Source organism: Mya arenaria, chromosome 5, assembly GCF_026914265.1.
Source record: "Mya arenaria isolate MELC-2E11 chromosome 5, ASM2691426v1".
NCBI lineage: Eukaryota > Metazoa > Mollusca > Bivalvia > Myida > Myidae > Mya > Mya arenaria.
In genome coordinates, this window is record NC_069126.1 from 77,578,060 (window position 1) to 77,722,238 (window position 144,179).

The following is a 144,179-nucleotide window of genomic DNA, read 5'->3' on the forward strand; positions in this document are numbered from 1 at the left end:
AAAGGGCTTCATAATGGGTTTATATTTCAAATTTTATCCAAATTGATCCAAATATAAGAAAGTTGTAGACCTATTTTGAAAAAAGATTGGAAATCGAAGTGAAATCCACATTTTGACAAGTGAAATCCACTTTTTGAAACGTGAAATCCACCCATAACTCATTTATTTTAAACAAATTATTTTTTCTGTTGAACAAATAATTGAAAAGGCGTTATCATAGGTTTATATTTAAAATTTAAATGGAATTGGTCCAAAAATGAAGAAGTTTGATAAATATATTTAAAATTGATCTGAAAGCGTAGTGAAATCCACATTTTGACAAGTGAAATCCACTTTTCCAGACGTGAAATCCACTCATAACTCATTTATTTTTAACAAATTATTTTTTTTGCTGAACAAATAATTGAAAAGGCATTATCATCGATTTATATTTAAAATTTAAATGGAATTGGTCAAAAAATGAAGAAGTTAGATAAATATATTGAAAATAAATCTGAAAGCGAAGTGAAATCCACATTTTGACAAGTGAAATGCAATATTTGGGAAAGAAATCTACTAAGTGTAAAGAAATAAATTCAATCAAGTATCTTAATATTAATACAGTAGTAGCTTGTGTCCGATGATTATATTTTAATGTTTTTATGTTTTATTTACTTACATTAGTATCATTTAATCTGTTTTAGTCGTGATCTCTTATATAACATTAGATCTAATATCTGAATCAGTTGAGATGCAATATTTTGGTGTGGTTTTTACTGTAAGAAACCACTATCCAATATATTAGTTCTATAATATCGTTTAATAATTACTCTTGTCTTTGATCTATATCTATCAAAGACGAGGATCACGACTCTCACGTGCCGTTACTTTCGCGCCTTTCGCACTTAGCGGTTAAGGTGATACATCAAATATCCGAGAAAATTGACATAACATACTTGGCGGTAAAATTAAAGAAGTTTAGTACAATGGCAGTAATTATTTTATGTCGAAAAAGAATTTGAGAAGATATGGTAAGTATAACATGTATCAGAAATGGCAATTGTCATTGCTATGTTTTTATTTTTTATGCTATGAACATGTAGTGTTGGATATACGTATTATTTGATATTTAAACGGATAATTAATTGTTTCTGTGTATTTTGTTTTATTATATTTGGATATTTAAAAGGATAATTAATTGTTTCTGTATATTTCTGCCGTATTTGTTCATAAAATGGGAACCTTTCCGTGTAGTGGATGCCTTGAGGCATGTGCACTTGACTCAATTTATTGTGATAATTGTAAGAGGGTGCCACCGTACATGTTGTCAAATGGGCAAGCTTGATCTTAAGTCTTGGGACCAACGTCATCTCAAGTTTGCGTGTATAAAGTGTGCTTGTGTCGGGGATGAGTACAACTACACAGCAGCACTGAATCGGTAAGTGTAATATATACTTAGCATATTTTATAATATGCTTATTATTGAAAACGGAAACGTTTTATATGAGTTAATGCAATATTTATTCATTTCAAAAATATATTTCATAATAAGTTTAAAAGTACATTAACAATCATGAATAGATATTACTACATCTTTAAATGAATGAATGAAGCACATTTGAAAACATAAATAACATAAATAGCAACAACTATATAACAACAATAAATTAATAACTACGTGTTTTTATAAGCACATTTGCGAACTTCTACTACTATTACTACAACAATAAGCATATTTATAACTAACATCACAATAATTGCTTTTAGCTCGTATTAATCTGTGAAATTACGTAATATGTTTCCCGATGGCGTCAAAGTATTTAATGTGTCCTTTGTTGTTGTAGTGCACCATGTCACTGTGATAGTCCTTATGAAATCTTATGTCCTTCATTTCAAAGCATTGTACACTTTTTCGAACAAGATTATTGATGCGTTTTCTATGTGCGTTGAAACTTTTTTTGCTTAGAAATTTGTCTTTGAAGTTTCCCCTTTCTGGTGTGCACACGCCGAGAATCACTATTGAAGCCCAGCACTGGTGGCAGTGCACACCCTCACGAATTATTCCATTTTAAATTTTTCACATGGGGCTATGTTCAAAGTTTACCTGTGTATATTTTTTTCATATTTTGCTATTGTTTATTTTGTGTAATTATTTTTCTTCACTGTTGTGAACATACCTTTTCATTATCTCTCATTATTGTAAACCAAGTTAAACATATGATTTCACTTGGTGTAACTTTGCTCTGTTGTATTTGTTTGTTTCTTTTTTATGATTACGTATATCAACCAATGTACATGTATAAATAACCATAAATAAATGTCTGGCATAAACAAATAACAAAACAATTTTCGGATTATTTATTAAATTTTTAATATTTTCAAAATTCGAAAGTAAAAAAGGGCCATGATTGAGGGCGCCTCCACGTGGTATGGCCTGGATGTGTATGGATATTGTGTTTATCATGAAAAAATTTAAACAATTATGCATACACAACAAAACGCCCTCACAATATAACTTCAACTTTCTTATTTTTGGATCAATTTGAATAAAATTTGAAATATAAACCCATTATGTAGCCTTTTCAATTATTTGTTCAACAAAAAAATAATTTGTTAAAAATAAATGAGTTATGAGTGGATTTCACGTCTCAAAAAGTGGATTTCACTTGTCAAAATGTGGATTTCACTTCGATTTCCGATCTTTTTTCAAAATAGGTCTACAACTTTCTTATTTTTGGATCAATTTGGATAAAATTTGAAATATAAACCCATTATGAAGCCCTTTCAATTATTTGTTCTACAGAAAAAATAATTTGTTAAAAATAAATGAGTTATGAGTGGATTTCACGTCTGAAAAAGTGGATTTCACTTGTCAAAATGTGGATTTCACTTCGATTTCCGACCTTTTTTCAAAATAGGTCTACAACTTTCTTATTTTTGGATCAATTTGGATAAAATTTGAAATATAAACCCATTATGAAGCCCTTTCAATTATTTGTTTAACAAAAAAAATAATTTGTTAAGAATAAATGAGTTATGAGTGGATTTCACGTCTGAAAAAGTGGATTTCACTTGTCAAAATGTGGATTTCACTTCGATTTCCGAAAAATTGCTCTAACTTCTTCATTTCTTGATATATTTCAATAAAATTTGAAATGTAAACCCTTCATTAGGCACTTTCCAAAATGTATACAAAAAATAAAAATTACTAATTAATAAAACTGAGTTAAGAGTGGATTTCACTTCTCGAAAACTGGATTTCACCTCGATTTCCGATCTATTTTCGAAAAATTGCTCTTACTTCTTCATTTTTTGACCAATTTCAATAAAATTTGAAATATAAACCATTTATGAGGCACTTTCTAATAAATATACAAAAACAGAAAATTATTTATTAAAATTAATGAGTTATGAGTGGATTTCACTTATCGGAATCTGGATTTCACCTCGATTTCCGATCTATTTTTGGAAAAAAATGAAAAATTGCTCTAACTTCTTTATTTGTTTACCAATTTCAATAAAATTGGAAATATAAACCCTTCATGAGGCACTTTCTAATATGTATACGAAAAAAATAAATTATTAATTAAAATTACTGAGTTCTGAGTGGATTTCACGTTTTGAGTGGATTTCACGTGAAATCCACTGGATTCCTGTATCACCCCGCACCCGTTAAATCACATGTACAATGTAAACATGCTTGTAATCGGTATTTTTTTGGAGTTTTGATCAAGTAAGATAATTTCAACACCTTTTCCGCAATAAAATTCATAAAAAGGTACAAAATTAAACATCTGTTTCCGAGTTTTGTCTTGAAACAACTACTATAAACATGAAAAGTGATTTGCAATATGATTTCGCGACACTGTGACTGTCAAATTAAACTGTCATGTTTTAGTCAAAGGCAGCAGTTACGTTGGCAGGACCCACCCTATGGCTACCCCCCGCGGAAATATAACGTTCGATTTGGATAAATACGCGTCTTATTCAACGAGTTTTTAACGGTAGGAATGATATTTTAAGCTGTTTGTAATGCATACGGAAAGTTTGCATGTCAGTCTGTTTTTAACGTGTTTTAGGGGCGAAAAATCAGTTGTTTTTCAACCTCCCGGTTCTTTCGTAATGGCGAATTTCAGCTTCTGGTCGGTGCATTTTGTTTGAATGTGCGTAAAGGTCATTCTTACTAGCATACAAGTTATATTTTTCTTGTAGATGGGAATCTTACCTTATCAGAACAAAAATTATTAGATTATCTCCGTTATTTTAGGTACTATGCTCTATTGATAAGGTCCGTTTGGAATTGATGAATTTTTGCACATGTTTCCCTTATATTTATTTATATATTATACTAATTTTCTTTCATGAAAAATTATGGAATAATTTTTTAAATGACATGTATTCACTATCTTGATCGAAATAAATAGATAAAAAAAAAAAATATTTAAAAAAAGAATGTATTACTGTATCCAGGCTATGTGACAAACACCTGTGGTTTCAGCGGCAAGTTTCAGAAAATGTACAACTTCAATATGATTTTACCAACAAAATAGACATTTTAAGTCCAAACTTCTTGAAACCCCTAGGTAGGCAATTCATAATCACCATCGGAATCTGTGTTCTTATCATAAATTTGCTCGTTTTGTCAAATATAACAAATGACAGGGCATGAAAGCTGTCGGAGGCAATTAAACAAATGGTAACAACCTACTCACACCCAAAAATAATTCCAAAATCGCTACCAGGTCAGTATTATGTCAATTTGTTTTCAACCTTAATTCGACCTTGAATTCGGATACTCATATTGGGATACGGACATCAGGATACCTACCTGGTTGCGAATCAGGAATTATATATACCAGTCGATAAGATGTTACCATTTGTTTTATATTATGCTTCAGTTTTGCATGCACTTTCATTAGTTTTACTTGACGAAATGAGCAAATTTATGATGAAAACACATATTTAGATGGCGATTATGAATTGCCTACCTAAGTGCTTCTCTAAGTTTGGACTTAAAATGTACAGTGTTTTTATCGAAATACATTGATGTTGTACATTTTCTGAAACTTTATTATGTTCTGTGACAGAGACCAGTTATTTGGAGACAAATGGTTGAAAAATAAGTTAGTTACGTGCTTTTCAAAACCACCACCCTACGTACAAGGGCCTTCACATGTCAACCTTTACTATATAATAATAGTAAATATTGGGAAAAAAAATTTTAGTGGAATTTTTGGTTGATATTTATGTTTTTTGGATAAATGATCATGTTCCGATCATTTTTGGTCTTGAATTTTTTTTTTTACTTTTTTTTTTTTAGAGGGGGTGGCCATAGGGTGGGTCCTGTCAATGTTACTGCTGCCTGTGGTTTTAGTAATCATGGAAGAAAAAAAGCGCACGGTGTTGGGCTTGAGCTGGGCCGGAACTCTAGCTCGGCACTTTTACCAACTGAGATAACCCGGTGGCCGTTTCTTACCCATAAACTCCTCACCCATTAACCTTTTTATGCCGATCCAGTCACCTTAGCCATTTATTTCTGACACTTGTTATGTAATCCTGGAAGAAAAAGTGCACCTTGATCTAACTTTGGAAACTCTTGCAAGATGCCTGAACCAACAGAGCTAAATTGGTGTTTATTTCTTGGAAACGGCCAGACACATCACCATAATACTATCATGATTAGACTCCGTGTTTGGTCCAATGACATATTAAAAGACCTTTAGGGATAAAATGGTTTTGAAAAGTTTTTGATATTATTTTTTTTAAGTTTTATGTTTTATTATGTCCCTATCCACTAAGAATATTTTATGTTTATACATATTTAAGATAAGAAAAGATAAGTTTTATTTTGAGTCGGCAAGATACAAACAATACAACATAAGCTCATGCGAGCTTTTGAACAGACTATTTATAAACATATTGTATATGGTATAACAAGTGTATATAAGCTAAAAAGCAATGGTATATAGTGGCATATTTTTAAGGTGTTATACAGTTATTGATAATACAAAATAAGATAAAAAAAATAAAGGTGGTATACAAAGTTAATTAAAAGCTACTCTAACAAAAAATCAGGGACTAAAGTATTCAATTAGGTAACAGAGATATGAATGATAGTTGCCAAGTTATGGTACAAACTACATGCTATTAAAAAGGTCACTTAGTTAAAAAGACTTCTAATAAAATTAAGAAATTCACAGATAGCTTCATAATAGCAGTATTGCACCAGATTGGGATCTATCACAGAACTTTTCACAATAAACATTTCAGTTTGATTTAAACAATATGAAAAAAAAAACATACACAAAGAAAACAAAGAAAACTTGTTAGCACATACAATTCACAAAAGGATAAAAACTGTGTTGAAGTTGCTGATCTGGGCAGAATCTGCCTAAAAACTGCCATAAAAAGGATAATAAGAACCTAAAAAAACCCCCAAAAAACAATGGTTTTATGATAACTATATCCCCCAATCAGATTTGGGGAAAACTGATCAGCAAACTCCTCACAGGGACACATTGGCAAACTATGAAAGCATCACAAGGAGTGCAAAGGAGAGCAACTAATAAGACATACAAACAAAGGCAACTCAATACATATACTGGCAATGACAATAACAAGTTAGTAGCAGATGGTTGAATACTACAGCAAACAGATGGTTGAAAACTACAAACAAGCATAGCAACATTGAGCACAGAAAACTAAAGCAAGTGGGCAGTTGTACAGACACGATACACACATGTGCCAATATAAAGAACAGAACAAGAGCTGTCACAGAGACAGCGCGCTTGACTATTCCGCCGCTTTTCGGTGAATGGATTGAAAAGTTTTGGCGAAACATGCATGGATCACTGTTGGATTAGATTTCAATGCAATACATGATGTGCTAAGATATTTACATAAATTGAATTGGAAAATATTCCAGGTGGTATGCAAACCTTAACGTAAATTCTAAGTCGAAAAAGGGGCATAATTTTGTCAAATTGCTTGATAGAGTTACCTCCTCCTGTGTACAAGTTGGGGGCATGATGGTGAAGAAGCGGGCAAAGTTTCAAAGCCAGATGTCAATGGAATTTGAAAATATTAGAGGTGGTACGCAAACTTTAACGTAAATTAAAAGTAAAAAAAGAGGCATTATTTTGTCAAAATGCTTGAGTTACCTCCTCCTGTGTACGTGTTGGGGGCATGATGGTGAACAAGTGTGCAAAGTTTCAAAGCCAGAATTTTTTTTAAGAAAATGTTATAAAATCGTGATTTTTTATTGAATAATATAATAATTCAAGTCAACGTATTAATTACATTCTTCATCATTTTTCTTTTTGTTCAATAAATAAATCATAGGTAACTTTTGATGTAAATATGTGTAACTTTGTATAACTTTGTATAGCTCTTTGAATATGAGTGTATGAAAAAAAAACAAATAAGCCCCTAAATTAGGGCATGGTGCTCAGGTTTGATGAGAGTGTGAATAGTTAATGAGATATTGTCAAAGTTCTTTGTTACAACTAAGCATAAATAAGTCAATATGATATTTAAACAAGTATTATAATTGTGGACTTTGCCTTAAAAGTTATGTACAACCTGTGAAAACTATTTGAACTGCTTCAAACGAACATAAATTGTTTTAAGTTTGCCCGTCCGTTAATAAGCAATTTTGATTGGAAAAATCTCTTTTCCGTTTAATGATGAATAAAGATATATTGTGTCATGGATCTATGTGAATTTATTGATAATATTGCTTAGATTTCTGTTTAGTTGATTTATAGACAGTTCAGTATTTGTGTTTTTAATCTTTGACTTCAAGTTTTAAAAAAATCATTAGGGCTTTATGCCGCTTTAATAGTTGGACATTCTCAGACAAAATACTTAGGTGGTTTAAATCAGTGTCCAGTGCTGACATGTTATTTACTGTTTGGTTATTTTAAGGTTTGTTTTTAAAATTGTTAAATTTGAATACTGGTATTGTAATGGATAATGAAATGAGTTATATTTTGAATGATAACATTAATTAATAAATGAATGTAAATTAAAACGTAAATGAATCTGCCCGGTATTATAACTACAGTCGAAACTCGTTATGTCAACTTTTTCGGGACCTAGTGAAAAAAGTCGAGATAACGAAAAGTCGACTCATCCGAATTACAAAAAATATCACCAATCCCAACACGTTTGAGTTAGATTGTCCGATGTTAACATCCACAATTGAACGGTCTTGTTACATATTTTCGTCGTGGAAACAGCAAACTTATTATTGAAAAATACAGTGAAACAAAAGAAGAATTATTTGCGTCAAATTTATTTCTTTTACGTCTATGGATCACACAAAACACATATAAAACCACAATTGCATACATTTGTACATTGTAAGAAAACGGTATAGCACATATGACAACAACTTTTATAAAATAGCACATTCGTGTTTCGTTTATACATAGCAATATAGCACAATCCCAAAAAGCATTCAGAGCAGTGGAACTAACATTTGATATTTTGAAGTTACTCTTTCTGTTCCCATTCGGGATTGATATCTAATCAATAAAATGTTCATGTTTTATACAATACCAAAAAGAGCTTGAGCAATAAATGTCTCTTTAAATAAATACATAAACAAACAACTTTAATTATTCGCACTTACCAATTACATTTTTGTATCCCCCAATTATGACAGTTGTTATATCGACATGCACGGTATTTTGCAACATGCCGCAAACCGTCATGAATATTTTCACACCTACGTCTCGATCTACAGTTTGACATAAAGAACATATGAAATGTGTGAAATTCGACCACTGGGACTGAAAAACGAGGTCGACATAGCGAAAAAGTCGAGATAAAAAAATCGACACAAACAGATTTATTTTATATAGAATAAGAAGGAAAAAATTCGGGACCGGAAAAAAAAGTCGACAAAACCGGAAAGTCAACTTATCCTACGTCGACATAGCGAGGCTCGACTGTATTGCAATCCCTTCCATTATGATCATTCAAAACTGTCACTAATAAAACTGTCACGATTAGCATTAACACTCCGGGGTGTCGATATGGCTTATTGCATTTGGTCCATGAAATTGTGTTCATTTGGGTACAAATAAGGTTGAATTAGTGAACGAAGAATTGTCCATATATGAAGTTATATAGATATGTAAATCATGTTCAAAATAGCATTAACCTAAAGCAATAATTTTATTCCTGTACTGGTCAGCCTGTATCTTCTTGAATGTATGATTTGATTTGATTTCCTATAAACATTACAGAATGATTACACTATAAATAGAATACTATTGACTTGAAATCAACCAGAAACATGTATTATTATCCCTGAGCAAACTGTTTAATATGGAAATAAAATGATTTCAAAGTCCGTTGAATGCATATATCTTACCATAGATGGATACATTTGATAATTTGTGAAACTTAAGGACATACATGTAGTGTATTTAGAAACATGTATTTCTTATCGCTGACCAACCTGGTCAGCCTTATTCGAAACCCAACTGCTAGTCAGCCTTTTTCCGACTTTGCTGACCAGGAACTTAGATGTAGTTCAATTTCGGAAATAAAATGTTCTCAAAGTCCGTTTAATGCATATGTCTTACAATAGATGGATACATTTGATAATTTGTGAAACTTAAGGACATACATGTAGTGTATTTAGAAACAGGTATTTCTTATCGCTGACCAACCTGGTCAGCCTTATTCGAAACCCAACTGCTAGTCAGCATTTTTCGAACTTTGCTGACCAGGAACTTAGATGATGTTTAATTTCAGAAATAAAATGTTTTTAAAGTCTGTTTAATGCATATATATATATCTTACAATAGATGGATACATTTGATAATTTGTAAAACTTAAGGACATACATGTAGTGTATTTAGAAACATGTATTTCTTATCGCTGACCAACCTGGTCAGCCTTATTCGAAACCCAACTGCTAGTCAGCCTTTTTCCGACTTTGCTGACCAGGAACTTAGATGTAGTTCAATTTCGGAAATAAAATGTTCTCAAAGTCCGTTTAATGCATATGTCTTACAATAGATGGATACATTTCATCATTTGTGAAGACATAGTGTAATTAGATATATGTATTTCAAACGATTGAAAAAGTCATTCATCTTTAACTAAACGCTCCTATAAATTATAATTTTTGAATAATATATCAATTATAATACATAAAATAGTACACAGAAATTAAAATAACCCAATAAAACTAATGCAACATTAAAAGTTTTCGTTTTCATTTATCTGGTCAGCCTTTTCTGGCCTGGTCAGCCTTTTCCCTCTATATCTATATGGTCAGTGCTCTGGTCAGCCTTTTAGCACGACCCCTTAAATAAACAATATCTTCACAATCCACACTCACTATTAACCATAAAAAAATAAATAATAACCTGTGATGGCCCCTTACCAAGCTATGTTGGAGATGTTGAGGTCTACCTGCAGTAAAACTAGGACATAACAAAGTTTATTATTGTTTTACAGTGGTATTTCATCCAAGGTACTATTTTGTCAACACCCCTTCACTTGCACTTGTGATATAATGTTTGTCTGTACCCAGTGAGATATGGCTCTTCACTAAATGTTAAAAAAAGCTTATAGAATATGCAATCTTGTCACCCTGGTCTCCAAAAGTATGAGTCAGAGTCATTTTTTTTACAGGGATGTTAACCAGCATGTGCAATTGCACACCCTGCACTATAAAAGTTAAAACCATTCAAGTTTAAAAATGTTGATTTACCCAAAATGCAAGTGATGAATTATTTTGCGTTCTTAAACATTAGATAAAACTTATGCTACTTTGTCATGAAACAAATTACAAGGAGAATTGAAGAGTCAGAGCCCCTGGTCTTTATAAAAATGGTAAGCAGATTAGTTGCCCAATTTTTACAGGCACTTATCAAATGGAATTTCGCACAGTAAATATGACATTAATTTTAATTTTAAGTGAATAAATGGAGGTAAATGTAGCAGGCTTGGTGGTGCTGATATGTTTCTATTTGGTGATCTTCGTGGTCGGTGTTCTGGCTGCACGAAGGATAGGACACACTGGTCAACCAAGTCTAGAATCATCAATTGTGGCTGATAGGAACATTCCAACAGTGGTCGGCATCTTTACCATGACTGGTATGTACCAAAAAACATTTACATGTATTTTCAAAGTGTCAATCTCTATCTGATAGCAAATATGATTGATTTTGATCCTGGCTAAGACATTAAAAGCCACTGTTCTTTATACAACTGAAAAGAGTTGCACATGGCTATATTTAAAAAAAAAAGATGTATTTGTTATGACATAATTTCATGTAAATACATGTCCTGTCAAATTTAGTTCTTCAAGTTTTAACCTCCGGGTATTTCAGCCACTACAGTGGGAGGGGGCTACATCAATGGAACGGCAGAGTCTGTGGCCACCTATGGTCTGGTGTGGACACTGGCACCTCTGGGCATCTTCATTGGTCTTATCACAGGTGCGTCACATGCTAATATATTGGATATTTCTAGGTCTCTTATGCCTTGTATTATTTGTTTTACAGTCACATATTGTAGTAAGATTATTTTTGAGTGTGCATATGTAAATATGCATGCTTCTATGTTATTATAATACCCACACACAACACGGATTGGAGTTGTGCATAGTAGTGAGCTTGTGAGACTCCTGATCAGTCTGTTGGATTTTAAGGTGTTCAGATAATTAACCATGAAAGGGTCAACGGAGTGAATTAATTTTTGGTATAAATTTATATCATCATAAAATACTGGTCAAGTTTGACTGTGGTAATTCTCCACCAATGTTTGACAGAGTTATGGCCCCTTTTCAAATTTTGTAACAAGTTTGTGTAAATATTTCGGTGTTTAAGTAGTATGGGCGATTTAATTATGGTTGGCAGTCTATAGCAGACGATGAACGTTGTGGACTTTCCCTGAATACGAGGTCTACTTAACCAGAAGATGAATCCCTTTGATTTTGAAATGAGAAGTTTAAGGTCATATTCATGTGTTTTATGAAAACATTTTCCTCAAAATAACTGTAGACCTGTTTACCTATGACTTTGAAACATCAGTGGTAAGTTGACCAGCTGATAACCCTTATTATACCCCCACAAACGAAGTTTGAGGGGGTATATAGGAGTGAGCTTGTCAGTCGGTCTGTCTGTCTGTCGGTCGGTCTGTCGGTTTTCATGGTTTCCGGACGATAACTCATGAAAGGCTAGACAGATTTGAAAAATTTTTGGTACACAGGTGTAACATCAGAAGATACATGTCAGGTTTGATATTGGGGCTGGTGGGGCCAAGGTCAAGGTCACTGTTGCTAAAAAATAGAAAAACGGTTTCCGGACGATAACTCATGAAAGACTTGACAGATTTGAAAAAATTTTGGTAGACAGGTGTAACATCAGAAGATACAGGTCAAGTTCGATATTGGGGCTGGTGGGGCCAAGGTCAAGGTCACTGTTGCTAAAAAAAGAAAAACGGTTTCTGGACGATAACTCATGAAAGGCTAGACGGATTTGAACAATTTTTGGTACACAGGTGTAACATCAGAAGATACAGATCAAGTTAGTGAGCTTGTCGGTCGGTCGGTCTGTCGGTCGGTCGGTTGGTTTTCATGGTTTCCGGACGATAACTCATGAAAGGCTAGACAGATTTAAAAAAAAATTGGTACACAGGTGTAACATCAGAAGATACAGGTCAAGTTCCATATTGGGGCTGGTGGGGCCAAGGTCAAGGTCACTGTTACTAAAAATAGAAAAACGGTTTCCGGACGATAACTAATGAAAGGCTAAACGGATTTGAACAATTTTTGGTACACAGGTGTAACATCAAAAGATACAGATCAAGTTTGATATTGGGGCTGGTGGGGTCAAGGTCACTGTTACTAAAAATAGAAAAATGGTTTCCGGACGATAACTCATGAAAGGCTTGACAGATTTGAACATTTTTTGGTACACATGTGTAACATCAGAAGATACAGGTAAAGTTCGATATTGGGGCTGGTGGGGCCAAGGTCAAGGTCACTGTTACTAAAAATAGAAAAATGGTTTCTGCTTCATAACTTTAATTGGGCCTGAGATATTGTGATGAAACTTGCTGTATAGGCAGCCTCTGTGAAGACAATGCTTGTGATTGGAAATGGGGCCAGTGGAGTAAAGGTTTTAGTGCACTGTTACGAAAATAGAAAAACGGTTTCCGGACAAACAATACATGCATGATAAAAGAAGTCTTAGAAGATGCAGTGTGCAGTAACCTTGGAGTTATGGCCTCTTTTCAAAGGAATGGTTTGCCATTCCTGTGTCCAGGCGGCATTTGGGGGTATTCGTCACTCCTGTGACAGCTCTAGTTGTTTTTGACGTGAGTAGGTCACAGGGCAAGGTCATGGAAATCAGTCTTACTTTGTCCGCATTATTCCACTATAATGTCTTGACCATGAATCTTCCATGGTAGGTTGCTCTTTACTAGTGTGACCCTTATTTAGGGTGGGTGTCAGACAATTTAAGATACAGTCAACAATCTCATGAAAGCTTTGACCACAGTGTTTGTCCTCTGTTTCACAAAAACTATGTGCAAACCATTCAAAATCAATGCATTTTTCTTTCTAAAAAAACCTTTCAATAGTCCATATGTTTCTAACAATGTGGCCTTTAGAGGGCATAATGTTTGACAAACATATCCTGTTCATCTTGACTTTTTAGGTCACTAAGAGGGTGAATATAGGTTCATTTCTGTTTGACATAAACAATTTTGTATTATAAACTTAAGCTATTCTCTCCCTGACTTCAGTTAAATGGTAAGTTGGAATTTCTACAATAAAGATTTACTACTTTGTACTTTACTCATTATGATGTTCATAAAATGTTGGGACATCAGTTAATCTCTTGGGTTAAGTTTCAAGTAAAAATCATAGCAAGGCTAGGTCAAAATGTGGACTTTTACCTCTCTCTAGGCCAGAGAATAATTTCTGTAGATTCTCATCTGGGCTCAAGAAATGCGGCTGAGGGACTCTTACAAATGTTTTTTTTTTTAGTTTGTCTGTTGTTGTTTTTAGAAGAAAAAAATGAGGTTTTGTCATAGGCTTAGAGTCATTGTCTGCATTGTGCTAAAATTGTACCTTGGCGGTCACTAAAAAATTGGTCAAGATAGAACAATGAAGTTTGGTTAACATTTTGCGAGAGGCATTCCCCACATGTTTAGCAAACCACATAATTAAAAAACCACAAAACTTTAATTATTATTCAGTTATTCCCCCTTTTCAACTGTAAAATTACAGTCAAGCAGTGGCAGCCCCTCTGCCCCATCGTGTTTTTTTAGTGTTGCATTAAAACTTGGGTCCTCTATTGACCGTTTAATTTATTTATCAGCAAAGGAAAATACTTCTCTGATATAAAACCTGAGGGGATTTCAGACAACTTGAGGGGATTCCAGACAACAGGAGGAGATTTCAGACAACAGGAGGGGGTTCCAGACAGCAGGAGGGGATTTATGACAACCTGAGGGGATTTATGACAACTTGAGGGGATTCCAGATAACAGGAGGGGATTCCAGACAACAGGAGGGGATTTCAGACAACTTGAGGGGATTCCAGACAACTTGAGGGGATTCCAGACAACAGGAGGAGATTTCAGACAACAGGAGGGGGTTCCAGACAACAGGAGGGGATTTCAGACAACACGAGGGGATTTCAGACAACAGGAGGGGATTTCAGACAGCAGGAGGGGATTTATGACAACCTGAGGGGATTCGAGACAACAGGATGGGATTTCAGACAACTTGAGGGGATTGCAGACAACAGGAGGGGGTTCCAGACAACAGGAGGGGATTTCAGACAACTTGATGGGATTTCAGACAAAGGAGGGGATTTCAGACAACTTGAGGGGATTCCAGACAACAGGAGGGGATTCCAGACAACAGGAGGGGATTTCAGACAACTTGAGGGGATTCCAGATAACAGGAGGGGATTCCAGACAACAGGAGGGGATTTCAGACAACTTAAGGGGATTTCAGACAATAGGGGAGAATTCAGACAACCTGAGGGGAATTCAGACTGAGTTGGGATGGGTGGGGATGAGAAACTGGAAAATGTATTTTCTCGTGTCTGATCATCATTTTCAACTTTTTAAAGCCATTTTCTTTATCAAATTAAGGGCATAGATTGAAGGTGATAGTAAATTGTCAGTTAGCTCATAACAAATATCATTTTTAGATGATCTTGATAAGCCATTTAATAACCTGTCAACTTGCAATATTTTGTAACTTAATCTTCATAATAGATCATTTTAGTTGATGCAATTTTAATATATTTTTTCAAAAGAAGCTTCCAAACATAATGAAATATTTTTGCATATATTACATTTAAATTAGTATGTATCTTAAATCTGTGAATGATAATTGAAACTTGATTCACTTTCCAGTGATAATTTTGTGATTTTCAGTTTAATAACTCTGTAATACATTCTTTATTTGCTTTTGACATAACCCGTCCTTCAAAAAAAGAAAGTCAGGTTTATTTTAAGTTATTGAATTCATTCTTAAAAAAGGAGTTAAAACTTAATGCATTGATTGACGTACATAATACATAATAAGAAGGAATTTTTTTTACTTACCAATTTTTCAAACAAGATAATTCACCAGATACAATACATATGTTATGAGTCTTTTGTTTTCAAGGTTGATTTTTCGGGACACTAACTCAATTACACAGGACTGTTCTATGGCTATTTTTAGCTTCTCTGTTGTTGTTTTTAAAATGTCATGCTTTTGTCAGAGCCTTGGTGTCGTCATTGTTGGGAAAAGACTTTATCCCTGGCCATAAGTGAAAACACTGTTTCAAGATATTAACAAGAAAAACACCTTACACATATTTGCATAGACAGTTTGCAAATTTTTAGCAAGGCCCATAACTCTAGCTTTAATACACTTGTAGAATATATGCTCCTTTTCGACAAAAACGTGATAAACTTTTGCCTCAGCTTAAGGTGCTTTGGATAAGGGGTGTAAACTCAGACTGGTTTAATTTTTTTAACAGGGGGAGGGGGTGTTTTTGCAGTGCTCTGCATAAGGCCTGCATTTACACTGACTGGTTACTCTCTTTTTCAGGTGGTGTTATTGATGCAGTCCTCTGGATAAGACTAGTATTAACTAAGACTGGTTACTCTATTTTTTATTGGCTGTGTGATGTATACGGTGCTCTGGGTCAGGCCTGCGTTAACTCAGACTGGGTACTCTATATTTATCAGGTGGTGTTGTGTTTGTGGTGCTCTGGATTAGGCCTGTGTTAACACAGACTGGTTACTCTATTTTATAGATGGTCTTGTGTCTGAGTGCTTTGGATAAGGTGTGCCGTTTACACAGACTTTTTACTTTGTTTTTTACAGGTGGCGTTGTGTATGCGGGGCCAATGCGAGACAAGCGCTACATGACAATGCTTGATCCGTTTTATGAGAGGTTTGGTCATGTGGTCGTCTTTCTCATCTATCTTGCATCACTCTGGGGAGACCTTTTTTGGACTGCTTCCATTCTCAATGCATTAGGTTTGTTATACATAGATAACAGATTTCATGGTAAATGTACCTTCAGGGATAGAATTTCGATAGGCTTAAAGATGCATAAATGTCGAAAATCAAAAAAAGGATGAATAAATGTTGAAAACAATGGTTCTTATGAAGGGTACCAAGATTAATTTATAAGAAAGGTGCAGAAAACACAGTATTTCTAACTTATGAAACCATAGTAGATCACAGTTAATCTTTTAGCACTCACCAATATTTTTGTGTTTTAATCTATTTAATACACAGTTACAATATTGTTACCAGTAATAAATCTTTTCCATATTATTTAGTAAGTAGTTAAAGGTTTATCACTCAAAATTTATGTTTGTTATACATGTATATGTATTGATTTTGAATAAGAGTGTCACTTTAAGTTTACAAGAAATACTTAGTAATGATACGGTGTTCTAGTTTTTGAAAGAACCTTTTGTTTGAATTTAATTTAAGGCTTTTATTTTATTTTTTCAAGGAATTGTAAGAGCGGCAGTGTTATAGGGGGTGTCATTGTCAGAGCCCCATGGTGTAGTCTATGAAGTTATTGTCAGAGATGTGGTGTTGTAAGCAGTGTTATAGGGGGTGTCATTGTCAGAGCCCCATGGTGTAGTCTATGAAGTTATTGTCAGAGATGTGGTGTTGTAAGCAGTGTTATAGGGGGTGTCATTGTCAGAGCCCCATGGTGTAGTCTATGAAGTTATTGTCAGAGATGTGGTGTTGTAAGCAGTGTTATAGGGGGTGTCATTGTCAGAGCCCCATGGTGTAGTCTATGAAGTTATTGTCAGAGATGTGGTGTTGTAAGCAGTGTTATAGGGGGTGTCATTGTCAGAGCCCCATGGTGTAGTCTATGAAGTTATTGTCAGAGATGTGGTGTTGTAAGCAGTGTTATAGGGAGTGTCATTGTCAGAGCCCCATGGTGTAGTCTATGAAGTTATTGTCAGAGATGTGGTGTTGTAAGCAGTGTTATAGGGGGTGTCATTGTCAGAGCCCCATGGTGTAGTCTATGAAGTTATTGTCAGAGATGTGGTGTTGTAAGCAGTGTTATAGGGGGTGTCATTGTCAGAGCCCCATGGTGTAGTCTATGAAGTTATTGTCAGAGATTTGGTGTTGTAAGCAGTGTTATAGGGGGTGTCATTGTCAGAGCCCCATGGTGTAGTCTATGAAGTTATTGTCAGAGATTTGGTGTTGTAAGCAGTGTTATAGGGGGTGTCATTGTCAGAGCCCCATGGTGTAGTCTATGAAGTTATTGTCAGAGATTTGGTGTTGTAAGCAGTGTTATAGGGGGTGTCATTGTCAGAGCCCCATGGTGTAGTCTATGAAGTTATTGTCAGAGATTTGGTGTTGTAAGCAGTGTTATAGGGGGTGTCATTGTCATAGCCCCATGGTGTAGTCTATGAAGTTATTGTCAGAGATGTGGTGTTGTAAGCAGTGTTATAGGGGGTGTCATTGTCAGAGCCCCATGGTGTAGTCTATGAAGTTATTGTCAGAGATTTGGTGTTGTAAGCAGTGTTATAGGGGGTGTCATTGTCAGAGCCCCATGGTGTAGTCTATGAAGTTATTGTCAGAGATTTGGTGTTGTAAGCAGTGTTATAGGGGGTGTCATTGTCAGAGCCCCATGGTGTAGTCTATGAAGTTATTGTCAGAGATTTGGTGTTGTAAGCAGTGTTATAGGGGGTGTCATTGTCAGAGCCCCATGGTGTAGTCTATGAAGTTATTGTCAGAGATGTGGTGTTGTAAGCAGTGTTATAGGGGGTGTCATTGTCAGAGCCCCATGGTGTAGTCTATGAAGTTATTGTCAGAGATGTGGTGTTGTAAGCAGTGTTATAGGGGGTGTCATTGTCAGAGCCCCATGGTGTAGTCTATGAAGTTATTGTCAGAGATGTGGTGTTGTAAGCAGTGTTATAGGGGGTGTCATTGTCAGAGCCCCATGGTGTAGTCTATGAAGTTATTGTCAGAGATGTGGTGTTGTAAGCAGTGTTATAGGGGGTGTCATTGTCAGAGCCCCATGGTGTAGTCTATGAAGTTATTGTCAGAGATGTGGTGTTGTAAGCAGTGTTATAGGGGGTGTCATTGTCAGAGCCCCATGGTGTAGTCTATGAAGTTATTGTCAGAGATGTGGTGTTGTAAGCAGTGTTATAGGGGGTGTCATTGTCAGAGCCCCATGGTGTAGTCTATGAAGTTATTGTCAGAGATTTGGTGTTGTAAGCAGTGTTATAGGGGGTGTCATTGTCAGAGCCCCATGGTGTAGTCTATGAAGTTATTGTCAGAGATTTGGTGTTGTAAGCAGTGTTATAGGGGGTGTCATTGTCAGAGCCCCATGGTGTAGTCTATGAAGTTATTGTCAGAGATTTGGTGTTGTAAGCAGTGTTATAGGGGGTGTCATTGTCATAGCCCCATGGTGTAGTCTATGAAGTTATTGTCAGAGATGTGGTGTTGTAAGCAGTGTTATAGGGGGTGTCATTGTCAGAGCCCCATGGTGTAGTCTATGAAGTTATTGTCAGAGATTTGGTGTTGTAAGCAGTGTTATAGGGGGTGTCATTGTCAGAGCCCCATGGTGTAGTCTATGAAGTTATTGTCAGAGATGTGGTGTTGTAAGCAGTGTTATAGGGGGTGTCATTGTCATAGCCCCATGGTGTAGTCTATGAAGTTATTGTCAGAGATTTGGTGTTGTAAGCAGTGTTATAGGGGGTGTCATTGTCAGAGCCCCATGGTGTAGTCTATGAAGTTATTGTCAGAGATTTGGTGTTGTAAGCAGTGTTATAGGGGGTGTCATTGTCAGAGCCCCATGGTGTAGTCTATGAAGTTATTGTCAGAGATTTGGTGTTGTAAGCAGTGTTATAGGGGGTGTCATTGTCAGAGCCCCATGGTGTAGTCTATGAAGTTATTGTCAGAGATGTGGTGTTGTAAGCAGTGTTATAGGGGGTGTCATTGTCAGAGCCCCATGGTGTAGTCTATGAAGTTATTGTCAGAGATTTGGTGTTGTAAGCAGTGTTATAGGGGGTGTCATTGTCAGAGCCCCATGGTGTAGTCTATGAAGTTATTGTCAGAGATTTGGTGTTGTAAGCAGTGTTATAGGGGGTGTCATTGTCAGAGCCCCATGGTGTAGTCTATGAAGTTATTGTCAGAGATGTGGTGTTGTAAGCAGTGTTATAGGGGGTGTCATTGTCAGAGCCCCATGGTGTAGTCTATGAAGTTATTGTCAGAGATGTGGTGTTGTAAGCAGTGTTATAGGGGGTGTCATTGTCAGAGCCCCATGGTGTAGTCTATGAAGTTATTGTCAGAGATGTGGTGTTGTAAGCAGTGTTATAGGGGGTGTCATTGTCAGAGCCCCATGGTGTAGTCTATGAAGTTATTGTCAGAGATGTGGTGTTGTAAGCAGTGTTATAGGGGGTGTCATTGTCAGAGCCCCATGGTGTAGTCTATGAAGTTATTGTCAGAGATTTGGTGTTGTAAGCAGTGTTATAGGGGGTGTCATTGTCAGAGCCCCATGGTGTAGTCTATGAAGTTATTGTCAGAGATTTGGTGTTGTAAGCAGTGTTATAGGGGGTGTCATTGTCAGAGCCCCATGGTGTAGTCTATGAAGTTATTGTCAGAGATTTGGTGTTGTAAGCAGTGTTATGGTCTGTTTGAAAACCTTCCATTTTGCCCAAACTGGTAGCGGTTTAAGAACATTCACAAAAAAGGTAGTGTTTGTGATGGTACCAAGACCCCAAACTATAGCCTAAATTATTCTAGTATCTTTGGCATGTTCAAGTTTAATTTATAGTTAGTCTATATTTTGAAGATAATAAGGTGGGGTGTTATTAAAGCCTTGGTATTGTTATTGGCTTTGTCGTTAAAAAACTTTAACCATAGCCATAACTTAAAAGCAGCTAGAGTTATTAAAATGAAACTTGATATAGTTGTTGCCAGGGAGAATAATTTGTGCAGGTAAAGCAAGGAAATAATTCTGGCTTTAATAATTACTGGGTTGAATTTTTTTAAAACTTAACTTTGAAGGTGAAATATTTCATTGACATGGTATGCTCACAAATGTTTCCATGAAATTTCTAAAGCATTAAAGATTTGAAAGTTAACAACGATGATGTTGTCACCGTTGTTAAGCACTTAAACAAAGTTTTGAACAATTTGCCCTAAGAATTATAGCTCATGTTTGACTGAAAAACAAGAACAGACGGCCATTGGCGTTCATCTCCACGGCACTCTCTATTAAGAACATACAACTTTGTTTACAATGTAAACTCTCTTTACCTTAGTAAATATAATTCATTACAATTTCATGAACCATTTTTCAGGAACCACTTTAAGCGTTATCATCAACATAGACTTGACTGTTGCCATAGTTACATCAGCGGGGGTGACAGTGGCCTACACAATGGTTGGACAGATGATCAGTGTGGCCTACACAGACATTGTACAGCTCTTCTTTATTGTTCTAGGGCTGGTAGGTATGACTTCATGTGTGGTATGGAGAAAATATTGTTCCTATGGTTGCTATAGTGACATGAGTAGGAGTCACATTCATTAACACCTGAGTGAAATAAAGTAGCATAGAGACAAACACTTGTATGTTTTCAGTAAGTAGTAGTAAAGAAGTGTTTTCATAATAAGGTTTTGTAAGATCATTGTCGGTCACATTCACGAACATCAGGGTGCAATACATGTAGTATAGCGTTCGCAGACTTCACGCAGCTCTTCTTTATGAAGATTAGCTTGGTAGGTACATGTACTACAGTTGAAAACCCTTAATCCGAAATCGTAGGGACCCAAAAATCTTTTCGAAATAGCATTATTTGGGATTAACAATTTCGAGTAAGCAATGCGGCGATTGAATCTGATGAGGAATTTCGAATGCCATTCAGGTTGTCTTTTCCAGGAATTAAATACACAATAAATCACCCAAATTAATCACTCATTATCTGTCATCGATATTTGTTACAAACGCATGCTCTATGTCATTCTTTAACAAGGCTAATTGTGCTCCATTGTCACCTGAGGCCAATGCCCAAGTGCATTCGCATTATGGTGTGGAAAACTATGCGATGATCGAGTTCGAAATAAGGATTGATAAATAGGTGTGAAATATATAATCGTGGCCATAATTTTTACTTCGAAATAGCAATTATTTCAGAATAGCGATTTCGGATTATAGATTAAAAATTTTGTTAAACAAAGAAGGAATAAAATCAGGGTTAAAAAATAATTTTGAAATAGCCATAATTTTGGATAAACTGTGTTCGGAATAGGGGTGTTCAACTGTATTTGATTTCATGTTCAACTTGATAAAAGAATGATGTCTGTGAAGTCAAAGAAAGAAACCAAAACAACACAATTTACAAGTTCTGGTTTCTCCTGGGGAATGCTAGTATTGTACCCGGTATTTTCTGGAAACTGTGCTAAGGTCAGTCACATCTTTTAGCTAAGAACCATAAGTTTCCATTTATTTATTTAACATTTAAAGAAAGTCACTCTTGGCATGATGTTACACGAGAGTGTGGTCTTGTTTTTTGTAGGAAACCAGAGTGCCCGGTGTATACTCTCCTGTCCGTCTGTCAGGCTTGTATGTCGTCCAGGTCTTGATATATATTGACATCATTGAAAGAAAAAGAGATTTTCCATTAAAAAAATTATTAAGCGATAATACCATTTTCATGCTTTAAGATGGAATTGCACTTTTAAATTATATTCATTTGGATTAGTTTTAAGAGAGAAATGTGTAAATTTCAAATAGTTTTGCATTGATATATGGTTATCAAGATTATCAACCTGATTATAAGGTACACGACAGGCATCACCTACTCGTATATCAAATGATTTAATGTTTAAATTATCAGCTTGTTACCTCATTTATAATGTAATCATTAAAGTTTTAATAAATACTGAGGAAAAAAGAGAGTATATGTTATGATCATGTGAAATATGAATATGTTATGATAGATAATGAATACATTACAGCACATTTGTGAAATGTTCTCTCTCATGTACCGTACTTTGATGCATCAATCACATTTGGTACATTAAATTACATTGCGCCACGTGCTATTATACATGGCAGGGTCCATAGGTCTATATAACAAATACAATTATATGGTATGAATCATCTATAGAAGTGAGAGGATTATACATTTGGAAGAATAAAGTCATCATTAGAATGATATTTTCCTTTGGTAGAGGAATTGACTTGTATATCCATTTGATTTTTGAGAGGTACTGGTTGTCCTTGCCTGAAGCATGAACAACCGACCTAGTTACCATGGTAACATACATCATTATATCCTTACAGGTACCGTGTGTGACGTTTGTTCTGACCAATGAGCATGTAGGCAGTATGGAGATGACCTCTGCGTCCTGGCTGGGACAACTGACCTAGTTACCATGGTAACATACATCATCATATACTTACAGGTGCTGTGTGTGCCGTTTGTACTGACCAATGAGCATGTGGGCAGTCTTGAGTTGACCTCTGCCTCCTAGCTGGGACAACTGCCCTAGTTACCATGGTAACATAAACCACTATATACTTACAGATGCTGTGTGTGCCGTTTGTACTGACCAATGAGCATGTGGGCAATCTGGAGATGACCTCTGCCTCATGGCTTGGACAACTGACCCCTGGCAGTATCTCACCTTGGATTGACCTCCTTATTGCCATGGTGACATTTATAAAAACAATTTTTCATTGTAATCTCAATATTATTGAATGTCTCTTGTGAATCTGCCTTTGTCACTGCCTATGTCAGTTTTTAGTGCGATAAAATAATTTCTCACTGATTTCTTCCTGAACTTTGTCTGAAGTATTCTTGTATATAAATTTACTTGAATGATTTCTGTTGACTCAACATCAATGTTTTACATGGTCATCAGAACACAAAAAAGGAAATATTGTCTTGTTACAAGTTAAATCAAGGTTGAGGTCACACTTATAGGTTTATACAGGTACTCATGCATACTAGACATGTGTTTCCAGTCATCATCATGCAACCAGTGCTGGAAAAATTCTGTCTTCCATATTCTATGGAAAATGAGTAACAGCAATTGAAAATATTTTAATGGTTAATTTTATGCAATTTAGATTTTGATGTTTCAAAAAAGAAATAATGTTTTAAAATAAAAATGCAATTATCAGTAAAATTGAAGCATGTTTTTGTGAAATGTACAAAACTGAATAACATATAATTTGACAGTTACACAAGAAATATTTTAAGCATGTGTCTAGTGTGATTATCCGACCATGGGGCATTCTGCTCAGCCAATAACTAGACAAGCCATGTCAGCAGCTTTCACTCATGTCTGGGTGTCAGATTTAGTTATTGATATCCATATATGGGATTTCATGTCGTATACAAATTGGATCTTCTTTAAGTTATGTAATTTCTTGTATTTTTCAGACATTTGGTACGATCCCCTGGCAGGCATATTTCCAGCGTGTGTTGTCTGTACAAACAAGCAGACAAGCCCAGGTTCTCTCCGTGACAGGCGGATGTGCGGCCCTGATACTTGTGATTCCCTCTGTTATCATTGGTGCCGCCAGCACAACCGCAGGTAGGGGTATTAACCAGAAATGGTGAAAGTGTGTTGTTTGTCAGAAGTGAACCTTAGGTGATGTAACTTAACACTTTCTTAACAACTTCTGGTGCTTACCAAGCCTGCCATTTGGGATTTCTCTAGATGGTCTTGTTTCTCAGATATCAGGCTTCATATTGAGAGAAAATCTGCAAGTAAAACCAACAAAATGGATGTTTTAAGGTGTATTTAAACAAATTGAGATATTGTAATAGTCTTGGTGTTTTCAGCTCGCAAACACTGAATGATAAATAAATATTAATATTCATGTTGCTACAGACAATACTCACATGTATAGTAAGGCTCATAACTCTTTCTTTCATAACTGTTGTAATATGCCCCTTAATTGATTGAAAAATAAAGAACAGAGAAGCAATAGTGTTTGCTCTTTGCAGCGCTTGTTGAGTTTCTGTTTTCAATAGGTGCAAAATAATCAAGTTAAGTAAAGAAACTGTGTATTTTTGTAGAATATGGCTTTGGGTGACTGTGATATTATCCCCCTTTTCTGCATCATTTTTCATCCTTTTAAAAGAAATGAGCCAAGATGAACAACGTATTTCAATATTAGATAAATTGATCGTGTACCAGTAATTATCTTCCTCTATTTCAGACTGGAATGTAACAAGGCTTGGAGTGTCTCCCCTGGCCATCAACAAGTCCAGCATGGTTCTACCATATGTCCTGTATGAGTTTACCCCACCCACTGTCTCCATCATAGGTAAGCAGGGCGGTGATGTTGTATTTTTGATCTGTGTTTAAATTGCTAGAATTCTTCTGCAGTAAAGTTTCATCTGGTCTATTAAGGAACTGTCATCACCATCATTATTGTTGTTGTGAAACATTGAGATTCGCCATCACCTTCATCATCATTATTGTGAAATCCTGACATTTGCCATCATAGTCCTCATCTTTGTTGTGGAACATTGAGGTTTACTATCACTGCGGTTATCATTGTTGTAAACAAGGTTTGCTATCACTGTTGTTATCATTGTTGTGAAACATTGAGGTTTGCTATCACTGCGGTTATCTTTGTTGTGAAACGTTGAGGTTTGCCATCACTGTGGTTATTATTGTTGTGAAACATTGAGGTTTGCTATCACTGCGGTTATCATTGTTGTAAAACGATGTTTGCTATCACTGCGGTTATCATTGTTGTGAAACGTTGAGGTTTGCCATCACTGCGGTTATCTTTGTTGTGAAACATTGAGGTTTGCCATCACTGCGGTCATCTTTGTTGTGAAACATTGAGGTTTGCCATCACTGCGGTTATCTTTGTTGTGAAACGTTGAGGTTTGCCATCACTGCGGTTATCTTTGTTCTGAAACGATTAGTGTACTCGCCCTCATCATCTTGTTGTGAAGTGTTGAGATGTAGTGTTTTGGATTGCCATCACAGTGGTCATCTTTGTTTGAAATGTTGAAGTTCACCATGATTTAAAAGGAGCATTAGAACCTGTTTGTTGAGCTAATTTCTTCTTATTTAGCATTCCTTTTCCAAGACATTAGGTGTCTTTTAGAAATTATCCGTGCAATTTGAATAGCTATTTTGGACAATAAATAAATATGATGATTCAGGAGAAATTGTTCAGTGTAGCTTTATGTAAAAGATGTTAGCAAATTCTTCATGAATGCCTTACATTTTATTTGAATACAATAATGCAGATTGTACAGGCCCCAATTTCTGGAAATATTGAAATGTCTCTAGCAAAACTGGTTTTACTTAAGCCAAATTACTTGCTTAAAATTGATTGAATCAACTAGAACACAGTGTATCATGATCTTTAATTTCCAAAACTCTTTAAAGGGAGAAAATAACACAAGTTATACAATAACCAAAATACTAGGGGTGGCTTAATCTTGTTTTAAGATGTCTTAGTCTTTTACCTTATACTGCTTAAGAGTGCTCATGTACACCTGAAAAGTAAAGAACAGAATCTACGAAGCACAGTTTACGCCAAAATGAGGTTACACCCGGACATTTACAATCTTAACCTTATGTTCATTATTGAAATGGGCCCTGGTGTTTGATGTCAACCACTGCTCTTTGATTCAGGTCTGGCAGCAATATCTGCGGCAGTGATGTCATCCATGGACAGTTCAATATTGGGATCCAGCTCCATGTTCACTTACAACATATATAAAAATATACTGCGCTCAAAGGTAACATGGTTAAATGAACCAAGATTCATTTACTTGATGATTGCTGATTTAGTTATTATCAAACTTCTAAGGAACTGGATCCTGATCATTTAAAAATGGAAAGAAAAGTTTCTGATTTTTTTTTTTTTTTTGGCACAAATTGTAAAAACCAGCAATAAAACACCTCATGTAGGATTAAATGTTAAATGGATTTAATAGTTGGTGCTAAAAGAGTATTGAGTAAATCAGATATGATGAAAGATGAACATATTTTCATTTACTTCTATTCATGCCTGTTTTGCATGTCTATATAGAATAAACTGACTTAAAACAAACTTTCTCTTATTCCCCACATATTTCAGGCTTCAGACAAGGAGCTTCTCTGGGTACAGCGCTTGGCCATCCTGGCTCTGGGAGTCATAGCAACTCTCATCTCTCTCTACGTTCCCGTCATTTACGGACTGTTTATCCTCGCTGCCGACGTCGTGTTCGTAATTCTACTGCCTCAACTCACGTGCGCTCTGTTTTTTAAAGTGTCCAACGCCTATGGGGCGGTGTGCGGATATCTTGTGGGCATTATTTTAAGGTTTGGTGCTGGTGAACCATACCTGAATCTCAATCCATTTATTTTTTACCCATGGTTTAGTGAAACTGACGGTCAAATATTTCCATTCCGAACGTTCGCCATGTTGTGTTCATTTGTGACTATACTAGTGATATCATTTTTTGCAAATTTATTATTTAGGAAAGAACTATTGCCAAAGTATTTGGATATACTAGGAATCTCGGACAGGGAGGGTTATCATTACTCCCCAACACCGCCTGCAAGTGATGCGAGTGAATTATCAGCTAGTCAAAGTGATAAAGACCGTTCTAATGTCACCACAAACTCTACAGCAATGTGATATACATTCCAAAATCTTTATGCGAAAGTATGTTGAAACCTTTGATCATTCAAATCTAATGATGTATTTTACCTTTGTTATGACATTTTTTGTTGATTTGTTTTCTGAATTCTCTAACAAACAGATGGGGTATTGTGATAGCCTTGGTATTCCTGGCCTCAAACAAGAACTTTTACCTTGGCCACAATTCGAAAACCATTGAAGATATTCAAAAAAACAACTTTATATAAGCTTACACAACTGCCAATTGTTATACATATCTCAGATATAGGCATTAAATGTACTTTTATTATACTTATACATGTTTCAGGAACTCATACTTTTTATGCTGACATCATGTTTGAATCTCTGAAAGACTAGTCATTGTCTTTGACAAGAAGCTGTTGTGTATATTTGGGGCCAATTTCATGAATGATTGTAGATGTATAGTGCACCAAGTCCAGTATAAAAGATGAAAACATTTGTAGCTAGTTGGTCATGGTCAATAGCTGCCCCTATTGAATTTGGAGTCAGTAAGCAAAAGGTCATTGTTACCTCTACCAGAAAAATGATGTACACTTAAGACAGGTAACTCATGCATTTTATTATTTATTTGAAGAAGTGCTAATTTGTTAATATGATCGTGGGTTCATATTTATAATCTTGGAAATATTTCAAGTATATGTACGAAATAAATTACAAAAATGCATACTGGTACATCTTTTTATATAAAATGCAAAAGACATCTCTTTAAATGAGAATGTTCTCATACAGCATGTTTTTATCTTGATTGTGTAAGTAATTAAGTAAAAAGTAACTTTGAAAGCAGTGTTCTTTCTATTGCTTTTCTTGAAGGAACAATTTTGAGCAATTGTAATTTTATGTTACCATTTTGTTTTGTTTACATATTATATTAATAATTAATGTGAAATTCCATGCTAAAAATGTCATGTCTAGAAATAAACTACAAAGGCATATATGAAGTTTTGTTGTTTTTAGAAAATAAAAAACATGTATATCAAAGGTGTAGCATATTTGTTTTTGAACGGAACTATTCTATAAAATACTCTCATGTAGAAACCTTTAGCAGTTCAGTTCTATAAATTCTTATGTGGGACATTTATGTCGGGATAAATAAAAAAATAACACCGGAAATGCCTGGTGATTAGCAATTAAGTTTAGAGGGTACTCAATTTCAATCACGTAGATTAGACTGTACCATGGGACATTGCCAGAGCTGAATAATATTCGAGAAAGTAAGTATTTTTAGTTTGACATTATGTTTGCAGAATAAAATATCATGTTCATGGTATGCGCAAGATGAAAAGCGTTCAGGGTAGGCAACATTGATAAGTCAAGTAGGTAAGTCAATGCCCATGATATGAATTATATTGATTTTGAGGTTAGTGGGTAAAAAGTAAAAGCATGGTAGTAGTTTTATTTATCATGACCAGCTGATGAACCTTTAATTTGAGGTCATCTGATCAAAGGTCATGTTTGTGGTGGCCTAAAGCTGAAACTCGGTTTCCGAGCGATATCTGAAGAACGCTATTGTACAGGAACGTCAGACAATGTATGTATGTTGGTCATGCCCAGCAGATTAGCTTTTAAGGTCAGTGGGTTAAATGTCACGATCGTTGTGACCGTAAGGTCAAAATACGCAATTTCCTATCAATACTCGAAACACACCTATGCCAAGAGACCTCGAACTTGGTATATTTATACGTCAGTTGGTCAAAGGTCAAGGTCGTGGTGACTTTAAGCTGAAAATCCTACCTTAAGTACCTCAGGCTTGTTTGCTGACGAATTGCAACTGCTTCCTGTTAGTCATGTTTCAGCAAAAACATTTGCGGCGTCTTTAATGCTTTGCATCAAAATTAGTCTTGTTGTATCTGAATTACATTAAATATAGTATGTATTTAAATTATGAGATGAACCGTCGAAATATTTGTTTTTACAAAAGCTCTTATCTATAATGGTGCGCAATCACTTATCTGCTAGTACGCTACAAGGTCGCGTGAAACTATTCTGTGATAACAGAAAATACTTATATAGATCACACATGTCCATTTACACGTGAACGAATACGTAATATAAAACAGTGTAATAAGCATCGCATGCAGCATTCAGTGGAAGAGATTTACTACTGAAACTAATTCTTAACAAGATGGTTGGATTCCTTTGGTTGGCATGTGTTGTAGCCATGGCAACAGAGGCAGCCGCTCTCAATTTTACTGATGGCATTGTTTCGCATGCCTGCTTGGAATGCATTTGTAAGGTAGAACATATATGTTGTTGTTGTTTTTTTATAGATGTTAACATTTTCAATTTAATATGTCTAGAATAACTTATTATACACTTACAATGCTTGATTCTAAACAAATAAAACAGTAAGTTTCAATTAAAATATTACAAAATGAAATATTTTGATTAACTTAACTCATGTAGTTGCTGTATATATACATGTATATGCTTGTTCGATATTTAGGCTTATCTTTAGTCATTTGTTTTATTTTCTAATATATATGCATTGAATTATCAGAAAATATTGATATATATATATCTATTTGTCCATATGGCCCGTGGTCGTCGTCTGGATATTTTGTAAATGATAACTGAGTCCTGAAGTTTATGACTTGGCAGGGGTTTAGAATGTTGGAATTTAGGAAGACAGTTAACTCACCAGTGCGACTCAAGAATAAATTCGAATGAAGAAACCGCAGCTTGTTATACACCCATAAAAGTAACGACCCATTGATAGAGGTCAAAAGAAGCGAATACCATTCTAATGTGGCACCGCGTTGTCCAACGTGAGTTGTCTTACCCAAGACACAGTGATTCGGTGGGAAGAGCTCTTGCTTTGGTGTCATTTGACCTGTACAAAATTTAGAGACATTTAACCTAATATATATGGTATATATATATATATATATATATATATATATATATATATATATATATATATATATATATATAAGAAAATTTTCTATTTAGCATTTCGAGATTTTCTGATTTATGCCCGAAGTGAATAATTCGTTATTTAAATCAACAACAACACAACAACAAACACAACGGTGAGCATAGGTGACTGTCCACTAGGTGTGAATTTATTCTGACCACTCTGATCAAGTTTATAACTGTGTCACATAACCAAGACTTTGTAAACATGTTAAAATATTTATAAAATCAATATTTCAGCGAGCGTCCGGGTGTCAGAACGATCCGTGCAAAATGGATTTGGGGTCACTTTCGTGCGGCTATTTCCAGATAAAAGAAGCATACTACCAGGACTGCCGTGAATATGCTCCCTTGACAATAACAAAATGTAATAATGCCGCATTGTATTTTTTATCACAGATTACTGTGTCCGATTGTGATTTAAAATTGTTGTATATAATGGTGCGAAGAGCAAACCTTATTTTTTCTTTAGATACATTAACTTAACATTCTTCAAGGCAACAATTCACCAGCATATAAGCGCAGAACTTTAATAAATAATATTCCAAAAAAAAAGTAATATTTGATTTGAAATCGACCCCAAACAATCTAGCCTTCTTGTAAAATTAATTACACACTTGCAGTTGCCAATTGCTGATTGTCAAAGGTCATTTTCTGTTGGAGGTTTCGGCCATTAAATAGTCCTATTTTCTGCTTAAATAAACCACCGTGCACAAGCTCTGTAAGATACAATGAACAAGGATATTTCCTATCAAGTTCCCTTGTTTAAAGTCAAGTAGTAAAAAACAATCGGCAAGTACATATACTGGCAAAATCAGTTTAATATTGGCAAATATCTGTGGCAAATGTATCGATATACATAATAAACATTGTAACGTTCTTTGTAGCCTGGGAGCAGTGTTCCGCGGACGTACAATGCGCCTCACAATGCGTCCAGAACTATATGGCTAGATATGTCAGCCACACCAACTGCTCTGACACATGCGAGACCTACGCACGTGAACACAATGGAGGGCCAAAAGGCTGCGCCCAAGCCAGTACCTTGGGTTACTGGCATGAAGTCCAACATGAAACGGGGTGCCAAAACGTCCCTTAGAAAAATACATATACACATTGATAATGGCTCTATAACAATTCCTTGTGCAAAACAAAAACAATTAAGCTTTATAAATAGAACACGTTTATTGCCTTAACTGGTCATTTGACTTCTTCAAAACCTTAACGTGTCAGGGACTTTAAGAATCACATTTTTTATTAACATTCTTTACGAATAAACTTACCTTATTAATAAATAATCCTTGTGTCAATTAACGGGGTATTTGTAAGGCCTTAGCCTTATGTCAGTTAAAAGGGTGTCAGTTTAAAACGGCAACAACCTTGTGTCAGTTTATTACTTTACAGGGTATATGTAAGGCCACAACCTTAAGTCAGTTAAGAGGGTATTTGGTAGGCCTCAACATTGTGTCAGTTAACAGGGTATCTGTAAGGCTTCGACCTTGTGTCAGTTAACAGGGTATCTGTAAGGCCTCAACCTTGTGTCAGTTAACAGGGTATCTGTAAGGCCTCAACCTTGTGTCAGTTAACAGGGTATCTGTAAGGCTGCGACCTTGTGTCAGTTAACAGCGTATCTGTAAGGCCTCAACCTTGTGTCAGTTTACAGGGTATCTGTAAGGCTGCGACCTTGTGTCAGTTAACAGCGTATCTGTAAGGCTCCGACCTTGTGTCAGTAAACATGGCATATGTAAGGCCTCAACCGTGTGTCTGTTAACATGGTATGTGTTAGGCCTCAACCTTGTGTTAGGCTTCAACCTTGTGTCAGTTAACAGGGTATCTGTAAGGCCTCAACCTTGTGTCAGTTTACAGGGTATCTGTTAGGCTCCGACCTTGTGTCAGTTAACAGGGTATCTGTAAGGCCTCAACCTTGTGTTTGTTAACATGGTATGTGTTAGGCCTCAACCTTGTATTAGGCCTAAACCATGTGTCAGTCAACAGGGTATATGTTAGGCCTCAACCATGTGTCAGTACAAAGGGTATCTGTTAGGCCTCAACCTTGTGTCAGTTAACAGAGTATTTGTTAGGCCTCAACCTTGTGCCAGTCAACAGGGTATCTGTTAGGCCTCAACATTGTGTCAGTTAACAGGGTATATGCTAGGCCTCAACCTTGTGTCAGTACAAAGGGTATCTGTAAGGCCTCAACATTGTGTCAGTTAACAGGGTATTTGTTAGGCCTCAACCTTTTGTCAGTTAACAGAGTATCTGTAAGGCCTCAACATCGTGTCAGTTAACAGGGTATGTGCTAGGCCTCAATCTTGTGTCAGTTAACAGAGTATCTTTTAGGCATCAACATTGTATCATTTAACAGGGTATATGTTAGGCCTCAACATTGTGTCAGTTAACAGGGTATGTATTAGGCCTCAACCTTGAGTCAGTAAACAGTGTATCTGTTAGGCCTCAACCTTGTGTCAGTGTACAGTGTATCTAGTAGGCCTCAACCTTGTGTCAGTCAACAGGGTATCTGTTAGGCCTCAACATTATGTCAGTTAACAGGGTATGTGTTAGGCCTCAACCTTGTGTCAGTTAAAAGAGTATCTGTTAGGCCTCAAACTTGTGTCAGTTAACATAATATATGTTAGGCCTCAACCTTGTGCAGTTAACAGGGTATGTGTTAGGCCTCAACCTTGTGTCAGTTAACATAGTATGTGTTAGGCCTAAACATATTGTCAGTTAACATAGTATGTTTTAGGCCTTAACCTTGTGTCAGTTAACAGGGTATGTTTTAGGCCTTAATCTTGTGTCAGTTAACAGAGTATCTTTTAGGCCTTAATCTTGTGTCAGTTAACAGAGTATCTTTTAGGCCTCAACCTTGTGTCAGTTAACAGGGTATTTGTTAGGCCTCAACATTGTGTCAGTTAACATAGAATTTGTTAGGCCCCAACCTTGTGTCAGTCAACAGGGTATCTTTTAGGCCTCAACCTTGTGTCAGTTAACAGTGTATCTGTAAGGCTTCAACCTTTTGTCAGTTAGCAGGGTATCTGTTAGGCCCAAACCTTGTGTCATTTAGTAGGGTATTTGTAAGGCCTCAACCTTGTGTCAGTTATCAGGTAATCAGTTAGGCATTAACCTTGTGTCAGGCATCATTTTGTCAGGTAACAGGGTGTTTGTAAGGCCTGAACCTTTTGTCAGTTAACAGGGTATGTGTTAGGCCCTAACATTGTGTCAGTTAACAGAGTATCTGTAAGGCCTCAACATTGTGTCAGTTAACAGGGTATGTGTTAGACCTGAACCTTGTGTCAGTTAACAGGGTATGTGTTAGGCCTCAACCTTGTGTCAGTTAACAGAGTATCTGTAAGGCCTCAACATTGTGTCAGTTAACAGAGTATCTGTTAGGCCTCAACATTGTGTCAGTTAACAGGGTATCTGTTAGGCCTCAACCTTGTGTCAATTAACAGGGTATGTGTTAGGCCCTAACATTGTGTCAGTTAACAGGGTATGTGTTAGACCTGAACCTTGTGTCAGTTAACAGGGTATGTGTTAGGCCTCAACCTTGTGTCAGTTAACAGAGTATCTGTAAGGTCTCAACATTGTGTCAGTTAACAGAGTATCTGTAAGGCCTCAACATTGTGTCAGTTAACAGGGTATCTGTTAGGCCTCAACCTTGTGTCAGTTAACTGGGTATTTGTTTTGCCTCAACCTTGTGTCAGTTAACAGGGTATGTGTAAGGCCTCAACATTGTGTCAGTTAACATAGTGTTTGTTAGGCCTCAACCTTGTGTCAGTCAACAGGGTATCTGTTAGGCCTCAACCTTGTGTCTGTTAACAGGGTATGTGTTAGGCTTCAACCTTTTGTCAGTTAGCAGGGTATCTGTAAGGCCTCAACATTGTGTCAGTTAACAGAGTATCTGTTAGGCCTCAACCTTGTGTCAGTTAACAAGGTATATGTTTGGCCACAACCTTGTGTCAGTTAACAGGGTATATGTTAGGCCTCAACCTTGTGTCAGTCAACAGAGTATCTGTTAGGCCTCAACCTTGTGTCAGTTAACAGGGTATCTGTTAGGCCCTTTCATTGTGTTGGTAAACAGAGTATATGTTAGGCCTCAACCTTGTGTCAGTTGTGTCAGTTAACAGAGTATGTGTTAGGCCTCAATCTTTTGTCAGTTAACAGGTTATATGTTAGGCCTCAACCTTGTATCAGTTAACAGGGTATTTGTTAGGCCCTTTCATTGTGTTGGTTAACAGAGTATGTGTTAGGCCTCAACCTTGTGTCATTTAACAGGGTATGTGTTAGGCCTCAGCCTTGTGTCAGTTAACAGGGTATCAGTAAGGCCCAACATTGTGCCATTTAACAGTGTATCTATTATGCCTCATTTTTGTGTCTGTTAACAGGGTATCTGTAAGGCCTCAACCTTGTGTCTGTTAACAGGTAATCTGTAAGGCCTCAACCTTGTGTCTGTTAACAGGTTATCTGTAAGGCCTCAACCTTGTGTCAGTTAACAGGGTATGTGTTAGGCCTCAACCTTGTGTCAGTTAACCGGGTATCTGTTAGGCCTCAACCTTGTGTCAGTTAACAGAGTATCTGTAAGGCCTCAACGTTGTGTCAGTTAACAGGGTATGTGTTAGGCCTCAATTAGTGTCAGTTAACAGGGTATCTGTTAGGCCTCAACCTTGTGTTAGTTAACAGTGTATCTGGTAGGCCTCAAGCTTGTGTCAGTTAACAGGGTATCTGTGAGGCTTCAACCTTGTGTCAGTTAACAGGGTATCTGTTAGGCCTCAACCTTTTGTCAGTTAACAAGGTATATGTTTGGCCACAACCTTGTGTCAGTTAACAGGGTATATGTTATTGTTGAATGACACATTAGATAAAACATTATCGTACATGCAACGAGAAAAGCATACTACAGTTGAAACTCGTTACCTCGACTTTGTCGGGACCTAGAGAAAAGGGTCGAGATAACGAATATTTGACACAAACGAATTACAAAAAATATCACCAATCCTAACACATTTGAGTTTGGTTTATGTCCGACATCTGACTTCTTTAAGTAAACGGTCTTGTTACCGGCGTGGAAACAGCAAACGTATTATTGAACAAATAAAGTGAAAACAATTTTATTTATTATTTGTGTCAAATTTATTTAATTCACGTTTATGGATTACACAAAACAGATGTAAAACAACAATTTCATACACTTTTATATTGTAAGAAAACAGTACAGCACATATGACAACAACTTAAAATAGTGCATTCGTTAAAAATGTTAATTGTTTTGTATATATGCAGTATAGAGAAATTTCTTCGTCACCTAACTTTCAATGTTGTCGAATTGTCAGATGATGCTCGGCGTCCTTGCGCGGTTCAATGAATAGCTTGCGCAATAAATGGCTCTTTAATAAAAAAGAAACAACTTAAATTATTCCCATTTACCAATAAACCACCAATTACACGGCCTCTAAACGCCAGCTCCACCACTTTACGGTGGTGCAAAGAAAAAGAGCTGTCGACACTTCCGTGATGGAGCTGTGCCCTATGTTTACATGAACAAACGTGAGTATGCTTTATATTTTATGAATTGCTACTGAATAAGGAATAAGTGAAAAGGACTTTTATTCTATGTCAAAATTAAATAATAAATACGAGTTTGACATCCTCTAACATATTATTCACGACTAGCATATTGGGCGTCCAAACAACCGCCCAATAATGAATAAACGTGTAACAGTGAAACCAAAATATACTAGAACAAATGCATAAACATGTATATATATTCGTGGGCATGTAGTATAAAATCATACACAATATAAAATCATACACAATCAATTTAGAAATAGGTTAATTGCACTACAAATATACACCATAAAAACATTATTAAATAACATATACACAGATTGTTTGAAAACATGTATGGATGTGGATTGGGAGGTGGAGCACGTATCTCTAAAGATTTTTTCTAGAATGGCTGAAGCGGGAGGCTAGCGATAGGCCGATACAAACCACGTGACCACTGGTCACGGCTATGATCGCTGATAAGCCACGCACACACTACCTGACCACTGGTCACGGCGTGGAACGCTGAAAAGCCACGCTTAAGATGTAAACGGTTCAACCCGCAGAATAAGCTAGAGGTGGTTCAGTTCAACCCGCAGATCCATAAAATATTTTATGTCGGCATAAAATTATATTTATTTGATAATTTCATTTAACGAGCATATTTCGAAAATCGGAGAATGCGGTACCGTGTAAGAACGCTTCTACTGCAGGCTGGTTACTATTTCGTTTCAATATTGTGCAAACTGTGGTGCCAAATGTTTTTCTCCCGAATCGGACTTGTGCATATTTTGAGATCTGATTGCGTAGCAAGTATACTTCGGTGCTTACACATCCCGTAAAAATATTCTGACGCATGTAAATATAACTGTTATGTATAGATCCTATGTCGGAACACAAGAAAACCAATAAGCACTTCTTAAAAATGAAATATGCACATATTTATTAAAGCGGTGGAATTGTTGCCCTAGTGGTGGCGCTGTCGAGTAGTAGTGGCGCTATCGAGTATGCTTTGCGCTTGAAGTAATATAAAAGCCTTTGGAATGAATACAAAAGTTGCCATGTTTATCATTCATTGTTATGCCGGTTATGCATACAACTTGCGGAAACAAAACTACGCAAACTACCTTAACCTTACTAAAAACTATTTCGAAAACATAAGGCTAGGTGCTGTTAATTGTACCATAGAACTATAAGTTTCTTTCCTCCGAATTCCCCACGCATCTCAAACCACCAACAACTACGGCACACTAACCACCTCGCAGACTCTATCGTATGTAAAGTATGATCCCTACCATTACCTCCACACTTTGAAATGAAGTATCGGAAAGTAGTATTTGAGACTTCTTCGTAGCCACCACCCCCTCTCTGACTCCCCCACCACCCTCCAACCAACCTCAACCACGACATACAACCCACTTAAACACAATACAGTTTTAAACCATACTGCATACTCTTTTGTATGTACTTAGAAATATGAATGGGGTTTCCTGGTTTTAATCACTCCCTGCCCCACCCCAACTACTTCGACTCCCCCACCCCTCTCCAACCACCAAGAAATACAGCATACAACCCACTAAAACTCAATGCAGTTTTGAAGCCCCGGCGTACGAACCTCCTCGCAGACTCTTCTTTTGTATGAACTTATGTAAATGAAAGGGGGTCCCGGGTTTTAGTCACCACGACCCCACCCCACCCCTCCTCCGACTTCTCCACCCCTCTCCAACCTCCAACAATTACGGCATACATTAGAACACAATAAAGTATTAAATCCGGGCGTATAAAAGAAAACGATATATACCTACGAAAATGAAAGGGGATTTCGGTTTTTACGAGGAATTCGGGATTTCGGTAATTCCACCAACCGCAACGTATGTATTATTATATTTGCATGCGTCAGAATGTTCTTACGGGGTGTGTAAGCGCCGAAATGTATTTGCTACTTGATCTCAAAATATGCACACGTCCGATTCGGGAGAAACTCTTGGCACCACAGTTTGCACAATATTGAAACAAAATAGTAACCAACCTGCAGCAGAAGTGTTCTAACACGATACCACATTCTCCGATTTTCGAAATATGCCCGTTAAATGAAATTATCAAATAAAATATAAACCATACTCACGTTTGTTCAAGTAAACATAGGGCACAGCTCCACCACGGAAGTGTCGACAGCTCTTTTTCTTTGCACCACCGTAAAATGGTGGAGCTGGCGTTTAGAGGCCATGAATTAATACAGTTTGTTATTTTGACACGCACGATAATTTAGCGACATGCCGCAAACGGTCATAAATATTTTCGCACGTACAACTCGATGTTCAGTTCGGCATAAGAAACAAGGATAATGTGTGAAATTCGACCACAGGGACTGAATTATGAGGTCGACATAGCGAAAAAGTCGAGATAGAAAAATCGACACAAGCAGTTTTATTTCATATAGAATAAGAAGGAATAAATTCGGGACCGGAGAAAAAAGTCGACACAACCGTAAAGTCGAGATATCCGACGTCGACATAGCGAGTTTGGACTGTATAACAATTCAACGAATTTATTTTAATGCGGTTTAATCAGTGTTCTACTGAACTACTAGACAGCTCATTTCCATGTAGCTGACACACATTGAAAGGTAGGCTTTCATGATTTACATTTATAGTACTTGAATAGGGTATAGCTACCTGCTTATCAGTATACATTGTATATACACTCCCCAGATAACTTCCACCTTTGATTCAGCGAAAAAACACGCATTTTTTTAAAACCAGTCTGTGGATTACTTCATCTGAACGTAAGTTGAGACACCCTTTAAATTTTAAACATTATAATTATATTTCAGATCGAAAACGTCTATATTTTTAGAATATTATTTTTTTATCGGCGCGGTTCTGAAACAAAACATCAATCACTTTCATATATTTGATGTTAGCATAGTAATTTAGATAGTAATTTAGATATGCATTTAATTTACTAGTTGTAGGAGTAGTTCTTCTTGTGTCAGGATTCCCGACGTTTCGGACAGTGCCAAGCATGATCAACCACCCATTCATAAACTGTTATATGTAGTAAAAAAAATAATTATTGTACCTTATCTGCATTCAAGTCAAGAGAGCGATCTGTATAAGACTACCATGGGTCTATTGAGTTCCTATACCGTTCCCATTCCAATGGCTTTGTCGACAGTTCATTGTAGCTCGCCTGTACCATGGAAGTGAATGTGGCAGCCTTGGTAGTGCTCATATGTTTCTATTTGGTGATCCTCGTGGTTGGTGTCCTTGCCGCACGGTGGAAGGGACACACTGGTCAACCAAGTCTAGAATCATCGATTGTGGCTGATAGGAACATTCCAACATCGGTTGGCATCTTTACCATGACTGGTAAGTGACGGTTCTTCATTTAGCAATTCAGTATTAACACATTTTTATAAAATCTAAACATACAATGAATAAATCTTATCACAATCTTATCATAATGGACCATTTACAGATACAAACGAAATATACTTCTGTTTACAAGCGTACCCGTCAATAAGGTTTTGTTAAACCAAACACGATCACAATGTCATTTGGCACTGAGGGCACGGTACTGAGCAGACGGTCAATTTGAAAGCGTACAACGTATTCGCTTCTTGAATATTTGACTATTTGGTTTTCCCTGTAGTTTTATGTTCATTATTGTTAAGCAAAGCACAATCGCAATGACATTTTGGCAACCAAAAGATGGTAAAATTTCACCGCCGCCACTGCTGTAGTGGCTTCGAACAATCAGTTTTGGCGCTTCAAAGAGTTTCGTTTGTCATGACGTCGTGGTTGTTGCGAACGTTATTTAGAGCTACGTTTTAACTGGTCGGTTGAAGTGAAACAAATGCAAAGTGTGCATGTACGGATGTTTTGCGGGGGTATGAGCCCGCCTCTTCAGTAGTTAGTTCCTGGCGATACCTCGACGTATATGCCAATTGTTGATGACCAGTAGTTAGTTCCTGGCGATACCTCGACGTATATGCCAATTGTTGATGACTGCAGAAGGTTTCTATGGTGTGCAAAATCGAATAGCATGTTAGAGATGTTGCAATTGATTTGTAATTCACTTGATTGATTAGGGAGGAGTTAGGATCACTATCATTCAATCATGCTTAAAAAAATGAAATGGTTTTATGTTCACTTGCAAACAGTTGTATCAAGCGATTCCGTTGCAGCCACTATAGTGGGAGGCGGCTATGTGAACGGTACAGCAGAGTCGGTAGCCACGGGCGGTCTGTTGTGGACCCTAGTACCTTTTGGAATCTTCCTCGGTCTAATTACAGGTGACCAATCAACACATTTGTTATCTAGAATTATGATCACATATTTTTTTCATTTATGTTGTATACACTTTAAAACGGCATGTGTATGTTAATGATTTTAGCCACACCGATCCAAGTAAAATCAGCACTATATCTAAGAAACCGGTATCTTTGCTTAACCATGGACTGTATCTCAAGAAAATACAAAATGAAGTTTGTGTCGCATCCTTGTTTGGTGATAAAACCATGTCTTTGGTACAATCCAGTCATAAGACCAAACAAAGTCTGGGAAAAATACACAGCAATACAACAACAAAAGAACCTACCAGTAAAAGAGTCCACTGTCGTTTTCTCTCCTATGTCCAGGCGGTCTGGTTTATGCAGGACCAATGCGAGAGCGGAACTACATGACCATGTTGGACCCCTTTTACGAGCGGTTTGGCAGTGTGGTGGTGTTTCTGGTCTACCTAGCTTCTCTTGTCGGTGACCTGTTCTGGACGGCATCCATTCTCATCGCACTTGGTATGTAAGCGTTTCATAGAAATTAGAGGTTTGTGCTAATGTTTGAATTGGTACAAACGTAAAATTATTATACAGAAGTGTTTTGTCGTACTAAGATTTACACATGGGGCACATTCTCCTGGTCTCTTAAAAGTTAAAATGCATCCTCGGCACCCCAGCGTATCATAACCTACATATAATCATATAGATAATGATACGCTGTAATGCCGAGGATTTTAAAAGGCCTATCTCAGTAAACGTACTTCAGCCTTCACAAAAGGCAAAGCGCTAAAAGCGTTGAAATGAAGGCGTTCGGTCTGTTACGTTTTGTGAGAATCACTACCCAGCGAATCCCAGGGGTGTATGGGGGCGCCCTATCCCCTTAAATATAAAGTTTAATTTTCAATATAAGAGAAAAAAGTAATCAAATTCGCCCAAAATGATTAATTTCGGACCCAAATCTTTCTCTGGCAACACTCTTAATATCTGAAGGAAGGGTGCCAGTCAAAAGGCTGCGCCCCTAAGTTACGCCCCCTCTCAACTCAAATCATGGATCCGTCCCTGAGTATAGTTATGTTATTGTAAAGCAAATTAACATAAACATCTTAAGAAGGTGTATGCATGCACATGAATTCCTTCGCAAAAACTTTTATGTTTAAATGTAGTTATGGCTTCCATAACTTTAATGTTGATATTTATTTTTTTGGTGTTTACAACACATTTAACATTAACACGTCCAAAAAGGTAATATATAACGTGTTCGCTGAAGTTCTTTAGCTAGTTTAAATGCTGAAACGTAATTTAATCATGCAAAACCACGAAGTATAAGTACGTTGAAAAGGTATGGAGTAATACGACATTTCAATTGCATATGAAACCTTATCTTGAACATTCACAAACAATGCACTAACATTTAGGCATTTTTAGTAAAATCTACTATACACTGCATTATATGTTCGACGACATGACTGAGTCGTAATAAATTTATTACCAGGGTATGCCCACTAAACCGAAAGATGTACATTAGTTGTTTAAAAATTTGCAACTTGCGCAAGACTCTGGGCTGAATTGACTGAGAGAAACTGAGAAATCGTTGCACACTTTCCGTTTCATTCGGCATAAAATAAAAACCTCACCGAAGTGAAATATTTCCGATATATATGCTTGTATTTTAATGATGCAATCATTGGCAATTTTTGGACTGGGGCACTTGTGGCCTAGTTCATAGCCATAAACGCGATACCTGCATTCTCAATCCGCATCTGGGGGTTCACTGACGTAATGTATTCATACGCTGTATTTTGATTGGATTGCGGTTAGCGAATTTGAATAATCAAAGTAGTACCAGAACTGATAACAATGAAAACATCCAATAAAAATAGTTCTCCTAACAATTCAAGCTTACTGTATGTTCTTTTAATGAAGCACAAGAAATTCATACGTAGCGAGTGAGTTAATCGGGTTAACTACATGAATGTTCTTGCATACGGTCAGATTATATGCAATAAGAATATGAACATATTGGAAAATTATGCATCGAAATTTTTCCGTTCAATGCTCTGTATTGATAGACTGGTACCCACTTTCTCTTTTATCCGAAATGAAACCAGTATCAGCTAACCGCGGTGCCCGTCGCGCATTCGAAATGTCTTGTGAATTCATACGTAAAGCGAATAAAGCGTGCGGTCTAAGTAGAAAACAACCAGGAAAGTTGGTTTAAAAAAGTATTGTTATCCTTTGTATAGAATGTTGGTATTCCGAAGTCGGTCCCTGTTCTTTTTTTCGACATAATTTGCATGTTTCCGTGATATTTTCTTTTCGATACAAAGTTTTTTTTAACTAATCATCGCATGGCACTTAGCACTTTTTTTAAATACAATAGATTTTTGGTATTTATTGTTCAAATACTATTAATGTTAACTAAAAACCATATGCCGCGTACCTGTATAACTTTATATTTTTTAGGAAAAGTAAATCAGGGTACCAGTCTACTTATTGACCTCAAAATGTACTCTGATCAGAGCGTCCGAATGATTCAGACATGTATGTTATCACTACTTCCAGATGCTGATGATGTGAATTTTATAGTATTTTATTGAGGAAATATAGCCGACATTGAATGATTACCACCATCAAACGGATTTATTTTCATCTTACCGTGGGTAGCATTTTTAATTTGACACGTAAATTTTCAAGCAATATAAGTTCATTTGAAAAAATCATGTGATTTCAATTTTGCAAAATGGAGATAAAAAAATATCAAATATGCGCATACTTATATATGAAGTTTCATTCTAAATGAAGCCAAATGTATTAATATGTGCACAGCATCTGTGAATAAGATGATTGTTTACCTATGTGCATAGAAAAGTCTAGGAGCCACTCTCAGTGTAAGTACATAATTACTTTATACATTTTGTTCAATGATATGGTGATAAGCCATCGCCATTGATAAAACAATCTTGCATGCTCAATTTGGATTTCCTCTCTTATAATGCACCAGTCAATTGTTACCACGGCCCCCTCGGGGATATACCGGGGAAAAGGGCTGTGTTTTTACCTTTCAGGTGTCCTCGTAGCTATTATATAAAAGAACTTCAGCGAACACATTATACATTACCTTCTTGGACGTGTTGTAAACATCAAAAAAATAAATATCAACATTAAAGTTATGGAAGCCAGAACTAGTGTAAAGATTGGTATAAACTATCAAACGGTCTAACTACAGGTACCAGTTTAAGCGTCATCATCAACATTGAGCTGACCGTTGCCATAGTTACGTCTGCTGGTGTCACGGTCGCGTACACGATGGTGGGTCAGATGATCAGTGTGGCGTACACAGATGTCGTGCAACTGTTCTTCATCATGTTCGGATTGGTTTGTATAAACTAACGATTGAATTATAATGTAAAAAATGAACACAGACAATTGTGACAGTCCCAGTGATCAGTGATATCTACGATGTTATTTTGACTCGTTTTTGAGATGTTTTGGTTAAAGATTTTATAATAAAGCGAAACTGTTCTAAGTGACATTAAACAAAGAGGCTGATATGACCTATTTACTTTCATCCCTCGATTTGCTTGAATAACACATGCAGTGAAAAAAAACCAATTAATAGATAAACAACGGTCACATGTTTTTCTAATATCAACATTATTCAGGCACTTAGCATCCCGTTTGTGCTGACAAACGAACATGTTGGCAGTATTAAAGCCACAAGTGATGTTTGGGTGGGCGAGCTACCTTCATCAGCGGTTCTTCCGTGGATTGACCTCTTCATAGCTATGGTAATGATACCTTTTGCTGTATTTCGTTTCGTTAACGTAATTTCATTTTGGATACAGATATTATTTCAGAGGTTTGGCATTATCACCTTACAATAATAAATGTAGTCTGCGATGTCCGAAAGGAATAATGGAAAACATCAAGTTCTTTGTCGTTGTTTCCAAATGGCATACACTAACGAACAATTTTGCCTTATTCGTTTTGTCATTTAGAATGACAACAACATGATGCGGTTATATGATATTATATTATTTTGTCATTTAAGACATTTGGAACTATCCCCTGGCAGTCGTACATGCAACGTGTGTTATCCGTGAAGGGCAAGCGCCAGGCTCAAGTTCTCTCGGTCGTTGGTGGATGTCTTTCTCTCATCCTGGTTGTGCCGTCCATCATCATAGGAGCCGCCAGCACTTCTGCCGGTAAAGACCATTGATATTTATTACTAGACAATTGCTTTCTATTATTGGAAAATTGATATCTATTATTGGACCATGCTATTTATTCTTGGACTATTATTGCCATTTATTATTCGACAATTGCTATCTATTATTGGGCCATTGCTGTTTAATTGGAACATTGTTATTAACATTGGACCATTGCTGCCTATCATCGACAAATACTATCTATTATTGAACCATTGCTATTTATTATTGGACCATTGCTGTTTATTATTGAACCATTGCTATTTATTATTGGACCATTGCTATTTATTATTGAACCATTGCTGTTTATTATTGGACCATTGCTATTTATTATTGAACCATTGCTATTTATTATTGGACCATTGCTATTTATTATTGAACCATTGCTGTTTATTATTGGACCATTGCTATTTATTTGGACTAGTATTTATTATTGACAATTGCTGATTAGTATTGGGCTATTGCTATTTATTATTGACAATTGCTGTTTAGTATTGGACTATTGCTATTTATTTGGAACATTGTGATTAACATTGGACCATTGCTGGTTATCATCGACAAATACTATCTATTATTGAACCATTGCTATTTATTATTGGACTATTATTGCTATTTATTATTCGAAAATTGCTGTTTAGTATTTGACTATTGCTATTTATTATAGGACCATTGCTTTCTATTATTGGACCATTGCTATTTATTATTGGACTATTATTGGTATTTATTATTGGAGTATTGCTATTTATTTGGACCATTGCTATTTACATTAGACCATTGCTATTTACATTAGACCATTGCTATTTACATTAGACCATTGCTATTTACATTAGACCATTGCTATTTATTTGGACCATTGCTGTTTATCATCGACAAATACTATCTATTATTGGACCTTTGCTGTTTATTATTGAAACATTGCTATTTATTATTACTATTATTGAACCATTGTTGTTTGTGATTGAAACATTGTTGTTTATTATGGGACCATTGCTTCTTATTATTGGACCATTGCTGTTTATTATTGGACCATTGCTGTTTATTATTGGACCATTGCTATTAATTCGGACCATTGCTACTTATTTTTGGACCATTGCTGTTTATCATTGCACCGTTGCTATTTATTTGGACCATTGCTGTTTATCATTGCACTGTTGCTATTTATTTGGACCATTGCTATCATTGAGCCATCTCAATCAAACCAATACTTTTGTTTCTATTCTTGTCTTTGCTGTTTAAAAGGTCTCTTTTCCAGAAAGGTGGCATAATGTGGATTATGAAACAGTACGTTCAGAAGAGCCTGAATGTAGCATTCAAAAAGCTTTTCTGTGCTTTTTTACAAATAGGTCATTGTGACGTTCATTTTGGCGTTAATCTCGAATTGTTGTTTATTAGAATTCTTATGGAAGAACATTTATATTCAGACTGGAAAGCGACCAGCTTAGGCGTGTCCCCGTTGGACGCTGACAAGTCTAGCATGGTGCTTCCCTATGTGTTGAACGAGTTTACCCCGAAAGCTGTCTCCATTCTAGGTAAGGAAGTGGAAGTCATGCCATAATACGTGTATGTGCAATGCTTCTCATTGTTTAATACAACACTGGCCGATCTTAGTTTCCCTAATAATTACTGTTGGACTATATACATATGTATTGCATTAGTGTTAAACCCGTGAATGCTGTCCTGTATGATTCCAGAATGTTTTGTTGGAATTAACTTTGAATTGTACGTTATGCACGTTTGCCGCATTGTGACTTTGACGTGGTCATATGCTCCTGTGCCAAGACTCTGAGCTATTGGAGCTTATAATTCATTTGATAACAGTTGTTTTCAAGAAGGGTCAAACTCCGCCCATCCATTGAACGTTGAACACTATCAGACTGATATTGCATAGGTCAAACTCCACCCATCCATTGAACGCTGAACACTATCAGACTGCTATTGCATAGGTCAAACTCCGCCCATCCATTGAACGCTGAACACTATCAGACTGCTATTGCATAGGTCAAACTCCGCCCATCCATTGAACGTTGAACACTATCAGACTGCTATTGCATAGGGAAAAATTCCGCCCATCCATTGAACGCTGAACACTATCAGACTGCTATTGCATAGGTCAAACTCCGCCCATCCATTGAACGCTGAACACTATCAGACTGCTATTGTATAGGTCAAACTCCGCCCATCCATTGAACGCTGAACACTATCAGACTGCTATTGCATGGGTCAAACTCCGCCCATCCATTGAACGCTGAACACTATCAGACTGCTATTGCATGGGTCAAACTCCGCCCATCCATTGAACGCTGAACACTATCAGACTGCTATTGCATGGGTCAAACTCCGCCCATCCATTGAACGCTGAACACTATCAGACTGCTATTGTATGGGTCAAACTCCGCCCATCCATTGAACGCTGAACACTATCAGACTGCTATTGCATGGGTCAAACTCCGCCCATCCATTGAACGCTGAACACTATCAGACTGCTATTGCATGGGTCAAACTCCGCCCATCCATTGAACGCTGAACACTATCAGACTGCTATTGCATGGGTCAAACTCCACCCATCCATTGAACGCTGAAAACTATCAGACTGCTATTGCATGGGTCAAACTCCGCCCATCCATTGAACGCTGAACACTATCAGACTGCTATTGCATGGGTCAAACTCCGCCCATCAATTGAACGTTGAACACTATCAGACTGCTATTGCATAGGTCAATCTCCGTCCATCCATTGAACGCTGTACACTATCAGACTGCTATTGTATAGGTCAAACTCCGCCCATCCATTGAACGCTGAACACTATCAGACTGCTATTGTATAGGTCAAACTCCGCCCATCCATTGAACGCTGAACACTATCAGACTGCTATTGCATAGGTCAATCTCCGCCCATCAATTGAACGTTGAACACTATCAGACTGCTATTGCATAGGTCAATCCCCGTCCATCCATTAATCGTTGAACTCTATCAGTGTGCTATTGCATAGGTCAATCCCCGTCCATCCATTGAACGCTAAACTCTATCAGTTTGCTATTGCATAGGTCAATCCCCGTCCATCCATTGAACGCTAAACTCTATCAGTTTGCAATTGCATAGGTCAATCCCCGTCCATCCATTGAACGCTAAACTCTATCAGTTTGCTATTGCATAGGTCAATCCCCGTCCATCCATTGAACGCTAAACTCTATCAGTTTGCTATTGCATAGGTCAATCCCCGTCCATCAATTACACGCTGAAAACTATCAGACTGCTATTGTATAGGTCAAACTCCGCCCATCCATTGAACGTTGAACACTATCAGACTGCTATTGCATGGGTCAAACTCCGTCCATCCATTGAACGTTGAACACTATCAGACTGCTATTGCATGGGTCAAACTCCGCCCATCCATTGAACGCTGAACACTATCAGACCGCTATTGCATGGGTCAAACTCCGCACATCCATTGAACGCTGAACACTATCAGACTGCTATTGCATAGGTCAAACTCCGTCCATCTATTGAACGCTGAACACTTTCAGACTGCTATTGCATAGGTCAAACTCCGCCCATCCATTGAACTCCGAACACTATCAGACTGCTATTGCATAGGTCAAACTCCGCCCATCCATTGAACGCTGAACACTATCAGACTGCTATTGCATAGGTCAAACTCCGCCCATCCATTGAACGCTGAACACTGTCAGACTGCTATTGTATGGGTCAAACTCCGCCCTTCCATTGAACGCTGAACACTATCAGACTGCTATTGCATAGGTCAAACTCCGCCCATCCATTGAACGCTGAACACTATCAGACTGCTATTGCATGGGTCAGACTCCGCCCATCCATTGAACGCTGAACACTATCAGACTGCTATTGCATAGGTCAAACTCCGCCCATCCATTGAACGCTGAACACTATCAGACTGCTATTGCATAGGTCAAACTCCGTCCATCCATTGAACGCTGAACACTATCAGACTGCTATTGCATAGGTCAAACTCCGTCCATCCATTGAACGCTGAACACTATCAGACTGCTATTGCATGGGTCAAATCCCGTCCATTCATTAATCGTTGAACTCTATCAGTGTGCTATTGCATAGGTCAAATCCCGTCCATCCATTGAACGCTAAACTCTATCAGTTTGCTATTGCATGGGTCAATCCCCGTCCATCCATTGAACGCTAAACTCTATCAGTTTGCTATTGCATAGGTCTGGGAGCAATCTCCGCAGCAGTGATGTCGTCCATGGACAGCTCGATTCTAGGCTCCAGCTCCATGTTTACATATAACATCTACAGACAGATCTTCAGACCTCAGGTAAAATAAATACTGGTAATGTCGACACCCTGGTAATACCGACCCCTGGTAATGTCGACAACCTGGTAATACCGACAACCTGTAATACCGACCCCTGGTAATGTCGACACCCTGGTAATATCGACACCTGGTAATACCGACCCCTTGTAATGTCGACACCCTGGTAATATCGACAACCTGTAATACCGACCCCTGGTAATGTCGACACCCTGGTAATATCGACCCCTGGTAATATCGACACCTGGTAATACCGACCCCTGGTAATGTCGACAACCTGGTAATACCGACAACCTGTAATACCGACCCCTGGTAATGTCGACACCCTGGTAATATCGACACCTGGTAATACCGACCCCTTGTAATGTCGACACCCTGTTAAAACCGACCCCTGGTAATACTGACCCATTTGTCATTCACTAGCAATTAGCAAGCTGATGAAGCTAGATATTGTATCCATATTTATCATTACTTGTAGTATTTTAAAACGTGTACTGCATATTAAAAACATTTTTGACTTGCAGGCTTCTCCTGTTGAACTCCTGTGGGCTCAAAGATTGGCTATTCTGGTGTTAGGAGTGGTTGCCACTGGAATTTCGCTCCACGTGCCAATCATCTACGGACTGTTCGTCATGGCCGGAGACATTGTGTTTGTTATTGTGCTGCCACAACTTACGTGTGCCCTGTTTGTGCCTATGTCTAATGGGTATGGGGCTGTGTGTGGATATGTTTTGGGCATTGTGCTGAGAATTGGGGCTGGGGAGCCCTTCCTTAACCTTGACCCATATATCCGATATCCCTCTTACAGTGAGACTGATGGTCAGGTATTTCCATTCAGGGTGTTTACGGTATGCTGTACGTTTATAACTATGATAGGCGTGTCATTTGTGGCAAATATTTTGTTTAGGAAGGACATTCTGCCCGAATACTTTGACATTTTGCGAAACTTTAAAAGGGAAGCGGGGGGTTCGTCTGCAAGCCTCGGTTTGGACCAACATCATCCAGTCGTCAAGAGTTTCCACGAGAACCCCTCATACAGAGTTTCCACGCATATGTAATATTGACAGACAGGAATATGATTATTTCAAACGCCTTACCATAGTAAAGCTATATTGATCAATGCCTGTTTATAAGTACATCTACCCAAAAAGATTCTACATCTAATCTCAGACTGGCTTTTTTTAATTGCAGACAATGTATGTGATGGTCGTTCAGTTAATAAAGTGTTATACCTATTCCTATGTACTCTCAATGACATGTCTTAAACGTTTCCTAATTGTTGATCTGTTTTTAATAACATTAAAGGCGGTATACATGCACCTCACTAAACATATCCCTTCTATACGTATACTGTCAATCAGTCCTGACTGGTAAATATAATGCTATATGACCAGTAGTGTATTAAATTCCTTAAATACTATTATTTATAATAATTATAATAATGATTATAATACTAATACTACTACTACTACTAATAATAATTAATATTATAACGAAAAAAATAATAATAATAATAATAATAATAATAATAATAATAATAATAAAAACAATCATCATCATCATCATCATCATCATCATCATCATCAACAACATTCATCATTAAATAATAATAATAATAATAATAATAATAATAATAATAATAATAATAATAATAATATGAATAATAATAATAATAATTGTTGTTGTTTAATCGGTCAAGGAAAGTACTTTTTTTTAATTATAATTTGAGTTAAAACGTCGTGAACCGCGAACAGAGTAAAACTGAAGTAAGCCTGGCATACACTGTGTGCCAATAGATGTGGGTATGAATTAAAGGTAAATCCAGCCTAATCTTCTTACAATCAGATTAACGCGACAATTTTTATAACCAGCCTTCAATCGATTTTACCTATTGTTTTTGTAATTAAAATGTGTGAGTATTGCCAGTATCACTGAAATAAATAAAACTAAATGTAAAAGGGATACACATACAAAATATATATCACCTACCCCTGGATGGACTAATGAATGAATCAATCAACAACTATCCATAGTCAACTATGGCGAATATAACAGCCAACAACGATGACCAGCCATGGTACAAGGATCTTGCCGACCGTAAGTGTTTTGAATCATTCTTCAACTTATGTATAAAGCATACAGCTCGTCGGGTAGATGTAATGATATTTTAACTTTGATGTGATAATTCATTAACTTTGATATGATAATTCGTAAACTTTGATTTGATAATTTCTAAATGTTTATGTGAAATTGTATAACTACTTAACTTTGATGTCATATTTCGCAACTTTGGTGTGATAATGAATAAACTTTCACCTGGTATTGTAACTTAATATTAATTCATAGACTAACATAATTATGATCGTTCATAAACGTCGATGTAATGATTCATCAACTCGTATGTGCTTATGCATAAACTATGAAGAAAAACACACCATAACTACATATTTCACGTATCTTGTATGTTTGGCAAAAATCAACCAGGTCTGTGTTAAATATTTACACTGCATAATATTAATTAGGAAATAAATTTGCAAAAAAAGTAATGTATTTTTTAAGAATACAAAAACAACTTTTCACAAACTCGTAGTAAATGTAGCATTGTTTATTCTTATTACTCCGTGCGGAGTATTGTGAATCCTTATATATCCTAGCGGAGTATTGTTTATCCTCATATTTCCCAGCGGAGTATTGTTTATCCTCATATTTCCCAGCGGAGTATTGTTTATTCTCATACTTCCCAGCGGAGAATTGTTAATCTTTATGTTTCCCAGCGGAATATTGTTTATCTGTATGTTTCCCAGCGGAATATTTTTCATCCGTTTACTTTCCAACGGAATATTGATTATCCTTACATTTCCAAAACAGAATATTGTTTATCCTTATATTTCCCAACGGAGTAGTGTTTTCCCTATACTTCCTAGCTGAGTAGGTATAGTTTATTCTTATATTCCCAGAAAGGTTTAGTTTATCCTTATATTTCCCAACGGAGTATTGTTTATCCTCATATTTCCCAGCTGAGTATTTTTCATTTTTATAATTCCCGGTGAAATATTTTTCATCCTTAGGATCCCAGTGGAGAGATGTTTATCTTTTCTGTCGTAATATTTTATATCCTTATATTTCCCATCGGAGTAATGTCCATCTTTACATTTCCCAGCTGAATACTGTTCATACTTATATTTCCCAGCGGAGCTAGGCGTGGTGGGTGGCCTATCTAACGCCGCGTTTTTCGGTGGCATCATCGGAGGCTTGGTGCTCATTGTCGCCATCGGTGGACTCATCTACCACTGCAAACGGTATAAAGGATGTTAACATGTGGAATGGTAAAATATCGAATAAAGAAGATGTGACAGTAGAAAGGATGAATTAAATGGACAGCGATGTGTGTGTTTTCTGGATATGCGGGTTTTCACTGTGTCTCGTTTTTAATATGCAATTTTTGCACTTTGCAATGCCTACTTCATATCCTTAACAGCAAACCGACACATATAAATTAATGGAAATGGTAATGTAATTTTATGACCCAAATGCACAATCAAGTCTCTCATTTTCGACAACAATTGCAGTTTTGCTAGAGGTGGTGATCACGATCGATATTTGTTATGAGAAAGTACATTACAGGAAGAAGGAGCTGGAGGAGGAGGTGAGGAAGGCGGAGCAGGAAAAGGCGAGGGCCAACAACAAGGTGAACACTTTTCTATCCCAATTAATATTCTTCTATCGCTCGTGCTTTTTTTTTTAATAAATTTCAATTTGTGCATTGTTATTAAGTAACCTGTTAAATACCAAATTCGCAAATGCTTTGATCTAAGGCATTGATTGTTGTAATAAAATCGTATGTTCACGTTTTGATTGCGGTGGACACGTAGATATAAGTGTACCGGATACTTTATAATTCTTGATTCGATTCTCTCTTGATCCGTGGAGCTTCACTAATGGATGGAAATTACTCGTTATGCAAGAATGTTATATTTATACATCTTAAAATATTTGACTGTTACAGCATTTACAGTGTATTGATATATGATATTGAATACGCATGTTCACCCCCTTTCTCTGTTCGTTTTCCTTATATTCGTGCCCTATGTTACATTTATTTGCTCGCGCATGTGTCCATGCTTGTCCCGTAGTTCCATCTCTTAATACAAAATTAATTAAGTGTAATACTGATATCTGTCCTAACGCAGGTGGCGCCCACGGGTGACCTGTATGAGGAGATGGAGGACGAGATCGCCAAGCACGAGGCACAGAAGAAGAAACTCTCCAAATACCTCGCCTTTCTGTTACAAAAGGACGGGGCGGGCCTCGCCGCCGCCAACCAGAGACGCGCAGCAGCCCAGCGGGCTGCGGCGAATAAAGGCTGGTTTTGAGATGACGCGGGATTGTTTGATACAGCATTTTGCGTGGCTCATAATTTGTTTTGATAATTTATGAAAGTAAAAACACTGAATAGTGCATTTCTTGTTTGACGTACGTGTGTGACATTTGAGGTGGCGCCAACAGGTGACCGGTATGGGGAGATGGAGGACGAGATCGCAAGAGGCACAGATGAAATAACTCTCCAAATACTCGCTGTTAAAGAAGGAAAAATCAAATCAAATTTTATTTTCATTCTGTATGACATAATAGAGAAACATTAGCTATGAAGAGCTATTGACCAACGGGCAATCAAAATTTAAAGTGACATTCTACTTCAAAATCAATGCAAATACATGTATTACAAACATAAAGTTTGAGTGATAAACCTTTAACTACTTACTTAATAATGCATTTGTGGAAAATATTAATTACAGATAACAAGATTGTAAACATGTACTTAATAGCTGAAAACGCAAAACTATTAAATGATTGGTGAATGCTTAAAGATTTACTGTGATGTACTATCGTCGAATAAGATAGAAACACCGTGTTTTCTTCACCTTTCTTTCAAATTAAACTATGTATCCTTCATAAGAACAATTGTTTTGGACTTTTATTTATCCTTGTCAGTATATTAAAACAATTGTATTACTTGTGGTAAATCTTATTTGGGAATAAGAGTGCATCCTTTAATTTTATATGGAATTTTACTAGAGTTTCATAGTTTTGATCTTATTCACAGTTTTTAAGTTTTAAAATTATATTTTCATTTTTCAAAATAATATTTGGCATTGTTGAATCAATCTTCAAATATGTACATATGCTCCTTACACAGACATATGAATATAATTTCCATTTCATGGCTTTGTGATAACATGTTCATTGCTTTCATTTTTATGGGTTCTTATATTGTGTTACAATTCTGTCAGTCTTGTTTTGTTACCAGAATAAACCAAAAACATGCAGTTTGATCTTAAAATACGACTGTCCTTACCCTTCGTGCATGCACACACTTGACCCATTATTATTGTCCTAGGTATCCCAACGTGGTCAACGTGTGTATATGTGATATCATCACCTGTATGTGTATGGGTATCTGCATTGCGTTGTCAGAATCCATTGTTTTATCAGTTTGTCCACGTTGACCTCAGCTTCGTCGCGGACTGGAAATGACGTCAATGTTTATCAGCGTGCTCTCACATTTTGTTAGTATATTTTCGTTTAATTTCAGTGATATTTGGGTTCGGTTAAATATAGTTCATTCCGCAATGATTGTTTCGCGGCGAGGCCAGGTCAGGGGGCGTATTTAACTTATAAAATACTTCGCCTTTCTTTAGGAAACCGAAACAAATCGGCTTTTATCGAGCGTATTGTGGGAGTTCTATACTTAAACAAATGTAAATAATACGCATTACACTTAATTGGTCTGTTTAGGCGAATTCTAGACGTAGTTGTTTTCCTTTAAACGAGGGTTGGGGTGTAGGGATTGCCACACCGGCTGAACATCTAGTACATTCTCTCTTTTCTTCTCACTTTTAATAAAAGCGGTAATCGTTTATTTTATATTGGATGGGTTCGTTATTTAATTTTCTTTATTATTTGTTAACATTAGTTTGTCTGAATAAAAAGAACTATTGATGCTTTATAAAGTAAATAGTATTAAATAATATCAATGTTGAAGTATTTTATATCTTAATTATTGTGTTAGGCGCATTGAAAAACAACCGTCCGGAACATTAAAGGAGAGTTGTGTGTAGCCATTTCTTTCCTGAATTTTATTTTCTTTGGCTCCATTATCAACGTTAACTGGTCGCCATATTTCGGATTACGAAGAAAATTTGGACAACCAAAACAAACTCTAAGTTCGGATACAAGGTAGCGCATCATCCGCGGAAAATGACCTAAATAGAGTCCCAAACAATAATGTAAAATATCGGTAGTAAAGTCCCCCAGTATTTGCAATTTGAAGAAGTAAAATCATTGCTTGTGCGGGAGGAAATTATCCAATAGCCCGCCATAGTTGACCTATTTTTCGGACCCGTTGTTCGGACACGTTAAATCATCAAAATTAAGAAACATCGGTTGATTTCTACTGCTCAAGTGTACTGATGAACGTTGTCATTCAATTATTGTGTTGAAACTCATTTTAAAGTTTAATTGAATATTGTATTTTTTTTGTTACTTTGTGTATACAGCAGTTGCAGAATGTAGCAAACTAGACAAGTTCTGATGACAGTTTCAATAGAGATCTTAATCGATTTTGGTTTTACATTGAAAATACTTACGTGTCATAGTTTCATTATTGAATACAAATATGTGTGATTTAAATTAAGCCAACCTTGAAAATGAACACTAAGTAGAACTAGAAGTAATGTCATGTGTACAGATAGTCTAAAATAATAGACATGTTATACGGGATTCTTCCAATCCCTAACGTCTACACGGGTTTGTGCAAAAAACGGAGGTGTTTGAAAAATATTGAAATTGTATTAAGTGAAGTATTTTACGGTTGAAATGGATAAAAAAGGTTTATATTCATATTTTACGATGGAAGTGCAAAGCTATTTTGCACAAAACAAGCATTTAATGCATTAAAACACTTTATTTACCTATCCAATAAAACGCAAGTTTACTGACACAGACAACAATTATGCCAAGCAGAACTACTTGACCCAATTGTAATAACTCGGCCACCTCCGACAAGCTTCGAGATAGACCTCGTAAATACAATTGTAACGACTTAGCCATGGCCGAAATGTTTCGATTGTTGTAAAATTGTGAACTGCAGATTTGTAGGTGCCCTTCATCGGTTTTGACTGAATGAAATGAAGAAAAACCTGTCAAACTCATAATTATTTGTTGGACATTTATTTTTTTGTGTACGGAACTACTATAAAATTACATTACCCACTTTTCATACAAAATAATTTGTGCGTGAAGGATTTGCCATATCAAAAATCGTAAAAAAATCAGAAACGTACAATTATTTGGACTAGTTTACAGATTAATGATATTTGAATTATCAACTAAAATACCTAAAATGACCCCTAGAACTTAAATGGAATGAGGTGGTGAATATGTAGTTCATTTTATAAATATAATTCGAAAATGTATTGATCTTCTGTTAAATCCTTTTTCAGGATTGTGCCAAAATCTAAACAGGATGGGAAGACCAAGACGAAAGCTTAAGCTGGTAAAAGACATGCATGTCATTGGAAATCTCATAATATACATGTCATAATTTAATAATTATGTATTAGTTTTTTACTAATTTAAAAGATAACCCTGTAAGGGCCTTGAGTATATAATGCACCAGTCAGTTGTAGATAACGACCCCTAGGTCCGGGGAATAGTGGGGACTTTGACTTTCGGTCCAGCCAAGCCCAGGTAATATCCCACTCCTGCGAGGACAAAACGCTGGTAAACTCCCCGCCAAATGCCCCCGCACCCCAGGGGCCCTAGGTAAGCTCCATTCCCCGCTAATTTTGGCGCGAAGATAAAACCATCGCATCCACCTGGCACTTCAGGGCCACCTAAAAGGTAAAAACACGGTCCATTTCCACTGCTATCTCCAGGGGACCTGGGGGGACCGTGTTTACAATTGACTGGTGCATAAAAATGTTCTCAGATAATTAAATAGTGGATGGTCCCAATTTTATTTGCTTAATGTTCACCAAACTAAATGTTGTACTCTGTGTAACTCCTTTATTTTAATACGTAAGAATTTGAGAAAGATGGTTTTGAAGTGATAGCAAACCTGTAATGTTTTTTTAGTACATGTTGCTTTTTGATTGTTGAACTTGAAGGGGCTATTCCTACTAAATTTTAAAAGACGCATTTATTATTTTAACCATTATTTTTTGGAAATTTGCTTTCAAAATATTTGTGTTACCATTATGATCAGTGAATGGATCTTTTTTATTCTGCCTTTTCACGTTTTAGACCAAAAAGGCTCAGGAGAGTGGTGAAGAGGGTCTCCTAAAGATAAAAATGCAGCCACATAGAAAACGTGGCATAAGAATGAAGCTGAAGAAGGTTCCTAAGCAAGAACCAGACGATGAAGACATTGATGAGGGGACTTCTTCTCCAGCTGAGGATGATCAAGATGAGGAAGTTGTACCAAGATCGTCGTACCGAAGCCCCATGACTCCAGGGAAGCCACGTAAAGCGTACGTCACATACAGTCATGAAGACTTGCTCAATGCAGTGAGATGCATCAAAGAAGAGGGCATGTCTGTCTACAAAGCTGCAGAGCTGTATGGAGTTCCAAAATCCACATTGCATGACAAGGTACAGGATGATAATTTGGTCTGATTGTCATTTGATTTATATTTTTCTCTTTGATGGAATATTCCTTTTTATGCGCCTGTTCATAGAATGGGTCGTATTATAGTTTCACCTGCACTGGGGTTGGGGGTGGGGGGGGGGGCAGGCTCTCACACACATTCGATAAATTTCTGACGTCTATCATGAGTTATTGCCCTTTAATAATTATTGATAGAAATCATATATATTAGTGGGCTTGAAAATTCATTACCGAATTATTATTTTTTTAAGGTACTTAAATTCATGAAATTTCATCTTTTATAAAAACCCAAACAAACAAATAATCAAAACTGCAATCCTAAATCATATATCTTCAAAATCACTGCGCTCTGACCTCATGCTATGTTTCATCTAAGTCACACAGTTTATAACACTTACTTCAATGGGATAATATACCAGTTAGCGCGGATAGCCATGTCAATTGTCACTTGATTGGTTATTTAGGGTCATGAATCATGATTCAGCCACATCAAGGATATTAAATGGTGAAGCCATTGAATGTTAATGTGATAAATGTTTTTGAAAACTGCGAAGACACTGTAAGGGTGATTGATTTTAAATAGACAATCATAGAAGATACCAAAAGCCGGATGCAGGAAGAGACACTTTTAGTGGGACTACATGTTCTGTACATGTGCTCATATATTGTTGTAATGTTCATAGTGCGAAGTATTGTATTCCTTTTGGATAATTATTCATGTTAATATTGAGCTCATATTAATTCAATATATATTCCATCATTATTTCGTTCAATAAATTATTTTTTGATTTGATTAAAGAAACAAAGTTAAGTGGCAACAGTCAAACACACACAGTTTATATCAGCATGTTTTACATGTGCTGCAGATGAGGTAGATGATCAGCTTGTTTTAATGTTCCGGCAATGTCATACAAAAAAACTGAATGCAAGTACTAATACTTGACTGTATTAAATTTATTGTCATTGAGGTTAAAGAATATATAATATAAGACATATTTATATATATTACAATGATTGAGGTACATACAAATTCTATACCGCGATCATTTATATTCATGTATACTTTTTTACATAGACAGGATAATTTCAAAATTAAAGGTCAAATTTTGGTTGGGATCTGGAGTTTGTGGATAAGCAAACCCACTAAATCCAAGAAATTGAATGTCCCACTAATATTTATGATTCAACAGTATCTCAGTCAGGTTCGTTTAGCCATGTTGCCTCGAATACTCCCAAATTATACCCTTGAATTGACAAAAACTGTATTTACAGTGTCCCCTATCATACAACTAGTGCCCTTAAAACAGGACACGTATATTTTGCAAGTTTGCTCTCTTGTTTAAATATATATGTATCTATAAAGATCTACCAAAGTTATACTTGTAGTTTGATTATTTACGGTACATTGTAGCATTAAAGTTTGTTCAAGTATTTGTATGTGCAAAAGCATACATGTACATGCGTAAGATGATAAGATTATTGAAAAATGATCAGTAACAACTGTAAATTGACTTTTTCACTAGGTTTCAATTTGGATTTGTGTCCAGATCCAGTGTGTTTTTTTTATATTGAAAATTGGGCCATAATTTGGCATCATTCACAATTCCAAAAAGTATTATTTTTTGACAAAGATTGGACAAATCCAAAAAAATAAAAATATAAAAAAAGTAAATTTTTTCAACACTTCACAGTTAAAACTAATTCAGATATTAAATGCTCTTAAATTACTTTAAATCCAGGATCCTATGGGGGGGTCTGTTTGAAATATCCAATTGTAAATTCACAAATTACAGTAATGGAACTTAAGCAACATGTAGCATTATATAACTGGGATGACAGTTGGGCAGTCCCCAGGCCCAAATTTCTCAAAAATACTTACGTTAATACCCTGACAGCTGAATCCCATATAATTTGTTAACTGACAGGAAATATAGTATGATTTTAACCAAATTGTATGTGTAAGTCTAAAGTCTAAGGTTATTAGATATGCAAAATCACAAATTCAGTATACTTTTTTTTAGTAATTACTCAGATATATTTCTTACTAAACAACAAATCTTAGATTTTTTTGACATCTATATCAATAGTGAATTTTTTCGACTGAAAATGGGGCCTTTTTTTATTTCTTTATTTTTTACAAGTCAACTAGTAGATATATGTAAATGCAATCTTTATCACTTAACAATATCTCAAATCCATGATGGGGCTTCTGTGTTTATTTGTTTGAATAAACTATGGTAAATTCCCAATTTTAGGCTAAATGTTACTATTTTCACAATTTTATGGGCCCTGGTCCCATTCGCAAAAAGATAGGGGAAACTCCGGTTGGAGAATACCATCTTGGCAAATCAGGTGGCGCCAGCAATGCCAACATGCGGATACAGGGACAAATACATGCTACATGATATAGAATTCTGAGAGAATTTCACACAACTTTTGTGTTACATGTATATTAGTTATGAGGTAAAATATAGGCTATCAATTCCCCATCAATCTACTATCTTGTATCACTTTGTTTTTTTCAGGCATGTGGGAAGTCCAACATGCTGTTTCAGCGGAAGGGTCCATCACCACTGCTGTCATATGATGACGAAAAGAAACTAGTAGACTACCTCCTCCAGATGTCAAACCTTGGCTACATGTTCAGCATTCAGGAACTTAGAAATCTCGCTTCAGAGTTGGCCGTAGAGAAGGGCAAACTCTGTGAAGGGATGCTGCTATCACCTCGCTGGCATAAGAGCTTCAGGACGAGATGGCCGATTCTGAATGAGAAGGTGTTCGGGGATTTTAGGACCTGTGAAAGAAAACATAGAGATGAACCAAGACGGAAGACTCTGGAGACGTTTGAGTTTGAAGAAGATGGAGAACAGATTCAGATATCAACAATGGCTGATGAGATGGACATTTGCCTCTCCAACTACTTCACAGAGCTCAGAGTCATTCTTGAGAAGTATGACTTGATGGATAGACCTGGGAGGATCTACTGCATTGATGAGGTTGCCATTCAGTATGAGTCCGGTCACCCAAAAGCCAGACAGATCAAATCCTTGAAGACATCATTTCCCTCAAGATCTGAAACCACGGTTGTTAGTCTGATAGGCTGTGGTAATGCCCTTGGCAATTCACTGCCACCTTTTCTAATCTACCCAGGGTTTAAGTTGGACAGTGATTTAATGAAGGGTAAATACCCAGGGGTACAAGGTGTCTGTACAGAAAATGGCCTAACTGACTACTCAACAATGAAACACTATCTGGAAAAACACTTCATAGAGCATGCCATGCTAGGCATGAGGAGCAGAACGCCCCCAGTACTTGTTCTGTATGATGGCTCCAAGTCAAAGGTAAGTCCAGACACGATCTCATGGGCTAAAAGTCACAACATCATCCTGTTTGTGCTGCCTCCAAACTCAGTCAACTTGAAACACCCACTTGAGAAAGGCTGCTTCAGACAGTTCAAAGATCACTTCATCCGAGAGACAAGAATCTTCCGAGAGATGTACAACGTTGACTTCATCTCAAGGAAGGCAATATGCAAGATTGTTTCAGAGGCTTATCCAGTGGCAATGTCCTGTAAGAACTTGGTGGAAATGTTTGGTGACATTGGGATTTTCCCGTACAAGCCCTCCATTGTTCTGTGTGATGAGTTGAGAACGGAGAGATTCGACAGAAAGACACGATACCACTCCATCAAGAAACGACCTCCTGGCATGAAGGATAAAGGTGTTCAGGTAAAATTGTTCTTGAAACGTTTCCAGTCATCTTGTCTTTAGTTGACAATTTAAAAGAGATATAAACTGGGACCACTTGTGTTCCCCTTTAGTTTTAATAGACTTAAGTGAAGGCTTGCACGTGAATGAACTTGCCTTATTGAATGTAAATAAGGAAATGCCCATTTCTTGCAAATCTCTGACATGTCATGTTGTATACACTTCTAAAATTATTTCCTGCCTTTATTTGAATTACAGTATGTATTTATTTCTATGAATAGGATAATTCATGCATCAATTCAAACTTTCATTATATAAAGGTTTCCGGCCAATATACACATATATATATATATATATGCATAGAAAATGATTATTAATAGGTGGATGTTGACAATGTTTACAAATGCACAAAATGTTATATGAACTAATCTGGGTTTAAAAACCCCCCCAAAAAAACAATTTTAATCTGACCCCCAAACTGTAAAGTTCACAGAGGAATTGCTAAGTTTATGAATAAAGTAAAAAAACAACAAAAAAACTTGTGAAATAATAAAACACATTTGGGAATTTCTCATTAGTTTTTTTAATTCAACAAAAAAAAAAATGTTGTCTCATGTATAGTGATTTTCTTACATTAAGTGAGATTTTAAGGTCTTATATTTCAAATTACGGTTTTCTTAGTTATAGATTAATTTTTTAAAGGTGAAAGATTAATGATAAAGAAGGGCAGAGAGTGCAAACTGAATGTATGAATGTCTTAGATTGTAACTTTTTTCTGCAAGTATTGAACAAAATGATGACATTATTACTGTTCTGTTTTAAAATCAAATCTTAACTATAAGCATGGTTCTTATTTAAGGTTGATAGGTGATTTCATTGGCTTGAAATATAGATTAAAATCTTATAATATTTACAATACAGGATAGAAAGAAACAACCTAACATGTGTACTAAGTACCATACACATGTGTGTACCTAGACATACTCCAGTATGCCCTTGGAACGGGCAAATGACTATATCTTGTGATCAGGAATAAAAAAAAATGGAAGGCTATTGCCAAGTATTTACAGGTTAAAGTTTGCTGTAATTTCCCTGAGTGATTTGTTTAAAAATGCTTGAGACAAAAGTGAAGAAAGATCTTCAAAATAAAACATCATAAGCTCACTCATGTGTACGAGTGTACAGTTCAAAGTATCCTACATGTACACACCCCAGATGCATACCAACTGGCTTAACATTGAGCAATAGTAGTAGCAATCTACATGTATGTTTTGGAACCTTTTCTGAATCATATACGAATAACATTAATATCTTATAACTTATCCTGGTTGTTTTATTTTCCTGTCCCAGATTTGGATCAAGGATGATAGCCAGCTGAAGCTGATTAAGTCCGGCCGACGGCGGATCATTGTGCAGGAAGACCCTAATGTGGATGATGTGGATTCAACGGCCACCTTCCTACGCGACAAGAAGATACAGAAGATGTTGGAGGGAAATGCCGGGCTGCGTGCCAAACATGGGGGGGAGTCTGACTACTCTGACACCGATGGTAAACATTTCAAGCAGGATGTTGTAGGTTATGAATCTCGACTGATAGACAAGCATTAACCCTTTCAACCCAAAAATAGTGAATTGCATTATTACTGTTAGTACATCTTTAAATTAGCCATTATTTAAAGTTTAAACACTATTTATTAAGAGTGTTCAGGTATTGATATATATTTTATGGCGTTGGTATTTCATTAGACTCTGTTGGTGTCTTTTTATTCTACGGGCGACATTACGTCATTAGAACTCAATTGATACTCTATGAAAGTTTATCAATGGCAGTGAATGTTGATGACGTGCTTTTAGTCAAAATTTGTGTAGTTTTTAACTTTTCAATAAAAGATGTAGGCAAGTAAATTTGTGAATATTTCAGACTTCGATGATGAAGAAGAACAAATGGTAGAGATGGAGATGGAGGATCACAATATGGTGAGAACAAATGTATACATGTCAGCATTTCCTCTCTCAAATGTACATGTGTCAGCATTTCCTCTCTCAAATGTACATGTGTCAGCATTTCCTCTCTCAAATGTACACGTGTCAGCATTTCCTCTCTCAAATGTACATGTGTCAGCATTTCCTCTCTCAAATGCTCTTATGTCAACATTTCCTCTCTCAAATGTACATGTGTCAGCATTTCCTCTCTCAAATGCTCTTATGTCAGCATTTCCTCTCTCAAATGTACACATGTCCACATTTCCTCTCTCAAATGTACATGTGTCAGCATTTCCTCTCTCAAATGTACATGTGTCAGCATTTCCTCTCTCAAATGTATATGTGTCAGCATTTCCTCTCCCAAATGCTGTTATGTCAGCATTTCCTCTCTCAAATGTACATGTGTCAGCAACCCCTCTTAAATGTACTTATGTCAGCATTTCCTCTCCAAATGAACACATGTCCGCATTTCCCCTCTCAAATGTACACGTGTCAGCATTTCTTCTCTCAAATGTACACATGTCAGCATCCCCTCTCTTAAATGTTCATGTGTCAGCATCCCCTCTCCTAAATGTACACATGTCAGCATTTCCGCTCTCAAATGTAAACATGTTAGGATTCCCGCTCTCAAATGTACATGTATCAGCATTCCCTCTCTCAAATGTACATGTGTCAGCATCCCCTCTCTCAAATGTACAGATGTCAGCGTTTCCTCTCTTAAATATACACATGTCAGCATTTCCTCTCAAACGTACACATGTCAGCATTTCCTCTCTCAAATGTACACATGTCAGCATTTCCTCTCTCAAATGTACCAAGTAGGCATTTCCTCTCCAAATGTACACATGTCAGCATTTCCTCTCTCAAATGTACACATGTCAGCATTTCCTCTCTCAAATGTACACGTGTCAGCATATCCTCTCTCAAATGTACACATGTCATCATTTCCCCTCTCAAATGTACACAAGTCAGTGTTTCCTCTCTGAAATGTACACTTTTCAGCATTGCTTCTCTCAAATGTACACATGTCATCATTTCCTCTCTCAAATGTACACATGTCAGTGTTTCCTCTCTCAAATGTACACTTTTCAGCATTTCCTATCGCATATGTACATGTGTCAGCATTTCCCCACTTAAAAGCGTACACTTGTCAGCATTTTATCTCTCAAAAACGTGCACTTGTTAGCATTTTCTCTCTCAAATGTACACGTGTCAGCATTTTCTCTCTCAAATATACACGTGTCAGCATTTTCTCTCTCAAATGTACACGTGTCAGCATTTTCTCTCAAATGTACACATGTCAATATTTCCTCTCTGAAATCTACAAGTGTCAGCATTTCCTCTCTTAAATGTACACGTGTCAGCATTTCCTCTCTGAAATGTATAAGTGTCAGCATTTTCTCTCTCAAATGTACAAATGTCAGCATTTTCTCTCTCAAATGTACATGTGTCAGCATTTCCTCTCTCAAAAGACTAAGCATGTCTGCATTTTCTCTCTCAAATGTACACGTGTCAGCATTTTCTCTCTCAAATATACACGTGTCAGCATTTTCTCTCTCAAATGTACACGTGTCAGCATTTTCTCTCAAATGTACACATGTCAGCATTTCCTCTCTGAAATCTGCAAGTGTCAGCATTTCCTCTCTTAAATGTACACGTGTCAGCATTTCCTCTCTGAAATGTATAAGTGTCAGCATTTTCTCTCTCAAATGTACAAATGTCAGCATTTTCTCTCTCAAATGTACATTTGTCATCATCTCCTCTCTCAAAAAAGTAAGCATGTCAGCATTTTCTCTCTCAAATGTACACGTGCCAGCATTTCCTCTCTCAAAAGACTAAGCATGTCAGCATTTTCTCTCTCAAATGTACACGTGTCATCATTTCCTCTCTTAAATCTGTTCAACATGATCAACTATACTATGTAGCTTTGAAAGCTATTTTCTTTAATTTCTCAACTTGTACAGGGTTTCAACAGATACACGTTGTATAGACCAAATAAAACATCTATTTCATTGTACGGGTTGCCATAGAATTATCATATATATCCTAGTGAGCTATATTTTATATTGAAGACAGTAAATCAGTAACAGTATTTTATCATGCGAATCCTATATCAATAAGTTACACTGTCTTATTATGCAAATCCTATATCAATGAGTTAGAGCGTCTAATCAATTATCATTCAAATCCTATATCAACGAGTTAGAGCGTCTAATCATGCAAATCCTATACCAATGAGTTAGAGCGTCTAATCATGCAAATCCTATACCAATGAGTTAGAGCGTCTAATCATGCAAATCCTATATCAATGAGTTAGAGCGTCTAATCATTCATATCCTATACCAATGAGTTAGAGCGTCTTATCATGCAAATCCTATACCAATGAGTTAGAGCGTCTAATCATTCATATCCTATACCAATGAGTTAGAGCGTCTAATCATGCAAATCCTATATCAATGAGTTAGAGCGTCTAATCATGCAAATCCTATACCAATGAGTTAGAGCGTCTAATCATGCAAATCCCATACCAATGAGTTTGAGCGTCTAATCATGCAAATCCTATATCAATGAGTTAGAGCGTCTAATCATGCAAATCCTATATCAATGAGTTAGAGCGTCTAATCATTCATATCCTATACCAATGAGTTAGAGCGTCTAATCATGCATATCCTATATCAATGAGTTAGAGCGTCTTATCATGCAAATCCTATATCAATGAGTTAGAGGGGTAATCATGCATATCCTATATCAATGAGTTACAGCGTCTAATCAATTATAATGCAAATCCTATATCAACGAGTTAGAGCATCTAGTCATGAAAATCCTATATCAAGGAATAAGAGCGTCTAATCATGAAAATCTTCAATGAGTGAAATAGTCTACCAATGAATATCCTCAGCTCTTGGTAAAGGTTATATAACTGTTTATTAATGTACACGGACAAGACAAATGGGACGATTATTTTCTATTGTAGAATGGTGTTGGAGTAAGACGGACGTTTGCACAGCCTGCACAGAGCACTGATGGTACAGAGTACGTCACCGAGTCCATGGTTACAGAGGAAAATAGTAAGTGGGATGGGAAATACTTCTTTTTTAAAGGGACTGTACACCAGATTGGCACCAGAAAAAGTTTTTTTCTGTAATGAATCTCAGGACAATTCTTCAATAGAATGTGTTACGCTTTGATATAATAATTGTAAAAAAAGTACCAAAATGTAAAAAAAAATGTGTCGGGGACCGGGTTCGAACCCGTGTTGCCAAAATTGCAGTCAAGCGCTGTATCCACTGAGCTACGAAGAATTACTCTAAATGAGTGGTATATTTAAGGTATATACCTAACTTGGTAATATCAAGTGATAACATCGACTAGCCAATCACACATAAGGAATGAATTCTACTAGGTAGACATACCTAGTAAACTTTTTTAATGGAAAAATACGAAATAACTGCTAAACTTAAATAAATTGTAAACTATGTGGTACTTCAGTTTGTAAGTTTAATGCATTGTACACATAAATACCAAGTTTATGTCAGTTTTCGACAATTTTCTTTTTTTCTTGCAAATTCGTCATCTGGTGCACAGTTGCTTTAAAGGGATTGTCTTTCCATTACTCAGTTTATACTTTACTTCACCCTAATATCTATACTTAAATCAACAACTCAACAAATATATCTGTTTGGCCGATAGCGTGCACAAATGCTAAGGACATTTTATTCAGCAAGCATGTCTGTCAATATCAGAATATGTATAGATAATAAATCTATATATTTATGAGAGCTTTCACAGTTGCATACAAATCATGAAACATGCTCCTTGACAATATGACAAAGTAGGTTTAGTCCAAATTTTCTTGTACACAAATCACTGATATCTTGAAAACATATATTCAAATGAAAGCTTTTCCTATACAATAGGCCAGAGTAAAAACCAGAGATAAAAATTCACACAAATAGTATGGTGTAAAAATGCTCTGGAAAACTGCACCCGTTTATTCTTATTAACACTTCTAATTAATATTATTCTACTATATCTAAGGCATCCTTTCTTAAACAATAATACTACATTTATTTATCAAAAACAGAAAACCCCAAAAGTTAGTAAAGCTATCAATATAACGTACATTTTTCAACAAAATCAATTTTGAAAATTAAAGAAAACCGAAATGTCCAGACTACTGTGCATGCTAGAACTGAATCAATTTTCGTCTCCAAAATCACGGTCTATACCGTTAATCTTTTCTATTAGATAACACGACCCCTCATAACAAAACTCAATCTCCTATTGGTCAACTGTGGTCAAACTGACTGTACAGTAAAGACAATACTTTCCAGCTATACTACGAAACGCTGTAAAGTAAAAATTCCAATAAGTATGGCAATTTATTTATACGAACCATTTTAAGATGCATAAATGATCAGAGAAATCTTTTAGCATTTCAAGCGCACCTCTATTTTAGATGAAAAGTCAAGTAATTATGATAGACTTAGCTGCTTTGAGAGCATCAGCAGCATGCATAATCATTGACTTTGCCTTAACTTCAAAAGCATTTCAGATATTCAAATATAGCTTGGTACGCTACAAAATCAACAGACGAGCATTGTTGTTCGGTCCGCTGCAGTCTTATTGATTAATAATAAAGGGGTCAGGTCCTCAAAGATCTTATTCCCAGTGTTGATAGTCAAAAGGAATATATAGTACATATAATACGTTTACATGTACATTCAATTTAGGTAGATTTATGTTATTTCTGATTTCTGAATTTGTGGAGCGTAAAGCCTAGCTTATAATCATTTTTCAAATTCTATTTCAGCATTTAAGATGGACAACTCTCATGCCTATGCTTTACCAGGAAATTCCGTGGGTATGTAAAGCTTAGTTGAATTCAATTACATATGTTTCCCCCTATATGCCAGCCTCCTCTAGGGACACAATGTGTTTCCTCTGATGTCCGTCTGTCGACTTAGTTTAGGTGCTATATCTCTTTTTTGTTGAAATTTCACAGGACTATTTGGTACCAAGCATGGTTGTGCACACAGTCCGTACATACTGTCAAATTTATTGCACAGTTATGGCCCCTTCATATACAATAAACGAAACATTTGTAAGGCTTGTCTGTGATTGTCCATAACCACTTGCAGGATTTTGTTAAAACTTCACCAAAACAAAACTCTGCATATCATTGGCACAGATAATTCCCACAAGCGAACCCAGGGGTATGCTGCTCCCCCCCCCCCCCAAAAAAAAATGGTTGCAGTTTACTTATTATTTCAATAAAGGAAACAAAAAGTAACAAGATACATGTACATGAACTCCCAAAAAGAAACATTTCAGACTTGAAATGGTTAAGATTTCCTTGGGAGAGTACCTCCAAACCCCCCTGACAGTATTTTAAACCAAAACAAATTCGGCTGTGAGGGAGAGGTGCAAGTCAAAAGGTTATGCCCCTAAGTTATGCCTCCTCTAATGGCAAATCCTGGTCTGCCCCTGATCCTTTTTGTGGATGCTATAACCAATTACAGTGTCTATCACTTAAAGGGGGTGGACAGATGTTATTTTGACAAAAGCTATTGATGTTCTGATAATCGAATATAATCGAAAATTGATTGGGCCTGAAAATCAGCAACAATCGATTGTAATTGGTCATGATGGATCATCATTTAAAGTTTTATTTCTTCTTTCCTCACTTTATTTGCCTTAAGTTAATTTCTGCCAATTTTCTCCTTTGAGTTCATTTGTACCTTCTGAGGTGTTTAGTTGTTATCATTAACAATATGGCCGAAAGCATTTATTAGTAATGAATCCATTATCGAGTACAATCGATAAATCGTCGCTGACAATGTCAGCGATTATTGATAGTGGTTGTCCAAAATCATTGTCGCTTATGTTACTTCCGTTAATTACTTTTTTTTTGTTTTGTGGTAAAAGTCGAGTAAATGTCAATTTTTCTGTTAGGTAAATTTTCATTGAGTTCATTTTAACAAGGGAGGTCACTCTCTCACACAAATGTGGTGAACGTAAACACTATTGCATAAAAACTCTCCAAATTGTTTTTAATTGTTGATATATTTCATAAAACATATAATAACCTGCCTCTATGGTGTAATAGGTCAGGTCTTACCTGCAATTAGCGTGGATCCCAGCTCGATGCATTCTGTTTTGAAACCTTTTTTTGGTATCAATTGTAATTAACTTATTTACTTTTTGTGAAAGTTCTTTGAAATTAAGTTATTCTAATGAAATGTTCAATATAACAGGTTATTGAATGTTAAGCTGGTTCACAAATATTTAATATGCTTTTACATGGATACAATGCTAAGATAACTTACTTGATGCGGTGTGCATCATTTTGCAGTTGATGTGAAATTATTAAGTATGTGTTGTGTTGTTATGTTTTTGAACAGGGTTGTTTTCAACCCATTTCAGTGTAGCCACAAACTCGACACTCACAACATAAAATGCCAATTAATAATAACAAGTGTCGTCTGCCTCTTAACACCAAAAATATAGTTTGAGAAAGTGCATGCTATCTAAATTGCAAGCTATGTTTCCAATAACCGAGCTAGATTTGACAAAGCAAGAAGCAATCATAATGCAATATATATTTTAATCATTTAATTGGTTGAACTTAGATAAAGATAATATTAAAGTAGTATCCCTGCGCCAATGAATGAACATCGAAACGTTAACAAAGAATTACTATCCACTCAAAGCGCATCATTCCATCACATGACACAATGATCTCATCCCCTGCACACAGTTTCCCCGCTTAAAAACATCGCGTGATAGCCCACATCCAATCAAAAGTCGTTATTTGATCACGAGGGAGTAATAAACGCACGCCATTTTCACAGGCACGTACTAAAGTGCTGACGAGTTAGCTGACGATAAGAAATAGATGAGAGTTGCTGACCAATTGCTGACCATATAGACAAAGAAGGAAAAAATAAATTTTGAATTTAAAGATTTTTCAAGACTTATTTTGTTTAATTTATTTTATATACTTTTTATATTATACATATAGACGGATGTTTGTGTATTTTTAGCTCACCTGAGCACGAAGTGCTCAAGGTGAGCTATTGTGATCGCCCTGTGTCCGTCGTCCGTCGTTGTCCTCCGTCGTCGTCCGTCGTCAACAATTTGACTGTTTACACTCTAGAGGTCACAATTTTGGCACAATCTTTATGAAACTTGGTCAGAATGTTACCCTCAACAAAATCTTGGACGAGTTCGATATTGGGTCAGCTGGGGTTAAAAACTAGGTCACCAGGTCAAATTAAAGGAAGAGCTTGTTAACACTATAGATGTCACATTTATGACTGTATCTTCATGAACCTTGGTCAGAATGTTAATATTAATGATCTCTAGATCAAGTTCGAATCTGGGTCATGTGCGGTCAAAAACTAGATCACCAGGTCAAATTGAAGGAAAAGCTTGATAACACTCTAGAGGTCACTTTTTGACTGTATCTTCATGAAAGTTGGTTAGAATGTTTATATTAATAATCTTTAAGTCAAGCTTAAATCTAGGTCATGTGCTGTCATAAACTAGGTCACCAGGTCAAATCATAGGGAAAGCTTGTTAGCACTCTAGAGATCACATTTATGACTCTTTGTTCATGAAACTTCAGTCAGAATGTATATATTGATTAGCTCTAGGGCAAGTTCCAATCTTGGTTATGTGCGGTCTAAAACTAGGTCATCAGGTCAAATTTAAGGAATAGCTTGTTAACAATCTAGAGGTCACATTTATAAATGTTTCTTCATGAAAGTTGGTCAGAATGTTTATATTAATAATATCTAAGTCATGTTTAAATCTAGGTCATGTGCGGTCAAAAACTAGGTCATTAGGTCAAATCATAGGAAAAGCTTGTTAGCACTCTAGAGGTCACATTTATAATTGTATCTTCATGAAAGTCAGTAATAATGTTTATATTTATAATGTCTAAGTCAAGTTTGAATCTGGGTCATGTGTGGTCGAAAACTAGGTCACCAGGTCAAATAATAGGAAAAGCATGTTAACACTCTAGAGTCCACATTTATGACCATATGTTCATGGAACTTGATCAGAATGTTATTCTTGATGATCTTTAAGTAGAGTTTGAAACTGGGTAATCAGAGGTCAAAAACCAGGCCACTAGGTCAAATCATAGAAAAACTTTGTAAACACTGTAGAGGTTACATTCTCTCTTTGATCACCATGAAACTATGTCAGAATGTTTGTGTTTATGAAGTCTATGTCAAGTTTGAAACTGGGTATCCTGAGTTCAAAAACTAGGTCACGAAGTCAAATCATAGAAAACATTGTTAAAACACTGTTGAGGCCATATTTTCTACTTTATCTATATGAAACCTGGTCAAAATGTACTTATTACAGCAAGGTAAGGTTTGCAACTGGGTCATCCATGATATTGAAAAAAAACATGGTCGCTAGGAAGGATCTTAGTAATTATGTTTTAATTCCAGCAGGTATAAATGTTTTGATTCCATACTTCATGTTTATATGCAGATTTACTGAAAATGTACTCTGTAATTTAATAAAAAAGTCCTTCCATGTAGTCAAAAGTATGTATAATAAGTTTTCAATGTTTCGTGCATTTTCATGTAGAACAAGTGTTTTAATCACACTCACTGCTAAAATACATTCTGAATTAAATGAAACAATTTTCATGTTTATACTCCAACCATAACAAGAAAAACATAAAAATGTACAAACAAAGACAAGTATGCATCCTTTCTAAGGTAGCAGACCACCAGACTGACATTTCAAATTCTCTAAAACTGTAATACCCTCAACTCAACATGTAGCATTGAAAACTAGTCCTAAATTTGTTTTAATTAAGTCCCCTCTCGTTGCACTTTCCATTGCCCTGAAAAAACACTTATTCCCTCCCCCTGTCACAATTGGCCTTGCCCTGAAAACACTAATTTCACACTTGAATTGGATCAGGTGAGCGATACAGGGCCTTCAGGGCCCTTTTGTTTTTATAAATGGCATTTAATTGAAATGAATTGAGGTATATTTTTTTTGCTGGTTTGGTGAAAATATGAGAAAATATCACGGATTTAATTACTTCTTCAGGTGTTTCATTTACAATTGTTTGAAAGCAATTATTTTGATTTTGATCATTTTAATTAAGAAACTATTTCTCTTTAATCTGTTGTATTTTCGATGTTGTTTTGTGAATAACAAGGCAAATATTGGCATACTTTTGCTAATAAGTAAAGTTTGATAAGTATATATTTCATTTTCTTGGTTGGGAATATCACTTTCATATTCGTTGCATAGTTAACGCAGAAAGATTTCTATACATTTATTTCTTTCACTGTTGTTTGTGTGATTCTAACTATTAATTTTTAAGGATTTTGTGAAGTGAATTTGTGTGCTCATATAGTTTAATATAGTGATTTTTTTTAACTGGACTTGTAACTTTGTGTTTTCTTATATTTTCATTATGTCTTTTATTGTAAGAGAGTCACAGGCGATATACATGCAATTTAACCGAGTGTCCTGTATTTTCATACCATGAATATAAAGCGTGTGATTTTCTTAATGATTGTTAAGTTTTTAAAATGCTGGTGTTGGAAACTTTTAACTTGGTTAAGAATCAGCATACACACATGATCGTGAATCATAATGGTGAAAACCCATATGAAACCCTGTTCATGCAGCGCTATCAGCGCTTTGATTTGGTTAAGTTATTAAAGGCAGAAAAATGTTATGGAAATTTACTAACTGTAGCCAAAAAAATTACTATAGCAGCACACATACTGATTCCAGGTTTAACCATTTAAATGATCATGATTATACTATATGTATAAAGGATGTATTCCTTACTCATATTTTAAACTTTCGATTATTGTCCGATAATAAATTGCTTGGTCCAATTCGATTTGATTATCGTTAGCAAATGGAGTCCGATTTTCAAACACTAGCATTTACAACACTAAATAACTTCAAACATGCTCATAACATAGGCATAGTTAAGGACTATAAGTTATTGTGCTAGAATGAAACGAATTAAGGTATTGTCAAAAACCAAATTAACTATCGATAATATATAAATTGAGTGGAACCGGTTATAGATATTCAAACTGAACCAATTCCCAACACTAACAAAGACATATTCTAGTGTTTAGCTATTTCTGTTCAGGTGGAGTTACAAAATGTTCATATTCTTGACAGATCCAGTGAATACTTAGTGGATTCACTGTCAAACAGTTCTGTTTTCATCAGAAAAAAACATGATTGGATTGTTTACACAAGAAATCATTATGAAACATGGTAAAATTTCCTTTATTCAGCAGAGAGCAACAACAGTGGGACACAGACCCCGGGGCAAGGCGAAACAGAGCCTGACCCTATGGAACAGACGCGCGTCGCCGTACAAGCACTACAGGATATCGCTAACGACTACCAGTACGTCACGGCCTCCAGTCTCCCGATGAACACCACTGTTCAAAACGTAACGCTCAACTCTGGGCGCATGATCCAGGTGGTTGTTCAAGCGCCTGCGGATCAGGTGATCGAGTCGGAACAAATCATAGAATCCGTCGAGCAGATCGAGATTGATAATAGTGTTGATTCGATCATACCAATGTCGGTGGCCACAGAAATTGTGGAAAGTGGTGAGACTATTGTTCAGAACAGCTGATAAAGATCAAATATATGTACATGTGTAAAGTGTGAAACAATTTGAATGTCCGTAGTTTGTGTAAATAATGTACCGTGTGTATATGAAGTGAGTATGTTCTTCGTTTCAATAATGAGATTTTTTCTAGTTGAATAAATGAAAAACAGTGCATTGTAATGAATGGCAGCTCTTCCAATAGTTCAATTCAATCAGTTCACTTAAATTATTATTAAACAAAATGGTAAACTTTTTATTGAAGATGATAATATGAATTTAACCGGTTTCAGTTCTGCGAACAGTTATACATGTATATGCCAGAACAAGTGTTTCCTGGTGGTATGGTTTTCTCTCAATAAAATATATTATGAAAACATTTGATGTTTTCCGCCCCTTATTGTTATTGAGAGGGGTTTTAAGTGGAATCAATTGACCAGGAAACTGTACAATTAAACCTTTATTGTTCTTCATTGAGAAAAAATTTCTTTACAGGATAGTTTCTGTATCTCTTCTGGGATTATTTGAAAGTTCATGATCTAAATACTTTCCTGTGTTAGTTAATAATAAATAAATTTTAATGTTTGTACATAACAATTTTCATGTTGATAAATTACATGTTAAGAACTCGTTTAAAATTTTAATCATGTGCTTTTTCAGGTTCTCCTTAGGCTGCTAATTAATTATGTAATCTTATATACAACTTCTCACTTGTACAATGTAAATAAACCCAAAAGTTCCTGTTTTCATGTAGTCATTAGGTTGATTGTTCAGAACTTTGTTAAAGTTAATGACGTGATTAACGCCATCCCAGTGATCATTGGCTCGATTGTTCAGAACTTTGTTAAAGTTAAGGACGTGATCAATGCCATCCCAGTAATCATTGGCTCGATTGTTCAGAACTTTGTTAAAGTTAACGACGTGATTAACGCCATCCCAGTAATCATTGGCTCGATTGTTCAGAACTGTAAAAGTTAACGACGTGATTAACGCCATCCCAGTAATCATTGGCTCGATTGTTCAGAACTGTAAAAGTTAACGACGTGATTAACGCCATCCCAGTAATCATTGGCTCGATTGTTCAGAACTGTAAAAGTTAACGACGTGATTAACGCCATCCCAGTAATCATTGGCTCGATTGTTCAGAACTTTGTAAAAGTTAACGACGTGATTAACGCCATCCCAGTAATCATTGGCTCGATTGTTCAGAACTTTGTTAAAGTTAACGACGTGATTAACGCCATCCCAGTAATCATTGGCTCGATTGTTCAGAACTTTATTAAAGTTAAAGACGTGATTAACGTCATCCCAGTAATCATTGGCTAGATTGTTCAGAACTTTGTTAAAGTTAACGACGTGATTAACGCCATCCCAGTAATCATTGGCTCGATTGTTCAGAACTTTGTTAAAGTTAACGACGTGATTAACGCCATCCCAGTAATCATTGGCTAGATTGTTGAGAACTTTGTTAAAGTTAACGACGTGATTAACGCCATCCCAGTAATCATTGGCTCGATTGTTCAGAACTTTGTAAAAGTTAACGACGTGATCAATGCCATCCCAGTAATCATTGGCTCGATTGTTCAGAACTTTGTTAAAGTTAACGACGTGATTAACGCCATCCCAGTGATCATTGGCTCGATTGTTCAGAACTTTGTTAAAGTTAACGACGTGATTAACGCCATCCCAGTAATCATTGGCTCGATTGTTCAGAACTTTATTAAAGTTAAAGACGTGATTAACGCCATCCCAGTGATCATTGGCTAGATTGTTCAGAACTTTGTAAAAGTTAACGACGTGATCAATGCCATCCCAGTAATCATTGGCTCGATTGTTCAGAACTTTGTTAAAGTTAACGACGTGATTAACGCCATCCCAGTAATCATTGGCTCGATTGTTCAGAACTTTGTAAAAGTTAACGACGTGATCAATGCCATCCCAGTAATCATTGGCTCGATTGTTCAGAACTTTGTTAAAGTTAACGACGTGATTAACGCCATCCCAGTGATCATTGGCTCGATTGTTCAGAACTTTGTTAAAGTTAACGACGTGATTAACGCCATCCCAGTAATCATTGGCTCGATTGTTCAGAACTTTGTTAAAGTTAACGACGTGATTAACGCCATCCCAGTGATCATTGGCTCGATTGTTCAGAACTTTGTTAAAGTTAACGACGTGATTAACGCCATCCCAGTAATCATTGGCTCGATTGTTCAGAACTTTGTTAAAGTTAACGACGTGATTAACGACATCATTGTTAACATTCAAATCGTTACTGCCCTGGAAGTTTAATGGATACACCTGGGTTTGCAGTGTTCTTAACAATGTTTGAGATGACTGTTTTAGATGAACTTGTTTTATTTGATTGTATTCACACATCATGAAAAAGTTTTAGTTTAAACTTTAACAACGATGTCGATATCACGTTGTTAACTTAAACTAAGTTCTAAACAATCAGCCCATTGTTAACTTTTAATGTGAATTATTTGACAATGTGCTCAAATGCTTAAATATAAACAAGTGCGTGCTGTAACAGTTGTGTCAGATCTAATATAGAGAACACAAGTGTATCCATTTAACTTCCAAAGCAGGATTGTTAGCAACGATAACGTTAATAATGTTGTTTACTTTATAACATAGTTCTGAACATCAGCCCTCCTTCAGTCAATGATCATCATCATGCATCATAGTTAGTGATATCTGGTAATATGTAACTAGCAAACAATGTTACATAGGGCTGATAGCTCAGAAATTTGTTAAAGTTGACAACATGAATAATGAGATCGTTGTTAACTTTTAAATGTGAAATATTTGAGGATGTTCTGATATTTAAACAAAGTACAGCTATAACTGTTGTTCAAATCTATTTGCAATACTGCATACCACAAATGTATCCATTCTCCTTCCAGAGCAGTCAATATTTAAAAGTTAACAACTATGGCGTTAACAACGTTGTTAACTTAAACACAGTTCTGAACAATCAGCCCAATGAGTAAGGAAGATTGCAACTAGTAATTGTTCAAGTTAACAGTTGTGAAGGCTTACAACTTATATGTATTGTACCTTGATGTTTGTGTTCATCAAATAAACAAAGCAAATTACCTTGGAACTTCCTATTTGGTTCATACCATTTATTTTGTTATTATACATTGGATGAATTTGGAGTACGGTTTCCACTATATTTAGCTCCTCTTTGCCCATCATCGATTATTTGGACAAATAAGCCTGAATTTCTCACAAGTGGTGGCTTAAAATCAACAAATCTCACTATATTATACCCATAATTTGGGCAAGCACAGAAAGCGTTTGACCAGAACATGGCTTGTGGGCTTGTGCCAATTTTGACTTCTGCTATACTTACTGGCTTTACAGTTGTGATAGAACGCTCTATGTCATATTTATAATGTGAAATGTATTGCCAAAAGTGGTGAACAGGAACCGGTGTTCTAGTGCTGTTTAGTAACACTTGCTACAATTGGATGGCCCTCTAGATATCAATTAAAGTTACATATTCAATTCTTCTATGAAGAAAATATCATATTTTGTCCTGGTATTTCTGTCATCGTTGCCAGCGTAGATGCCGAACATAACATGTGGAAATATTTGAAAGGAATATAATCACACTGTGCTCATGTTCTTATTGACAGTGCGCAACAACAGGCCCGATTTTTCTGCCGAAAATTTGTCTCAAGTAACTAGTATTTTATTGACTACCTACGAACACAGATAAGCCTTAAAAGGCGCTTGTCGCGCTCTTGTGCACATTTTAACCCGTCTGTTTTTCGAAGAAAAAAAGTCAGGGTATTATGAGAGCGCTGGTGTAGGTGTCGTCGTCAGGGCATTGTGATAGCGCTGCTGACGGTGTCGTCGTCAGGGCATTGTGATAGCGCTTGTGTCGATGTCGTCTTCGGGATGTTGATATAGCGGTTTCGGTGTCCTCGTCGGGTTATTGTGATAACGCTGATAACGGTGTTGTCGTCGGGTCATTGTAAGAGCGCTGGTGTTGGTGTCGTCGTCGGGGCATTATGATATCGCTGGTGTCAGTGACGTCGTCGGGGCAGTGTGATAGCGCTGGTGTCGGTGTTGTCGTCGGGGCATTGTGATAACGCTGGTGATGGTGTCGTCGTCAGGGCATTGTGATAGCGCTGGTGTCGGTTTCGTCGTCGTGGCATTGTGATAGCGCTGGTGATGGTGTCATCGTCAGGGCATTGTGATAGCGCGGGTGTCGGTGTCGTCGTCGCGACATTGTGATAAAGCTGGTAACGATGTCGTCGTCGGGGCATTGTAAGAGCGCTGGTGTCGGTGTCGTCGTCGGGGCGTTGTGATATCGCTGGTGTCGGTAACGTCGTCGGGGCAGTGTGATAGCGCTGGTGTCGGTGTCGTCGTCGTGGCATTGTGATAGCGCTGGTGATGGTGTCGTCGGGGCATTGTGATAGCGCAGGTGTCGGTGTCGTCGTCGTCGGGGCATTGTGATAGCGCTGGTGATGGTGTCATCGTCAGGGCATTGTGTTAGCGCTGGTGTCGGTGTCGTCGTCGCGACATTGTGATAGCGCTAGTGACAGTATCATCGTCAGGGCATTGTGATAGTGCTGGTGACGGTGTTATCGTCAGGGCATTGGGTGAGTGCTGGTGACGGTGTCGTCGTCAGGGGATTGTGTGTGCGCTGGTGACGGTGTCATCGTCAGGGCATTGTGATAGTGCTGGTGACGGTGTTATCGTCAGGGCATTGGGTGAGTGCTGGTGACGGTGTCGTCGTCAGGGCATTGTGTGTGCGCTGGTGACGGTGTCGTCGTCAGGGCATTGTGAGAGCGCTGGTGTCGGTGTCGTCGTCGGGGCATTGTGTGAGCGCTAGTGTCGAGGTCTTCGTCGGTGCAATGTGTGAGCGCTGTTGCCGGTGTCGTCGTCGTGGCACTGTGGTAGCGCTTGTTTGGGTGTCGTCGTCGTGGCATTGTGTGTGCGCTGGTGACGGTGTCGTCGTCGTGGCATTGCGTTGGCGCTTGTGTCGGTGTTGTCGTCTGGCCACCATGAGCGCGCTGGTATCGGGGCATTGTGATAGCGCTGGTGTCGGTGTCGTCGACAGGGCATTGTGATAGAAAAAGCGTTAACCTTCGTCATGACTCAAAAACCGTTTAAGATATCATATGAAACACACGTTGTTACACGTTAAGTGTATAGCAAGGCCCATAACTCTGGCTTGAATGAGTGACGAATTATGCCCTTTGTTTCACTGATAAAAACAACAACATACGGGCTTAAGCTTTCGCTCCGGTGCGCTCTTTTTGAAAATTGTAACTTTAAACGATTCATTTTTAAAGAACCATTCTTTGATGTTGACAACGAGTTTGAAGTACTTATTTATTCTTTGAACTATCGCTTTCATGTCAGGACAATCTCAACAATATTTACCTCGTTTTCAATGCACTTGGCAATATACTTCCTCCTTCTACACACTGGCTATTAAACCAATCTGGACTATGCCCAGTCGGCATTCTTAACATGTGATAGTGGTAATAACTACTCAATGGCTTGCCTTGTTAACCCGATCTTGTAAAAATGCAAAATTTCACCAGAATTATACTTATCGTGATACTATGGAACATAACAGTAACCTTACAACAGGATCACGGTGAGCTTCTTTTGAGATAACTATTATGACCGTTTTCAAAGTTTTTTAATACACCAACCACTCTTTTATTAACTAACCGTTTCACTGTAAAATATATCATTGATTATTAATTTTATTCTTTGCTGATAACTTAATGGCATTACGCCTGAAGTTGTCAATGGAGAACCGCATACCATCCGTAAACCAACGACTTGAATCCTTTTGGAAATTAAATGCAATCTAAGACTCTTAAAATGCTTAAACCCAAGGAGCTTTAGGGGGACTTCGCCCCTCAAAACCTTTACAAGGGCGCTGCCCCTAGACCGGTAAGGGGGCCTATCGCGGCCCCCTTAACTCCTGGCGGAAAAGTGGCGACAACTTTTCAGGACCCAGATGGAACTCTGTTTACGCGTATGTTATTATCACACTTTGTAATTTCATGTTTGTGTGTACTTAAATATACTTGAACATACACTTAGGGCCCAGGGCGTTCCATGTGTCAATGCCGGAAACGTGGCACACTGCCCTGAATGTGTGCAAGGTGACGGACAGCCTTCTGCTACCCGAACTCTCCGACCGACCACTGTTTCAAGACCAGTTGAAGGAGACTATGCAACCCGGGGACTTTGTGTGGATCAACGCCAAGCAGCTAACCATTAACTTTACATATAGTAAGTTTCATTCTCTGAAAACATTGAATATGTTAGTAAATCATGTGAAGATAAATTGACAAGGGTGCCTAAAATTCAGGTTTAACCCTGATTCAGAGCGCTTTAAGCTTCAGACTTTTGTTCAGTTGTTAAGTTTGTTTCTGCTTGGACATTTCCTTCAAAAACCGTTAAAACACATTTTCAAAAGAGGTCTAAGCCCCTGGACCCTGCTTTTACCCCCGTTTTGTTCGGGATTGAATCAATGAATTTACTAAATGCATTAATCGATTTTATTTCGCGCATGCATAAACGGATAACACAGGACTTATATATTAGTTTCAATGAGGCGGATTTGCTTGATTATGTTTGTTATCCGGCTGTTTATAGGTCGAAAGTACCTGCGGCTGGCGTACGCATTTCAGAATCTGACCCTTCAGGACTGTCTGTGTTTTGACGGAAAACGTAAGTTTGTTTCTATGTTTTAAAGCTGCACTCTCATAGATTGACCATTTTCACAACTTTTAAAAAAAATCTTGGATGAACACAATTTTGCTTAAACTGGAAACCATTGATAAAATACTGGTGACAACATATCAGATCACAGTATTGAAAATTTTATTGCTAATATTTTATAGCTAAAGGCGTTACGAACGCTTTAAAAAAAACGAGCTTTTCAGCATAAACTATATTTTTGGAATGTATATGTTAAAAATTGCAATCTGATCTTTTGTCGGCAGGCATATTTCACTGGTTCTTAGACAATAACGCAAACATTGGCTCAATTTTTAGACGAAAAATCAAAACTGCCCATCTGTAAGAGTGCAGCTTTTACTGTCCATCGAACAAATAATTCTTATCTCACAAATAGTTCGCCAATATTGTCATTGTTTTTTGAAAAATACATGTATTTGCCGGACCCGCAAGAAAGTATTACTGTTATAACTTCTTTAGAAATACCGAATTATAGGATTTTCGTAATTTTCATACAACTGTGATTTCTGATGCAACACAATAAAACAATGTTCACCCTGTCTTAGCCAATGAACTCGGATACAATTAAGGTGAATCATATGATCAAGGTTATTCTCTGTGTGGGACTGGTGGTGCGCGGATCAGCTGGCGGGAGGCGGCCGGGACTTGCGGGTCTATGGGTACCTGGCAGGCCATAGAGCCGTCAAGTGTACAGCGCATCGTCGGCTTGCTGAAGGATGAGATGCCCGTCTGGCTACAGAAGTACAGGAACAATATCCTCCCGGAGACTGGTAAGTCATTGTAGTCTCACCGCGTTTTCGTGAACAAAGGCCGCAGAAAATTGCTCTACATTGGACAGACATGAAGTGTTTTAAAACGTGTTTTGTAGACGCGATTTTGTTTTTGTCTTTTAGAATCCGATCTGTGTATTGGACTGGAGAGACAGACGGACGGATCGTTCGCCGACCGGGTGGACAACTGCTCCAGCAAGCATTCATTTTTCTGTGTCAGGGGTAGGTGGACTGGAATGGAACTGTTTATTAGAAAAACTTCCGCCTGAACCTTACCATAAGAGGATTATTTATGAAACAAATACTGTTGCTACTTTCATATATAATTAATATTCTTTTACCAAGTTTAAAATTAGCCACGTGGCATTGGGGGTTATGTACACATCGGCATCGAGATATATATTAATTGAATTCAACCTTTTTAATCCATTATGTTTTTGTTCTTGTTCACGACTATTAATCTATATGATTTAACAATATATTATATTTCTGTACTTAACAGACCCGGATAAGTATTCTCCGACCCTTACCCGTCTGTCGGAACCAGTTTCCGTGGTAACGGGCCATGGCGACCATGGCAACAAGAGCGTCCCTGTAGATGAACACCCAAAAGGTACATAACAAAGACTGGTCATCATCAACTTAACAGTTATCTATACATTATTAAACCCATTCTGAAACGTGTGAATAGAAGAATAACATGTTACGTATAAATGTATCAAACATGAAGCAATATTAAATAGCAACACATATTTATTTACTATCCTAATAACATATTATGCTATACATCTAATGTAAATGCTGTATTAACAAAAACTTTGGGTAAGCCTGTATAATTTTGCCCTAAAGATACATGTCTTCAACATATAACTACATTTTTGAATATGCTTTGTCTACAGACAGAGAAAGCAATGCAGACAACGAGGACACTGCTCGCCCCGGTCTGGTAGTTGGTGTGGTTGGCGGGTTGGCGGCGTTGCTGGTGGTGCTCCTTGTGGGGTTCGGCGGCCGCTACGTTCTCCGCCGCTTTCGCCTTAGACAACAGTACAGGAAGAGTCGCCGCAGATACAACGATAGGTAACGTACAGACTTGATAAAGAGTGCGTGATCTGCTGAAATGATGATGATGGTGATGATGATGATGATGATGATGATGATGATGATGCCTTAAGCTCTTGGTAAATTCCAGAAAGACGACGCTCAGTTCTCGGTCGGAAGCTGAGACCCGCCGGGATATGAGCCGGCCATCCGTGCAGAGTTCCGGGTTCACAAAAACCGCCCTCAGCGAGGTAACGAGTATCCTGCAAACTATTTATCTTAGTTAGGAAGTGTCTTATTTATTTTTGAGGAAATGGCAGATTAGTTGATGGGTTTCATTTGTGAAACTGTCATTATAGATCAAATGTACATAATCCATTGCATAATCTTTAAAAAAATTCTTTCTTCAAAATGATTTACAATAATTTTGAGATGACTAGCTTAATGCCATGTCACTCTACAAACGAATGCTAGGATTAACATCTACTGTACATTGTTCTATTGACTACTTTTTTGTCAACCTAAGAGATATATTAATTATGTGTTCATATAGTTTAATACACATATGGAGATGGCAAGCGCATGCAACACACTGCAAAAATGACTTCTTTCAGGGAGAATACGAGAAGAGCTACTCTACCCTACAGAATGACGTGGTGCGACAGTGTAAAACCCGGATGATGAGTGACTTGCGGGGTCGGGATTCCCAGGCGCCCCTTAAACCCTACCACAGCATGGACGGGCTCAATAAGGAGGGAGACGCGCTGCAGGTTGTATTCCTTGATTCCGTCGTTTGATAAACGTGTGTAGATGTTAATATCAAGTACTTGTATTTTGGAACAAGCACAAGTATTTTAGTCATTTAAACGTGTTTCTTTGTTTTTGTTTTAGGAAATAATCATTGATTCATTAGAGAATATTTTTACGTCTGGTTATTCGTTCTAATGCGTGTCATCAATTGAAAACAAACTAATTAAAAATGTTTGCTGTTAAAGAGAATAATTGTTTATTTTTGTTTTGACCGCTTTATCGTCTGTTTGTACCCAAGGAACTGGACGGGTATGAGGACTACAACCCTCAATGTACAGACCTCACCCTTGAGAACGGCCGCCTCCATGTGGCCGGCTTCCCCGCGCCGGATCAGGAAATGTACGAAAACACACGTCCTGTTAAACAGAAGACCGCAAATATTGTTAAAAAAGCGAACGGCCGTTCCCAAGAAGATGCCGCGACACCAGCGCTTCCGGGACACAAGATGAAGGTTCATGGAGTAAGGAGCCAACGCGGTGACAATTATGATGACCCTAGAGCAAGAGTCGAGACTTACGACATTCCGCCGAAGAGACAAAAAGGACGATTCAGACTCCAGAAAAACAGCAATAAGAAGACCACTACCAACATGGAGGCGGAGCAAACGCAACTGTTAAGGACTAAAGAAATGGTCAAGGACGTTGCTACCATCGATGACCTTGACGCGTACGAGAATTCCAGCACACCCACTGTCGGGAGGAAAGAGGTCAACTCGATTGACGACCTGGACTGTTATGAGAACTATTTGTTGACCCAAAAAGAAGCCCAGTGACATTTGCAGACGCTGTGTATATATACGAGTATGTATCGGATAACGTGTATAGAATTAGTGTAAATAATTTGTTTTTAAATATATGTTATATATTTTTTTTTTAATATGCATTGTTACTACTGGTTTTAACTTAAGGTTTTAACACAGTTCGATGTAATTTTGTTATTTGTTTGATATGGACATAAATGTATTATTATTTTGTTTTAAAAATGTGTAAGTTTTGATTAACAGATAGTATAAGATTTACCACTTTGAAAGGGACCTTCGATCACGTCAGTCTTGCTTAACAAATTATATGCGACTCGTATGGAACGCAAAATCTAAATTAATTCAAATATTTTAAAAGCTTTTCAACTAATTAGAGAGCTCCTTGAATAGTAAGAGACCCCTTCAACTGATTTGAAGATCTCTTTAATCCATTTGAAGAAGTCTTATATTATGTGCTACTATCATTATATAAATATTGCCAGCATGACATCAATTGTTGTTCTCACTAGTTAAATGTTCAAATCAAATTGAAGAAAAGAGAGCTCTAATTCAGTTAATGAGGGAAAATGGATGGTAGATATCGCCAGTTCTAACATATCAGTACTTATCAATAATTGATTTGAAGATAGATCTCTCTATATATTCTATTAATATAGATATCTCTATATATTCTATTAATATAGATCTCTCTATATATTCTATTAATATAGATCTCTCTATATATACTAATAATATAGATCTCTCTCTATTCTATTAACATAGATCTCTCTCTCTCTATTCTATTAATATAGATCTCTCTCTATTCTATTAACATAGATATCTCTATATATTCTATTAATATAGATCTCTCTCTCTATTCTATTAACATAGATCTCTCTATATATTCTATTAATATAGATCTCTCTCTCTATTCTATTAATATAGATCTCTCTATATATTCTATTAACATAGATATCTCTATACATTCTATTAATATAGATCTCTCTATATATTCTATTAATATAGATATCTCTATATATTCTATTAATGAGCTCTCAATTGTTGAAAGCATTCATTTGGCTAAATTGAACAAAAGAACGCAATATATAACTTTGATTTGGTGATATGTCCAATTTAATTAGAGAGGTCTCCCATTTAATCGGTTATAGCTCTAATTCAAGTCAAGAGCTTTTCAGTTCAGTTAATTTGGATACATCTTCAATTCAATTGGTGATCGAGGTAAACAAATGTGTGATTTAACAGGTGTTCGGTAATTATAGACTGTTCGGATTTACAAACTCAACCAGTACTGGATGAAGCGTCGGGTCTGTTTATTTTGTTTTTAGATTTGTAGAGAAATCGAAGGAACCTAAGAATATCAACCAACTACAAATAATGTTGAAGTATGTCTTTACTATAATATTTATAAACCGGGGATAAGTGTACTCGTTTTTAAGATCGGAATATCATAAAGTACACGTATTGAAGATGCACTATTGCCAATGATGAAACATTCAGGGACAGGTAATCCAGTCAAAGCATAAACACATTTAATTAATCGATTAAAATTATAAGCGAACAATCTGACGTCATTTTCATGACGTAACACATTGATGAAATCAAAATGGCGACCAAAATAAGTTTGTTTATCTTCTTTACCCTTTTAACAATTGTACACACGAAGATACACCATCATAAACGGTTTAATACCAGAAATATAGGTAAGCCCACGGACGCATTAATGTCAAGAGTTATTTTTAAGCCAAATAGTTCATATAATCTACAGTAGAATGCCTGCTGTAAAAATAGATGTTAGTTTGAATTACAGAGATCTACAAAAACATACCTACAATGATCATGATACAACATACAGTAAGGAACAACTATAAACAGCGTATCAATGAAAAGGTTATTTTTATTATTATATAAATACAGTCGCGTAAAGGATTCTGGGTCACTAACGACAAACCCATAGCTGCATTATTATTCTGAGGGACATATGAATTAATCTATACATGTTTAGATACCTGTGGGCTAGATTTCATTACACCCACATCAATGATTCATGGTGAGCTTTCGATAACCCATCAACTGTCAAACACATGAATGACTCATTTAATATTTTGAAATATTCATTTTTTTGTTGAAACCTTCATTTTCCCCAAAAATTAAATACAGATTCTGTGAATGAATAAAAAAATGCAACCAATTTCGTAAAATTGAAAACTGTTGGTAAGACAATGTATGAAATAAAGATTTAAAGATGAAATAATTATATCTTAAACATTGCTGATAAGCATACTATATTATAAACATAAGCAAGTACGGCTTTAATACCAGGCAAATTCAAAGCACTAAAAGTGCTGAACGGCTTGAGTGATGATTCCTTCTATGTGATATTCAATAAAGATTAAATGAATGATAGCATGGCATCGTCCGCTCGCTCTCAAGCCTGCCCGTCCACTCACTCACTACTCAAAACCAACCCACAACCCAGCCCACACACCATACTGATCCAGTGTATTCCATGAGCAGCAGAATATATCGGGCATCATAGCACAAGGTGGTTTTCAGATTCAACTAATTTTTTATAGTAGTGTGTAATTCTATAATGCTTATTAGCTTTAATTTTAACAATTGTAGTAAAAGAAGATAATTTCTATTCAGATCATAGCTTAAACAAAGAGAGTAAAACAAAATATTTACAAATGTTTTTACAAATGTACATATTTAAACCAATTATCCATAACAACTCTTTATGGAAATCATTAGAATGTTCATAGCATATGACTTACATACGCAGGGGTTGATGAACGCCAATATACGTTTGCACAATCTGAGGTATATAATAATGGATAATGATATAGGCTATATTTTCTTCCATTTTACATACAATGCTACTGTGTATATATGTAATCCATTTAGCTAATTTCACTGCTAGAGCAGTGCAGACAGAAGGGAGAAAACCGCACTGAATTATTTATGTAATGTACATCTGAATTCCCTCCCCTGTAGTATCTTATTTATATAATTATTAAGCAATATAGTTCTTATGGGGCTTCAATGAGTTTTCCAGTTGATAGGAGTCTTTCCTTTCATATGTGTGCTATATACTACACATGTTTTACTGTTAATATACACAAACTATTACACACTCTAACATGAACTTATTTTTAAGTTAAAAATTATTCAAGGTATGTTTCAGAGACTGATTTTCATTAAAATCGGGTACTTTTGAATATGATGTTCAACTGCACATGGACTCAGTTGTTTTTATACCCCCCAAAACAAAGTTTGGGGGGGGGGTATACTGGAATCGGGTTGTCCGTCTGTCCGTCTGTCTGTCCGTCTGTCCGTCTGTCCGTCCGTTTTTTTTGTCCGGGATTCATCTTTGTCGTTATTGAACAAATCTTTTTCAAACTTTCAAATATTAATGACCATGATGTAAACCTGTGCCTCCGTGGATTTGGTCGCATGATCCTGAGTGGAGTTGTGGCCCCTTAATGAGTTAAATTGGGCAAAATTAGCTTTGTCCAGGATTCTTCTTTGAAGCTATTGAGCAAATCTTTTTCAAACTTTCAAATATTAATGGCCATGATGTAAACCTTTGCCTCCATGAATTTGGTGGGAGTCACATGATCCTGAGTGGAGTTGTGGCCCCTTAATGAGTTAAATTGGGTAAAATTAGTTTTGTTCGTCCTACTCCTTCGTCATTTTTGAATGAATCTTTTTCAAACTTTTAGCCATGGTGAGAACATTTGCCCCTGTGATTGTGGTTGGAATCACATGATCATGTCTCCAATTATGGCCCCTGAATAAGTTAAAATAGGCAAAAATTATACAGCTTTGTCTAGCCTAATCCTTGGTCATTTTTTCTCATTTTTTCTATAAATCTTTTTCAAACTTTCAGATGTCAATGACCATGATATGAACTGTTGAATATGTGATTTGGTGCACCTGTATTAATCAGAATGTTTGCATGGCCTTAAAAAGACCTTTAATTGATTTTGTCCTTAAAAAGACCATCAAAAGTCCTGAAGTTAGGTGCATACAGGCCTTAAATTTGTTACAATATTCGCTTTGGTGGCCTACTCCTTTGTCATTTTTCAATATATTTTTCTCAAACTTTCATCTATCCATGACCATGATGTGAACCTTTGTATATGTGATTTTGTGCACCTGTATTATTTCCTTGGTACTCATGTGTGGGGGGGAGGTGGTGGGGGTGGGTAAACAGAAATTGGGTTGGCAGACTGTCAAATTCACCCGTCCACCTTCATTTTGGAATATCCTGTCAGGAGTCATGACCCCTTTATGGTGAAAATGAGAGAAACAGGTTTGTTATCTCCCCTGAGGTGGGTGGGAGTGGGGTAATATTCGCTTTGGTGGCCTACTCCTTTGTCATTTTTCATCATGACCCCTTTATGGTGAATATGAGAGAAACAGGTTTGTTATCTCCCCTGAGGTGGGTGGGAGTGGGGTAATATTCGCTTTGGTGGCCTACTCCTTTGTCATTTTTCAATGTAATAGGTATTCTAAATAAACTAAATAAATGTATTGCCTTGTGCTTTCTAATGATACCATAACTAAGGCCAGGGCAAACAACCTAGACAGGGAAGGGTTGGGGGGTATTCGTTAGCCTTTGGCTTACAGTTCTAGTTTTTTGTGGTCTGTTACAAAAGTCTTGAGCTTAAGTCTAAGCCTAATAATGAAAATAGTCATAGCACTGTCAGCTGCCATTTAGTAGCAGTGTTTTTCAAATTGTCAACAGTTGTATTACAGTAAGACACCAAAGGCTTGATAATAAAGTGACATGGATCCGAAGCACCGTACAACCACCAACTTCATGTTGCTCTTGCCATAGATATGTATTTGGTACATACTTACCACTAGTTGCAGCATTGACAGTATCTCTATCATCTAGCATTGATCTTAAAAAATCCCATGGTCCATGTCCCACAGGTTCGCCTGATTTTCATCTGTCATCATACTGTGGAAGCTAGAACCAAACGAATCCGATAGAGACATCCAAACCAGACAAGTAAGACCCATCTACAATTGCAAGTCATTCACTGAACTTTTGAACTTAATTGATTCGGAACTACCCCCGGTTTGGAACTCATTACTTAACTGTACTTCAATCAATACCTAATACATGTGATGTTTACTGCTTTCTATGTTTCTGTTTCCCGAGAGACCCTTAAACCCCTTTAAAGAATTCCGAAATTATGCATTTTTCATATATGTTTTTATCCAGGCATTTTAAAACCAGAATTTTAAACTAGTATAAGGAGTCCGTTACCAAGGTAAAACCAGTATTGATAAGACAAGTAGTGTAACGAGTTCGTTTCCAAGGTAAAACCGGTATTGATGAGTAGTGTAACGAGTCCATTTCCAAGGTAAAACCGGTATTGATGAGTAGTGTAACGAGTCCGTTTCCAAGGTAAAACCGGTATTGATGAGTAGTGTAACGAGTCCGTTTCCAAGGTAAAACCGGTATTGATGAGTAGTGTAACGAGTCCGTTTCCAAGGTAAAATCGGTATTGATGAGTAGTGTAACGAGTCCGTTTCCAAGGTAAAATCGGTATTGATGAGTAGTGTAACGAATCCGTTTCCAAGGTAAAATCGGTATTGATGAGTAGTGTAACGAGTCCGTTTCCAAGGTAAAACCAGTATTGATGAGTAGTATAACGAGTCCGTTTCCAAGGTAAAACCGGTATTGATGAGTAGTGTAACGAGTCCGTTTCCAAGGTAAAACCGGTATTGATAAGTAGTGTAACGAGTCCGTTTCCAAGGTAAAACCGGTATTGATAAGTAGTGTAACGAGTCCGTTTTCAAGGTAAAACCGGTATTGATGAGTAGTATAACGAGTCCGTATCCAAGGTAAAATCGGTATTGATGAGTAGTGTAACGAGTCCGTTTCCAAGGTAAAACCGGTATTGATGAGTAGTGTAACGAGTCCGTGTCCAAGGTAAAATCGGTATTGATGAGTAGTGTAACGAGTCCGTTTCCAAGGTAAAACCGGTATTGATGAGTAGTGTAACGAGTCCGTTTCCAAGGTAAAACCGGTATTGATTAGTAGTGTAACGAGTCCGTGTCCAAGGTAAAACCGGTATTGATGAGTAGTGTAACGAGTCCGTGTCCAAGGTAAAACCGGTATTGATGAGTAGTGTAACGAGTCCGTGTCCAAGGTAAAATCGGTATTGATGAGTAGTGTAACGAGTCCGTTACCAAGGTAAAACCGGTATTGATTATTAGTGTTACGAGTCCGTTTCCAATGTAAAAGCGGTATTGATAAACAGTGTAACGAGTCCGTTTCCAAGGTAAAACCAGTATTGAGAACTGGTGTTACGAGTCCGTTAGGTAAAACCAGTATTGAGAACTGGTGTAACGAGTCCGTTACCAAGGTAAAACCAGTATTGAGAACTGGTGTAACGAGTCCGTTACCAAGGTAAAACCAGTATTGAGAACTGGTGTAACGAGTCCGTTACCAAGGTAAAACCAGTATTGAGAGCTGGTGTAACGAGTCCGTTACCAAGGTAAAACCAGTATTGAGAACTGGGGTTACGAGTCCGTTACCAAGGTAAAACAAGTATTGAGAACTGGTGTAACGAGTCCGTTACCAAGGTAAAACCAGTATTGAGAACTGGTGTAACGAGTCCGTTACCAAGGTAAAACCAGTATTGAGAACTGGTGTAACGAGTCCGTTACCAAGGTAAAACCAGTATTGAGAACTGGGGTTACGAGTCCGTTACCAAGGTAAAACCAGTATTGAGAACTGATGTAACGAGATCGTTACCAAGGTAAAACCAGTATTGAGAACTGGTGTTACGAGTCCGTTAGGTAAAGCCAGTATTGAGAACTGGTGTAACGAGTCCGTTACCAAGGTAAAACCAGTATTGAGAACTGGTGTAACGAGATCGTTACCAAGGTAAAACCAGTATTGAGAACTGGGGTAACGAGTCCGTTACCAAGGTAAAACCAGTATTGAGAACTGGTGTAACGAGTCCGTTACCAAGGTAAAACCAGTATTGAGAACTGGGGTTACGAGTCCGTTACCAAGGTAAAACCAGTATTGAGAACTGGGGTTACGAGTCCGTTATTTAGAACTGGTGTAACGAGTCCGTTACCAAGGTAAAACTAGTATTGAATGTACGTAAAACGGACCCGCTTCCCAGGTGAAGCCAGTATTGCTGTCTGCTATAACGGGACAATTTCCTAAGGTAAACCACTATTGCTAACCAGATGTAATTTAATGAGTCCGTTTCCTAGGTAAACCTAAATTTGCTCTCTTGTACAACAGGTCCGTTTTCCAGGTTAAACCAGTAACTAATATAACGAGTCCGTCTCTTAGGTAAAGCTTGTATTGCTAACAATTTTTAAAATAAATTATTTCCTAGGTTAAACAAGTATTTCTTACTAGTATAACAGGATCGTTTTCTAGGTTTAACAAGTATTGATAACTTGTACCAAAAGTCCGTTTCCCAGGTAAACCAGTATTGCTTACCAGTATCCGTTTGCGAGCACCTAAAGGTTAAACAACGGACACAAACAAGGCTTTGCAGGAGGCCTTGAGGAAAATATTCGCGACTTTAGCTATTTTTCAGTCATATTACATTATATAATTTTAAGCTATTCTATGATGCTTCCATTCTCGACATACTCTTGGGAAACTTATTGGAAAATGTTGCAATTTTGTTGAATTTGTAAGTCGCCTTATTACGGTACCACCTATAAAGGATAAAAAATCCCTTGTAACTATCTGATTATTTAACTCCGTCCAAGCGGCTGACCAGATCCCAGAGTCATCAACATCTGCCATCGCCACTACAGCTGTACCCATCAAAGGGCCGCCACCTTCAGCCACCGAAACTTCCATTGTCACAACAGCTGTACAAGTAGCAGTGCCGCCACATCCAGATTTCACAACTACCATTGCCACCACAGCTGTAATCACCACAGGGCCGCCACATCCAGCGACCGCAACTACCATTGTCACCACAGCGGTACGTACCACCATACAAATTATTACATGCCAGCAAAGGTTGTCTTTTCCCGTTATCGGAAAGGTTACGTTTTGGTCTTGCTTAAGGTGACAGTGACTTTTGAGATCTATAGAACTATTACTTTTGAATCCGTTAATTGTTACTAATCATTCTTTCGGTTTCGCATTCAGGATCCCAAATCCCCGACATACAAGCCTCAGCCTAAGTCGCCAAAATTGTCGGGATCCCACACGGATACGCTGGTGAAGCCCGCTAGAGAGCCGCCCAATGGAATTGTTACACCATTCCATGGATCTGGAGGTAGAAATTGAGCTGTTGTACAGAACTTTAATTTGTTTGTTTTGGTCTTCGCGTAAGTCACTTAAATACATAGCCTTCGTAATAGTTTTCAAAAATGTGACCGTTGACTCATTTCTCAACAGAGGCGGACCCCTGCCAGCGATATCCTTGTAAAAATGGCGCCACCTGTCGTTCCGACTTCGACCGCACCGCCAGCGGAGTTTTCCAATGCGCATGCCCTCTGCACTTCCGGGGAAAGTTTTGTCATGAAAGTGAGTTATACCGACCAAACTAATATAATCCATTAAGTAATGTTATATAATCTCATTATGTTTTACATTCGTTAAAAATTGCAATAATATAATGCTGCAAATTAAAACTCTTCATATTTTCTTTTTGAAAATCTATACAGTTAAATGTTTAGTAAAATGTATGCATAAAGAATTAAACAGTCAGTACAATCCATTTATATATATTGTAACCTTAAATGAAATAAAATTTAATTAATTGTTAACCTAGCGATATTTAAATTTTATAAACTCAATTAGCGAGTAAAGTGGTCCTGAATCCTTAATGTTTCCTAGATATGGGAAGCTGTTTGGATGCAGGGTGCCGCCAAGTAAAAGACTGCGTGTCCACACCGTCCGGGTCCGTGTGTATCTGTGCCGGCGATGTCGGCGGCCGCATGTGCATCCTGGATGCGGCTATGCCTTCAGAATGGGGTAAGACACAAGAATACCCGATCAATTTCCTTTTTCGTTAGGCACTCGCTTACGTGTATGTAAAATGATTGTTTTATGACTTAATACAGTGTGACAAATTATTAGGCGTGTGATATCTAAGACACTGACGGCTAGAACCCTTTAATTAATGTTTACATATGCTCAAATATTGTCTTTAAGTCCACGATTTTGAATAGAGTAACGCGTTTCAACAAATGACTTTTAAAAACTTAAGTTATCCTTTAGTGAGTCCTTGTGGGCGTGTGGTTTTGTTGTCAGTTTTCTAAATTTTCCTTGACTATACCGGTGACGGTTCGCTCACCACTAAAACCAGAATATGTTTTATACTTCTTTCTGCAATTTCGGTATGAAAGAGTAAAATGATTATGTATTTAGGGGAAAAATGATGCGACATCATGAGCGAGCCCCTTTAAAGCTCATTCACGCATGGATACACACCTAAAGGATACAATATATCGTTTATAACCAACTAAAGATCTAGTTTCCACAGTTTCGCCATGTAGTAAACTACTGAAGTTGTTTTTATCAGAGCAAGTAAAGCAAGTGATCAGTGAGCGGTCAGTGAAGGGCGGGGAGATTGTTCTGGGGGCCACCCTTGGTGTTCTGGTTCTGGTCATTACCGTCCTGTGTCTACACTGTCGCAAAGTGGGAACCAGAAGGTAATTCAAGCAAAGACAATCAGTTGTCCGATAATAGGATTTTTTTGTAAATTAATAAAACCAACAATTACAGTTAATATCTAAAATAGTAAACGACTAGTCAATTTTGCCTCGAAGTGACCACTTGACTTTCTGCAGTCTGTAAATCAATAAATCACTCGTTTAACTCCAAACAATTTAAGGACGGAGCTCCGCGCCAAGTACCAGGAGGCCCTTGACAGGAAATGCCTCCCGTCCGCGCCTCCCCCTGATTGGCTTGATGTCAGCCGCGATATAGTTAGGCGGACGCTCTGCTGCGGATCGAAGTCCAGCTTCCCCGACAGCTACATGCTGGAACACAAGTCCGTCCACCGCCAGTCCAGCAGAAGCCAACGCGACCTACAGGAAAAAGAGGGTACTATTATAAAACTGGAAAATACTTGTTTTCTCTAACTTATGTTTTAAATACTGTTTTCAAGTAGTAAGTTAAACAGTTGTGTACTCTAGATGGGTAATTGGACTGCGTACTGTACTGTTTTACTTACTGTCAAATATTTAAAGAATATTTTAATAATGGCCAGTCATTGTTCTTAGAATACCAAAATGGTATTCTCACTTTGAATGAATAAGCATTACGTATTTTAACAATGAGGCCCTAAATAATCAAATGAAGAACATGACAGCACTGACAGAATAATGTTTTTTTTTATTCCAGAGGAGCTCCAGCGCTTGTTGAATTCCAAGACTAGTCTAATTTTAGACAAGAAGCGTTCAAGCACAAGCAGAAAGGGATCAAGAGCTTCAGTTTCGCTATCAATACATAGGACGCCTTCAACAGAACTGTCAAAAGAGCCCATGTCGGGACACAGTAGCAGCAATCTGACCAGAAACTCCTTACATACATCGAGGTCAAAGTATCCCCCCGATCCGAGAAAGATAAGACTCAGTGCACACTCGCTTCAGAAAATGCAAAGACCTATCAGGAGAAGGTCGCAGTACCAATCGTTAAATTTGTACACAAGTGATGATACGAAATTGTCTCAGGCACCATCCACAGCCAAACACACTTCTTTGAATATTCAGAGAAGGCTTAGTAACAATGACCACATTTATAAGTCAGGGAGATTTGACAACCAACAACAAACTATCAACCTTCCATTCAATGCGCCCGACTATTCAGGTAATCCCAACGTGAAACGTAAGTCCTATACACAGGAGCAACACAAGAGAAAGTTTACCATAGAAGACATAGACGATGCTTTGAACCAGGTATCATTGGAAAATGATAGGATTACAGAAAGAATATTTCCCCAAGAAGCTGTCACGATGGAAACAGATGGTAAGAGTATTAATAGATACACGACTTCTCTTACAATTATATGATTCAAAACTTTGCATGTCAGGAATAACAATGTGTTGTATTTTTTTTTCTTTTCAGTGCCACCTTACAGTGTTCAGAACTTTTCCACCAACTCAAAACAAGACAGGCTAGCGCGTTACCAACACATATATGGAAGAACCCGCTCAATTAAACCTCCCACCTGGAGATCGCGGAGTAGGTCTCCTATCCCAAAGAGGACTAGTCAGAGATATTCTTACAGTGATGTTTACACGGAACCTATAACACAACCATGCATACAGACGGTCAAGTGTTCACATCACCATAGAGTAAACGAACGTGTGGACGATTTTCTCTTTGATAATAATCGCCAAATGTTTTCGCAACCTGAGTCGACTATGAGAAAGTTTTGCAGTAGACAGAGTGTATATCAGGAAATAGATTCCAGCCAGGTAGAAAATCCATCAAGCAGAAGTGACGAAGAAGATAGTCTTTGTATTGATGTAAGAGACAAGAAATACGTGTACAGAAAACACTACAACCGGTCCAATAATGCGTTGGTTGATAAAAATGAAAAAGTAACTGTAGTTAAAGATGCAGAAAATGCAAATTGTCCTCCACGAAATGAAAGCACTTGCTCGAACCAAAATTCTGCTTCTGTGGATGGACATGCGACAGATGCAGATATACTGCCGCATTTTATGATGGAGTTCAATGCTGAAAATAAAACTGATATTGATGAATTCCACGAGCAGAACCAAACAGAATCTACTCATTTTAAGACGGAGGGTGGTAGTGAAAGAAAATTAAACACGATTAACAGAAGAACTTTTTTAAGAACTGAAAATGAGCAGACTGTTTCAAAAATAAACTCTGCATCATTGCCATTGCGAGCAGGCTCCTGCGAGTGTATTATTACAGATGCAGACACAGTAGTTCTAAGCACAACACAAGATGACAATGCGGAATAGGAAATCCAGTGATAAACTACAGACATTTAGGAAGTTGTTATGCTTGGAAAGGAGATATTTTTTGTTAAATCAAATCTATATATTTTCTGTTTATAGCATTGTGCAAAAATATTCTTCAGATGGACCGTAAACATTCATTCGGAATATTATTTCATGTATATTTTTTCTGTATAAATGAACATAAATGTAGTGTTAGTCCACGATTCTTGCCTGATTTCCAACCTAATTTTCATGAATGGCGAGCTAATTGTTAGATTGCTGAAATTAACGCATTTGTACCGAATGCTCGAATAGTGATATTGTTGTTATAACTGAACTCATTGCCAATTCGTTTGCCTCTTTTAGCCCCTGACTTGTGACATTTGATCCTTTTTGTGAGGTCATTTAGTAACAAAATGGAATTAGTTAACTTACTGTCTATGTGGCCATGTTTACTTTCTGGCTCGGCCTTATTTGCTGCTATTGACGGTATTGGTAGGCGGAAAATGTCATAAAAATCGCTATTTCAAAATAAAATTAATCTGAAATGAAAACAACATTAATGGCTTATAGAAAATCTACGTCTTTGGAGGCATTTTAATCGAATCGAACGATATACATGCCATTTAAGGTGGGTGCTATTGACGCTTATCATTTTGCGAAACTTGTGTGGTACTTCTGCTGCGATATTTCTGTGTTCTGCTGTAGACTAAAAAAGGAACTTAAAGATTCATAGGTTTAAGGTAAGTTATATGGTTTATTTCGAATAATTCTTAAACTGTGTGCTTTGTAAACGGCCACTTACAAACTTTTTTGCTATTACGTTTTAAAGAATAACTCGATGATAATACAAAATGAAAATCGTACTTTTTAAATAAAATGTGTTTGCTTTAAAACAGTATTTTTATCTTTACAAAATATAAGATTCATTGTTACCTGTGTGAAAATATTTTATTATAATGATGATATTTATAAAAAACGTCACGCGCGTTTATGAAATAAATTTTATCTAGATATGTTTATTTTGTACTTTTACTACTGTCGTTTTTTATCTTAAATGTTTTGTTCACAGATCTGTGATTTTAAAATAAACTTACGAGATTATTCTCGAGTATATATTCAATCAGACTTTTTAGTTCATGTGTTGCTTGCGTTGATTCCGGTTTCAGAATTGTGCCTGAGCTCTGTGGACGATGGGGGCGTTGACATTTGTTGGAAGAATTGTGCTGGTCGTGCTGAATATCTTATTCATTGTAAGCCCAAGTCGTTATCACTTATTGTATATTCAAATTTGTTTAGCTAAGAAGGTGATGTAAACGAAATTTATACCTACTCTCTTTTTATACGGCCAGCGAAGCACTGTAGGTCGCGGGCATCCGTGGCGATGGCATCGTCGGCTCAATTGCGTTTCTGATTTATTAATCTAAACGACCTGTTAAGAGTCTTCAAACTTGGAATACACGCTGCTCATCTTCTGTAGAAGACCCCTTTTGAGTGTGAGAACAGTAAGGACAAAGGTCAATCTTACGGTGACCTTTACTAAATCAATTATGGCGCCCCCTACATGATTCTAGTTTATGTCACTCAGAACACTTTTTTATATTCATTTTTAACGACGTTTGCGCTATTTGTAATGTAACCATGTATGTATGCGGAAATAATATTAAAATCATATACATTGTCATAAAGTATTTAGAAGGTGTTTTGTAATATTGTAATTTATGTTTCGGAAAAAACCCCAAAAAGGAAGACCTTTTCAACATTGTTTGGTGACGTTTCAGCTCGTTTCCCTGGCTATCGTGTGTGGAGGATTTGTTCTTCGATTCGGAAATGAACACTTAGATTCTCTGTTCAACGACACTCTGAGCAAAATCACGGCCGGTGCTGGAGATATATACGGTAACAGTTTTGAAATGGAGTTATGTCAAAACTATTTCTTTTATATTTTGGCAGGATAACCTATACAAAACAATGATAGTTTGCTTTCGAACAAAATGCTTGGGTAAAAAACTCAGATGATAACCTCAAACTTAAACAGTTAAACGGGTTTAAACTATGCATTTATTTGACCAAGTTATTAATATGACGTCAAGCAGGTGCTGTGTTTGTTTTTGATGATGATGATGATGATGATGGTGATGAAGGTGGTGATGATGATTATGATGATGATGATGATGATGATGATGGTGGTGGTGGTGGTGGTGGTGGTGGTGATGATGATGATGATGATGATGATGATGATGATGATGATGATGATGGTGATGGTGGTGGTAGTTGTGGTGGTGGTGGTGGTGGTGGTGGTGGTGGTGATGATAATGATGTTGGTGCTTGTAGTGATGGTGATGTCTTAATGATGATGATGATGATGATGATGATGATGATGATGATGATGATGATGATGATGATGATGATTAACCAAACTGCATTAATATTCTCCCTTCCTAGGTGACACGGGTTTCAGCATGGATGACTTCGACTACTCTTCTCTGGTGGCGGAGATCTCCATAGTGATGATCGTGCTTGGGGTCGTCCTGCTGGCTATATCCCTGGTCGGCTGGATAAGCGCTTGCTGTAATGTCAACACGCTCGCATTGGTGGTAGGTGGCATTTTAATTCATCATTTAATGTCATCGTTATTCAAAAAATCCGAAAGCAATCTTTAATAACTGACAACAGTGCTGTTGTTATTACCCGTTTTCAAAACGTGATACCAATAAACGGTGTTTTCAACCACATTTAATTTAAATATAGCTGAACGTAGCTTGTCTGATGACATGTTAGATTGAATGGGATATTTTTCTTACATATATGTAAAGCCTTCTTACATATGTTATTCCGCTTCAGTATGCCATCATCTTGATTGTGATCCTGCTGCCACAAATTGTCATGGTCGCTATCGTTTATGGTTCTCCTGACACCGTAAGATAACTACTTGAATACAATATATCATAATTTAATGTACATTCGTTGTGTCAGGCACACACAGTACTATATTATCATGTTGAATTTGCAGACATTAAAAAAGCTCATTTAAAGCTGCACTCTCACAGATTGAACGTTTTGACAACTTTTTTTAAAAAAATTTTTTGTCTTGAAACGAGCCAAATTTTGCGAAAATCCATTGAAACCGGGTTTTCAACACTTCTGACAAAATAATTAGATCGCAGATTTTAATATTTAAGTTAAAAATTTGATATTTTATGAATTTTTATTTAACCGTTAGTAAAACATTCTTTTCGAACGAAAGGATGAAAATCTGCGATCTGTTTTTTTGTCAGCAATCTTTAATTATTGTTTTGCAGATATTTACGCAAACAATTTGCTCTCTATAAGACAAAAAATAAAAAAAAGTTGTAAAAATGGTATATCTGTGAGAGTGCAGCTTTAAGATTAAATAGTCATACTCTTCTCCTCGGGGAAAGTCACCCTAGTTTTGCCCCTATCATGAAAACCTGGACGCTGGATTCTTCACTCGATACGGGCTTGTTTTATAAGCCATACTATTTGCGTTCGCACCTAATCATCAACTGTACATAACTAATGAGATTTCTTAATGACATACTGTTTTCGAATCTCTGATGGCTAAAATTCTAGGCTGCTTAACTTGTTCCTGAAGTTTCGTTTGCATTATGTAATACAAGTTTAGTTTTTTGTTTGTCTTTATTCATAAGATTTCCGATTTTGTGTGTTTAGCTGAAGGATTACATGCGTGAGAGCATGAACAAAATGCTTGAAGACTACGAGGGATTGCGGGGAACCAGCATGAAAACAATGGGAATGAACTTCGGCATGCAGCGGGTGCGTATACATAAGTTACATATACTCGAAAGTAATCACTTGCTGTATTGCCTCTTTTAATTTATCCAACCACTTGATGGATGTATTTATAGTGGATTTATAAGAAGTGTATGTTTCTATAATTTTATAAAAACGCTCATAATCCCATTGAAGAGACACGCACACACGCACGCACGCACAACATGTACTGCGATCATATACCATGTTGCATCCTTGTGTTTTATGTTTTTAATGAACAATCACAGTGTCAATGTGGTGAGCGTTATGATAGATCTCATTTTACGATATCTGCATTACATAAATACACGCGAACCTTTTGGACATTTCCCGAGCACGTCTTGTTTAAATTCGACACTGTATCATAGTATTGCAAAAATATTTTGTTACGTGACTGACACATTTAAGGCAAGTCAATGTTTGAATTTCATCTTAAAACAACACAATAAAATATAAGGCGGCAAATCGTTAGATTTTAGTCCCAAAATCATTTATACAAACTAAAAGTTCTTCAAATTACTACTTTGGGTGTTATTTCAATTTGTATTCAACAATGTTGAACCTAAAATTAGGATTGATTGTTGAATATTTCGAACGGGTTTAAATGAAATCGTTCCATCATACATAGAGAACTTTATTTTAATGTTTTATGAGTATAAACAAAAAATATCTCACTGATTGAACACCCTAAGTGCTGTCTTATAAATTTATGATCATATTTCCGGCAAGGCTTAAAATATTTTTTTAAGTGAATTTTAAACGTACAACTTAAGGCTACCACACGCTTCCACGCTTTGGCTCCAGCTTCCACGCTTTGGCTCCAGATCCCTGGCTTTTGGCTCCAGCTCAACCCAGAAAAAGAGTATAACATGCTTATTCCGGTAAACAGGCGGCCATTTTTATACCCGAAAAAAATGAAAGCTCTCTATAATACGGGTTTTATCTTAAATGTAAGCTTCTTGGGTGAAACTCAGCTGAAAATTGGTGAAAATGTTCTACTTTCGTTTGTAAACATGCATATGTTTGATGGGAGAATCCATAAACAATATGTTTACAAAATAACCGAAATACGTGTGAAGATCAAACATATTTATATGGCACTGCATTCCTCGATTTCTCAAATAAGCCCTCACAATTGTGATATTAGATAAAATAACGAGTCATACTTACGTTTTATGATGATATCCGTTCTTTTGCTCTAGCTCAGAAGTGTCATTGGCTCTTTTTTTACACAGCTCCTAAAAGAGCTGGAGCCACTGTTTCGCAGCCGTGTACCATACATCCGAAACATCGAGGTTGGTTATTTCGAGATAAATTCCTAAATTCTATACTTTTATATAATAGATAAAACATTTTTGTCTTATCAGTATGGCTGCTGTGGTGTGGACGACTACAACGACTTCACGGGTAGAGGAACATGGTTAGATGCAGCAAACGACGGAGCACTCACTACTAATCTCATCACACCTGTTGCCTGCTGCATGACCATTCCTTCCTCACCCCTGGATGTAACGAGCTGCGCAGGGGACACAACCGACACTTCCTTGGACGAGGGATCAGAGATAGAAGCCCTGTCCAACCTTAATAATGCAAGTAAATCAAAGGATCAACACGATGCCCTTCTGAATGTAAAGGAATGGTTAAAAGAACGCAAGAAATACAAAATGTACATGTAAACGCTTGGATCAGGGGCAGTGCAATCCAAACTGTATTTCGATTTTCTTTTGCATGATGCTTTTCTTAGCCAGTTACACATCTATCACTTTAAGTAATTAAGTTCGAAAAAGTTTAAACTTCAAATGCTTACACTTCTCAAAACTGCAAGATTAACAGGTTTAAGTAGCTAATTTCAATTTGCCGAAATAATTACTTTTATTTAAATTTTATAAATGAATAATGGTTAACTGTGATTATCATTAAAAATGCTATTTAAAGTCTCAAAACTCTTAAAGTAGAAAACCTTATCCATATTATTGAAACACAAAAATAGTTACCATAGCTTAATCTTGTTATAAGGGACTTAGGAAGTTTTGAGAAATTGAAGTCTGGAGTTTTAATGTCTTCTTATCCTTGCTTCTTCGTATCAGGGCTGTGCAGACGTGATATGGAAAGCAGTAATAGAGGACAATAACGCCGCGTTTCTTCCTGTCATCGCCATCTGTCTTGGCTTCCAGGTCAGTTTGGTGTATGTTCACGTACTTCACAATGCCAAGAGACATCCGCAGTTTTCATTGATGCGAGATGGAATTCAGAATAATTTCATTTTTTTTATAAGACTACAAAATTAAGAGACAGAAAATGTGTTTAGTGTCATCGTGTCTCCGCCCTTACACGAAGGAGCGAAGACGACAAGGGACGACGGCAATGACACGAAAGTACGAGGTCGAAGTAGAGAGGAGACGAAGGCGACGACGCTTAGACAAGAAGGCCAAGACGCGAAATTACGAAAGTACGAAGGCGAAGGAGCGAAGCCATTGTGTACTCGCGTCTTCGCCGACCTCCCTTCGCTCCTTTGACTTCTTACTTCCGTGTCTTCATCCCTACGCGTCTTCATCCCTGTGCGTCTTCATCCCTACGTGTCTTCATCCCTGCGCGTCTTCGTCCCTACGCGTCTTCATCCCTACGCGTCTTCGTCCCTACGTGTCTTCATCCCTACGCGTCTTCGTCCCTTCGCATAAGGGTGGAAAAGACACGATGGCTAACTCAACACCGTATATATTACTACTAACTTTGTAATGTGGTATTGTTTTGTCTAAAACGTAAGCTATTTTTTATATTCAAATATTTCAAGAACACACGGACAGATGATTAAACGTTAATTATCAACAAGATCTTGGCAGAGAAACTATACGCCAAAATTAATATCAAAACTATCTGTATAATCCACTTTGACTTAGTTCTACTTTAAGTCCTAATTCTCTGCACAACACATGTCCATTTCTTCTGGGGTATTTGCGATCAGAATATTCCAGGGAGATAAATTACTAAGGAATACCAGACGGTTTTAGATGCCCGTCGAAATGACGACTGAAAAACATTTAACATTTTCATAGCACAAAAACCGCGTTGTGATCAACTTCATCCTGAGCAGCATATTATAGCAGCTACAGAAAATATGTGAAGACATTTAAACATATATTCGGTGTTGTATGTTCCAAAAAGAATTCAACACGGAACACTACGATATAGGAACAATTGAAACCTTTCCAACGATGAATGTTTAACAACTTATATTTGCGAGAAACTATTTGAGTGTTTGCTATTTACGTCTGTATTTTCTTTTTGGATTTAAAGAAATGTATAGCAGAAAATATTAATAACAGATACAGTAAAACTACTACAAAGTTAAAATGAAGCCGTTTTGTTTCAGTTGGTCCTGATTATCTTCGCAATTCTGATCTTTAAAAACAAGGGCGTTAAGGGCGGTGCCGTGTAGCAGAAAACCAACCTATGATGATGGAACTGTACTTGCAATAGTTCCACAACAAAGCATTGCTTGTGAATGTTTACATCTGTTCTTCGATTCTCCGAACCGTTTATTTATATATTGGCATCTACAGACATAAATGATTGTAAGAACCATCCTTATTTTGAAGGTTTCATTTGTTTTAAAAAAATCTATGTATGTTAAATCAGTTAGGATATGCTAAGTTCATTTTTAAAGTATAAATACATGTCCTTTAATTTTATAATTGTGTAAATACTGTAACCAATATAGCAATTCAAACGCAGGACGTTTGTTGATTGACTCTATGGTACCATTAAATGTATTAACAATATTCGTTTTGAATAAAATTTAAAGTAAAAAGTACTTATTCAGAAAAGAAATCCCTGCACATAACTAGTGAGCATTTATAAGCATATTAGGAAAACGTTTTACTTATATTTCACAATACAATTGCAAGTAGAAACACTGTTTTTTCAGTGTAAGATCGTATTTTATTTCACATATCGGTGAAAGAATGGAAAAAAAAACATCGGTGAAAGAATGGTAAATCATAAATGATAACTTGATAATTTTACCCTGGCTCGAGTGAAATAAATATTATTTGATCATTTCAATGCAAACAACTCGGGACTACTTTTTCCATCTTTTGTAAGATTTGCTTCCAATGACTTGAAAAAGAACAGGCATGTAACAAGTAGAGTATACATGCTTGGTGTCGTCTGTAGTGCAGCAATAGACACAATAGCCGAACCATATCGAATTGTCAATATATAATCATGCAATATTTTTAATAAACAAGTATTTTTGAATTAACTTACCATTTTATGTATAACTATTTCGGTGACACGGTAATCACTCAAGAGTCGGTAGTCACTAAACACACGGTTTTCACTGAAGACAATGAATTCCCTCAAACCAAGGTAGTCACTAAAGACAAGGTAGTCTACCTAGTCAAGGTGCTCATTCTATACACGGGCGTGACTCAATACAGGGGCGTGAGTCAAGACAAAATAGTCACTCAAAATACGGTAGAATTTCAAAACAAGTAAGTCAGCCAAGGCACGGCAGTTTCTCAAAACAAGGTAATCACTCATGACACGTAGTCTCACAAACAACGAAGTCACTAATGACAAGGAAGTCACTGAAAGCAAGATGGTCACTCGAGTCAATATACTCAAAACAAGGATGTCTCTAGGCAAGGTATTCTCTCAGTACACGGTAGTTCCTCACGACACGGTGGTCATTCAAGACACGAAAGTCACTCAAGATACGGAAACCAATCAAGACAAGGTAGTCACTTAAAACAAGTTAGTCACTAAAGACACTTTAGTCACTCAAGATAATGTATTCTCTCAAACAGGGAAACAACAACGACTTTATTCATTCAGACCATATTTCGGAAAATAGCGGTTTAAATGATTTAATTATAGTTATACATATAATTGTTGTCTAAGTTTTGTTTTAAGATAAATGGGTAATAGCTAGGAGGAGAAAATTGTTTCTAATGAGAGAGTGAATGTGTTCAATGGCAAACAGTCTGATGCAATCAAAATTGTTTTTTGGGTTGGAAGTCAAAGTGAGGATACATAACAGTCGGTATGGACTCGGACTATAAGTATCTTCCATGGTCGAGAGTGTAAGATTCATTCAGACCCCAGCGTAGGGTGTTTTGCTCAATCGAGGTTTACCGAGTTTCCGCAAAACACCCTGCGCGAGCGGCTATGGTAGATGCTTTTTCTCCCATCTCAGTTAAACAAAATTAAGTAAAAATGTATTTTTTGCTCAAACTCTTTTGTGCTGAGTGAAAATAATGCGTACAGATATGCGATAATTCTTGATTGTCATGGATATGCGCGCAGTGATTCAGATTATGCTAATAGTCAAAGCGGTCTTTAAATAGTTTTAAAGCGAGTTAAGCATTATTTCTTAAAAGGTTCGCGAAAACTTTTTTATAGTGACATTTGAAAAGAGAAATAATTAGTAAACGTTCTAAAAATTGCCACAAGACAAGGTTTCCATGATGCTACAGACGACAGTCTTCAACAAGGGAGGTAATTACAATGTGGTGACAATTAAAAAGGAGTTCCATACGGGCATTTTATCTTCGCCTGTGGGCAAGATAAGAATTTCTAGCATATTATTTGATGGGCTGTGTGAAGTTAGCTAAACATACGACATTGGACATTGGACATTCAAAATCGAATGTTGTGCTGGCACGACATTGGACATTGGACATTCAAAATCGAAATAGCACGACATTGGGCATTCAAAATGATATGTCGTGCTGGCTAGTTGTCTTGGTAATAAATATAAATTTTGGACCCATGATAGACAGAGACTTCGAATGATCCTTTAAGATAGATTTGAGCAGTTCACGCGTCCATTAGCTGAATAATACGGGGCCAGTATTGTAGTCGAATTGAACTGCTTGTTTTATATTTGAATATTTACTGAGTGCGATATTTATAAAATGTTGCAGATGTTAACACCAATAAATTGAAATCCAAACTGAACATATAGTCATTGTATACATAAAGGCAGTAGATATATCACTAAATAATGATCCTTTACAATTGTAATTGTATAACCTCAATATGAATTATTGTTTGGTGGGACGCAATTTTGCAATCGATTGTGTTTTCTTTTACTCATAAATTGTGTTGATTGCTTTAATTGTTGATATACAACATACGCCTTATTTCAATTTAGAAATTTTTAATCCATCAAGGGTGGACACCCTGCTGAGAGCCGGAATATGTTCAGTAGAGGTGTTATATTTTTATTGCTCAATATAATCCGCAGAAACAAAAGCGCTTTAACTAGCACTTTCATTTCACATTTTATTACTTTAATAATCATCAAAGACTTTTGTTTGAAAAATAACTTACACAAGGTTTGCATACTTTTGGTGACCAATCAAAAAACCTGATATTAAAAAGGAATCGGCCATTTTGTGAACAGATCTAAGTAAACAACACAGCACAACATTCGATTTTGAATGTCCAATGTCCAATGTCGTGCCAGCACGACTTTCATTTTTGAATGTCCAATGTCCAATGTCGTGCCAGCACAACATTCGAATTTGAATGTCCAATGTCCAATGTCGTGCCAGCACAACATTCGATTTTGAATGTCCAATGTCGTGCTAGCACGACTTTCACTTTTGAATGTCCAATGTCCAATGTCGTGCCAGCACAACATTCGATTTTGAATGTCCAATGTCGTGCTAGCACGACTTTCACTTTTGAATGTCCAATGTCCAATGTCGTGCCAGCACAACATTCGATTTTGAATGTCCAATGTCCAATGTCGTGCTAGCACGACTTTCACTTTTGAATGTCCAATGTCCAATGTCGTGCCAGCACAACATTCGATTTTGAATGTCCAATGTCCAATGTCGTGCTAGCACGACTTTCACTTTTGAATGTCCAATGTCCAATGTCGTGCCAGCACAACATTCAATTTTGAATGTCCAATGTCGTGCTAGCACGACTTTCACTTTTGAATGTCCAAGTCAGCACGACTTTCACTTTTGAATGTCCAATGTCCAATGTCGTGCCAGCACAACATTCGATTTTGAATGTCCAATGTCCAATGTCGTGCCAGCACAACATTCGATTTTGAATGTCCAATGTCCAATGTCGTGCCAGCACAACATTCGATTTTGAATGCCCAATGTCGTGCCAGCACGACTTTCACTTTTGAATGTCCAATGTCCAATGTCGTGGCAGCACAACATTCGATTTTAAATGTCCAATGTCGTGCTAGCACGACTTTCACTTTTGAATGTCCAATGTCCAATGTCGTGCCAGCACTACATTCGATTTTGAATGTCCAATGTCCAATGTCGTGCCAGCACAACATTCGATTTTGAATGTCCAATGTCGTGCTAGCACGACTTTCACTATTGAATGTCCAATGTCCAATGTCGTGCCAGCACAACATTCGATTTTGAATGTACAATGTCCAATGTCGTGCTAGCACGACTTTCACTTTTGAATGTCCAATGTCCAATGTCGTGCCAGCACAACATTCGATTTTGAATGTCCAATGTCCAATGTCGTGCTAGCACGACTTTCACTTTTGAATGTCCAATGTCCAATGTCGTGCTAGTACGACTTTCACTTTTGAATGTCCAATGTCGTGCTAGCACGACTTTCACCTTTGAATGTCCAATGTCCAATGTCGTATGTTTAGCTAACTTCACACAGCTTATTTGATGTACTTATCTGAGGTAGGAGAAATCGATATATTTTTGGTTTAAATAACCTTCCTGTAATTCTCGACTGGAGTAAATGGCAGAATGGAAAAGAAAACGTACTTGCTTAAAATATCGGCTATGCATATGATATCAATATTTTATCTTTAGATTTTAATTTCATATATCCCCCACCCCTAGTGCAATACCTCAAAAAGCAGATATTGAGTTCTGGTACTAAGGTGACGATATACTTTTGGGTATTTGCAACTCCATAAGTATTATTAAATATCGGTTTCGCTTGTTTGCTAATAGTTCTAATCAAGTCAGTTGGTACTGGTATGTGCAGTGATTTTTTTTAAATTAGTTTTACCGTCTGTTCCTTCCAAATTGGGATTTTTTCGACTTTGGGAAGAGTACAAAGTCCTGCTAATATAGCAATATAATAGCAAGTATACATGTTTTAGGAAATATACATGCTTTTACTTTTCATGCATTCATTATGCCGTTAAAGAGCTTGTCTTACCATGATTTTGTTATTCTTTGTTATGCTGTTTTATTAATTTACAGAATCTGTATTTAATCAATTAGGAAATTATCAGTTTTTTTGGGGGGAAAATAAACGCTTTTCGCAAGGAGAAACAGCATATAGAAGACAATAAATTGCACCAAAAATTCACTTTAACAATAAAGTATATACTTCAAACAATGAAATGAGTTATCCATGTGTTTGACAGTTGATGGGATATCGAAGTATTGTTGCGCCACAACTGTTAGGTGTCGTCAGGTTGCAGAAAGAATGCGGCTCGAATATTTCAAATTATTTTATTAGGTTAAATAAAATTACAACATCTTCAAATACTTTGGTATCGTGTCTCAAATTAACCAAAGTGTCAGAACTTTCAAAAAGTCACAAATCATCAAGTTTCTAAGTATAAATAAATGCCAAAATGTTTCAATTTCGTAGAAAATAAAATAACAGCCGCAGAATAAATGTTATTCATTTGAATTCTTTGTAAAATAATCAAGCATTTTCACCAAAATTCAAAGTTTATAAAATAATCAAAGAAAACTAAAAAATGCGGCTTGTATCAACGAAAACCTAAACAAGAATGCCATCTCCCAGCAATTTCCATAGATTTGGCCATAAACTGGCCGAAAATGGGCCGAAAATTGGTCGGGTCGTTTTCTGGCCGGTGTCAAAACAGAGCGGCCCTTTTTCGGCATGAAAAGGATGCCATAATCCTAAACATTTGAGAGGTAAGTAAAATGACATTATTTGATATTTCTTATGTCCAGATGCGGGTCGCATCAATATCACCATGACTTTAGTGTAATGAAATCTAGCCCACAGGTATCTTGACATGTAGTGATTAATTCATTTCTCCCTCTGAATAATAATGCAACTTTGGGTTTGTCGTTAGTGGTCCGGAGTCCTTTACTCGACGGTATTTAAAATAATAATAACCTTTTCATTGATACGCTGTTTATAGTTGTACTGTACTGTATGTAGTATCATCATTGTATCAGTGTGTGCCGTAGCCAGACTTAAAAAAACACCGAGGCAGAACGGTCTAGGGGGTCCGGGGGCATGCCCCCCCCCCCGGAGAATTGTTATGCCCCCGAAGGTGGGCATATTAAAATCGCACCGTCCCCTAAAATCGCTCCCTCTAAGGTCAAGGTCACACTTAGTGTTTATTCACAATGAAATGCTGGGTATATGGACATAGAGTAAAGGTTGTCGTGTCCGGGCTGTAACTTTCTCTTGTATGGACATACTTTAAAATGATTGCCACATGTGTTCGACATACCAAGACGACGTGTCGCGTGCAAGACCCGTGTCCTTACCTCTAAGGTCACACTTCGTGTTATTCACAATGGAATGCTGCATATATAAGGACATAGAGTATAGGTTGTCGTGTCCGGGCTGTTACTTTCTCTTGTATGGACATACTTTAAAATGATTGCCACATGTGTTCAACATACCAAGACGACGTGTCGCATGCAAGACCCGTGTCCTTACCTCTAAGGTTAAGGTCACACTTAGTGTTTATTCACAATGCTGCATATAAGCACATAGAGTATAGGTTGTCTTGTCCGGGCTGTAACTTTTTCTTGTATGGACAGAGTTTGAAATAACGTGCCACATGTGTTCAACATACCAAGACGACTTGTCGCGTGCAAGACCCATGTCCCTACCTCTAAGGTGAAAGATACACTTAGCGTTTATTCACAATGGAATGCTGAATATAAGGTCATAAGAGTGTAGGTTGTCAAATATGGGTGATATTTTTTATGTTCAGAGGCAATTAAAAATGACTTGTCATATGTATTTGACATGTAAAGGCAATATCAACTCTTCATGTACTGACCTTGTTCATAGGTCAATGTCACATTCGGGGGCATTCGTCACATACTGTGACAGCTCTTGTTTTTACAAGAAGCGATCTCCTGCACTCTGGAGTATATTTGGTGGAAATAAATGCATAAAAATGTTACAAATTAATATAACATTTCAACATTTTTAGTGCTATATTTTTTGATACAGTTAAAGTTAATTCTACACTGTTAACATGATTTTAGATAAAACAAATGTGCATTTAGAAGAAATTTACTGTCACAATCATATGAGGCTTTGTTACCAATACCATAAACCTACTTCTAAACGTCAAACATATCGTCACTTTACATAATCAATAAGTCAACATTAAACAGCATGGTACCGTAGTTTGTAAAATTTATTCTATTTTATCTAATATTCAGTTATTTTAGAGCTATAGAAATTGAAATATGGCAGCTGCCTCGGTGTATGGAGGCTATTCGTTGCCAAAAGTCCAGACGTGTAATTCCCACAATGTGCTTCTTAATCGTACTAAATATATCTTACATTTGTCAATGCATTCGGAACTCCTCGGCCATTTTTTTTGAAAACAACCTCGGATGTATATGGACGGTTTACATACTTAAAAAGTGGTACGTTTAAGTCCGCTGCAAATAGATCACGTAGTAATCTTATTTAGTAGTTAAAATTTATGACTTAACTCTTGGGAATCGTAATTATGTTTGCAATAATACACTTCACTGGCAATCAATTTAAACTGAGAGCAATGAATACAACTCTTAAACACTACATTTAATTAATGCTTTTATTCAAAAAAATACGGACTACTTCAACAGATGTACCGGCATACATCCGAGGTTGTTTTCAAAAAAAATGGCCGAGGAGTTCCGAATGTTGTCAATGTAGACGTGCTATTTGTTGTTTCTATTCGTCAGTTTTTCCGTATTGATTTGTCATTTGTCATTATATTAGTCAAAATGTATATTTGTCAGATCAACCCTGTATAAACTCACTAAAACATAGATCGTAAAACTTGCCTTTAACAATATGATGATGTAATTTAGAAAGCCGAATCATGCATATGTAAAACTGCAATCCTACAGTCGACACTCGCATTCGTAAAATGAACTTTTGTAGTCCAATTAGTCCAGGTTTACAAAAGTGAATTGACAAGTTCAGAATTACAAGGATAGACGATTTCGCCTCTACCTTATATGGTAAATGTCACCGAAAGAAACGAAGGTGAATGGGCGGAGCTAACGAATCAGATTTTCTTTCGTTTATTTCCGTCGAATCAAGCGAGGGAGATAACATCTTCGCCTACCTCCTGTAAATTCCCGGTTGTAAGTCCGAGTACTCTGTCTTTATTTCACAATAAAAACTAAAATTAACTTCATCTTTTATTTTATTTTGACGATCAATGTTCCTAAATGGGTTATAAATCACCATATTATTTAGTCAATTGCAGTTGGGTGTATCTGAGCTGGGCTCACGGACCCAGATTTATACTGCCACTGTTCATTAATTTTATGAACAAGTGGACCATGGGCGGGTCGTTCAGTGGGGGGGGTATAATGTGCGAGTTATATGAAGTTGTAATCTTAGTGTATTTTATCCAAACAGTTCCAGCTACCAGGTAAGAAACCTCTGGGGCATCTTAGTGAACAATTTCAACTTAATGAAAATTTAGATTTTTTTCTTCGTAAATTTTAAATTATCTAATATTACTTGCAATCGTAAACATTGCAAAAAGGAAAGAAAGTGTCCTCTAATGGTAGAATTTAAAATAGTGTTTATAGTAATTTAAAGCTGCACTCTAACAGATTGACAGTTTTGACAACCTTTTTTTGTCCCAGACTCGGCTGATTTTGGCAGCAATGCTTTCTATACAAATAATAAGATTACTCACAATAAAACAGATCTAAATTGTTTGGAAAACTGCCGACATTTTTCATTTTTCTTAAAAAGTTACTGTAGTATCACTTTTAGCCATAAAACATCAATTTGCAAACGTAAAACTGAAAAGCTGTTTCTGATCTTTTGTCAGCAGTCTTATACCACTGGTATCCAGACATTTACGCAAAAATTGGCTTATTCCAAAACAAAAAATATAATTAGTTGTCAACAAGATCAATCTGTGAGAGTGCAGCTTTAAAAGAAAAATAAGACAATGTGACTTTTCATTTTTGAAGTATAATTTAATGCTAATGACTTACATTTTGTTGTGTTTGACTCAAGTATCATTTTGCATACATCTCATTTCATGTGATATGTGCGTATTAATTACTATTATATAGACAAAAACATGTTGTTATATCATATATTATTTTATTCGACATGAAATAATTTATAATCCATCCTGTTTCCAAATCATAGTCCATAGTGTCATACTATAGATGATTCGTAATGTCCATAATAAGGTTCGCAATGTCCATGGTCCAAAGTATCTATAATTGGTTTAAATGGAGCCGAGTGATAGCGGAAATTTCCGAAAGACGTAAGGAGGAGTTAAGACATGATTAATGTGGAGCTATCTATAAATAAAATTAAATTCATCTCGTAAACATGTTCAACTGCGAATGAAAAGTCACCACCATACAACGTACTTTGTAGAACTACGAACTGAAGTCTTCTACACACCGCAATGTAAAACTCGACATGTGACTTTCACAGAAAGACGTGTGTTTAACATACACAACTTTATAAACACGACTGAATCGTCTGTTGAATAGATGCAACGAGAATAAAACTCCAATCGGTACAATGAAAAATGAAAATGTGCAGTGTAAAATGTAAACATACAACCGATGAGTTGGCGGTTGTAAAATGTAAATCATCAATGATACAAACCTAAAAAAACACACATACACGTCTGGACTTTTGGCAACGAATAGCCTCCATATTCGGTGTGCCTCAGTGTAGCTTCGGCACTGTGTATGTATGTTTTTGCAGATCTCTGTAATTCAAACTAGCATCTATTTTTACAGCAGGCTCTCTACTGTAGATTATATGAACTATTTGTTTCAAAAATAACTCTTGACATTAATGCGTCCGTGGACTTACCTATATTTATGGTATTAAACGGTTTCTGATGATGTATCTTCGTGTGGACAATTGTTAAAAGGGTAAGGATCATAAACAAACTTATTTTGGTCGCCATTTTGATTCCATCAATGTGTTACGTCATGAAAATGAAACCAGATTGTTCGCTTATAATTTTGATCGATTAAATTTGTCATTGGCAATAGTGCATCTTCAATACACGTGTGTACTTTATGATATTCCGATCTTAAAAACGAGTACATTTATCCCCGGTTTAGAAATGTTATAGTAAAGACATATTTCAACATTATTTGTATTTGGTTGATATCCTTAGGGTCCTCCGATTTCTCTACAAATTTAAAAACAAAATAAACAGACCCGACGCTTCATCCAGTAACTGAGTATATGAAACGCCAAATCTACATATATAGTTCTTCAATAATTATATTCCCTGTGAAGCAATTAATGAGAGCTCCCAATCGAACTTATGGTAGCATCAATTGAATTAGAGATCTTTCAAAATCATTCGGAGAGCTCACCAATTCAATTGAAGATGTATCCAAATAGACTGAACTGAAAAGCTCTTGACTAGAATAAGAGCTATAACCGATAAAATGAGAGACCCCTCTAATTAAATTGGACATATCACCAACTCAAATGTGTTCTTATGTTCAATTCAGCCCAATGAATGCTCTCAAAAATTGAATTAAGGAGCTCATTAATATAATATATATAGAGAGATATCTTCAAATCAATTATTGATAAGTACTGATATGTTAGAACTGGAGATATCTACCATCCAATTTCCCTCTTTAACCGAATTAGAGCTCTCATCAATATAATAATTTGAACATTCAACTAGTGAGAACAACAATTGATTTTATGCTGGCAAGGCAATATTTATATAATGATAGTAGCAATAATATAAGACCTCTTCAAATAAATTTAAGAGGTCTTCAAATCAGTTGAAGGGGTCTCTTACTATGCAAGGAGCTCCCTAATTAGTTGAAAAACTCGAAGGTCCCTTTTAAAGTGGTCAATCTTATACTATCTGATAATCAAAACTTACACGTTTTTGAAACAAACTATTAATACATGTATGTCCATATCAAACACATAACAAAACTACATCGAACCGTGTTAAAACCTTACGTTAAAACCAGGAGTTTATATACAATGCATATTAAATACATATATTAACAAACTAATTATTTACACTAAATCTATACACGTTAACCAATACATACTCGTATATACACAGCGTCTGCAAATGTCACTGGGTTTCTTTTTTGGTCAACAAATAGTTCTCATAACAGTCCAGATCGTCAATCGAGTTGACCTCTTTCCTCCCGACAGTGGATGTGCTGGAATTCTCGTACGTGTCAAGGTCATCGATGGTAGCAACGTCCTTGACCATTTCTTTTGTCCTTAACAGGTCCTACGGCGACTCTTCCTGTACTGTTGTATAAGGCGATAGCGGGAGAGAACGTAGCGGGCGCCGATCCCCACTAGGAGCACCACCAGCAGTGCCGCCATCCCGCCAACCACACCAAATACCAGACCGTGGCGAGCAGTGTCCTCGTTGTCTGCATTGCTTTCTCTGTCTGTAGACAAAGCGTATTTTAAAATGTAGTTATATGTTGAAGACATGTATCTTTAGGGCAAAATTATACAGGCTTACACAAAGTTTTTGTTGATACAGCATTTACATTAGATGTATAACATAATATGTTAATAGGATAGTAAATAAATATGTGTTGCTATTTAATATTGCTTCATGTTTTATAAATTTGTACGTCTAATGTAAATCCTCTATTCCAACGTTTAAGAATGGTTTTAATAATAAACAGAAATCTTTCAGTATGATTTAATTATATACAGATAACTGTAAAGTTTGCGATGACCAGTCCTTGTTATGTACCTTTCGGGTGTTCATCTACAGGAACACTCATGATGTTATGGTCACCATGGCCCGTTGCCAAGGAAACTTGTTCAAATAAACGGGTTAGGGTCGGAGAATACTCGACCGGGCCTGTACAGTACAGCAATATAAAATATTATTTAATAATATATATTTATAGTCCTTCAGAATGGTTTTAATAATATACAGAAATCGTTCAGTATCATCTAAAAATAAACAGATAACTGTTAAGTTGGCGATGAACAGTCCTTGTTATGTACCTTTTTCGTGTTCATCTACAGAAACACTCATAATGTCATGGTCGCCATGGCCCGTTGCCAAGGAAACTTGTTCCAATAAACGGGTTAGGTTCGGAGAATTCTCACCCGGGCCTGTACAGTACAGCAATATAAAATATTGTTTAATCATATAAATTTATAATCCTTCAGAATGGTTTTAATAATATACAGAAATCGTTCAGTATCATCTAAAAATAAACAGATAACTGTTAAGTTGGCGATGAACAGTCCTTGTTATGTACCTTTTTCGTGTTCATCTTCAGATTCACTCATGTTGTCATGGTCGCCATGACCCGTTACCACGGAAACTGGTTCCGACAGACGGGTAAGGGTCGGAGAATACTCACCTGTTAAGTACAGAAATATAATATATTGTTAAATCATATAGATTAATAGTCGTGAACAAGAACAAAAACATAATGGATTAAAAAGGTTGAATTCAATTAATATATATCTCGATGCCGATGTGTACATAACCCCCAATGCCACGTGGCTAATTTTAAACTTGGTAAAAGAATATTAATTATATATGAAAGTAGCAACAGTATTTGTTTCATAAATAATCCTCTTATGGTAAGGTTCAGGCGGAAGTTTTTCTAATAAACAGTTCCATTCCAGTCCACCTACCCCTGACACAGAAAAATGAATGCTTGCTGGAGCAGTTGTCCACCCGGTCGGCGAACGATCCGTCCGTCTGTCTCTCCAGTCCAATACACAGATCGGATTCTAAAAGACAAAAACAAAATCGCGTCTACAAAACACGTTTTAAAACACTTCATGTCTGTCCAATGTAGAGCAATTTTCTGCGGCCTTTGTTCACGAAAACGCGGTGAGACTACAATGACTTACCAGTCTCCGGGAGGATATTGTTCCTGTACTTCTGTAGCCAGACGGGCATCTCATCCTTCAGCAAGCCGACGATGCGCTGTACACTTGACGGCTCTATGGCCTGCCAGGTACCCATAGACCCGCAAGTCCCGGCCGCCTCCCGCCAGCTGATCCGCGCACCACCAGTCCCACACAGAGAATAACCTTGATCATATGATTCACCTTAATTGTATCCGAGTTCATTGGCTAAGACAGGGTGAACATTGTTTTATTGTGTTGCATCAGAAATCACAGTTGTATGAAAATTACGAAAATCCTATAATTCGGTATTTCTAAAGAAGTTATAACAGTAATACTTTCTTGCGGGTCCGGCAAATACATGTATTTTTCAAAAAACAATGACAATATTGGCGAACTATTTGTGAGATTTGTTCGATGGACAGTAAAAGCTGCACTCTTACAGATGGGCAGTTTTGATTTTTCGTCTAAAAATTGAGCCAATGTTTGCGTTATTGTCTAAGAACCAGTGAAATATGCCTGCCGACAAAAGATCAGATTGCAATTTTTAACATATACATTCCAAAAATATAGTTTATGCTGAAAAGCTCGTTTTTTTTAAAGCGTTCGTAACGCCTTTAGCTATAAAATATTAGCAATAAAATTTTCAATACTGTGATCTGATATGTTGTCACCAGTATTTTATCAATGGTTTCCAGTTTAAGCAAAATTGTGTTCATCCAAGATTTTTTTTAAAAGTTGTGAAAATGGTCAATCTATGAGAGTGCAGCTTTAAAACATAGAAACAAACTTACGTTTTCCGTCAAAACACAGACAGTCCTGAAGGGTCAGATTCTGAAATGCGTACGCCAGCCGCAGGTACTTTCGACCTATAAACAGCCGGATAACAAACATAATCAAGCAAATCCGCCTCATTGAAACTAATATATAAGTCCTGTGTTATCCGTTTATGCATGCGCGAAATAAAATCGATTAATGCATTTAGTAAATTCATTGATTCAATCCCGAACAAAACGGGGGTAAAAGCAGGGTCCAGGGGCTTAGACCTCTTTTGAAAATGTGTTTTAACGGTTTTTGAAGGAAATGTCCAAGCAGAAACAAACTTAACAACTGAACAAAAGTCTGAAGCTTAAAGCGCTCTGAATCAGGGTTAAACCTGAATTTTAGGCACCCTTGTCAATTTATCTTCACATGATTTACTAACATATTCAATGTTTTCAGAGAATGAAACTTACTATATGTAAAGTTAATGGTTAGCTGCTTGGCGTTGATCCACACAAAGTCCCCGGGTTGCATAGTCTCCTTCAACTGGTCTTGAAACAGTGGTCGGTCGGAGAGTTCGGGTAGCAGAAGGCTGTCCGTCACCTTGCACACATTCAGGGCAGTGTGCCACGTTTCCGGCATTGACACATGGAACGCCCTGGGCCCTAAGTGTATGTTCAAGTATATTTAAGTACACACAAACATGAAATTACATTTAAGTGTGATAATAACATACGCGTAAACAGAGTTCCATCTGGGTCCTGAAAAGTTGTCGCCACTTTTCCGCCAGGAGTTAAGGGGGCCGCGATAGGCCCCCTTACCGGTCTAGGGGCAGCGCCCTTGTAAAGGTTTTGAGGGGCGAAGTCCCCCTAAAGCTCCTTGGGTTTAAGCATTTTAAGAGTCTTAGATTGCATTTAATTTACATATTATATCATTTACTAAATAGTTCGCAATATGTACACGTAATGATATAAAATAGCGTATAAGGCTGATTGCCTTGACATAGCGATCTGCCATGCACATAGTAAGGTTCTAGACGCAGGTTGGACTTCCAAAAGGATTCAAGTCGTTGGTTTACGGATGGTATGCGGTTCTCCATTGACAACTTCAGGCGTAATGCAATTAAGTTATCGGCAAATAATAAAATTAATAATCAATGATATATTTGACAGTGAAACGGTTAGTTAATAAGGTAATAACTCACCGTCATCCTGTTGTAATGTTACTGTTATGTTCCATAGTATCACGATAAGTATAAATTTGGTGAAATTTTGCATTTTTACAAGATCGTGTTAAAAAGGCAAACCATTAAGTAGTTATTACCAATATCACATGTTAAGAATGACGACTATACATAGTCCAGATTGGTTTAATAGCCAGTGTGATTGTGTGGAAGGAGGAAATATATTGCCAAGTGCACTGAAAACGAGGCAAATATTGTTGAGATTGTCATGACATGAAAGCGATAGTTCAAATAAGTAGTTCAAACTCGTTGTCTACATTTTCTTCGTATGTTGTTGTTTTTTATCAGTGAAACAAAGGGCATAATTCGTCACTCATTCAAGCCAGAGTTATGGGCCTTGCTATACACTTACGTGTAACAACGTGAGTTTCATAATTATGAATATCTTGAACGGTTTTTGAGTCATGACGAAGGTTAACGATTTTTCTATCACAATGCCCTGTCGACGACACCGACACCAGCGCTATCAGAATAATCAGACGAAGACACTGACACAAGCGCTTTTACAGTGCCCAGACGACGACACCGACACCAGTGCTTTCACAATGCCCCGACGACGAAGACACTGACACAAGCGCTGTTACAATGCCCCGACGACGCCACCGACACCAGTGCTATCACAATTGCCCGACGACACAGACACTGACACAAGCACTGTTACAATGCCCCGACGACGACACCGACGCCAGTGCAATCACAATGCCCGAACGACGACACCGACGCCAGTGCTATCACAATGCCCCGACGACGCCAACGACGCTAGTGTTATCACAATACCACGACGACCCCACCGACATCAGTGCTATCACAATGCCCCGACGACGAAGACACCGACAACAGTGCTATTACAATGCCCAGACGACGAATACACCGACAACAGTGCTATCACAATGCCCAGACGACGAATACACCGACACCAGTGCTATCACAATGCCCAGACGACGAAGACACCGACACCAGTGCTATCACAATGCCCCGACGACGAAGACACCGACACCAGTGTTTCACAATGCCCCGACGACGAAGACACCGACACAAGCGCTATCAAAATGGCCCAATGACACCGACATAGCGCTCTTAAAATACCCCATCGACGACACCGACAAAAGCGCTCTTACAATGCCCCGACGACAAAGACATCGTCACCAGCGCTCCCACAATGCCCCGTCGACAAACCGTCACCAGCGCTTTAAAAATGCCAACACGACGACACTGTCACCAGCGCTTTCACAGTGTCCTGTTTTCGACACCGTCACTAGCGTTATCACAATGTCACGACGACGACACCGACACAAGCGCACTCATAATGCCCTGGCAACGACATCAGCGCTGTCACAATGCCCTGACGACGACATCGTCACTAGCGCTCTCACAATGCCACGACGACGACACTGACACAAGCGCTCTCACAATGCCCTGACAACGACATCAGCGCTATCACACTGCCCTAACGACGACACCGTCACCAGCGTTCTAACAAAATCCTGCAAGTTTTCATGAAGAATCACAGACAAGCCTTACAAATGTTTCGTTTATAGTTATGAAGGGGCCATAACTGTGCAATACATTTGACAGTATGTATGGACTGTGTGCACAACAATGCGTCGTACCAAATAGTCGTGTGAAGTATCAACAAAACCAATTCATCGAAACTTTTTAAGTCCATTATAACAGGATTAAGCTTAGCTCACTATTTTTGTTGTTCTATAATATGCGTTATATTTATTTCATTAAGAGTTTTAAATGATAAGATGCTATATATGCTATGATAATATGCTGTATAGCATATGATTAGACGCTATATATTATAATATGCTGTATAGCATATGATTAGACGCTATAAATGATAAGACGCTGTATAGGATATGATTAGACGCTATATATGATACGACGCTGTATAGGATATGATTAGAAGCTATATATGATAAGACGCTATATATGATAAGACGCTGTATAGGATATGATTAGACGCTATATATGATAAGACGCTGTATAGCATATGATTAGACGCTTTATATGATCAGACGCTGTATAGAATATGATTAGACGCTATATATGATAAGACGCTGTATAGGATATGATTAGACGCTATATATGATAAGACGCTATATCGGATATGATAAGATGCTATATAGGATCTGATTAATACAGGATCAAATTTATTAAACAAGCAAATTTTAAATGATGAGTTTAATAAATTTGACACAAAATAATCACGAATTTTAGATTCTATTAATAACATTACTCAATTACGGTCGAAATCTAAGTCAGAGTTTCTTCAATACACAATCTCGTGTCCTAGAGCGAAGAATTTACATTGAGTGTTATTAGGTGCCCCATCCACTGGAAATAAAATAGTCCGACATAAAATATTTTATTTACAATAAAAAAACATAATTCATGTCTCAATTATGAACCGATTTTCAAAGGTTTCACTTAAAAACAAAAAAAAAAGAATACACATTTCAAACCATTAAATCAAGCATATCAATAATAAGAGCAATGACACAAGTGCGTGACGTCATTAGTAATCAAGCGAGAGCGAACATGCCATTTGGCGGTTGAAGTTTCATTGTGGGGGAACGGACACCGGATATAGCTCAAAAAGTGATCAATCGATAAGCGTTTTATTTTGACACATGGACAGTTTTCTATCATTTTTTTGAATTTTATGGTTATATATTTATCAAAATCGAACAGTTTCGAATAACTTGATCCTGTGCAATAAAGGACTATGATGGAAATGTGTCTCTTCTTTTGTATAATAGCCCAATTCTCGCCTTAACATGCATGATCGCTCACAAACGTTTATTTTTGTGGTACGATTTCAAACATAAATCAACAAATTGAAAATCAGAATAAAAACTGAATCGAGCGATTTCATTGTAATTACATTATCAAGTAATGTGTAAGATATCAATACGATATGTTTTGTTGTTACGGAGATATTCATACCTTTTGGTGCCCTGGCGGTGTACTGGGGATAGATGAAGCAAATAAATAACTGCACAGGGGATAGCTATTAAGTGGACTGAGGATAGTAACGATGTATTTAGAATAACGAGACTGTGATAATGATTACAGCCATTTACCTTTACGCGAGCTCGAGGCAAATTGTTTAATGTCCATATCGAGGGATGAGAGCAAAAAATATTGCTGTATTTTGTATCTGTATGCACTTAAAACTGTTCCATTCATACAGATTAGTTAACCATGATGTGTTTTTCACAAGCATCAACGTTCGAGTCGCAAATATCTAAATATTTGAAATACGCCGGTAATCTGATTTATTGAGGAACACAAAACATATGGCTGTAGAATTTATGTGGTGTTTGCTATTCATATGCATGTATATATTATTGCTTTGTAAATCAAGTAGGTACGTTTTTGCACAGAGAAATTCATCAGTAGGGAATGAGATTTTGTGATCAAATTTGTAACACATGAAGCTTTTTTCTATGCTTGGGTCGATATTCCTATTACTAAGAACACAGAATAATGGTCTCTGCTCGTTCACTTTAGTGAGAGAGTATGTATTGTGACCAACCCTGATAATTAAGCAGCTTGCATATATACGTTCATTTAGGAGAGCACGGATCAAACTCATTGTAAACTCAAGTTTGCTCAATAATTTCTTATTAAATTGTACTGTCACTTTTTGCAGATTATTTGAAAGTTGAAAATAGACATACATGTATATGTATATTAACAGTGTTACTATAATTTTATTTTTGTCCCATTTAACATGTTATCACATTTCTCAACTTTAAAACTATCCTCAGTACATAAATCGGCTATCCCCAGTACAGTACTGTGAACATTTTTAAGGGCATATCTTTAATAGTTTAAAAGTTACATTTCCAGTTCATACAATAAAAAATAGTTGAGCTTATGCTTGTGAAATTATTCGATTTAGATTTTTTATTTATTCGATATATTTCCTAAAAATAACAATACTTGTCGAAAATCTGCAAGTTTCGATCTGATCATCTCAGATTTGAAGAAACATTTTTCGAGGTCTGCTAAATCGTAAGCAATTTAAAGTATACCATTGTCCAAATTTAGCATTCAGCTATTAGTTCAAACACTTGTTTCATTTGTGGATACGGTAGATATGCGTAACACAGCAAGATCTTACCTCTGGTAAAGAAAAAAACTGCATAATTGTCTCTTTACTTATCACTTTTTGAGCTATATCCGGTGTCCGTTCCCACACAATGAGTTTGAAAAGACCATTAATTAGTCAGCGTCACAGTCGCTTTCAGTAGTGCGAATTCGCTTTGTAGCTGTTGGATTACATCATGGATTTTTGTCATTTTGGTGGATATGAACAATGAGTTTTACCTCCTTGAATTGGAGCACCAAAAATGTTCAAAAATCCAAAAAGAAATCGAGATTTCATGTGGAATCAGTGACTGTGTGAACTTGAGCATTCCTGTCGAACTGTGTGCATAGACTGAGCATTGTGCAGGTATTTTCACAGGATGTTGGATATTTCCTTGTGTTGATTTGGATTTATGTGGCTATGGTTGTTTAAAGATGCAATGTTCTTGTTTCCCGATATCTGCATAATCGTGTTCGCAGGAACATTGTTGTCATTCAAAATTCAATTCCTGGACGAGGTATTTTCTGGCGCTATGATCAGGGGTCGTTTGTATGGATTAAGCCCAGCCTTCTTCCCCATTTTTTTTTATCGTGGAGCTGAGTTTGTTGAGACCGACAGGATTTATTTTGAAACATTGTTTCTGATGTTTGTTTACGTTATTAACATACAGCGCGTATGAATACATATTTTGTGATGCGGTTACCTAATTTGCATGGTTATTACACTAGTTATATATGAAAAATATTGCATAGGGTTATATCCCTCCTGCGCCATTAGTCATGTTATAATATGCTATATATGATATGATAAGATGCTGTATAGCATATGATAAGACGCTATATAGGATATGGGCTATACACTGGAAATATAAACTATATATTTGCAATGAAAATGTAAACTATTTAAACACCTGAGATATTAACTTTATATTAGGATTAGGTAGTACGACAAAATGCAAAAATATTCTTTATGTAATTGTGACTGGGAATTGAAACTTAAAGTTATTGAATAACATGCGTTTGGAAGAAAATGATACATTAATAACTAACTAAATGTAAGATCTATAACTCATTTCAGTATCATGCTAGCGTTTTAGAAAAAAAGTACTGATCAGTATAAGCTAATAAAAAGTAGAACAATGCCAATAAAATACTATTGTTAATGTCTTTATTTTGTTATACCAGGTACTCATGTTTAACATAATAAAAGCTGTTTTTAATACAGAAATATGGTATAAGTTACTGTCATAATAAAACAGAAAATACGAGTGGATTATATCACAATTTTGCAAAATACACTTGTTAAAAGTAAGATTGAAGCTGCTTTCAACTTCAGGTTAATGGAGTCTTGTCGTCACTGTGACTTAAAGTTATTAAACTACATGCATTTGGAAGAAAATAATACATTAATAACAAACTAAATGTAAGATCTATAACTCGTTCTAGTTACATGCTTGCGTTTTAGAAAAAAAATACTGATCAGTATAAGCTAATTGAAAGTAGAACAAAGCCAATATAATAATGTTGTATATGTCTTTATGTAATACCAGGTACTCTGAAACATGTTTAAGATAATAAAAGCTATACAATGCAGAAATATGGTATAAGGTTTTGCCATAATAAAACAGAAAATAAGAGTGGATTATATCACATTTTTGCAAAATACACTTGTTAAAAGTAAGATTGAAGCTGCTTTCAACTTCAGGTTAATGGAGTCTTATCGCCACTGGTCATGGTAGTGACCCTGGGAAAGCCCCCCTATGAGCCATTTGCGTCATTTATCTGTATGATGTCTAGCTAACTAGAATAACAGTCGCTAGCCCGTTGCAAATGATTCTCAATGTCATTTCACTGGCCAAGAACATTTAGTGAAGTTTCTCTTAATTCTGCATCGGTGTTTTCAGAAAGATGATATTCAAGGTCATCCAACGCCTGTGCTACCCTTGTGGTATTGCATAGCTTGTGAAATCCATGTATTGCATGTAGTGTAAAGCAACATACTGTTAATGAGAATGAAGTTTGACGCAACCAATATCCAAGGAATATCCAACTTAAGTAGCCTATCTTCATCAGTCTTTATTCGCTTAATCTTAAACCACAAATGTTTAGGAGCACAAAACCTTCATTGAGTTAAAATACAAATTATATACGAACTATGTCTGAATGTTAAAGACAATTATGAAATATTGATAGATTTGATAACTGTGTCTAAACTGGGTTTTACCTTTTATAATTGTCCCTCAGTCAAAGTAGGAACTGTTGCTTCTTGTTTATAATGGGCACTGCAGTACATGGACGCAACATTCAGTTTGTTTGTTTGTTAAGATGCATGTTTCCAATCAAAAAAACTGAACCAGTTCAAAACTGTTTGAAGAAGTGGGCTGATTTTGTTCCATGCACTTTGTAGCAAGATCCATGGAGTAAACCTGGAGCAACATCAAATAGGTAGCTGTCTGCTTTTAGATGATTCTCGTTCTTTGATTGTGAGCAACGTTGGAACTGAATTTAAGCTCTTCTCCATAACCTGTTCTAATAAGTAGATTCTGGAAAATAGATAAAAATACACAACGTGTAGTTGGACACTCTAAGGGTTGGGACTACTTTTTCACTCTAATAACATGGCTTTCTAAAACGAACACACGATTCAGGTTATTACATGCTCCAGATATAATATTTCCTATATGCTGCCGTCCATAACTAAACAATTTGCCCGGAAAAAGATTAACAATTGACATCTAGTGATGACAAAATTTGATTTTTTTCCAAAAGAGAAGTGTAGTAAAACAATACGTTTCAATGTCTTCACTTCAATCATATAATGGGATTCACAATAAAACATATCTCAATTGTTTCAGAAACTGCAGACTTTTTCTTAAATGCCTGTAATACGTTTAGCTGCGAACTGACCTTTTTTCAACAGTCTTGTATCACTGGTTGTCAGACATTTACGCAAAAAGTGGCTCATTCCGAGACAAAAAATACAAAACAAGTTGTCAAAACGGTAAATCTGTTAGAATGCAGCTTCAACACATTGAATAATATTGCTTGTTATGCGGGTAGATTTCTATGGTAAAATATAGCCGTCTGTAAGTGAAATGTGCTTACATAATTTTCGTTATATATATTTTCGGTAATAAATTTTTCGATAGAGCTTCATGAATGTGAAACTTTTCAACTTTACTGGGTAAAGGTTTTTCTGTTGAAAATCTCCATTCAAACAACACTGATGGATTGCTCAGAAGAAATAAGTGCGCCGACAAGGCTGTGTACATTGACACGAATTTATGGATTTATATGGCGCCTCAGTTTAACACTGATGTATCAAAATCACATCGGCGTGTTTCGCTTTTTAAACTGTGTTTGGGTTAGGCCAGTGTTCCTACCATAGACATTTGAACAGAACCTGGCACACTTCCTGGAGCTCTGAACAGTGAACAACATATACATGTACCACGTCTATGTTATCACACATTGATCATATGATGTCCACCTGGTATGCTATCATATGTCCTGATTATCATTCATCAGTAATATTCAACATGCTTGAATGTTTGTGAATCATCAAGTACATGTAAAATCAGTCGACATATCATTAACTTTCTGTTATCATTCAATTGAACTTCTTTATCTAATACACACCAAAGTTTGTATCAGTATTTGAATCATTTATCTACGTATTTAAACAAGAATATTGTGCAACACGGTTGGAAACTCCATCAATGTTATTTTAAAATGTTAAGTCATTCGGGTTGTTTTATTTCCATTGTAACAGAAACTGAAACTGTTGTATTCAATGAATGTCTATTTATGTACAGAATCAAATTCAATGGCCTTTAAAGTATAAAACATGTAAATTACATAATAGGCAAAAACATTGTTTAGACAATACTAAATAAAGTACATTGCAAGCCTATAAAACAGTACAATAAAACATAGAGTTAAGGGCACCTTTGAAAGCAAGGATACAACAAAATCATGATAAAAATCATTATTAAGTACATGAAACCATCTATTTCAATTATGTATACTTAAATGTTAAAACAAATGGTGAACGGTCTCTTACACAGTGTATTTACTGTCACTGGATCAACTTATCTCAAAAGTGTATGTTCAGACTTTTCTTAATAATATTGTCTTTATGTATAACCATGTTGAAGGATGATGAACTGTATGTTTAAATCCAAATAAACCAATCTATTCTATTCTATTTTAGTCTATTCTTCATAATGCCTATCATAAAGGGCAATTTGATCCAGACCTTAGGGCAAACTATACTAAAACTTCTGTCATTAAAGGATTTTTTTTGTTAAAATGTTTCTGAAACTGCAACTCTTAAACTTAATCCATTTTGGTTGTAATTAGTAGTTCAGATAGACCTTTATTAAAAGGATTTTGCCACGGTGTAAGACTAGTTTAGCACACAGACAAGGATTTTTGTAACATCTACAGTGAGAAATTACGAATACCCTTGAATTTGAGATAAACATTGCGGCCCTGCAATTTGTTTTACATGTTCTCTGTTTTAAATATCCCCCATGTTAGTGCCTTATAACACTGACTGACTGAGTTTTGTCACATCAATATGATGTCAATAGTACCTTATTGGACGAATATTTCTCTATACACCTGTATGATTATTATACTGTTTGACCTAAATTGTACATAACTATAATTTGGAATATCACTGTATCTGTAAACAGCATCATTTCTTTCATATGGAGTGGTTTCTTTAAAAAAATATTTTTTCTGAGGTCAATACTTATGTGAAAAACTACGGAAACAAGCTCAGTAGCAAACAAGTTTAAACATAAACCCGGTTTAATGGCATTGGGTAAACGCCAAAGACATAGAGCACAAAAACAAAAAATCACAAACAAGAAATACGGAAGAACAGCACAAAACTCCACAAACAGCACAGTGCATATATACTATATATATACACATATATAAATAGGTATGTTTATCAAGGATTGTTAGATTGTATCAAGACAGATACAAGTGAATTATGTTCTTTTTGACATTAAGTAAACTAAAGTAGACATGGATACACGAATCGAACTCAAGCTTGAACAAGATTGAACCTTGACACAGAGTATCGTATAGTTACATACAGATACAATACATATACTTTATGATTACCTGTTTTGAAACAGCATAGGCTATGCTATTGTACAGCCTGTTCAGAGAACTTCATAAATGTGAACATTTTCAACTGTACTGGGTGAAAGTCTTTCTGTTGTAGATGTTTAAAATCTCTATTCAAATAAAGCTGACGGATTGCTCAGAAAACATGACGGTGCTGACAGGCTGTACATTGACGGTTGTGTATGGGCTTATACGGCGTGTCAGGTTAACACTGATTTATCAAAAACGAACCAGCGCGTTTCGCATTTTGAATAGTGATTTGGTTTGGTCAGAGTTACTGCCGTCAGCTTTTGAACAGAACCTGGCACACTTCCGGAAGCGCTGAACACTGAGAAGTGCATATCACGTCTATATCATCATACATTGATCACACTGACTGACATAAAGCTCTAGTTGTCCTTACAGTTCATGTTCTTTTTACATGTTCATGTATTTTTTATGTACTGATTATCATTAATCAGTAAAAATGACCGTGGTCGAATTGGTGAAATGTTTGTGAAATCATCAAGCTGACGTTTGCTTATCAGGTAAAATGATTTGAGTTTACATAAACTATATGGGTTATCATTTATTTGATCATCTTTATCAAACACACTCCTAATCTAAACTAAACTATCAGCCTTTGAATGATTTATCTACGTATTTAAATATGAATATTGTGCGACGCAGTTGGAAAGTCCATAAGTTATATATTAGAATGACCTGTCCAATGTCGTGCTAGCACGACTTTCACTTTGGAATGTCCAATGTCCAATGTCGTGCTAGCACAACATTCGATTTTTAAATGTCCAATGTCCAATCCAATGTCGTGCTAGCACGACATTCATTTTTGAAATCCCAATGTCCAATGTCGTGCTGGCACGACATTCATTTTTGAATGCCCAATGTCGTGCTAGCACGACTTTCACTTTTGAATGTCCAATGTCCAATGTCGTGCCAGCACAACATTCGATTTTGAACGTCCAATGTCCAATGTCGTGCCAGCACAACATTCGATTTTGAATGTCCAATATCCAATGTCGTGCTAGCACGACATTCATTTTTGAAATCCCAATGTCCAATGTCGTGCTGGCACGACATTCACTTTTGAATGTCCAATGTGCAATGTCGTGCTAGCACGACTTTCAATTTTGAATGTCCAATGTCCAATGTCGTGCCAGCACAACATTCGATTTTGAATGTCCAATGTCCAATGTCGTGCCAGCACAACATTCGATTTTGAATGTCCAATGTCCAATGTCGTGCCAACACAAAATTCGATGTTGAATGTCCAATGTCCAATGTCGTGCCAGCACGACATTCATTTTTGAAATCCCAATGTCCAATGTCATGCTGGCACGATATTCATTTTGAATGTCCAATGTCCAATGTCGTGCCAGCACGACTTTCAATCTTGAATGTCCAATGTCGTGCCAGCACAACATTCGATCTTGAATGTCCAATGTCCAATGTCGTATGTTTAGCTAACTTCACACAGCTCATTTCTTTACCACCTATTTTTATACAAAATAGCATTCGATTGCGTTGTACATCAACAAAAGCATGTAATATACATTTAAATAGAAAACAACACATTGAAAGCCTGTAAAACAGTACAAAAACAATATATGACACGTTTGAAAGCAATTAGGCCACAACAAATTGATCATTTGTTCGTCGGATTTGCCGCACCTAAAATTCGAAAAACGAAAAAAAAAATAAAAAAAACTTTTTTTTGCGCCCGCACTTACTATTTGGCCGCGCATATTATTTATTTTTTTTACTTCTGAATTTCCTCTATTTCTGAAGTTTTTTTACTTAAAATTTGAACCTGCAACGTCGACTTCGCCTTTTTTTGAAGGTATTTCCATGCTTTACATTCTCCGCGAGCAAACTTTCCTCGTGTCAGGACAAAATCAGGACCGGGTAACCGCAAAACAGCCGATATTTGTTGACAGTCTTTTTTGTCGGGAATATTTTGCAGGACGCACCGTTGTTATCTATTTCCGGTATTAATTTGCAGGATACTTTCAGTTTTCGTTAATGTAAAATACACATTTTTAATTGAAAATCAGTGTCATAGTAAATGACTTATAGTCTTTAGTAAACAACAACAGTTTCACAGCGTCGAAGGCAATAATTATTTATGTGTGTTTTAAGTAATTCATTGTTTTGTACTCAAAATTTAGTGTTAAGTAATAACTAAATCAGATTTTGAGTGCAAAACTTATATTAAAATACACGGACACTCGACTTACAACAAATGAACATGTTTTCGTGAGTTATTTTTTAAATTCTAAAATGCATTTCTCAGTTTTATACTCGTAATTGATAAAAATAGAAGGACTTGTAAATGTTTCAGAAACAGTCTGTATTTATGCACCATTCAATTGTAACCATGCCCCCCCCCCAGGACCGGGGGTATACCGGAGATAGCCGGTGAAATGGGCCGTGTTTTCACCTTCCAGGTGGCCCCGCAGTGCCGTTGGTTTTACCCGGGGTTGGCTGGACCGAAAGTCAAAGTCCCCGCTATTCCCAGGACCTTGGGGGTCGTGGTTACAATTGACTAGTGCATTACACATACATGTACAGTATAAAAATAGCATCAGTAACATCAGAAAATAAAACCTTTTATAAGTAAAATGACTGTTTTAATTTTCTCAATTCTTTGTTCTTATCCACTTGTTTTCTTTGATCGATTTGTAGTAAAGTGGCCTGATATTAAAGTGGCCTGTTTCTTACGGGCATTGAAGCTATGGAGGGTGTCATGATTTTTTTTTCAAGGCACGGACCTATAAACCATTGGTTCGTGGTAAAGGCGAGGTCTTGAAAGGGAAACATCTTTATTCCACCACCTGCTCTAATATAATGACCGGTGCCACATTTGCAGATTTGTTTAATACTGCTTCAATTGTGTTGTCCCGCAATTTAATCGGCAGTGTCCTAAGTAATAGTAAAGCACTGGATCTTATTGCCATTTGTTTTATATTGAGACAGATTTTCATGTGATACAATCAAAACCTTTTCATTTATATTTAAACTAAGAACCTCTGTTTGCAATTAAAAAGCATTTCTTGACATATTGCATGATAAATTTAGTAAGAAATAAACTTTTTAATTTTTATTTTATTTTTCGCCTTGCGCTCGCCTCTGAATTGCCTTAAATTTAAAAAAAGTTTTTTTTTTTTTTTTCGCTCGCTCGCTCCTACTTTTTTTGGGCAAAATCCGTAGAACAAATGATCAATTTGTTGTGGCCTTAATGACTTGACGACACCAAGACCGTTTAAAACCGCGGAAAAATATTTCTTTAAGTATCTTTTACAATGTATTAACTGTCACTGGACCCTTTTACAAATATCTAAAACAGCATTATAAAGTCACTAAAATGCGTTTTCAGGTTTATATTTAAAGTGTATAAAGAGGCATTCAAGGTAATTTGTTCCAGAGCTTAGAGTCAATTGTACTTAAACTTAGTAGATTTTCTTTTGTTAAAAGTAATCTAAACGTTGAAACTGAAGATCTCAACTATGGTCTCTTTTTAGTGTGTTTATTAGACTATCGTTCCGTGAGGTGGACAGACGTTTCATTAACAGAAGACACTGTAGTCTCTTACGACACGATTGGTACTAATGACACGGTCATGACTCAAGACACGGTATTGTAGCACACCGGACGCGCGGCGACTTATTTATTTATTTTATTATACACTTTATGTAACCATAATTATGAGATTTCAATAGATTAGATCCATAAACATTAACTTTACAAATATATACCTTCAAAACAAAATAAATAACCCTTAAAATACGTTCTTAAGGAACTTGACGTCAAGTATGCAGTGAATAAAAATAACTGCACGTCATGTCGTCAGTAAACATCATCGCACGCGCTTTTTGGTGAAATGTACCAAAATGTTTATTTAACAAAAAAAAATGTAATTCAAGCTATATTAGAAAAACCCTGGCTATCATGTGTGTCCGTTCCGGCAAGCCTCGTTACCTGGCAACGCAGGTGCCCTCGGGTTGGATTTTTCTATCCGAAACGGAAACACATGACATATTATAAGTATCTTCCATGTCCGAGAGTGTAAAATACAGCCTTAGGACAGGTTGGGTTGAACCTATCTTACTTGAGCGGCTATGTTAGATGCTTATTCTCCCACTTTAGTTAAACCAAATTCAGTAAAAATGTGTTTTTTGCTGGAACTCTTTTGTGCGTAATGAAAATAAATGCGTATGGATATGTGATAATTCGTGGTTGTCATGGATATTTTGCGCGTGACTCATTTTACATGGGGATGTAAGACGGGGCTTTCAAGCACTGGTCACACACGTCCGGTAAGAATAATAATTTCTCCAGCCTCAGATAAGTAGATCCAAAAATTAAACCATGCTAGAAATTCTTTTCTCCCACCTCAGATAAGTAGATCCATTAATTTAACCATGCTAGAAATTCTTATCTTACCCACGGGCGAAGATAAAATGCCCGTATGGAACTTCTTTTAATGGTCACCACATTGTAATTACCTCCCTTGTTGTAGACTGTCGTCTGTAGCGTATCATGGAAACCTTGTCTTGTGGCAATATTTAAAACGCTAGTTAATTATTTCTCGCTCCAAATGTCACCAGAAAACAGTTTTCATGCACCTTTCAAGAAATAATGCTTCACTCTTCTTAGAATTATTTAAAGACCGATCAGATCATTTACATACTCTGAATCACTGCGTGAATATCCATGACAATCACGAATTATCGCATATCAGTACGCAATTATTTTCACTAAGCACAAAAGAGTTCCAGCAAAAAAAATAATATTTTTACTTAATTTTGGTAAACCTCGTTTCCACAAAACACCCTACGCTCGGGTCGGAATGAACCTATCTTACACTCTCGGCCATGGAAGATACTTATAATCTTGCCCAGGGAAATTTTAAGGCACATCTATTTAAACTGCAATTATAATATAAGTCAGTCATAAAAGATTGGTAACAGATCCTTACTATAACGATTTTGCTTACACAATAAAACAATGTAATGATGAACAGGCAAAATAACTAGACTAAACAGGCTTTATTAATTAAGACCGTATTCTACCACTACCACTACCAGACTCACTATCATTATCACCACCACCAACACCACCATCCCCGCCGCCACGGCCACCGCCGCCGCTACCGCTACCGATGCCACTGCCGCTGCTACTACTACTGCTACTGCTACTACCACTACTACTGTGAAGCACTACCCATTGTCATAAATTATCTGTCACCTGAGGAAAGCAACAACGTGTTTTTGTTAAATTATCATTGGAATTGAATGTGTAGATAAAGAAGAACAAAGCAATTGATATAGTTTATCAATTCGCTTACCGCAGTTTGACCTAAGATATAAACAAAGCGTACATTGAACTTCATATTTGTTACGTTGCTAATATTCATATTCAACGATAATACTCGGTTACGCGCATTTTTATTCGGGTGAAATTTCTGTACACATCATAATAAAAAGACGAATGCGAAGTTGATCATTGCTTTGTTAACAAAGGCAGTTTAGTATAAACACCAGCATAGAAAAAATGCTTTCATATTTAGATAGTTTTTGACAAGGAAAAATGGACAGTAAGGACAATGAGAGGGTTATGTCCGTCAGACTGGCCCGAGTGTTGGACGATATCGGAGTAAGTGAGAGGATAAGAGCTATGAGAAGAACATTGTTTCTAATGAGAGAGTCATTGCTTTCAATGGCAATCAATCTTATAGTAAAAAATACAACTTGTTTTATCGTCGGAAGCCAACGTGAGGGTTCTACAACGGTCGGTATGGACTCGGACATCGATATCTTTCTCAATTCCAAAGCAATTCCTGTCATTCTCGACAGGAGCAAATGGCAGAATGGAAAAGACAACCTCCTAGTTGTCAAACATGAAAACACACCACCGCAGCATTGTTGGCTTCAGATCATCAAATCTGACATCCCAATGTCCGAAGAAGATAAATGGGGTCCTGATGTGTTCTTAGACTATGAAGGGAGACTACTACTGATGAACAAATTAAGTTTGACTAATATCTACCTTCAAAATGATATTGGTTCCGTTGAACGGAATGGTCCTGCGCAATCTTTGTTGAATGAAATAGACATGGTAACAGGTTATTACTGTTCGGAGTCCCCACAAGAGTGCCAGGTTTTGTTCAATAGACCACGCCCGGGACACTGGCCAAAGACAAATACCATCGAAAAGGCAAAAATTGCAGGTGTGTTTTTGGTTGCTCAGTGTCATAAAGAGACGCCATTAAATCGCACTAAAGACCGATCAACAGCGATGTCTGGACCATCATGCCTTCTAGGTGATCCGTCAGGTTTATTGGAATGGAGATTTTCGACAATTTCAATAAAAAGGTTCCTTGTGTCCGACTTTAACATGGTTCAGTTAAAAGTGTTCACGTTTATGAAACTGTTTCGAAAAGAATTTATCAAGCCGTATTACGAAGATCGTCTCAGCACATTTCATTTGAAAACGGCTATGTTTTTCACCATAGAAAGCTACCCGCCAGACATATGGAGGGAGGACAATGTTATTCAATGTGTTAAATACTGTTTTACAACACTGCCCCGTTGGTTCAAGATCAAACTGTGTCCACACTACACGATAGCAAATGTAAATCTGTTTCACGGCAAATTGTTTAAGAATGAACTTAATATTTTAGGAGATATGTTTTCTGCAGTAATTGCTTCTGAATTCAATTGGTTATATTTACTTGCAATCGATGAAATCGGACTGAGAATGTCTCAAATAAGTTTCAACGGACCACCGAACGGTGCTCATCAAGAAACATACTTATCAGTTCTTAGAATATTGTTTCTACAATATGGTCTTGAAAGAGATGTCCTGTTAGGATTAACCTCACACATGGATACAAATCAAAGTTTCATCTTTAACCTACAAGTACTGTCGACGTTGCTCGTCATTACAGAGCAAGGATTGCCCATAGAACAGAAGGCAGCCTCCTACATTGTGTCCCATATTTGTTCAAACGTTGGCATATATTTTGCATCCATGTGCATACGACAAAACCAGCCGATCTCTGCATACGTTCTTAACTGGTTCGGTAATTCGTTAAACATAGGCTTATTTTCAAACAAAATAAAGTTAGCGTCCACATTGTATTGCAGTGGTCAGTATGAACAATCAGCAGCATTTCTAACGTTGACTGTGGGACATTTGTTAGGGGGAACACCCAGTGCATATACAGTTATCAAAACTATAAGCGTTTCAGATATTTGGAACGTCCAGGAATACGTTGCCAGCGATGTGAAATTTAGACTTCATGAAATTTTATGTGTTCCAAAACATCTGTGGTATTTACTAATGAAATCGAAACCAGAAGCCAGAAGAAATGCTTTGGATAATCCAGGTATCCTACCTTTGTCAAACTTTATTGTTATTGACGGTATTGCGTTTCTGTACTACCTGCAGTTCCTGACATTTACCGCGCTGGGTAATACTGCAAGGATGGCAGAGGCGATAGAAAACCTTGACAATTATGTATCTGAATACACCGAACCTTTTTGGGAAACCTCGCTAAATGTTCTTGGACATTGTTATAAAATGAAAAACAACTTGCAAAAGGCTTTGGACTGTTACATTAAGTCACTAGACATCATGCCGACAAATAATGCGGCCAAGTGGCATATGGCGAGGCTTTGTCGGGACTTTAAGTCACTAGACATTATGCCGACAAATAATGCGGCCAAGTGGCATATGGCGAGGCTTTGTCGGGACTTTAAGTCACTAGACATTATGCCGACAAATAATGCGGCCAAGTGGCATATGGCGAGGCTTTGTCGGGACTTTAGGTCACTAGACATTATGCCGATAAATAATGCGGCCAAGTGGCATATGGCGAGGCTTTGTCGGGACTTTAGGTCACTAGACATTATGCCGATAAATAATGCGGCCAAGTGGCATATGGCGAGGCTTTGTCGGGACTTTAAGTCACTAGACATTATGCCGACAAATAATGCGGCCAAGTGGCATATGGCGAGGCTTTGTCGGGACTTTAAGTCACTAGACATTATGCCGACAAATAATGCGGCCAAGTGGCATATGGCGAGGCTTTGTCGGGACTTTAAGTCACTAGACATTATGCCGACAAATAATGCGGCCAAGTGGCATATGGCGAGGCTTTGTCGGGACTTTAAGTCACTAGACATTATGCCGACAAATAATGCGGCCAAGGGGCATATGGCGAGGCTTTGTCGGGACTTTAAGTCACTAGACATTATGCCGACAAATAATGCGGCCAAGTGGCATATGGCGAGGCTTTGTCGGGACTTTAAGTCACTAGACATTATGCCGACAAATAATGCGGCCAAGTGGCATATGGCGAGGCTTTGTCGGGACTTTAAGTCACTAGACATTATGCCGACAAATAATGCGGCCAAGTGGCATATGGCGAGGCTTTGTCGGGACTTTAAGTCACTAGACATTATGCCGACAAATAATGCGGCCAAGTGGCATATGGCGAGGCTTTGTCGGGACTTTAAGTCACAAGACATTATGCCGACAAATAATGCGGCCAAGTGGCATATGGCGAGGCTTTGTCGGGACTTTAAGTCACTAGACATTATGCCGACAAATAATGCGGCCAAGTGGCATATGGCGAGGCTTTGTCGGGACTTTAAGTCACTAGACATTATGCCGACAAATAATGCGGCCAAGTGGCATATGGCGAGGCTTTGTCGGGACTTTAAGTCACTAGACATTATGCCGACAAATAATGCGGCCAAGTGGCATATGGCGAGGCATTGTCGGGACTTTAAGTCACTAGACATTATGCCGACAAATAATGCGGCCAAGGGGCATATGGCGAGGCTTTGTCGGGACTTTAAGTCACTAGACATTATGCCGACAAATAATGCGGCCAAGTGGCATATGGCGAGGCTTTGTCGGGACTTTAAGTCACTAGACATTATGCCGACAAATAATGCGGCCAAGTGGCATATGGCGAGGCTTTGTCGGGACTTTAAGTCACTAGACATTATGCCGACAAATAATGCGGCCAAGTGGCATATGGCGAGGCTTTGTCGGGACTTTAAGTCACTAGACATTATGCCGACAAATAATGCGGCCAAGTGGCATATGGCGAGGCTTTGTCGGGACTTTAAGTCACTAGACATTATGCCGACAAATAATGCGGCCAAGTGGCATATGGCGAGGCTTTGTCGGGACTTTAAGTCACTAGACATTATGCCGACAAATAATGCGGCCAAGGGGCATATGGCGAGGCTTTGTCGGGACTTTAAGTCACTAGACATTATGCCGACAAATAATGCGGCCAAGTGGCATATGGCGAGGTTTTGTCGGGACTTTAAGTCACTAGACATTATGCCGACAAATAATGCGGCCAAGGGGCATATGGCGAGGCTTTGTCGGGACTTTAAGTCACTAGACATTATGCCGACAAATAATGCGGCCAAGGGGCATATGGCGAGGCTTTGTCGGGACTTTAAGTCACTAGACATTATGCCGATAAATAATGCGGCCAAGTGGCATATGGCGAGGCTTTGTCGGGACTTTAAGTCACTAGACATTATGCCGACAAATAATGCGGCCAAGTGGCATATGGCGAGGCTTTGTCGGGACTTTAAGTCACTAGACATTATGCCGACAAATAATGCGGCCAAGTGGCATATGGCGAGGCTTTGTCGGGACTTTAAGTCACTAGACATTTTGCCGATAAATAATGCGGCCAAGTGGCATATGGCGAGGCTTTGTCGGGACTTTAAGTCACTAGACATTATGCCGACAAATAATGCGGCCAAGTGGCATATGGCGAGGCTTTGTCGGGACTTTAAGTCACTAGACATTATGCCGACAAATAATGCGGCCAAGTGGCATATGGCGAGGCTTTGTCGGGACTTTAAGTCACTAGACATTATGCCGACAAATAATGCGGCCAAGTGGCATATGGCGAGGCTTTGTCGGGACTTTAAGTCACAAGACATTATGCCGACAAATAATGCGGCCAAGTGGCATATGGCGAGGCTTTGTCGGGACTACTTGCATGACCAGTGACCTAAATGGAGCTGAATTCATGTTTGAATTGTTTACCTGTGTTGGATTAACTGTAAATCAAACAGTGAAAAGTTATGTTAAGAGCAAACTAATATAGTGTTACCTCGTACGCATTTTTGTTTGTAAATTAAAGGTTTCGTAATTTACTCGTGCAACTTTACATTTATATTGTAAATACTGTATCAAGCCTTACAATTAGTTCATAGTTCGACAAAGCTGTTGAGTAAATGTAAATCAAACAGACGCATGTTGTGTTTAGAGAAAACATATATGCTGTTTCCTCGTATGTATTTATTTATACATAAAATAAATCCCGTAATAAACTCGTAAAACCTTACATTCGTTTTGTTAATACTATATATTGCCTTACAATTATTTCGTCGTTCGACAAAGCTGTAATGGTATTTTTTTATGTATTTGTGAATTGGTATTGAAATATCAAACTATTTGAAAGAATATTCATATATACATATGTAACAAACTTAATGCAGGATCTATTACTTAATCTGATCACATGATATTTTTGTTTTAAATGCTATTCATCACGTAATGCAGAAACCAAAATGGAATAAAGGCAACAAATGCTATTGTTTATGATTTTAATTTCTTAAACAAGGTTTTCTGAAAAACGTTTTAGGTATTCAAAGATATATACGTATTATTTATTTGAATAACTTTATGAAAGAAACACTGCTAAAGTTCGATTTTAAAATGTTAAGTCATCCAGTTTGTCATATTATTACGTGGTTTATCTTATCGATAGACCTCAGCCAAACGCAGAAATCAATACGTTTTAAAGTTATATACTATATAACATGACAAAGAGTACTGCATTCTGGATGTTTGCCAAATTGTCTATTTCATGCGCAGTAAGATAAGAAATTCGACAAAATGTTTAGAGCGCTGACAGGCTCTCGGCTTGCTTTGTTTTGTGAGTGTAGCCATGTAATTTTCTCAAGTATTCGCTAAAATATTTTCAGGATTTTATTCAATTAAAACAACACCATGTAGTCTAAACCACTGGATATACTCATTAAATATGTGGAATACCCGAATTACCCAATCCGTTCAAAACAACCACATTTTCTTAGAGGCTAATAGTAGAACTAAACTCGTTCTTCAATAGTAGTCTTTATTCACTGTCAGTTCTGATCCAAAAAATCTTTTTCAGCACTCGGGCTGGCAGATCAGAAAAAAGCAATGCTGCAGTGGCCTGTAGTTGTTCTATCATTTTCAAAAACTCCATAATGATTCACAGGCATATCATTTACTTGGACAAAGATATCGAGTTCCGAGTCCATACTGACTTGCTCTTCCCTCACTTTTGCTTTGGAACAAACAAATTAGTAAAGGTTAAAATCGCGAAATCGTGATATTAAGAAGGGGGTCATGAAATATATAAATTGAAATATCACCATCGTTCTAGCGTAGTTTTGACATTTAGTAAACATGGGAAACCTATATTCAATTAAAACATAAACAACATTGATTGATACCAACGAACACATGGACACAGTAGACAATTCAAGGAGTTCAAGTTAGTCAAGGTAGTCACTTAAGATACGGTTGACACTCAAGACACGGACGTCACTGAACACTAGTCCCTTAAGACAAAGAAGTCACAAAAAGGTAGTCACTCAAGACAAGGTAGTCACTCAAGACACGGTAGTCACTCAAGACACGTTAGCCAGTCTACGGAAGTCACCCTAGACAAGGTAGTCACTCAAGACACGGTAGTCACTCAAGACACGTTAGCCAGTCTACGGAAGTCACCCAAGACAAGGTAGTCACTCAAGACACGGTAGTCACTCAAGACACGTTAGCCAGTCTACGGAAGTCACCCTAGACAAGGTAGTCACTCAAGACACGGTAGTCATTCTAGAAATGGTAAACATACAATACAATACTGTCACTTAAGACAAGGAAGTCATTCCAAACCAGGTATTCACTTTAAACTAGTCACTAGAGTCATTTTATTTTTACTTTAAACAGGGTAGTCAATCAAGGGTTATTGCGTATGTTTTTTTTTCTATTTCATTTTATAAGAAAAACAAAACATTTCATTTACTCTATGTACAATAAATATTTATTGATTATTTAATTGGACAATAATCAAATATCGCACCGATTGACCTATGACGTACAATTGTATTCGTGACGTCATCAGAATAATTGTTTTCTTGGTCGGAAAAGTGTGGTGTGGAATGATAAATATTGGATGAATTTAAAATATTTCCTTAGGCAAGGTCATTTAAAACATAGATAGGCTATATATCTATAGTATGTTTAAGTAACATCAAAATCACACCACCACGTGTTTTTGTTTTAAAGAATACTACTTTAACTTGTATTATTAAGCGGTTTTAAAACAACAAAATGGATGAATAAAATATGTCGATGACATATTTTTGACAACTGTGATGTCAATGCAGAACTTGGAGTAATATAAATGTAAGGTACGATCATGTGATTCAAAACGCCACTGCTTGGTTTATGTATCATTTGGTCGTGGATTACACTAGACATCGTTTACTTATACTTAAAATGGCATTGGAAATGGTGGTACAAAATATGTATCAGGTATGAGTATACTGTAAGGTAAAATTTCGTTTACATCGATATTATTTGTTATTTTAATTACTTGCGAAATAGGGGCTTGCCATGCAAGCGACTTTTCACCGGCAATGTTTAAGTTGCTAATAACGTCGAACTCTGCCGTTACCTGTTCAGGTGCGCGTTTTACCGGAAGTAGTCTCATTATGGATTTTTGACACACCTCGAAATGAAATAAAATAAAATATGCAATAAAGTCACTTAATGACAGTCACTTAAAACATGGATGTCACCAAAGAAACGACGGTAATGCTATTCGCTCAAAACACGGTAGTCACCAATGACACGAAAATCACTAAATGATAGTCACTCAAAACACGGTAGTCACCAAGAAACGAAAGTCACTAAATGATAGTCACTAAGAACACGGTAGTCACTCAAGACACGAAAGTCACTAAATAATAATCTCTCACGACACAGTAGTCACTCTAGACATGACTGTAACTCACGAAACTGTAGTCACTCACGACACAGTAATCTCTCAATACATAAAAGTCACTCACTATACGGTAGTCACTCACGACACTGTAGTCTCTCAATACATAAAAGTCACTCACCATACGGTAGTCACTCACGACACAGTAGTCTCTCAATACATAAAAGTCACTCACCATACGGTAGTCACTCACGACACAGTAGTCTCTCAATACATAAAAGTCACTCACCATACGGTAGTCACTCACGACACTGTAGTCTCTCAAGACATAAAAGTCACTCGCTATACGGTAGTCACTCACGACACTGTAGTCTCTCAATACATAAAAGTCACTCACTATACGGTAGTCACTCACGACACTGTAGTCTCTCAATACATAAAAGTCACTCACTATACGGTAGTCACTCACGACACAGTAGTCTCTCAATACATAAAAGTCACTCACTATACGGTAGTCACTCACGACACTGTAGTCTCTCAATACATAAAAGTCACTCACTATACGGTAGTCACTCACGACACTGTAGTCTCTCAATACATAAAAGTCACTCACTATACGGTAGTCACTCACGACACAGTAGTCTCTCAATACATAAAAGTCACTCACTATACGGTAGTCACTCACGACACTGTAGTCTCTCAATACATAAAAGTCACTCACTATACGGTAGTCACTCACGACACTGTAGTCTCTCAATACATAAAAGTCACTCACCATACGGTAGTCACTCACGACACTGTAGTCTCTCAATACATAAAAGTCACTCGCCATACGGTAGTCACTCACGACACTGTAGTCTCTCAAGACATAAAAGTCACTCGCTATACGGTAGTCACTCACGACACTGTAGTCTCTCAATACATAAAAGTCACTCACTATACGGTAGTCACTCACGACACTGTAGTCTCTCAAGACATAAAAGTCACTCACCATACGGTAGTCACTCACGACACTGTAGTCTCTCAATACATAAAATTCACTCACCATACGGTAGTCACTCACGACACTGTAGTCTCTCAATACATAAAAGTCACTCACTATACGGTAGTCACTCACGACACAGTAGTCTCTCAATACATAAAAGTCACTCACCATACGGTAGTCACTCACGACACAGTAGTCTCTCAATACATAAAAGTCACTCACTATACGGTAGTCACTCACGACACTGTAGTCTCTCAATACATAAAAGTCACTCACCATACGGTAGTCACTCACGACACAGTAGTCTCTCAATACATAAAAGTCACTCACTATACGGTAGTCACTCACGACACAGTAGTCTCTCAATACATAAAAGTCACTCACTATACGGTAGTCACTCACGACACTGTAGTCTCTCAAGACATAAAAGTCACTCACTATACGGTAGTCACTCACGACACTGTAGTCTCTCAATACATAAAAGTCACTCACTATACGGTAGTCACTCACGACACAGTAGTCTCTCAATACATAAAAGTCACTCACCATACGGTAGTCACTCACGACACTGTAGTCTCTCAAGACATGTCTGTAACTCACTATACGATAGTCACTCACGACACTGAAGTCTCTCAAGACCAGGTATTCAATCAAAACAAAGATATCACTCAGGCAAGGGAGTTAATCATAGTTACGTAATTGAAGTGACTATAGACTCGGTTGTCACTCAAGACAGAAAAAATTCTTAACATAAAAGACGCGATAGTCACACGAAACAGGATGTTTGCTTAAGACAACGAAGTCACTATAAACAAAGTAGTCACTCAACTATTTTTCACTCAACGGTAGTCCCCAAAGAAACGATTTTAACTTAATGTAAGGTAGTCACCGAAGACACGGTAGTCACTCAACGTTAGTTGGTGGTCGCCCAAGGCACGGTGGTCAATTAAGACACGATAGTAGTCACCGAAGACACGGTAGTCACTCAACGTTAGTCACACATTGGTGGTCGCCCAAGGCACGGTGGTCAATTAAGACACGGTAGTCGACCAAGACACTGTGGTCTCGCAATACAAGGTAGTCGTCAAAGACATGGTAGTCTCGCAAGACACAATGGTCGACCAATAAACGGTAGTCACACAAGGCACAATGGTCGACCAATAAACGGTAGTCACACAAGGCACAGTGGTCGACCAATAAACGGTAGTCACACAAGGCACAGTGGTCGACCAATAAACGGTAGTCACACAAGGCACAGTGGTCGACCAATTAACGGTAGTCAAGCAAGGTACAGTGGTCGACCAATAAACGGTTGTCACACAAGGCACAGTGGTCGACCAATAAACGGTAGTCAAGCAAGGTACAGTGGTCGACCAATAAACGGTAGTCAAGCAAGGTACAGTGGTCGACCAATAAACGGTAGTCACACAAGACACAGTGGTCGACCAATAAACGGTAGTCAAGCAAGGTACAGTGGTCGACCAATAAACGGTAATCACGCAAGACACAGTGGTCGACCAATAAACGGTAGTCACGCAAGACACAGTGGTCGACCAATAAACGGTAGTCACGCAAGGCACAGTGGTCGACCAATAAACGGTAGTCAAGCAAGGCGCAGTGGTCGACCATTAAACTGTAGTCACGCAAGGCACAGTGGTCGACCAATAAACGGTAGTCATGCAAGACACAATAGTCGACCAATAAACGGTAGTCAGGCGAGCCGCAATGGTCGACCAATAAACGGAAGTCACGCAAGGCACAGAGGAACAGTGGTCGACAAATTAACGGTAGTCACGCAAGACACAGTGGTCGACCAATAAACGGTAGTCAAGAAATGTACAGTGGTCGACCAATAAACGGTAGTCTCGCAAGCCACAGTGGTCGACCAATAAACGATAGTCACGCAAGGCACAGTGGTCGACCAATAAACGATAGTCACACAAGGCACAGTGGTCGACCAATTAACGGTAGTCACGCAAGACACAGTGGTCAACCAATTAACGGTAGTCAAGCAAGGTACAGTGGTCGACCAAGAAACGGTTGTCACGCAAGGCACAGTGGTCGACCAATAAACGGTAGTCAAGCAAGGTACAATGGTCGACCAATAAACGGTAGTCTCGCAAGCCACAGTGGTCGACCAATAAACGGTAGTCACGCAAGGCACAGTGGTCGACCAATAAACGATAGTCACACAAGGCACAGTGGTCGACCAATTAACGGTAGTCACGCAAGACACAGTGGTCAACCAATTAACGGTAGTCACGCAAGACACAGTGGTCAACCAATTAACGGTAGTCAAGCAAGGTACAGTGGTCGACCAAGAAACGATAGTCAAGCAAGGCACAGTGGTCGACCAAGAAACGGTAGTCAAGCAATGTACAGTGGTCGACCAAGAAACGGTAGTCACGCAAGGCACAGTGGTCGACCAAGAAACGGTAGTCAAGCAAGACACAGTGGTCGACCAATAAACGGTAGTCAAGCAAGGTACAGTGGTCGACCAAGAAACGGTAATCACGCAAGGCACAGTGGTCGACCAAGAAACGGTAATCACACAAGACACAGTGGTCGACCAATAAACGGTAGTCTCGCAAGCCACAGTGGTCGACCAATAAACGGTAGTCACGCAAGCCACAGTGGTCGACCAATAAACGGTAGTCACGCAAGCCACAGTGGTCAACAAATATACGTTAGTCACGCAAGACACAGTGGTCAACCAATAACTGTAGTTACGCAAGACACAGTGGTCGACCAATTAACTGTAGTTACGCAAGACACAGTAGGCAATTAAGGCACGGTAGCCACTAAAGATAAGATAATCATTCAACGGTTGTCACTAAATGGTAGTCACTCAATACACACATAACAAGGAAGTAAAACAATACATGGTAGTTATTCGATATTCATTCAAAACACGGTAGTCATTCAAGACCCATTTATCGCAAAAGCAACAGTAGTCATTCAATGGTAGCCACCCACGATACGATAGTTACCCAATACACGGTTGTCCCCCATTAAACACGGCAGTCATTCAAGGCCAGGTAGTCACACAAGGAACTGTAAGCACTGAAAACGAGGTAGTCACTCTAGATACGTAAGTCCCTCAATGAAATGTAATCACTCAACATTAGTCAGTCAAGACACGATAGTCACTCAACGGTACTCACTCAAGATAGGTAGTCCCTAAAGATAGGTGGTCCCTTAAGTAACTGTAAGCACTTAATATTAGTCAATCAAGACACGTTAGTCACTCAACGGTAGTCACTCAAGATAGGTAATCCCTCAAGACTCCGTAAGCACTTAGCATAAGTCAGATAAAACACGATAGTAACTCAACGGTAGTCACTCAAAATAGGTGGTCCCTTAAGTAACTGTAAGCACTTAACATAAGTCAGTTAAAACACGATAGTCACTCAACGGTAGTCACTCAAGATAGGTAGTCCCTCAAGGAACTGTAAGCACCTAACATAAGTCAGTCTAGACACGGTAGTCATTCAACGGTAGTCACTCAAGATAGGTAGTCCCTCAAGGAACTGTAAGCACCTAACATAAGTCAGTCAAAACACGATAGTCACTCAACGGTAGTCACTTAACGGTAGT

The 144,179-nt window shown here is 37.1% G+C and overlaps 7 protein-coding genes across 13 annotated transcripts; 6 read left to right on the top strand and 1 right to left on the bottom strand.

The window, feature by feature from the left end:
* The first annotated feature begins 3,641 nt into the window (after nt 1-3,641).
* LOC128233556 (high-affinity choline transporter 1-like) lies at nt 3,642-28,076 on the top strand. 2 transcript variants are annotated; one of them, XM_052947282.1, is made up of 10 exons: nt 3,642-3,712; nt 10,922-11,100; nt 11,337-11,444; nt 16,347-16,502; nt 20,810-20,958; nt 23,042-23,167; nt 23,903-24,056; nt 24,688-24,795; nt 26,130-26,236; nt 26,578-28,076. In XM_052947282.1, the coding sequence occupies exons 2-10, from the start codon at nt 10,929-10,931 to the stop codon at nt 27,118-27,120; spliced, it is 1,623 nt and encodes a 540-aa protein (XP_052803242.1). In that variant the 5' UTR covers nt 3,642-3,712; nt 10,922-10,928; the 3' UTR covers nt 27,121-28,076. The 2 variants fall into 2 exon arrangements, with proteins under 2 accessions (XP_052803242.1, XP_052803243.1); XM_052947283.1 differs by having other exon boundaries at nt 3,663-3,757.
* A 1,191-nt stretch (nt 28,077-29,267) lies between these two features.
* LOC128236093 (lysozyme-like) lies at nt 29,268-31,250 on the top strand. Its single transcript, XM_052950944.1, has 3 exons — nt 29,268-29,377; nt 30,298-30,424; nt 30,945-31,250. The coding sequence occupies exons 1-3, from the start codon at nt 29,303-29,305 to the stop codon at nt 31,151-31,153; spliced, it is 411 nt and encodes a 136-aa protein (XP_052806904.1). The 5' UTR covers nt 29,268-29,302; the 3' UTR covers nt 31,154-31,250.
* A 6,623-nt stretch (nt 31,251-37,873) lies between these two features.
* LOC128234962 (high-affinity choline transporter 1-like) lies at nt 37,874-49,766 on the top strand. Of its 4 annotated transcripts, none has more exons than XM_052949607.1 (10): nt 37,874-38,224; nt 38,696-38,969; nt 39,788-39,895; nt 40,241-40,396; nt 43,104-43,252; nt 43,540-43,665; nt 43,929-44,082; nt 45,507-45,614; nt 48,285-48,391; nt 48,913-49,766. In XM_052949607.1, exons 2-10 carry the CDS (start codon nt 38,798-38,800, stop codon nt 49,444-49,446), a joined length of 1,614 nt encoding a protein of 537 aa, XP_052805567.1. In that variant the 5' UTR covers nt 37,874-38,224; nt 38,696-38,797; the 3' UTR covers nt 49,447-49,766. The 4 variants fall into 4 exon arrangements, with proteins under 4 accessions (XP_052805567.1, XP_052805566.1, XP_052805569.1 ...); XM_052949606.1 differs by having other exon boundaries at nt 38,776-38,969; XM_052949608.1 differs by lacking the exon at nt 37,874-38,224 and adding an exon at nt 38,321-38,383 and having other exon boundaries at nt 38,776-38,969.
* A 383-nt stretch (nt 49,767-50,149) lies between these two features.
* LOC128233440 (uncharacterized) lies at nt 50,150-52,951 on the top strand. The gene is made up of 4 exons (XM_052947119.1): nt 50,150-50,485; nt 51,579-51,687; nt 52,013-52,076; nt 52,579-52,951. The coding sequence occupies exons 1-4, from the start codon at nt 50,428-50,430 to the stop codon at nt 52,759-52,761; spliced, it is 414 nt and encodes a 137-aa protein (XP_052803079.1). The 5' UTR covers nt 50,150-50,427; the 3' UTR covers nt 52,762-52,951.
* A 1,599-nt stretch (nt 52,952-54,550) lies between these two features.
* On the top strand, nt 54,551-76,474 carry LOC128235033 (uncharacterized). 2 transcript variants are annotated; one of them, XM_052949724.1, is made up of 9 exons: nt 54,551-54,625; nt 55,891-55,943; nt 56,693-57,040; nt 59,582-60,784; nt 62,114-62,312; nt 62,685-62,740; nt 65,721-65,814; nt 67,560-67,610; nt 73,051-76,474. In XM_052949724.1, the coding sequence occupies exons 2-9, from the start codon at nt 55,914-55,916 to the stop codon at nt 73,398-73,400; spliced, it is 2,331 nt and encodes a 776-aa protein (XP_052805684.1). In that variant the 5' UTR covers nt 54,551-54,625; nt 55,891-55,913; the 3' UTR covers nt 73,401-76,474. The 2 variants fall into 2 exon arrangements, with proteins under 2 accessions (XP_052805684.1, XP_052805685.1); XM_052949725.1 differs by having other exon boundaries at nt 73,054-76,474.
* Nucleotides 76,475-78,834: 2,360 nt separating this feature from the next.
* Nucleotides 78,835-83,720, top strand: LOC128234925 (uncharacterized). Its single transcript, XM_052949545.1, has 10 exons — nt 78,835-78,999; nt 79,458-79,649; nt 80,016-80,090; nt 80,708-80,890; nt 81,014-81,112; nt 81,393-81,503; nt 81,790-81,967; nt 82,080-82,179; nt 82,543-82,698; nt 82,977-83,720. Exons 1-10 carry the CDS (start codon nt 78,927-78,929, stop codon nt 83,508-83,510), a joined length of 1,701 nt encoding a protein of 566 aa, XP_052805505.1. The 5' UTR covers nt 78,835-78,926; the 3' UTR covers nt 83,511-83,720.
* Nucleotides 83,721-113,072: 29,352 nt separating this feature from the next.
* On the bottom strand, nt 113,073-117,404 carry LOC128236156 (uncharacterized). Of its 2 annotated transcripts, XM_052951040.1 has the most exons (9): nt 117,268-117,404; nt 116,537-116,728; nt 116,096-116,170; nt 115,305-115,487; nt 115,083-115,181; nt 114,698-114,802; nt 114,438-114,548; nt 114,178-114,288; nt 113,073-113,860 (listed from the first exon to the last, which is right to left on the bottom strand). In XM_052951040.1, exons 1-9 carry the CDS (start codon nt 117,338-117,340, stop codon nt 113,685-113,687), a joined length of 1,125 nt encoding a protein of 374 aa, XP_052807000.1. In that variant the 5' UTR covers nt 117,341-117,404; the 3' UTR covers nt 113,073-113,684. The 2 variants fall into 2 exon arrangements, with proteins under 2 accessions (XP_052807000.1, XP_052807001.1); XM_052951041.1 differs by lacking the exon at nt 114,438-114,548.
* Nucleotides 117,405-144,179: the final 26,775 nt, after the last annotated feature.

Bases quoted from the DNA above. Each gene is read 5' to 3' on its own strand.
- LOC128234962 (XM_052949607.1), top strand. From the start codon at position 38,798: ATGGAAGTGAATGTGGCAGCCTTGGTAGTGCTCATATGTTTCTATTTG. The intron at 40,397-43,103 runs GTATGTAAGCGT...GTCTAACTACAG, and splicing joins ATCCATTCTCATCGCACTTG to GTACCAGTTTAAGCGTCATC. The intron at 44,083-45,506 runs GTAAAGACCATT...ATTTATATTCAG, and splicing joins AGCCGCCAGCACTTCTGCCG to ACTGGAAAGCGACCAGCTTA.
- LOC128235033 (XM_052949724.1), top strand. From the start codon at position 55,914: ATGGGAAGACCAAGACGAAAGCTTAAGCTG. The intron at 55,944-56,692 runs GTAAAAGACATG...TTCACGTTTTAG, and splicing joins CAAGACGAAAGCTTAAGCTG to ACCAAAAAGGCTCAGGAGAG. The intron at 62,313-62,684 runs GTAAACATTTCA...TGAATATTTCAG, and splicing joins TGACTACTCTGACACCGATG to ACTTCGATGATGAAGAAGAA.
- LOC128234925 (XM_052949545.1), top strand. From the start codon at position 78,927: ATGCAAAATTTCACCAGAATTATACTTATCGTGATACTATGGAACATA. The intron at 79,000-79,457 runs GTGAGCTTCTTT...ACATACACTTAG, and splicing joins AACCTTACAACAGGATCACG to GGCCCAGGGCGTTCCATGTG. The intron at 80,091-80,707 runs GTAAGTTTGTTT...CATATGATCAAG, and splicing joins TCTGTGTTTTGACGGAAAAC to GTTATTCTCTGTGTGGGACT.
- LOC128233440 (XM_052947119.1), top strand. From the start codon at position 50,428: ATGGCGAATATAACAGCCAACAACGATGACCAGCCATGGTACAAGGAT. The intron at 51,688-52,012 runs GTATAAAGGATG...AGTACATTACAG, and splicing joins CTCATCTACCACTGCAAACG to GAAGAAGGAGCTGGAGGAGG. The intron at 52,077-52,578 runs GTGAACACTTTT...GTCCTAACGCAG, and splicing joins AGGCGAGGGCCAACAACAAG to GTGGCGCCCACGGGTGACCT.
- LOC128236093 (XM_052950944.1), top strand. From the start codon at position 29,303: ATGGCAACAGAGGCAGCCGCTCTCAATTTTACTGATGGCATTGTTTCG. The intron at 29,378-30,297 runs GTAGAACATATA...TCAATATTTCAG, and splicing joins GCTTGGAATGCATTTGTAAG to CGAGCGTCCGGGTGTCAGAA. The intron at 30,425-30,944 runs GTAATAATGCCG...CGTTCTTTGTAG, and splicing joins TCCCTTGACAATAACAAAAT to CCTGGGAGCAGTGTTCCGCG.
- LOC128236156 (XM_052951040.1), bottom strand. From the start codon at position 117,340: ATGCAAAATTTCACCAAATTTATACTTATCGTGATACTATGGAACATA. The intron at 115,488-116,095 runs GTAAGTTTGTTT...CATATGATCAAG, and splicing joins TCTGTGTTTTGACGGAAAAC to GTTATTCTCTGTGTGGGACT. The intron at 115,182-115,304 runs GTAAGTCATTGT...TTTGTCTTTTAG, and splicing joins CAATATCCTCCCGGAGACTG to AATCCGATCTGTGTATTGGA.
- LOC128233556 (XM_052947282.1), top strand. From the start codon at position 10,929: ATGGAGGTAAATGTAGCAGGCTTGGTGGTGCTGATATGTTTCTATTTG. The intron at 11,445-16,346 runs GTGCGTCACATG...TGTTTTTTACAG, and splicing joins CTTCATTGGTCTTATCACAG to GTGGCGTTGTGTATGCGGGG. The intron at 23,168-23,902 runs GTGACATTTATA...TGTATTTTTCAG, and splicing joins TTGACCTCCTTATTGCCATG to ACATTTGGTACGATCCCCTG.